Genomic DNA, 144,179 nt, shown 5'->3' with positions numbered 1-144,179 from the left:
ATACATTGTTAATTACAAGATCTACATGTTTCTAAATTCAACTTTTTTTCTTAAAAATATAAACCATTAACATTTATTAATTATTTACATTTGTATACTATCCACAGTCTACTATGATTCAACTAGGACATTCGCACCCTTGGGCGAAGATTGTATGGTGCCATGTCTGTATATTGTGATGGCGTGGCCACTCTTTTTCGGGCACTTCCTCCATCCTTCGGAAAAGCAGACACTACTGTTGAAGGAATTACATCTGGAGCGCCCTTAAAAGGTTTTAAACAACTTGCATGGACAATAGTAGTTCGGGTGGGCAGTTGCAGTTTAACGTTGACTGGTGACGTGATCTCAATAATTTGATAAGGACCTTTGTAGTTTGTTACTAATTTATTCGTTTTTCCTTTCGCAATGTGTCGCATTGACAGCATCACCCACTGACCGATTTTGTAATTTGGATATTTAGCTTGGGCATTACCTAATCTTTCCTGTCGTTCCAAAGCCTTTGTATTAGATTTTTGAACCTTTTTCCATACATCCTTCATCATTCGACAGAAATCTTTTACTATTTCTCCGACTTTTCCGTTTTTTTGCCTGATTATATCAAAAGGGGACGGCATTTTTCTCCCAGACCACTTCATAAGGTGACATGGCAGTTGCTTCATGCGTTTTGGCGTTGTATACCGACACGATTATTGGTAAATACGTATCCCAATTAGAATGTTGTTCGTTAATATAATAACTAAGCATCTTGCCAATTGTCGGATGAACTCTTTCTGTGCATCCGTTGCACTGAGGGTGTAACGGAGTTGTGCGTAATTTACGTATTTTTAGTAAGTGGCATAGCTGTTTCATTAATTCAGGCATACAATTAGATCCCTGATGTGTGATAATAGCTTCAGGTACGCCAAATTTAAGTATCCAGTTGTTAACTAAACGGTGGGGTCAGGGATTTCCTCTGCCTCGTGATGACTGGGTGTTGTGTGATGTCCCTAGGTTAGTTAGGTTTAAGTAGTTCTAAGTTCTAGGGGACTGATGACGATAGATGTTAAGTCCCATAGTGATCAGAGCCATTTGCACCATTTTTGTTAACTAAAGCTTGGGCAACTGTATTTGCTTGCTGATCTGGGAGACTCACCATAGCTAGATAGCGTGAACTATAATCGTAAGAACATACCGATTACCAGCAGGTGTTTTATGAAATGGTCCGTAGAGATCAATTCCCAGATTTGAAATTGACATGAAGCCTCGGGGAGCCTCTGTAAGGGTATTTTCAAACGAGAAAGTTCAGCTCGTTGTGCGCACGCAATGCAATTACGAACGTACTACGCAACATCCTGCTTTCTGGTTTGCCACCAAAATCGCTCTGCTACGCGTCTTTCGGTTGTCCGCTGTCCACCGTGTCCTGCAAGGATATGATCGTGGGCCTCTGCCATTATATCTTGTCTAAGGTGTTGGGGAACAACAATTCTCGGTCCAAGTTTTGTTTTACGGCATAATACACCATCTTCAAAGCAAAATTTTTTTTGAGTTGCGTATTTTTTGCATTCTGTATCCTCATCTGGTGCCTTCCTCCAGTCCTCAGTATCTCGGCCTGTTGCTTCCAAAAGTGCTATTTTCCGACTTAGGCAATCTGCATTCGTGTTTTTTGCCTGGTTTATGGATAACTTCGAAATTCAATTCGGAAAGACGTAGGGCCCAACGGGTGAGACGACTAGATGGATCCTTTAACCCAAGCAACCATTTTAAAGTTGCGTGGTCTGTAATAACCTTGAATTTCCTACCATACAAGTAGCATTTAAAGTATTTGATGCCACAAATAACACTTAACAATTCTTTCTCCGTTGTGGAATAATTTCTTTCTGCCGTTGTTAGTTGTCTCGAAGCGTAGGCTATGGGGTGTTCCGCGCCATTAATATTCTGACTCAAAACAACTCCTACTGAATGACCACTTGCGTCACAGGATAAAATAAATTCTTTATTATAATCTGGGTAGCCTAATACTGGACTGTGTGTTAACTTATCTTTAAGGGTTTGAAATGCTGATTCACAATCTTCAGACCAATGAAATTTTGCACCCTTTTTCAATAATTGTGTTAAGAGTCGGGCAATTTCAGCAAAATTTTGAACATATTTTCGCTAATACGATGCGAGACCAATGAAACTTTGTACTTCCTTAACACGTTGTAATGTTGGGAAGTCCTTAACTGCCGAAATTAATCGAGGATCTGTTTTAATTCCTTTTTCACTAATGACATGCCATAGGTATGTAACCTCTGTCAATGCAAAACTACATTTTTCCATATTTCATGTTAATTTAGCTTTTCTAAGTCTCTGAAAAACGTTACGCAGACGCACAGCATGTTCATTAATGTCTTTGGAGAATACAATAATATCGTCTAGATATACACAACATTGCTGAGTTTCGAGTCCTCGCAATACTCCATCGAGTAGTCTTTGAAAAGTTGCTGGTGCGTTTTTCATACCGAAAGGCATTCTTTTAAATTGCCAGTAGCCTCCAGGGGTAGAAAATGCTGTTTTATGCCTATCTTCAGGTGCAACTTCCAATTGATGATACTCGGTACGTAAATTGATTGTTGAAAAGTATTTACTGTTACCCAAACTGTCAATGATATCTGTAATGTTTGGAAGAGGATAAACATCTGAGATAGTTTGTTTGTTAAGGTGTCTGTAGTCACAACAAAATCTATACCGTTTCGTACCGTCGGGAGACTTCTTTGGAATAATTACAATATTTGAATTGTAAGGCGAATCAGAATATTCTATAATTCCATCTTTTAGATGCTGTTCTAAAAATTCATCCAGTACTGGCTGTAAGTGATGCGGAACTCTATAAGGCTTCCTATAACCTGGGGGGCTATTTCCTGTTGGGATCCTATGCTGTGTGATATCTGTTGCTGGTAGTGGACCTTCTGCATTAAATAAATCTTGGAACCCAAATAAAACTGCTTCTATCGTGTATCTATCATTTCCTTTCAAATGCTCAATCTTATGGCGTAATGCGGTTTTATAGGCGTCTGGTTTCTGACCATCAGTAATATCTGACCAAATGAAATCTTCTTCTTCAAAAGTACTGACTGCAGCTACTAATATTCCCTTGTGCAACTCTTTGTCCACCACTCCGAAATTGTCAATACGTACCGGTACTTTTCTTTCTCCCTCAACGTCTTGAACCCGTACAACACTTCTACATACAAAACAATGTGATCCATCTAATTCCTCATTTTCCTCTAATGGCTCTATTAGACACACTGTATCATTAGGTACTTAGGGGCCAACGGTCATCCAGAAAAGTTTTCCTGAGCCAAATGGTATCTTATCCCGCGAATCAACCTTCTAGGACGTTGCACGCAGTGTAGTTGATTTCGCCTTCCAGTTGGGGAAATCCTGCGGCAGCGGGCCCTTTGCAGCGGTGTCACATAGCTGAAACACTATTCCTCTAAGTTCTACAGTTTGCTGTCTGAGGTCGATTTTAGCGTGATGTTTATTCAGAAAATCCAGTCCTAGGATCGCGTCGTACCCATCAGTTACCTTTGTTACCACTTCTACACCTTCTTGACGTTGTACACCGTGAATATAGAAAATCAATGATGTACATCCTAATGACTTCACTGTACCGCCACCTACCCAACTCGATCTATACCTTGGAGGGTCATATTTCTTTTCTTCAATGCATTCATTACTCACTATTGATACGTTTGCGCCTGTATCCACCAGTATCCTTGCCTCTTTATCCTGTATGGTAGCAGGTAACCAGCATTCCGCCTTCACATTCGCCTTAATGGCATGAAATTTTATTGGGAACACCTGGCGGCGGTTCCGACATTCCCGTTTGAGTTTAACTGATTTCTGTTTCCAAAAACTTTCTTAGACCTGCATTCCTTGAATGTGTGACCTATTCTTTGACAGTTAGTGCATTGAGGTTGTCTGCAGTTTTTTGCTATATGTCCCTGTCGATCGCACCTAAAACATCGTACTCCTGCTGAAAATATATTTCGCTTCTCCTTGTATCTGGTGGCAATGTTTATTTCTTCGAAAGCCGTCGCCACAGATACAGCTTATGCTAAATTTTTAGGAAACTCTGCCCTGACACGACGGGACGTTTCAGGAGGTAACCCACGTAAAAATGTATCCAGAGCTCTATCTTCTGCCTCTTGTAAAATAACTTTATTTGCTTCATCACTAGTTGTCAACTGATAGGTGTTAATATTAACTTTTCTAATCCTATCTACAAAGCTTTCAAACGACTCGTTTTGCCTTTGAGTGATAGTGTTTAATTTTTCCCTATAAAATCTACAGCTGTTCTGTTTTTGAAAACGTTTAAGTAATCCTTTCTTCAATTCCTCAAATGTTGGAGCATTCCGCAATTCTTCATGGTATAATACGTGTGCTTTAGCCTCTCCTATCAATCTTAACTTTGTCATTTGTAAAAGCTGTTCATCTGACCACTATCCTAACTTAGCAGCTGCTACTAAATCATCAAAAAAAGCTGTTATGTCCTCTCCAGGTTTACCTGAAAAAGGAGTTACCAAGGCTGCTGCTGAGGAATCTAAGGTGGGAGGGATTGAACTGGTTTGCCTAACCTCACACAACTGTGTAAATAATGCATTACTATCATTTCTAAGCTGTGCTATTTGATTAACTAAGCTCTGAATAGATTCCTCAGTAGAAACCGCTTGTGGTGCTGACTCTGACTTCGTACGATTTCGTGTCATCATTTTACAAACTATTAGTTACACAATCTTACTGCACTGAATTAAAAAGATGTTTAAATATTTTCGACAAACTCTTAAAATTATGAGATAAAATACACTTATAAATAAAGAAAATATTACGACTGCTATGCAAACCTCTATCCTTTCATACATTAAACAATACTATCTGTGGACCTTTAGTGACTGTCATTCACACCTCATATTGAGCCAAGGGTGTTTTCTCTGACACCAAATGTAACTGGGTTTTCTCTTTTGATGCTAGTCAATTGTCAGGATGAGCATTACTGCAAAGAGCATTTGATTCTGAAGCACTGAGGAACAGGCCGGCCAAAGTACAGGTCCTCTGCAGCCAACCCAACAATTTGGGTAGATATGCTGTGGTACCTCGTGCACTAGGCAGCCATCATGTTGGTACCACAGGTTTCTCCTAGTCCACAGAGGAATGTCTTCTAGCACGCGTGGAAGATGGTCTGTTAGGATGCTGCGATACTTGGGCGTGTTCACTGTTCCGTCTATGAAAAGCGGACCTATGAGCTGATGGTTCACTATCCCACACCACACGCTTACACTCCATGGACGCTGACGTGCCACCTAACAAAGACAACGACCACTATTAACAGACTAAAAACGCATATTTCCGCGGTTTACCCGGCTATGATTGGTTCAAATGGTTCAGATGGCTCTGAGCACTATGGGACCTAACTTCTGAGGTCGTCAGTCCCTAGAACGTAGAACTACTTAAACCTAACTAAACTAAGGACATCACACACATCCATGCCCCAGGCAGGATTCGAACCTACGACCGTTGCGCTCGCGCGGTTCCAGACTGACGCGCCTAGAAACGCTCGGCCACACCGAGTGGCTATGATTGGTAAATGTGGCTTCATTACTGGAAAAGATACGTGATAATAACTGGAGTATTCTGTCTAAATGCCCGTGTATAGAAGACAACAGGATTCTCATTGTCGTTTCCTTGCAGCTCTTCACGAAGCGAGATGTGATAGGTATGGTACCTATGTCGATGGAGAATGCATAAGACACTTACCTGACCCATGATACTTCGTCGTCCAACTGCGCGGAAGCTAAAGTGCGGATCAACTGCAACAGCAGCAAGAACATTAATTTCCCCCTTTGTGTCGTCACTTGTTTCCTTCTGGTACGTTATCTAGGTGTTCCACTACCACGTTCACGTAACTGGTTGAAGAGATTTCCTTGATGGTTGACGTCATTGAAATATCTTGCCACATACACCGTACAAGAACGGCCTGCATGCTTCCTACACTCTGCATACACCGTGAGCATGTCGGCTTCTTCTGCATTGGTAAATCCCATCGTCCACTCACGACCTACTGATTGGACTGTCAGACACACTAATTGACCAGCAAGTCTGCATTTCACTCAAGGAACACCCAAGCACTTTGTAAGCAAACACAACAACATAGTACGTGGGAATCACGCAGGTTGAATGGAACAAACAAGTGTCAGTGTGGAAACTTTCAAAATACGATATTTCGTAAGCCACTCTCCCTACACTCTTGCGAAAAATACTACTGACATTCTAATTTACCCTACTTTTATTTTTTAATGTCAGTAGACATAGTTTCATTTAAGCATTGCATATTTGCACAAAAATACACTTTTTATATATTATTGCACTCTGTTTATTGGCTAACAAGACGAGCCCCTGACTACCAATCCTTTCTGTGAAAACCGCACGTCAATGGCGCTTTCCATTTCCTCAATATTTGTGGTGCAAGTTTCAGGTAATTGACCCTACGCAGGGCGTTTCCGTAAGAGCGTACAACAATTTAACAAGACGTAGAGGATCATCCACTGACCAATTTAATTAGGGAACCTAGGGTCGGAGAAGCCAGCTTAAGGAGATAATAGGAATAAAATCACATTCCTGTGCAATTTTTTTTACTTACATTAGTTACAGTTAACTGAAAATACCATCATTGCCACAATGAACGTATCATTTGTACTGTGACTTACAAAATGCGCTGAAACTGACGGCCATCAACCTCAATGCAAGAATGACATCGGCGGACAAGATTCTGGCGCATCCTGACAAGTATCCCTGGTGTAGTCCTCATGTTGACAGATCCCTCGTTTCTTGTTTCCAATGAGCCAGTCTCCCGCATTCGTCGATAGAGAGAAATAAAAACTCTCCTTCAGCTGGCATCTCCAGACCGAGGTTCTCTACCTCAAACTGTTCAGTGGAGCATTCTCTCTGTCCTCTGACACTTTCCACGCTCTTACGGAAACATCATTATATTGTGTGCCAGTTTGTGTGTATCTATAGACGTTGTTTTTTAAACGCCTGTAGAAAATATCATATGAAAGTATCTATATAACTAATGTAGAAACTAAAGCACTTGAGAAAGGACCAATAGTTTCCCACATATCGATGTCTTTCATTGAAAATAATACTACTTCTGACTGAGGTAGATATTTATATGTGCATTACTTTCTGTTCAACAATATGTTCACACTGTATAACACAGAGGAGGTAACACCGAAAATTCCCAATACAGCGACATCCGCACAATAACTAATGAAAGAATGGATACGGATTTTCAAAGCAGATTGAATGCTTCAAGCTTACAAGAAAATATACGGAAGACTAGAAAACTGGGACGATGTACTGCAAAATGCCCATTTCAAATGCGGACAAATAACGTTACTGGTTAGTGACAGGAGAAAGAATTAAGAAACACAAGGGAGTACCGTTTACAAGCTGCGAGGAGATGTTTTTTCTTATTTATTTGTCGTGTATCGGCATCACAGCCTACCCTACCGTTTTTACTTGCGTCTGGTTATCCACTCTCTTCACCAAGATGGAGAGCTGCTTTTTTCAGGCAGGAAACACGTGCAACAACCTACTTGCACGTCACACGTCTCTGTGCGGCGATAAAAAAAACATTCTCAATTTTTCTACTAGGTGTTTTGAACAGTTTTTTTCCAACAATTACGAATAATTGTTCTGCTAAACGTACTTGTGCTGTGTTGTTCTATAAACAACAATATAAAATATCGCTAACAACTCCCTGCTAGGTTTTGCAGTTATTTCTTAGCATAATAATGAAAAAGAGAAATTTGTTAGGATCGAGTATAAATCTGATTGTTAGAAAGTCTTTACTTAAAGCACCGGGTGGTTGTAATTAAAGTGTAGCTACTCACAGAGGCCCAGTATAGGCTGTAATAATCGTATGGCAGCGAAACTTGGTAGATATTGTAATGTGTTATGCGGAATCGCTGAAAGAAAATTTAGTTCCAGTTTTTGCCACTAGATGTAAATCATGCATTGTGAATCCAAGAAAGACGTATGGAAATGTTTCCATATGTAATGGATTAGGTTCAAAATGGTTCAAATGGCTCTTAGCACTATGGGACTCAACTTCTGAGGTCATCAGTCCCCTAGAACTTAGAACTACTTAAACCTAACTGACCTATGGACATCACACACATCCATGCCCGAGGCAGGATTCGAACCTGCGACCGTAGCGGTCTCGTGGTTCCAGACTGTAACGCCTAGAACCACACGGCCACTCCGGCCGGCAATGGATTAGGAGTGGCATGTCGGCAGAATAGGTCAAACAAATGACAAAGGCATAATGTTGATTTTATTATTAGCCGCAGCTTTCACAATTAGTTCAATATGAGCACCGGAGACGCCGACGAGGTGCCGCATCCTTAAAACGACGTGATCAACAGCTGGTCGCAGCAGTTCCGGTGGGATCTGAGCAACGTGTTCCTGTATACTGGACTTCTGATCAGGTAGAGACCGAACGTATCCATGATAAATGCGTTCTTTTAGATATCCACAGAGCCAAATATTACATGGATTCTCATAAGGTGAGCCTGCACGCCATACATATGGAAAAGTCTGGAGATAACACGTTTGCAAAAGGCTGCATTAAGCAGATATTCTACGGCGCAAGCGAAATGAGGTGTTGCTCAACTTGCGTGAAAGCAGTGGTTTCCACACAGTTACGCTCTTCCAAAGCAGGTTGGTTCAAATGGCTCTGAGCACTATGGGACTTAACATCTGAGGTCATCAGTCCCCTAGAACTTAGAACTACTTAAACCTGACTAACCTAAGGACATCACACACATCCATGCCCGAGGTAGGATTCGAACCAGCGACCATAGCAGTCGCGCGGTTCCGGCTGAAGCGCATAGAACCGCTCGGCCACCGCAGCCGGCTCCAAAGCTGGAATCACTTGCTGTACGAGGAGGTGGCGGTAATGTGCAGAGGTCACGGAGCACCTGACAGGCGTTCTGGGAGTGTCATCTTCAAAGACGAACGGGCCGAGAATAAAGATGCTTGTGAATTCACACCACACAGTTACATACGGCGAGTGCAATAGCTCTTCGTGCACAACGAGTGGTCTAACAGTATACCAAACTCGGCAGTTCTGCGTATTCATTGCTCCCTTAGCGTAAAAAGTGCGTCGTCATTCTATACAATATTGCCCGTGCCAGAAACCGAAGAGCAAATTCAGAACGTTGCTGCGCTCCATTATTTGGTTTCACTAGCTGCATCGGCACCGTCTACGTCTTGTGCCGAAGTTCATTTTTTAATTATCGGTCTTGTGACTGATCTGATAAGGTCCACCACGAATTCCTCTCTTGTGACAACCTTTTCAACGCAGAGTAGTTCATGCAACTTGAGTCCTAAATTATTTGCTGGATACATTGCAATCTCTGTCTTCCTCTTCAGTTTTTACCCTCCACAGCTCCCTCTAGTACCATGGAAGTTATTCCCTGGTGTCTTAACAGGTGTCCTAGCATCCTGTTCTTTCTTCTTGTCAGTATTGTCCATATATTCCTTGCCAGTTTTGCGGAGAACCTCCTCATTCCTTACCTTATCAGTCCACTTAATTTTCAGCATTGTTCGATATTACCACATCCCAGAGGATTCGACTCTCTTCTGTTCGATTTTTCTACAGTCCATTGTAACCTCCCAACAGTTTATTTCCGTAACCTCGGAATAATAATCTGACTAACCTCTTAATAAAATTGTGACTCATATGTAACCTTTCAATAATTAGGTGACTGTGAACCTAAACTGGTAAATCTGGACGTCACCAATGCTGCGTCATGGCCCTGAAAAGTCATTCTGAATAAACTGAAAATTCTTACCTCAATTAAGTCGCCGGATAACGCGTATATAAGAAATTTTTCTGGCACAGCCCAGTGCAATGCTCGCCGCTAGATTTGTCATGTATAAAAATAAACAACTGGTTTTTCTTTATGATAATTGGGATGACCATGGATAGGAAAAATTAGTAAAATCTTTAAATTCAGATGAATGATTGTCAAAAGTTATCTTTGTAAGAAAGATTATTATTATTAAAAGTTTATTAAAAATATTTACATGGGACTTGATATAACAATATATATATATATATATATATATATATATATATACATATATATACATAACATTATTGATAAATAATAAAAGTACAGGACATATGAGGAAATGAAATAGAGTGCTCATGCAAGTCTTTAGCATTTTTACAAGAACTGAACACATTGAGAAATGAAATGAAGTGCACACCCATTATATAAGTCTTTACCCTTTTTACGAGAACTGAACATATAACAAGTGAAATGAAGTGCACACGCACTGTATAAGTCTTTAGCAGTTTACATGAACTGATCACATTAAGAGATGAAACAAAGTGCATACACACTGTATAAGTCTTTAGCGTTTTACAATAACTGAACACATTGAGAAATGAAATAAAGTGCACACACACTGTATAAGTCTTTAGCATTTTACCAGAATTAAACACATTGAGAAATGAAATAAAGTGCACACACGCTGTATAAGTCTTTAGCATTTGTACAAGAACTGAACATATTAACAAATGAGATAAAGTGCACATGCACTGTATAAGTCTTTAGCATCTTTACATGAACTGATCACATTAAGAGATGAAATAAAGTGCATATGCACTGTGTAAGTCTTTAGCATTTTTATAATAACTGAACACATTAAGAAATGAAATAAAAGTCTTTAGCATTTTTATAAGAATTTAACGTATTAAGATGTGAAATAGAGTGCACACGCACTGCAGAAGTCTTTAGCATCTTTACGTCAACTGATCACATCAAGAGATGAAATAAAGTGCATACGCACTGTAAAAGTCTTTAGCACTTTTACAAGAACTGAACATATTAAGAATTGAAATAAAGTGCACACACACTATAAAAGTCTTTAGTATTTTTACAAGAACTAGGAAAGGAATGGGAGGGATAGCACCATGGTTGTAGCACAGTGGGTTGCACATAGCTGCACTAAAAGTCAATATCTTTCTACAGAAGCACAACACCAAGTGAGACAATCTGAAGTTCTCTTCCCTGAAGTGTTTACCAGTGTAGCCAAGACACTGAAATGTTGTAATAATATTGTATGTTATCATTTTAGTAGTACATTACGTACACCAAACAGTAGGTCGATAATGAGATCTCCGTCGTTCAAGGTGGTGCACAGCTTGATGTCAGCACCACATTTTTGTAGAATCCATACTCTTACATCAAAGTAGAATTAGTGCAAAACCATGATCATGAGTATGGACAGGACATAGAGATATTGCAGTAATTCGTGGTAATAAGGTCAGAAGCTGAAGGATACATTAAGTCTTATGCTAGTCATCATTCAGAACTACAATAGTGTATCATTCGATTTATTGGCAAATATTGGCACTCGTTGGCTAGTTACAAAGCATTTATGTAGTATTGTAGAATATTATTAAGATGTCATCTCATTCCAGTAAATATTGGCACTCATTGGCCAGTTACAAAGCATTTATGTAGTATGTATGGAGTATTACAAAACATTATTCATAAGTCATCTCATTTCAATAATTATTGGCACTCATTGTCCAGCTACAAAGCATTTATGCAGTATTACAGAGCATTATTCATAAGTCATCTCATTACAGTAATTATTGGCACTCATTAGCCAGTTACAAAACATTTATGTAGTAACACAAAACATTATTCAGTATTATTCAGAAGTCATCATTCTAAACCGGAGTTATTGCGTGAAGCAACAAGCTGCTAGTGACTATATTTGATATCATGCAAGTGACATAAGACATATTTAAAATGTAAGACATTGGAACTAGTACTCAAGGTGTTTAGTTCCATAATACATAGACATAATGGAATTAATATATCAGAAAAATTTGCAATATATTGAGGACTAGAAATATATCTTAAACTGGTAGCGTTATTTGGTTGTATACTGGTAATAGTTGGTACTGGTGATAATTTTGTTTTTTTTTTTTTTTTGCCCGCATCTCGTTCTCGCTTCCCACGCCCGGGTTCCCGGGTTCGATTCCCGGCGGGGTCAGGGATTTTCTCTGCCTCGTGATGGCTGGGTGTTGTGTGATGTCCTTAAGTTAGTTAGGTTTAAGTAGTTCTAAGTTCTAGGGGACTGATGACCATCGATGTTAAGTCCCATAGTGCTCAGAGCCATTTGAACCATTTTTGATAATTTTTTTGTGCTTGCAGTGCATTGCATTGCCATCGATAGTCAATTGCTGGGGCACGAAAATATTTGCTTTTGACTTATTGCTCGAAATAAGGATTATTAACATCATTTGTCATAAGTCATCTGTAGCAAGGTTATCAAACAAGTATAGTATATGTGACCACATTCATGAATGATAGAGACAACTGGGTAAAAGAATGCAAGTACTAGAATAGGTTTAATAACTAAGTGCCTGTAGCATATAACATAAGGACATATTTGAGAAATGATGTTAATATCATGAAAAGTTTCTCCTGGAAAAAATACAAAGTGGATTATTGATATGATAGAAGAAATGTATTCACATTGTGCTGAAAAGTAGTAAACTTCGAATTAACAGGTAATGAAACGTGTACTTAATATGTATGTACTCCGGCTGTCTTTCCCAAAACATTCAGTCATTATACTATGTGACATATGACATACTGTCAAAAAGAACTGCAACAAATACTTAAATAACTACATACTATCTCTTAACTAATAGAAAATATATAAACTTCATCATTATCATCATCTGCAAAGAAAAACTTCATTATTCATATTACCATATTCTTCATATAACTATTGATCATTGTTAATTATCATCTGCAAAAAATAGACACTTCATTTCTCATATTACCATTTTCTTCATACAACTAATCATTACCATTCATTATTTCATATTTTATAGAGTTTCTTACTTCTAGCATATTTCATCACTAAAATTAACATGCGTAGTTTTGTCTGACAGCCCGCCACAATCGCCACGTATTCTGAAAGAAAAATAATTAGTCAAGACTGCTATCATACGGTGTGTATAGTATATTCTTGTTAATTCCGATCCATTTACTTTTCATGACAAAGTATTACATCTTCTTTCTTTCATCCCGATGGTAAAATTTCCATTTCATAGTAAACCTCTGTGGTTATTTAATTTATTTCTTTTACACGGTATTTCTTTCTGTAAATGATGAATATGGATTAATATCTTGCACTTAAATCATATATCCATTAAATAAAAACTTGTTTCTAGTGATATGACTAAGCGTACAGCATAACATGACAGAAAACGTATTAGGTCAAAACCATAGACAATTTTCAAGTGCAAAAATGTACACACAATATCATAATGTAGTAGCAAAAAAATGTAGAATAGTCAAGGTATTGGGATATTATAAGGCAAAATGTCAAAGTCAATTGGTGTTTGTTATATCTTAAAGACTTGATAGTGCATGCAGAGAAAATTGTACTTTCGATAGGAAAACCATCATACATTCATAAAAAAAGGGAAAATGTGCACTGTCTGATATATAACAACAAGAAAAGCGACCTGCTAACTTTACCCTGCCGGGCAGTTGCCAAGAAAAAATATGATCATCATCAATAAGTGTTCATTTAAATAACTGCAAATGGCATTACAGTGTGACAAGTCATAATGTATGCTTATTCAATAAAGGGTGTAACATTAGAAATATGGTGATTGCCCTTGCTTTTTCTGGTTCTCAAAGTTCAACGTATACTACATTGGGGTGAGGAATACTGCGAATTCTATATGGACCAGCGTATAGAAGCTCAAATTTACCGCATCTACTCTCTCCTCTGTTGGATAAATAGTGTATGTGTAATAATATCTTCTGCCGTAGGTGGAAGTCACGGTGTGTACAAACCTGTTTTTACTGTCTTCTCCGGCGTTCTGCGGAACGTTTGATGTTGTTGAGCGCAATGTCAATTATTTCATGGTGGCGTAATCGACGAGATATAGGAAAAGATACCAATTCTTTAATTTTGTTGGGTGGTTCAACATTTTTCACTATAACAGTCGGAGATAGCATAGTAGATTCATTTGGTATGGAGTTAATTACATGCAGGAATGAGAGTATGTGTGTGTCGCAATCAATATGTCTTTTATGGCAGTAAATTCTACATATTTTACCAATTTCTTTCATCAGTCGTTCAGAAGGGTTCGTAGAAGCATGATACCTGGATATATAGATCAGAGAAATGTTTCTAACTCGTAACATGTGTGTCCATATCGCAGATCGAAATTGTGGTCCATTGTGCGAGATTACTTTCAATACATGCCATACATGAAATATAAAATATTTTACAAATGCAGTCGAAATAGATTTAGCAGTAGCTTTGCGTAATGGAGTGAAGGTAATAAATTTCGAAGTGAGTTCAACAGTGACGAAGATGTAACAAAAACCACCTCTATTAGATCTGGGAATCGGTCCAAAAATGTCTACAGAGGCCAAATGTCTCAATTTAATGGGTACAATGGGATGTAACGGAGGAATATGTGAAGTCGTGTCTGATTTAGCTTTCTGGCAGATTTTACATGATGCTAAAACTCGTCGAATACGTTTCTCCATGTTGACAAAATAACAGTTCTGTCTTAGTATAAGAAAACATGTTCTGCCTCCATAATGTGCATAACTTAAATGAGTATACCAAATTAATTTGTTAACAAGCTCGTCAGGAACACATAATACCAGTTGTTGCTGTCAGGGTGAGATGGCGAAACAGAATGTTGTTGCGTACAGTATAATTATTTCTAATGGTAACGTTATTCCTATTTTGCCAGAGGTGTTTGATTTCTTTCCATACGTTGGCTTTGTTTTGCTCTTGTGTTATGTCTCGTAGTAGCGACGAAATGAAATTTTCAAATGCAACTTGTTGAATATACATAAGGCTAAAATTTGCTTGGCAGAACTCGGTTGCGATGTCTTGCTGATTGTTGCTGAGAGAACGGGATAGTGCGTCTGCTACAATACTTTGTGTACCGGGAATGTGAACAATTGTAAAATTAAATTCCTGTAAATAAAGCTTCCATCTGCTTAACCTGTCATGTGTAAATATAGCGGAAAGTAAACACTGTATAGCTCTATGATCTGTATAAACGGTAGTATGTCTTCCATAAAGAAACTACCTAAATCTGGTAAATGACCATACAACACATAATGTTTCAAGTTCTGTAACAGAATAATTGCGTTCGGCAGGAGACAATGTGACTTGCAAAGGCGATGTTTTTAATTATTGTAGCACCGTCTTCGTCAATGTCCTGAAAAATGTGTACGCCTAAAGCGGTGTCAGAACTGTTGGTGGCAATAGAAAAATTGGTGGTAGGATCTGGGTGCGATAAAAGTGTTGCGTTCAACAAGGCATGTTTCAGATTAACAAAATCAGACTGTGTTTGGCTATCCCAGGACCAAATAGCGTTTTTACTCGTCAACTGGCATAATCTAGGGGTGTCTACAACAGAGTAATGAATAAATTTACGGAAAAAGTTAATTAATCCCAGAAAGCTGCGTAGTTGTTTCTTGGTCGTTGGAACAGTAAGGTCATGTAAAGCTTGAAGTTTTTCCGGGTCAGGCGCAATGCCTTCTGCTGATATTACATGTCCAAGAAATTTTATGGAAGTTTTGCCAAAGTGGACTTGCTAAGATTAACTGTGAGTTCTTCTGCACATAAGTTTGCAACAGTTGTTCAAGAATCAAATTTTGTTCAGACCAGTTAGCTTCTGCGATAAGGATGTCGTCTACATACGTTGTGATTCTGTCTTTAAGTTATGTCGGAAGTATAGTATTCAAACCGCGAATAAATGATGCTGAAGAAATTGTTAGACCGAACGGTAATTTGCAAAATTGATAAGTCACCAAAACAGAGAAATGCTGTGTACTTTCGGCAGTTCGGATGGAGCTGAATTTGCCAAAATACGGATTTTAAATCTAATGTGTAGTAAATAGAAGTACCACGAAATATCTGCAGAAGTTCTTCTAGTGTCTGTGGGCGATCTGTTTCATTAATAATAATGTCGTTGACATGACGGGAATCAAGTACGAGGTGAAGTGAGCCATCCTTTTTCTTAACAATATGGAACGGGTTTATGTACGGACTAACTGCCGGTTCAATAATAACTTGGTCAAGCATAGCTTGCAATTCTTACTTGACTTGTTCTCTGTGGATATATGGAATAGGATTATGTTTAGCTTTAAATCTGTCATGCTGTTTAACTTGAAATTCATACATAAAACCGGACATAGTGCCAGGAATGTTGTCAAAAACTGGAGCTTTCTGTAAAAGAATATTGCGTATTTGCGTACGTTCGTCATCTGTATTTGCACTGCTCTGTTTTACCTTCTCAGGAATCATTTGCACAACGTCACAGTCGGCTTCATCTGGTGTATTGTAGTTGTGTACATACGTATTTGTGAACAACGTGGAATAACAGTATGTTACGCGACGTAAAAATGACCTCTGTTCGATTAATTGCCTGTTCTTCTGCTGATAAAGCGAGCTGAAATTCTAATGCCAGTTGTACCTTTTCATCCTTTAACATCAAATAGAAACTTTGAAATTCAATAATTGCGTCATCTTGTACCAAAAAATTCGTACCTACAATAACGTCTGTTGTCAATAAGGGAACAATCGAAAAATTTGAGTGGAACGTATGACCTGCAATACAAAACGATAAGTGTGTCTGTAATTTTACATCTACTCCTTTAACAGATACGCTCCTTTTACTTTAGTTTTGCCTAATGGTAACGTAGGATAAGTATTCTCTTTGTTTCATTCGTTGAAAGTTTATTCATTTATAACTGACATAGGTGATCCAGAATCGATTACTGCTGAAAATGTGGATGATCCAATCTTTACCTCAATAACAGGTTGGGAAATGGTTTTTTGTATAACTGGTTTTTCATGTAAAAGTGTGTCTCGGATGTCGTCAAAAGTAATAACATTTTCGTGAACAAGATACTGTGTATCAAAAGTATTGCTTATTGCTGGAAGATGCAACCTGTACTGTATCTAGTCAAATTCTTTCCGACGTGCTGTTATTTGCAGGAGGATGCTGTGACATTTCGACTATTTGTACTGTTCTGTTGTTTCGTCCTCACCTATCGTGTTGGGGATGATATCGACTGTCTGGTTCATTCATGATAATCTGTTGTTGTGGATAATTCTGCTGCTGGTAAGGCCTTCTGTTATTAAACGTGCGCTGAAAACTGTGCTCATTACTTTTACGTCTGTCATGATAGTCATTACTATACGGCGAGTTGCGATAGCAGTTGAAATGATGTGTCTTCTGTATGTAGTGATTTTCTTGTTGCTGTGCGTTACTATTTGGCGGAGCCGTCGCTATATGTGGAGGCGGCGAAACATTAAAGCTTGGTTGACCTTGCACATTATACACGTATTGTTTGGTAGGTATGCTAACCGGCTGGTTTTGTTGCTGTTGTGGGGAAAAGCCTCTATTGTCGCCAAAACGTTTTTGCTGTTGCTGATACTTTTGACGATAGTGATAATTAAAATTTTGTCTGTTATTAAAGTTCTGGTGGTTGTCATTCCTGGAGCGTCTATCACCTTTGCTATTAAAATGGCGTGGCTGATAGTAATTACTGTATGCTCGTTGGCATTGGTTATGGTGTGAAAAATTTTTGTTTATGAAGGAATAATCTGATTGCTAAACTTCCAAAAGCTGTAGCAGATCTCTAAATGCCGAAATAGTTTCTTTCTGCTGTCCTGTTAAAATTGACACTCTTAACGATCGTGGTAATTTTGAAATCCATAATTGGATTAGTGCTGACTCACTGTATGGCTCACATAAGTATTGCTTTTACTGTACCATGTGTTCAAAAATTTGCGTGACAGTGGGAAAATTTGAGTTCTCATAATTCTGTCAGCTAATTAACTGATCCTTTATTCACCGCTGTGTCGTCTTCGACCAATACGCTGACAGAAAAGCATTCTGAAATTCTTCTACCGAATAACATTGTCTCGCGATCGGTCTCATACGAGTTGCCGGTTCGCCTTCCAAAAAACTGCAAATTGCGCCAAGTTGGTGGAAAAGCAAAGCTAAATTGTTGTATCCATTCCAAGGGATGAATCTGTGTTGTATCGTTTTTAAATACCTTAAATTTCCTAACGGAAACAAAGTGCTTGTAATCAAAATTATCGTCTCTGAATGTCTGAGCAGGTTCAAGATTGTATGATAATCTGTTAGTCTGTGTCTGTTCGGAATCTAAGTCACGTACTCTCTGTAAATTACCTAAGTTATACTGGCTGCGTGAGTGTGACAAATGTTCAGAACGTGGTGTATGCTGTGACGTGTTAGAGGCTGAAACATTTTTCATTTCTATCACTTCTTGCTGTAAAGATGATAGTTTTCTACGTAATGTATTATTGGATGTACCTATCTCCCTGATTGTCTGCTGTATGTTTTGGAGATCGGGTGTTTGATTGAATGAAACTGGTGACATATCGTCTGATTTGAGGTCATTGTTATTTTCGATAACGTCAATACGACTGGCCAATTCATCAATTTTTTCAGTCAGTGCTTTTACCTGAACCTCACTTTTAGTGTCACAAGCATTAATTTGTTTTCTCATTTTACGTGTGGTTTTGTTCAGTTTATTAACTTCTGCTTTAATGGCATTGGGATCCTGTATTAATTCCAGTTGTTCAAGTCTGCTGGTCACTGTCTGAAAGTCTACTGTGTAGTTATTTTCCAAAGTCTGAATATTAGTGTCTGTTTTTGTTTTTAGATCGGAAATTTCACCATGCAGTTCAGTGTTCAATTGTTTGACAGTATTGATTTCGTCTGATACTGTCGCAATGTTGGTGTCTACGTATGTTTTTGCTTTCGCAAGCAACTTACGCTTGTCTTCCTGTCTCTGTGTAGTAACTGTTTCCATGACTTGTTTCTTTACTTTGTTCTGTTCCTGTATGAATTTACGGTAACGCGTTTCACTGTCTTGTAGGTGGTGATTAAAACGCTCGTCAATTTGGCTGTTCTGTTCAAATTTCTTGTCGACTTTCGCATCCAGAGTGCGTGAAAGTTCTACTGACATTAATTTAAACTCGTCGCGTAACTGTGTTGCGTTTTCTGAACGTTGTTTAGCTACTGCACTGATTTCATCTCTAAGTAATTTGCTTGTGGCTGCATGTGTATTGCGTATCTCTTCACTATTATTCCTAGCACAGTCCTTAATTTCCTCACGTAATTGTCTTGTAGTTTCATTACATTGCTCGGCAACGGCTGTAATCTGTACAGTAAGCTGTTCAATAGAGGTGTCAAGTTTTTCATTAATTTGTTTAAAGTTCTCATTAGTTCTTTTGATCGACCTGTCCTGTTTTTCATTCAACTGTTTGAAGTTTTCATTAAGTTGTAGCAATAATGCCATAACTTTATACATGCCAAAATTAGCGACTCTATTCTCTGTGCTGTGTGATGGTGTATCGGCATTTGTCACGTTTTGGTAAACATTTGGTCATTGTCTGATTCGCAAAAAGGTTTGCTAATTGGATGTGCACTGTTTGTCACTACATCGGAATCAAATAAATCTGACGTATTTTGAGTACATTGTTCATCTTCGTTCGAAACATTTATCTGTTCACTGTGTAAATTTTGCAAATCAGGTGTGTCAAACTGGGCAGCGTTCATTGTAACGCAACGTGCCGCTTCATCAATTGTCGTTAAATTTAGTGTGTACATAATTGAATTTGTTTGCTCATCATTTAGATTAGAATCATTACTGGTGGTCGGCACACACTGATTATCTGTAATTGGAGGATTATCATGATGACACTGAATGTCGCTAGTATTATCAGTCAAATTATTAAAGTGGGCCTTTTCACTAATTACCCATCGCGATGTACTGTTGGCTGTTTTTCGCGACATTTTCACAAGTCAAAGATAAGCACAAAATCAAGCAAAGACAAAGAAAAAATGGAACAATTACAATAACAACAAAGAGCAATAAATTGCCGATGATCTGTGAAAGAAAGAGTGACAAATTAGTAAATGTGTTGCACCAGATGGAAACTACATTTAACGTTAGGTAAATAAGAGCAGATATATAACTGACTATTTCTCAGAAATTCACAAAAAATACGATCCTGGCCGGCTGTCGCCAAGTGTAACCTCCCAACAGTTTATTTCCGTAACCTCGGAATAATAATCTGTCTAACCTCTCAATAAAATTGTGACTCATATGTAACCTTTCAATAATTAAGTGACTGTGAACCTAAACTGGTAAATCTGGACGTCACCAATGCTGCGTCATGGCCCTGAAAAGTCATTCTGAATAAACTGAAAATTCTTACCTCAATTAAGTCGCTGGATAACGCGTATATATCTGCTCCTATAAGAAATTTTTCTGGCACAGCCCAGTGCAATACTCGCCGCTAGATTTGTCATGTATAAAAAGAAACAACTGATTTTTCTTTACGATAATCGGGATGACCATGGATAGGAGAAACAAGTAAAATCTTTAAATTCAGATGAATGATTGTCAAAAGTTATCTTTGTAAGAAAGATTATTATTAAAAAGTTTTTTTTAAAAACATTTACATGGGGCTTGATATAACAATAGTACAAAATCAGTTTACAAACCACGTATGCGCGCTGCTAGATATAGTAATATTTGCTTTTACCTTATACTACATCGTTCAGGCACCGCCATAGCTCTCCCCTACCGGCCCAAACACCCTGCTACTACTACTACTACTACTACTACTACTACTGCTGAGACTGCTCTCTGGTTTGCGATTCTATTGTAGAATACATATCGCAGGCAGCACGTGAGCAATCCATCGCAGTTAAATCTTCTCGAGTGCGCTAGCAACAAATTCCTTAGTCATGGACCTCTCACACCATGTTTCACTTCTATACAGTGCTGTGCTCCAAACATACATTCTCAGAAATTTGTTCTTCTATGGTTGATACTATTAGATTTCTCTTGGACAAGAATCCCTTTTTACTAGTGTTAGTCTGCTTTTGATGTCCTTCTTGCTCTGTCCGTCTTGGTTATCCTGTTCGCTAGATAGCAGAATTCAGTAACTTTCCCTACTTCGTGATCCCCAACTCAGATGTTAAAGTTTCTTGCTATTCACATTTCTGCTACTTCTCATTACTTTCGTGTTTCTTCTATTTACCTTCAATCCATGTTGTTTCCTCATTAGGTTGTTCATTTTATTCAGTACATCCTGTAGTTCTTCTTCACATTTACTGAGGATAGCAACGTTAGCAGCGAATCTCATCATTGATATCCTTTCATCCTGAATTTTAATCCCACTCTTCCAACTTTCTTTTATTTCCGACATTACCGCCTCAATGTGTAGATTGAATAGTAACAACGAAATACTACATAACTGTCTTACACCCTTTTTAATCCGAGCTCTTTGTTCTTCGTCCTCTAGTCTTACTGTTTCCTCTTCCTTCTTACACTTATAGTTTATTGCCCGTCTTTTCCTATAGCTTACTGCTGTTTTACTCTGAATTTAGAATATCTTGCACCATTTCCTACAGTCAGTCGTCTTTCTCAGGTCGGCAAAGCCTAGGAACACTCCTTGATTTTTCTTCACTCTTGCTTGATTATCAACGGCAATGTCAGAACTAAGGCCCTGGTGCCTTTACCTTTCCTAAAACCAAACTGGTCGTCGTCCAAGAGATCTTCAACTTCAAGGGGAAACTACAGCCGTAATTTTTCCTGAGGGCATGCAGCTTTACTGTATGATTAAATGATGATGGCGTCCTCTTGGGTAAAATATTCCAGAGATAAAATAGTCCCCCATTCGGATCTCCGGGCGGGGTCTACTCAGGAAGACGTCATTATCAGGAGAAAGAAAACTGGCGTTATACGGGTCGGAGCGTGGAATGTCAGATCCCTTAATCAGGCAGATAGGTTAGAAAATTGAAAAAGGGAAATGGACAGGTTAAAGTTAGATGTAGTGGGAATTAGTGAAGTTCGGTGGCAGGAGGAACAATACTTCCGGTCAGGTGAATACAGGGTTATAAATATAAAATCAAATTAGGGTAATGCAGGAGTAGGTTTAATAATGAATAAAAAAGTAGGAATGCGGTTTAGCTACTATAAACAGCACCGTGAACGCATTATTGTGGCCACGATAGATACGAAGCCCATGCCTACCACAGTAGTACAAGTTTATATGCCAACTAGCTCCGCAGATTACGATGAGATTGATGAAATGTATGATGAGAGAAAAGAAATTATTCAGATAGTGAAGGGAGACGAAAATTTAATAGTCATGGGAAAAGGAAAAGGAATAGAAGAAAACGTAGAAGGTGAATATGGAATGAGGTTAAGGAATGAAAGAGGAAGCCGCCTTGTAGAATTTTGCACAGAGCATAACTTAATCATAGCTAACACTTGGTTCATGAATCATAAAAGAAGGTTGTATACATGGATGAAGCCTGCATATAATCGAAGGTATTAGATAGATTTTATACTGGTAAGACAGAGATTTAGGAACTAGGTTTTAAATTGTAAGACATTTCCAGGGGCAGATGTGGACCGACCACAATTTATTAGTTATGAATGGTAGATTAAAACTGAAGAAACTGCCAAAAGGTGGGAATTTAAGGAGATGGGTCCTGGATAAACTGACTAAACCAAAGGTTGTACAGAGTTTCAGGGAGAGCATAAGGGAACAATTGGCAGGAATAGGGGAAAGAAGTACAGTAGAAGAAGAATGGATAGCTTTGAGGGATGAAGTAGTGAAGGCTGCAGAGGGTCAAATAAAAAGACGAGGGCTAGTAGAAATCCTTGGGTAACAGAAGAAATATTGAATTTAATTGATGAAAGGAGAAAATATAAAAATGCAGTAAATGAAGCAGGCAAAAAGGAGTACAAACGTCTCAAAAATGAGATCTACAGGAAGTGCAAAATGGCTAAGCAGGGATGGCTAGAGGACAAATGTAAGGATGTAGAGGCTTGTTTCACTAGGGGTAAGATAAATACTGCCTACAGGAAAATTAAAGAGACCTTTGGAGAAAAGAGAACCACTTGTATGGATATCAAGAGCTCAGATGGAAACCCAGTTCTAAGCAAAGAAGGGAAGGCAGAAAGGTGGAAGGAGTATATAGAGGTTCTATACAGAGGCGATGTTCTTGAGGACAACATTATGGAAATGGAAGAGGATGTAGATGAAATGGGAGATATGATACTGCGTGAAGGGTTTGACAGAGCACTGAAAGACCTAAGTCGATCTACCCGACAACCTTGGGAGAGCCAGTCCTGACAGAACTCTACCACCTAGTGAGCAAGATGTATGAGACAGGCGAAATACCATCGGACTTCAAGAAGAATATAATAATTTCAATCCCAAAGAAAGCAGGTGTTGTAAGATGGCAAGAAGTATGCCCCTTACATGAAGTCATTAAAGATCACCTAACTCACATTGAGCGAACAGTAGGGCTGAACAAAACTGACTGACAAGGCACAATGCATCTTGTAGAGGGTATAGTATAGACGTATTGGAATAATTAATGTCGGGTGATGGCTTTAAAGTAGTTCACACGACATGAAAACTTTGTGGAAACGCGTTTTTTTACTGGAGGCTAGTTTATCCCAGGGAAGTATTCAGAATTGACCGTGGCCGGCTGGGGAGTGGCGAAGGGAAGCGACAATAGGCAGCTTAGGTTGGCTCAAGCTCTGAGAAAGCGGTAACGGGGCGCAGCCTCCAGCTGCCTTAAGATGAGTGGCAGTGAGTGGGTGGTTGACCCCGTGCTGGTGTACCGGGAAGCAGACGGAGAACTTGTACGCCTGTTGATAAATGTCCGTCGTCCCGTTTTCAGTGAAACATGCGAGAAAGCCGCGCAAAGCTACGGTGGAGCGGTCAACAGAGGCCAAAATATGCGTGTTCGTGACTATAGCAACTTCACGCTGAGTTCACGGTCCACATTGTCTGAAGTAAATCAGGTGAAGAGTGACAGAATGAAATACGCCGGCCTCCGATGGAAACGTAGGACCAAGGAATTTGAAGTACTCTCCTGGAAGTCAGAATTCCGGAAAAATTGGTGTTTTGTGCAGACGCTAACCTTGATGGGTGGCCTGGGAGGAGCTAAATAGCAGAAGTTGAGAGGAAGGGAAATTTTATGGGAATTTGTTCACTTCCCAGAGCAGGCACTGGTCGGCGCTGGGAAGCGACGCATAATTAACGCGCCTTGCGCTGCAAGTGGCGTAAGTGACTTTGCTGGAGGGGAAACCGAGGCGAAGAGCAGACTGGGAGAAGTCTCCGTAGTGGTGTTCCGTTCCCAGCTTGCCTAGAGTGCGGACGTGGCGTTCTTTACTCAGCTTGCCTGAGAGAGAGTGAGCATCTCTGCAGTTTAGGACTTAGCAAACGGAACGATTGAGCTTGGAGATAGAAAGTTTTCGTTCAGCTATATACTGAGCAAGATAGCTAGGAGTGGAAAGACGAGCGCAGCCTTGCAGCACCACGAGGTCGGCCGACGTCCGCATAACGACGCCGCTCCGCCACACTGTATTCGGTGGTATTGCGCCCGCTCCGTCCACTGATTAATTTGTTGGATCACGTCGGCAAAGTTTCCACGAGGGTTTCATGGGCCGTGTATTGTAGAATTCTTCTCGCACTTCGCATTACGCCTGGGTCAGTCGATAGGAATTACTTTTGATTTATCGCGCTTTATTCCACGGAAACGCAATGTATTACCACTGCCTGTTAGGAGAGTCATGTAATGTTATGATTGAAGGTCGTGAGGTAAAATAAATCTGTGCTAATCGACTGCATCTGTTTTCAATCAAGTAGTTGAAATCCCAAGTCACTTTCTAAATTAATTTTATGTTCAACATTTGCATCTGGTGATCAATAGTTGAATATAACATCAATGTGCACCTCTTTTTAATTAAAAGGGATAAATTCTGAATCATTTAATGTCAGCTCTTCCACCGCAGTTCAATCAGGAGTCACAGGGCCTTATTACTTTCTTTGCGTTATCTGACATTGCGGCAGTTTTGCACTCTCTGTTGATCTGTTAGTCAATTACCTGGGGTGAACACACACCAAAACCAGATAAGTGACGGGTGGGGTGTTACAGTGCTTACAGATTTGAAAATTACCGAACTACAAGTTTAATAAGCCACAGCTGCAAAATATTAACGCGAATTGTTTACAGATGAATAGAAAAATTGATACAAGTCGACCTCGGGGAAGATCAGTTTGGATTCCATAGAAATGTTGGAACACATGAGGCAATACTGACCCTACGACGTATCTTACAAGAAAGATTAAAGAAAGACAAACCTACGTTTCTAGCATTTGTAGACTTAGAGAAAGCTTTTGACAATGTTGACTGGAATACTCTCTCTCAAATTCTGAAGGCGGCAGGGGTAAAATACAGGGAGGGAAAGGCTATTTGCAATTTGTAGAGAAACAAAATGGCAGTTATAAGAGTCGAGGGACATAAAAGGGAAGCAGTGGTTGGGAAGGGAGTGAGACAGGGTTGTAGCGTCTCCCCGATGTTATTCAATCTGTATATTGAGCAAGCAGTAAAGCAAACAAAATAAAAATTCGGAGTAGGTATTAAAATCCATGGAGAAGAAATAAAAACTTTGAGGTTCGCCGATGACATTGTAATTCGGTCAGAGACAGTCAAGGAGTTGGAAGAGCAGTTGAACGGAATGGACAGTGTCTTGAATGAAGGATATAAGATGAACATCAGATAGCAAAACGAGGATAATGGAATGTAGTCGATTTAAGTCGGGTGATGCTGAGGGAATTAGATTAGAAAATGATACACTTAAAGTAGTACATGTGTTTTGCTATTTGGGGAGCAAAATAACTGATGATGGTCGAAGTAGGGAGGATATAAAATGTAGACTGGCAATGGCAAGGAAAGCTTTTCTGAAATTTGTTAACATCGAGTATAGATTTAAGTGTCAGGAAGTCGTTTCTGAAAGTATTTGTATGGAGTGTAGCCATGTATGGAAGTGAAAATGGACGATAAGTAGTTTGGACAAGAAGAGAATAGAAGCTTTCGAAATGTGGTGCTACAGAAAAATGCTGGAGATTAGATAGGTAGTTCACATAACCAATGAGGAGGTATTGAATAGAAATGGGGAGGAGTTTGTGGCACAACTTAACTAGAAGAAGGGATCGTTTGGTAGGACATGTTCTGAGGCATCAAGGGATCACCAACTTAGTATTGGAGGGCAGCGTGGAGGGTAAAATTTGTAGAGTTAGACCAAGAGATGAATACACTAAGCAGATTCAGAAGGATGTAGGTTGCAGTAAGTACTGTGAGATGAAGAAGCTTGCACAGGATAGAGTAGCATGGAGAGCTGCATCAAACCAGTCTCAGGACTGAAGACCACAACAGCAACAACGCAGTCTTCATGCGCACATTTCGCCTTAGCTTCCCTTCGTTTCTTTTTATTTCATTCTTAAGTGACGTGTATTTCTGTATTCCTGAAGTGACTTGTATTTCTGAGTTTCCCTACACATTTTTGTACTTCCTGCTTTCTCGATCAGTTGAATATTTCTTCAGTTTCCCAGTTATTTCTCCGCATTTGTAACTTAAACATTAATTTCTGAATGTCTTTGTTCCTTGCGTCCTCCGCCTATTACATCCCTTCTTAGTATGGAGAGGCTGACGCTGTCGCCATTGATGACTCCTCCGAGATTTGAGAGGTCGTAGATGTACATGTCGAAGGGAAATGTAGTCACAACTGAACCCTGTGGTAAACCATTGTTAGTTTGGTGCTATCTTCTATGGTCACGTTGTGTATGAATTTGTCGAGCGAGGCGGTGCAGAGGTAGGATGATGGATTCACGATGTGGGAGTTGGCGGTTCAAATACCCGCTGGGTATTCCAGATTTAGTTTTTCCACGAATTCCTTAAATCGCCTATGGCAAAGGCCGGTACAGTTCCATTGAAAAGACACAGCCAGTTCCCTACCCCAGCCCGAGTTTGTGTTCCATCTCTATCCAAATGTTTTTTATTCCATTGTTTGGTCACAATAAAAATTCCTTTGGCGATGCCAGGTTTTAGTCAGTAATGACCATCTTCAGATCTCAGTACTGATTTTCTGCTTCTGTTTACAGAGCCTTTTGACTCGGTCATCAAAGGAATTTATATTGTGATCAAAGACTGGGATAAAAAAACATTTAACAGTACCTGGATCACTCTTTATATTCGCGACTATGTCGCAGCTGGTGAAACTAGTGCCATCTATAAATTTCCTTCCTTCTTTCTGTGCGAATAAAAAAAAAAAAAAAAGAAAATTGTTATTAAACATAATTTTTCTAAGTCTGAAGATTTTGGGCGTTGTATGGACTTTGAGGCTCGGGACGAAACTTGCTTTTGAAATGGTATCATAAGCAGGCATATCAATTCAATGTGGCTGTCCATGGGACTTGTAATCGAAGGCACCACGACATCTGTGAGCTAAGTAAACATTAATGTGTACCACCTGCAGCCTTCCAGCATGATGTCTTCCCTGATGGCGATGGTATCTTCCTTCAGAATAACTGTCTGTGTCAGGAGATCAGAACCGTGCTACTGTGGTTTGAGCAGCATGATGGTGAACTCACATTGATTCCTTGTCCAACAAATTCGTCTCATCTGAACCAGATCGAACACAAGTGCGACACTATAGGGCGCCTGCGCCGAGCCCACAAACCACTGGCTCGTAATTCGTGCGAATTGTGTGGCCCGTGCATAGACGTATGGTGTGACATACCTTCGGAAACCTACCAAGGACTTGCTGAATCCATGCCAGGCAAATACGTGCTGTAATGCGTTCCAAAGGTAGACCAAAGCGCTATGAATCAGGTGGTCATAATGGTTTTCCTCATCATTGTAAATGTAGATGTATGTTTCCCTGGTCTATGGAAGCCAGCAGATTGGAGAATCAAGCAACATAACTGGAGTTGATCTCTGCCAAGTAACAGTGGCAGGGGCGATGTGAAAATGTCGAAAAAAAAAGCAACAACCTCAAGGACTTTTTCTCGATGGCTTGAGGGTATAGTACGTAGATACTGAAGGGCTGGAGTGTTAATGACTCATTTTTCACAGTCATCGGCGCTCAAATGGCACTCAGGAGACCTGTCTTCGGGCCTTCTATTATGACAATGCAAGTAGTAACTGTGCCGACTTTAGAGATGAAAAGTGTTTGCAACAGTCATTCTAGGGTACAGCCATGCTCTACGGACGAGTATGTAGTCCTGCTGAACAACTTCAGAAATTTGAATGGGGTTGCATTGTGGACCTGCAGGAAGCTGTATGGCCCTATCGACGGGTTGCTGCACACGTTGGCCACTGCATATCGGTTGAATGCCTCTACTTTCAACAGGAGTCTGTGGAACGTTCCCACACACGTAGATCAGGTTCCGGGCGCCTGCGTAGTACAGACACACGTCAGGATCGATGCACTGAGCGAGCAGCTCTGTCAGACCAAACATCATCAGAGGAACAAATCTGGTAACATGTTGTACCTGCTGTGTTATCAGCGACCATTTGGCAACCGTCTACTTCTGCAACAGGACAAAGATCACCACTGACACCACTACGCCGCCAAGCGGAGCTAATCTGCTGTCGTGAAAGTGTCGACTGGTGAGGGGAATGGCGATCTATTGTCATCAGTGATGGAGAACGTTGTGTCTGTATGCGAGTAATGGAAGTACACGTGCACAGCCTAGACCTGGGCCGGCCAGTGTGGCTGAGCGGTTCTAAACGCTTAAGTCTGGAACCGCGCGATCGCTACGGCCGCAGGTACGAATTCTGCCTCGGGCATTGATGTGTGTGATGTCCTTAGGTTAGTTAGGTTTAAGTAGTTCTACGTTCTAGGGAACTGATGACCTCAGATGTTAAGTCTCATAGTGCTCAGAGCCATTTGAACCTAGACCTGGTGAGCTACCTCTTCCAGAGTGCATCCACCCATGACACACAAGTCCCACCAGAGGCTTCATGACGTGAGGGGGGTCAGCAGTTACTACTGGCGGTCACATTTTTCTCTTCTGCGGGAAAGTAATCAGTGGCCACTGCTTCATACATATTGTTATGGCCGCGCTGCTGCACAATTTTCGACGAGAAGTTGATGTGCATTTTCGTCAGGATAATGCCCTCCCTCATACGACTGTTCTAACACGTAGAGCCCTTGGTGTGCTGTACAACTACTCTTGCTAGCAACGTCACCAAATCTCTCGCCAACTAAAGACAAATGGAACATAGTGAGGTGGGGAAACTACTCGTTCTCCAGACCCTCCTAGGATCATTGCCACCTTGCTACAGAAGGTGGAAGATGCTTGGAACAGTCTATTGCTGGAAGCCATTCGGCACCTTTATCATCGTTAGCATGTGAGAATGCAGGTCTGCGTTGCCACCACAGGGAGGTACAGTGTGTACCGACGCGACTGATTAGTCACCCTTTATTGGGACACATGTTTTTCATTTGGTCTGGATTGCTTAGTTACATGTTCCATGAATCATTTTATCTAAATGACGTGGAACGGGTCAGTTTACATGACATGTACACAGGATTAGTGTTAAAACAAATGAAAGAAGTGTTAGTTTTGGTCTTACTCATGCAATTATACTTTTTTCTACTGCCAACCACTTTTTAAGTTGAAATTTATCAATGGAATAGACAGATTAGTCCAGGGGAAATTATTTTAAATTAGATTTAAAACTTGCTTTCTCTACCTGTCACACACCACACATTTTATGTCGTTGGGCAACTGATAAGAAATGTTTGTTGCTGCATGTTGTACTCTTTTTGAGCCACTGACGGCTTTAGCAATAATAATAAAGGTCATTCTTCCCTCCGATGTTGTAGGTAGGTACACCACCGTTCTTTTGAAATTGTGATGGTTTATTTATGACGAATTACAAACAATGGTTCAAATGGCTCTGAGCACTATGTGATTTAACTTCTGAGATCATCAGTCGCCTAGAACTTAGAACTAATTAAACCTAACTAACCTAAGGACATCACACACATCCATTCCCGAGGCAGGATTCGAACCTGCGACCGTAGCGGTCGCTCGGTTCCAGACTGCAGCTCCTAGAACCGCACGGCCACTCCGGCCGGCGACGAATTACATTACCGAATATATGTGTAATGACGGCGCATTTAAAATGCCTAACTCCTTGTGCAGGTACCTGCCTGGCGTCCGTCAGAGTACACCACGTATTATTCTTACTGCGCGCTTTCCTGTAATAAGTATTTTCTAAGCAACGAGTTACCCTAGGAAACTACTCCGTGTGATATTACTGAGTGGAAATATGGAAAATATGTCAGGAAATTGATACTTTTATTTCCAAGATTAGAAATTATACGAAGAGCAAAAGTAGACGAACTGAATCGTTTGAGAAGCTCAGTAATATGCTTTTTCCAGTTCAAGTTTTCGTCAAAACGTACACCCAAAAATTTGGAGCATTCTATCCTCGTTACTGACTCCTGCTCATGTGCTATATCATTGTACAGAGCTGAAGTTACGTTTTTATTTTTTTCAAAATTAAGGTAGAGTCCATTTCCTGAAAACCAATTAATAATTCTTTGTAAAACATAATTTACTAACTCTCCTGTTGCTTTCTCTCAAATGGGATTTATTATAACACTAGTATCGTTTGCACGAAGTACTACTTTTGCTTGTTGAAAGTTAAGTGGAAGATCATTTACATATATAAGGAATAGGAGTGGACCCAATATTGAACACTGTCGGACCTCCTTTTTCGTTGTTTTTTTTTCTTCTCCAGTCACAAAAATTCTCTATCTTTCCGACAGTGTCTGAATTATTCAGCACAACATTTTGCCTTTTGTCTGTTAAGTATGATTCGAACCAACTGTGCATAGATCCACAAGTTCCATAAAACTTGAGTTTTTCTAAGAGAGCATCGTGATCTGTATAATCAAAGGCCTTGAAGAAGATCACAAAAAATGCCAGCTGGCGGTATATTTTATTTAAGGCTTTTCTATATGATGAGAGATGCATAAACAGCATTCTGTATCGAGCAGCCTTTCTGGAATCCAAACTATGATGCTAAGTAAATTGTTTCCACTTAAGTATGCGACCACTCTTGAGTACATTATTTTTTCGAATGTTTTGGAAAAATATGTCAATAATTAATTAGACGACAATTGTTTCAATGTGTCTTGCCACCTTTCTTATGAAGTGGTTCAATAATTGCAAATTTTAACCCATCTGTAAAAATTCCCTGTGCCATTGACACATTGCATGAATCACTAAGGATTTACTTACTGAATTGGAAAAAAAAACTTTTCGGAATTCTGTTTGAATTCCCATCAACCCCACAAGAGGTTTTGTTTTTTAGAATTATTTATGACTGTATTAATTTCACTGGAGGATGCTGGAGCTACTGCTAGCTGTTTAAAGCTCTGTGGATAACATTTTTGGTATATTCTGTTGCTTCTTCAGGTGACCAGTTTAATCCTACGTTTGCTGCCCCGTTCAGAAAGTGACAGTTAAAAGTACTTGTAACTTGTCAGTTATCAGTCATAACATTGTCATTTAGTTTAATTGTTATGAAATATTGCACACTGACTGGTTGACCTGTCTCTCATTTGACAATGTCCTATATAGTGTTCATCTTATACTATATACCATACATAACTAAACAGACTGAGGTGACACACGTCATGTCGACTTTCTTTTGCCCGATGTAGTGGAGCAACGCGGTGTGGCATGAACTCAACAAATCGCTGGAAGTTTTGATTTATCGTGGCTTTTCCTGTATTGTTTGAGTCTATCGAAGGACAAGCAAATAATAATAATTAATGATAGTAGTATGTGATCAGTTTATACAAATTTTGCGCGCTTGACAATGGCTTTTTGCGTAAGGTCCATCCATTGTAAATTGGACAGTGAGTGATTTTTCTTTATCGGACTTCGTTGCTTGAATAATTCCAAAGCTTTGGTTCGTACTGGACCTTTGATATAATTTGCAACACGGAACCTTTAGCCTTGCCAAGATGCCGTTTAATTGGAACAATAACTTGCAACATAAGTGAAACACAAGATTAAATAATATCACTGTATTCGCAAAATATTTAATATATAAAATAAATAACATAAACCCTTACATTAATTCTGTTGCTGTGTGCAACTATGAGTTAGCCTAGTGAGATTGAGTCTCAATATATATAATAATGGCGGTGTGCCAAATAATTATCTGCAGTGATGGCAGATATGCGTCCGATCAGGACGGCTTCCAGAACAAAAAAGGTGCCGTATTCTCGGCAAGACAACAGAACTGCATCATTATTCTAATGTTTCAGTGGTTGCACGCCACAATCGATACAACGGCTTATACTACTTAATATCTTATGTAATTCTTTATTTATATTCTGTGCTCACATCTTCGTTTTTGCTATATATCCACGCCCATCCTGCAAATGTGCCTTTAAAAAGTACCATGCAGGAATACTGAGCCGTAGTTCCTCTGTAACAGCCCATAATTGCGAAATTGCTGCCGGTGCAGGATGTTATGCAGGAACTGACCTCTCTATTATGTTCCATATATCTTCGATAGGATTCACTTCAGGCGTTCTGGGTGGCCAAATCATGTCAAGAATGTTCTCCAAACCTGTCGTGAATAATTGTGGACCAGTGACATGGCGCATTGTCATCCATAAAAATCCCATAGTTGTTGGGAACGTGAAGCCCATGAATGGCTGCAAATGGTCTCCAAGTAATCGAACATAACCATTTCCAGTGAATGACCGTTTGAGTTGGACCAGAAGATCGAGTCCATTCCATGAAAACACAGTAAGTTCAAATGGCTCTAAGCAGTATGGGACTTAACATCTGAGGTCATCAGTCCCCTAGACTTAGAAATACTTAAACCTAACTAAACTAAGGACAACACATACATCTATGCCTGACGCAGGATTCGAACCTGCTACGGTAGCAGCAGTGCGGTTCCGGACTGAAGAGCCTAGAACCGCTCGGCCACAGCGACCGGCTGTAAACACAGTCCACACCATTATGCCACGAAGAGCTTGCACAGCGATAATAACAAATGCATTCGTGTCGGCCGTTTGCTTCCGTAGCCTGTTAACGCCAGATTTCACCGCACTGTCCTAACGCATACGTTCATCGTACGTCCCACATTGATATCTGCATTTATTTCACACAGTGTTGCTTGTCTGTCAGCACTGACAACTTGCCGCTGCTCTTGGTCGTTAAGTGAAGGCCGTTGGGCACTGCTTTGTCTGTGGTGAGAGGTAATGCATTTAATATGGTAATCGCGGCATACTCTTGACACTGTGGATCTCGGAATATTGAATTTCCAAACGATTTCCGAAATAGAATATCCGATACGTTTAGCTCCATTCCGTGTTCAGAGTCTGTCGTCCGGCCACAATAACGTCGGAAACATTTTCACATGGATCACCCGAGCACAAAAGACAGCTCCGCTGATGCGCTGCCCATTTCTACCTTGTGTGCGCGATACTCCCACCATCTGTGTGTGTACATATCGCTAGTCCATGACCTTCGTCACCTCAGGGTATTCCCACGATGATGAACTACCGGTCACACCACTTGTCAATATAATGGCTTTGGTCTTGAGGGTGATACATTTTTATCTTGCTGCAGATTGTTGGCTGCACTGCGCTCGAGTCTTTCCTCGCAGGCTGCGTGGTCGGCAGCTCACCCACAGAGAGGGCGGCGAGGGGAGGGCAGGGCACCATCCCGCTACCCTCCGGCAGTGAGCGCCGCTCCCCTGGGGCAGGGAGCCGCCGCCGCCGCCGCCGCCGCTGCCGCCTGTTGCAGTGGCCCGTGGACCGCGCGAGGGACGTCGCGACGCCCACGCCGATCAATACAGTGCGGGTGCAGTGGCTGGCGTCCCGCTCAGTCAGGAAGGCGCGCGCCCGCCCGCCGGAAAGGAGACGCCGCTCGCCGGTGACGCGTCCTGACAGGTGTCGCCAACTGCGACTCCTCTCGTCTCTGGACCGCTCCTCTACATCACCGACGCTACACGCGGCAGCGTTCGCTCTTGGAAACTCACAAAACACAGCATGTCCCAACCTTTAGGTTCATAACAGTGCATTCTCAAAAATTTTAGAAAAAGTAATGTACAGGCAGCTTCTCAACCGTCTGATCACAAATAACATATTATCAAGAACACAGTTTGGATTTCTGAAGGGTTCTGATATCGACAAGGCTATTTACACCTACAGTGAAAATGTACTTAATTCATTAAATAACAGGTTACAAGCAGCAGGTATTTTCTGTGATTTGTCAAAGGCATTCGATTGTGTGAACCACAACATCCTTTTAAATAAATTAGAATTCTATGGTGTCACGGGCAGTGCTGCAAAATGGTTCAAGTCATACCTCGCTAACAGGAAACAAAGGGTGTCAGTGCAAGGGACTAGTGAATTAAGTCATCAGTCATCATCAGAATGGGAAGAAATTGCATGTGGTGTCCCACAAGGATCCATCTTAGGGCCATTGCTTTTTCTTGTGTACATTAATGATCTCTCATCAGTTACACTGCCAAAAGCTGAGTTCGTTTTGTTTGCAGATAACACAAGTATTGCAATAAATAGTATGTCGAGTGTAGTTCTATAAATATCTGTTAATGATATTTTCATGGATATTAATAAATGGTTTAAAGCCAACTCACTGACATCAAACTTCGAAAAGACTCACTATATGCAATTCAGAACCTGTAAGAGGTTTCCACCCAGCATATGTATAAATTATGAAGAATAGCAGATAGAAGAGGTTGACAGTCTTAAATTCCTGGGATTAAAACTTGATAATAAATTCAGTTGGGAGGAGCACACCACAGAACTGCAGAAACGCCTTAACAAATCTGTATTTGCAATTCGAGTGTTAGCAGACATAGGCGACATAAAAATGAAAAAGTTTGCATACTTTGCCTACTTTCATTCCATAATGTCATATGGTATAATATTTTGGGGTAACTCTTCAAGTCAAACAAAAGTTTTCAGAGTCCAAAAGCGTGTAATATGTATTATTTGTGGATTAAATTCAGGGACGTCCTGTAGAAACTTCTTCAAACAACTGGGTATACTAACTACTGCCTCTCAGTATATTTACTCCTTAATGAAATTTGTCCTAACTATTATATCTCTTTTTCCAACAAACAGTTCAGTTCATACATACAATACCAGGAACAAAAATGATCTGCACAAGGACTTAAAAGCACATAATTTAGTTCAAAAAGGGGTCCACTACTCAGGAACTCTCATCTTCAATAATTTGCCATCAAACATAAAAAATTTAGTTACAAATAAAGATCAGTTTAAAAGGAGCCTTAAAGACTTACTAGTGGCCAACTCCTTCTACTCCATTGACGAACTTTTTAATAGAAACAAATGTTGTATTGTATATATTCATACTATTAGTATTGTTATTTCAGCTTTTTAAAAAAAATTAAAAAAATAAAAATAAAAAAGATTTGACATGTTCCACATCCACAAGGATCTCCTCAACACGGATCTATGAAACGAAAAACTAATCTAATCTAATCTAATCTATTGCTGAACGATCCCAAACTTAGTATTTTCAGCTACGGAACCAACTGTCGGAGGTGAATAGTTTACACGGTTAGAGATCTTGAACTAACAACCCTGGTCATGCTTCCATACAAACGACTGGTTACTTGTGGTAGATGATGTCTACTCAAATTTCGCACCAGCTGCATAAGAGAGGCGCTGGTAGCGCCACTATGAGGCCGGCCGCTGTGGCCGAGCTGTTCCAGGTTCTTAAGTCCGGAACAGCGCTGCTGCTTTGGTCGCAGCTTCGAATCCCGCCTCGGGCATGGATGTATGTGACGTCCTTAGGTTAGTTAGGTTTAAGTAGTTCTAAGTCTAGGGGACTGATGACCTCAGAAGTTGAGTCCCATAGTGCTAAGAGCCATTTGAACCATTTTTGAGCCAATTTGAGGATGTATATCAAACTTGCGTCCTCAGCATCCTTTTGTACGCATCGGAAACATGAATTACCTATGCCAAACAAGAACGTCACCTTAATGCTTTCCACATGCGGTGCCTGAGATCCATCCTCGGAATAACGTGGAAGGACTGAGTGACCATCAAAGCAGTGCTATCTAAAACTAACTGCAACAGTATTTCAGCTATCTTGAAGCAGAGACGGCTCCGCTGGCTGGGACACGTCCACCGTATGGACTCTGACATATTACCACGTGAGGTGATGCTTGGAGAGATCTCTATAGCCAAAAGACCTGTAGGATGTCCTGTATTGAGATTCGAGGACTCCTGTAAACGAGACATGGAGAGCTTTGGAATCGACACAAACAGATCGGAGGCACGGGCTAGCATGAGAGCAGAGTGGCGTGATGATATATCATCTGGAATGTCGAAACATGATGAAGGCTTGTTAGACAGATTAATGGCGAAAAAGCTTCGCAATTCTACCACTGATCCTGCCTCAGCAGCCAGATACACTTGTGTCAATTGCGGCAAGAGATGCCGTGCTGCCATTGCCTTGACAACTCATATGAAAAAATGCAACCCATAAACACACAGACACTGCAACGATCATCTACCAAGATGTCGTGGCCAATATACACACACACACGCACACACACACAAAAGTTAAGCTACAGTGTGACGAGAGGAAATTATGCCTCTAACAGTTATAAACATTATCTATCCGACATATGGAGAAACAGAAAAATAAAAAAACGATGATAAATATTAATTATTTATATAACATTTTATGATGTAATTGGACATATCGATGTGTATCAGACAAAGACAATGATAATTGTAAATTCCTTTTATGATGTGCGTTTGTCTTCCTTTGTTTTTACCTTTTTTTGGTTGGCTTTTGTAGGTTGCGGACGCAAGACGCATATCAAACTGAGGTCTGTTAAGAAATTGTAATTATTTGTTAATTATTACTTGAGAATAGAGTTCATTATTATTATAAATATGAGTGAATAATTATTTGTAACTTTAATTCCTCTCTCAATAAGCATTATCTGTGTTAATTATTTTTTTCCGCTGCAAGGAGCGCAGCCATTGATGATGGCGATTTGTATCGCATTTTTATCTGTGTTTCTTACGAAAGCATCAAAGGTTTGCTTGAAGAAAATTAGTCTAAGTAGTGCACAATATAAAAGCAAAGTTTAATAAGCATTAATTCAAATTCTTATCCTGTTAAAAGGAAATTTGCTCTAACAATAGAAAGTCTCTGTCAATTGTCCTCCGCCATCTTAACAATTATCTCAGCGGCAAATTCAAATTACGCAACTCTGCAAACATAAATACCGAATGTAATAAAAATGTGCAAAAGTAAATGTGAACCGGTGGTCCCGACCTCATTTTAATGAAAATAATTCGAATCAGATTGGTTCTTTAAAAACAGTGCTCATAGCACAATCCATATAACAAACTTTTCTTGCTGATGTATGGAGCAGAAATTAATTGCGCACGAGTTGCGAAGAATATTGTTTCAAATAACATACGTCAGTGTTGTGCGCTGCTGATATTTGGTGGTTTTAATGATCATTTTGCTGAAGATAACTGTTTTTTTTTTTTTCATAATCAATCGCGTAGAATCGGTTGTATGGACTATGATTTAGTGACACTTCACAACTTACAGACGACACTTTAACACAACGTTAACATGGATTTCCTTAGCAACTTGACCAAATCTTTAGCCGGGAGAAAAAATTATTTTGTAAATACTCAGTGTAATGAAATAACGTTATCATTTTCATTTACAAATTAGTTAAATATCAAACCACCGAATAACACAGCGAACGCCACACACTCTGTAACGATTGTGAGCGTTAGTTGCCTTTGGGACTGGACGTGGTGCGTTGGTGCCAGTCAAAAATGCCTCTCAGGCGAGAAAGGCGCCGTTATCAACACCCCAATTGAGTTTAAACAAGGTCGTGTAATAGGGCTACGAGAAGCTGGATGTTTCTTCTGCGACATTGCAGAAAGACTTGGCAGGAATGTAGCCTCTGTACATGACCGCTGGCAGCAGTGGTCACGAGAGTGTACGGCAGAAAGAAGACCGGGCTTCAAACGGCCACGTGGCACCACCGAGAGGGGAGACCATCGTGTTCGACGTGTGGCTCTGGCGTCTGCGGCAACGATCTGAGCAGCATTTGGCACCACCGGGACACAAAGAACTGTTACAAGGAAATCTCCGAGCCAGACGCCCTAAAGCGTGCGTTCTACAGACCACAAACCATCACTGTTTGCGACTTCTGTGGTGTCAAGCAAGTACTCTTCATAGGATGGATGTCTGTTGTTTTATCTGATAAAAGCTGCTTCCGCCTCGGTGCCACTGATGGGCGTGTGTTGGTTAGAAGAAGGCCAGTTAAGGGCCCGTTAGTTAGTTAGTTGCGTGTTCCATTAATCAATCGCACGGTACGGTAGCCATTATGATGCGGGGCCCGCATCTCGTGGTCGTGCGGTAGCGTTCTCGCTTCCCACGCCCGGGTTCCCGGGTTCGATTCCCGGCGGGGTCAGGGATTTTCTCTGCCTCGTGATGGCTGGGTGTTGTGTGATGTCCTTAGGTTAGTTAGGTTTAAGTAGTTCTAAGTTCTAGGGGACTGATGACCATAGCTGTTAAGTCCCATAGTGCTCAGAGCCATTATGATGCGGAACGTGTCAACTCCACAAGAAATGCTCATATGAAACACAGTGTTAAAGATTAATATTTCTATTATTTACCCCATTCCCTTAAATGGCACAACATGCATATACTATATTAATACATTTATTTATTGCTATTCAAGAATTCATCTATGGTGTAGAAGGAGTTCTCAAGGAGATATGATTTCATTTTATTTTTGAAGCTATTTCTGATGTCTGTCAGACATTTTAATTCATCTGGTAATTTGTCAAAAACTTTTATAGCAACATGTTTTACCCCTTTCTGTCCCAAAGATAGGTTGAGTAAAGGATAGTGCAGCTAACCTGTGTACGTGCTAGAGACACCGAAACTACACCTGGAGTTGTGGTCTGGTGTCGATTTCGAATGACGGCAGGAGCTCTCTCGTCGTTATGCCACGTATCCTGAATGGAAATTTGTAAGTCAGTCTGGTGATTCGACCTGCTGTGTTGCCATTCGTGAACGGGTGTTCCAAGTAGTGCCCACATACCGTTGTTGTAACCCAGTATGTTCTCCAGAGTGTCGACAATTTGCCTTGGCAAATCTGTGCCCACTCGAGCATATATGGGACATCATCGGACGCCAACTCCAGAACCAGCATTAATCGTCCCTGTATTGACCGACCAAATGCTACAGGCATCGAACCCCATCCCACAAACTGACATCCGGCAGCTGTACAACACAATTCATATTCGTTTACGTGGTTCCATTCAACATTCTGGCGGTTTATTGGTGATTAACGCAACAAAGTGCAAAGATTTAAGTGTCAGAAAGTCGTTTCTGAAAGTATTTCTATGGAGTGTAGCCATGTATGGAAGTGAAACATTGACGATAAATAGTTTGGACAAGAAGAGAATAGAAGCTTTCGAAATGTGGTGCTACAGAAGAATGGTGAAGATTAGATGGGTAGATCACATAAATAATGAGGAGGTATTGGATAGAATTGCAAAGAAGAGCAGTTTGTGGCTCAGACCAGAAGAAGAGATCGGTTGGTAGGACATGTTCTGAGGCATCAAGGGATCACCAATTTAGTACTGGAGGGCAGCGTGGAGGGTAAAAATCGAAGAGGGACACCAAGAGATGAATACACTAAGCAGATTCAGAAGGATGTAGGCTGCAGTAGGTACTGGGAGATGAAGAAGCTTGCACAGGATAGAGTAGCATGGAGAGCTGCATCAAACCAGTCTCAGGACTGAAGACCACAAACACAACAACATTGTACACAATCGTCGAATATATCAGACATATTTCAACATTTTAGCATGCACTTGAGAATGGCTACAAAGCCGAAATCATGATTGTGTAAAATAAGTGAACAATTAAGAGTCAAATGGCGAATATTTATTTTAAAAGAATTTGTATGGCTGTAGTCCCCCACATAGGAAAGATCGAGAGCTTTTTATTCAACCTTGAGTTACTTGCTCATGATCGTTGCTGACTTGGCGCCGCTCCAAGGGAGTTTCGGATTTTCCTAGCGATGATAGACATATTCCATAGTCCCACATTCTCAAGTCTTCAGAAAAATTCTGGTGATCAAAACAGACTCCTAAATAAATTGTCCGCAGCGGCCATGGAATCATGTGGTGGACGTTGCGAAAATTGTGTACAGCTACAGGGAGATTCCTTCTACATCTGCATCTATATAGATACTCCTCAAGCCAGCGTACGGTGCGTCGTGGAGGCTACCCTGTACCACTACTTGTCTTTTTTCTTTCCTGTTCCACTCGCAGATGGAGCGAGTGAAAAACGACTGTCTGTATGCCTCCGTATGAGCCCTAATTTCTCGCATCTTATCTTCGCGTCCCTACGCGTAATGTATGATTGCGGCAGTAGAATCGTTCAGCAGTCAGCTTCAAATGCCGGTTCTCTAAATTTGGTAGGCCATGTTCTGAGGCATCAGGGGATCACAAATTTAGCATTGAAGGGCAGCGTGGAGGGTTAAAGTCGTAGAGGGAGAGCAAGAGATGAATACACTAAGCAGATTCAGAAGGATGTAGGTTGCAGTAAGTACTGGGAGATGAAGAAGCTTGCACAGGATAGAGTAGCATGGAGAGCTGCATCAAACCAGTCTCAGGGCTGAAGTCCACAACAACAATAACAACATATCTCGCGCGTAAGGTAACCTGTAATCTTGCAACGTTAACTACTGGAATATGTTCCCTAGACGAATGAATTCTCGAAATTTTATTCCCCATTATTAATTACTATTTGGTGCTGCCATCTTTTTCCGTCAGTGTTTATTGTTAGGTACTGTCTGAACAAGCAAGAATTCAAGCATAAACACCGATTTATAAGGCCCTGTATCGATAGCATCGTATTTCATAGATCATTATGGATTTAAATGAACAAGTATAATTATTCTTTAGCATAAGTTGCCGTGGTAATCCAGAGCGTACAACGCTACACTACAGACGTGGAGGACACGGTTTAAGTCCCGGACGGGGGCGGGGATTATTCCTCGTTTTAGACTCTACAGAATAGACCAATGTTTACTCATCCTACCAGCAAATGAGTACCGGGTGCTTTTCTTCCCCTCCTCCCCCTCCCCCCCGGCCGTCCTCGTGGGTGACAGGACGCTGGGGCGATGGCCCTCTCGCCCTCTCCCTCCTAGTGCCGCGGCGAAGTAAGGCTGCTTTCTGCCCGTAGTCAGGCCATGCCAAGGGCATGTGTCACAGTCTTTATTATTTAGTATAAAACATTATACTTGCATTTGTTTTGTGCATAATGTTAACAACACATTTAGAAAAGTATTTCTGATCTTTAGGAATGCTCTAAACGATATCGGTTTTGCATACTGGTACGGAAAAAAAAATTGTTGATGATTAGAGGATTATAGTGTCTGCCCCCGGTAGCTGGGTGGTCAACGCGACAGAATGTCAATCCTAAGGGCCCAGGTTCGATTCCCGGCTGGGTCGGAGATTTCCTCCACTCGGGGACTGGGTGTTGTGTTGTCCTAATTATCATCATTTCATCCCCATCGACGCGCAAGTCGCCGAAGTCACGTCAAATCGAAAGACTTGCACCCGGCGAACGGTCTACCCGACGGGAGGCCCTAGTCACACGACATTTACATTTATTTTAGAGGATTGTAGTTGTAGCAGTTGTTTTTGAGAGCAGTGTCTGTCGAGCCTCGGATGACGAGATATAATTGTAGCTGACGATATGGGAAATCAGATTAATGGTGTTAATTCATCTCATCATCAGTATTCCGCCTAAAGGTCGTCCCTCCATTCTCTCCTGTCTTCTGCCATCTTACTCAGGTACAGGTAATTTTCACTTCCGTGATGTTGTCTATCATCTTGTATCTCGTTCCTCTCAATCTACTCCCACGAACTACATCTTCCAATTCGTTCGTCAGCGGGGCTCACCCGTCTCATTGGATGTCTCAGTCAGTTCTTCTTCCTTTCTCTTTTAACCTGCAGCAGTCTTCTCCTCTCACCAAGCCTTTCAGACACTCTTTCGTCACCTATTCCTTCCATTCAGCTTGTGCTCTCTGTTCTCCTCCACACCTATGTCTCAAATGCTTCTAGCCTTTTCTCATCCCCTCGTCTCAGTACTCGTGTTTCTGCCCCATTGAGTGCCACACTCAAGACAGACAAAACACATGACAAGTCTTTTCCTCAAACCATTATCTACTTAACCACATAATTATCTACTCTTCGTAGTGAATACCTCCTTCGCTATATCAGTGCGAGTTTTCACCTCCTGATGGCCTCTCAGATATTCAGCAATTGTGCTTCCAGGGTATTTAAATGCTCTTACTTGGCTACTAACGTCTTGTCCCATTTTTATATGTGCGAATCTCCTTCTTTTGCTGATCACAATACTTTTTGCTTTTGATGTATTGATTCTCATTCCATATTCCACACAAACATCATTCAGATCTTTTAGCATTTTATTTACAATTCGTTCACTTTCCGCCCCCATGCCATCAGTAAATCGTTTGACTAATGGATAATTAAAATTCCAACAGAAAGTGACGATGTGGGAGTTTTAGCAGGAATATGGAAAAAAAAGTGACTGATTGTGTGTGCAAGGGAGACTACAAGTTGTAAGTGTTGCCTATTGTACTGTTATGACATTCTGCCATCTTGAGAAACTGTCAAGACTGTGACGATTGTCAGTGTCGGACTGAATAACACCAACAAGCTTCAGACCGAATTCGAACAAGGGGCTGAGTTTCAACGTCTGTGAATCAGGATTATTCAACAACCTATTTTACTTTGCTCAAAGTCTGAGATGAGAATGGCTTTTTGTACCGAAGAACTCATTTCTCTTTGATAATAAATTGTTCATTGAGTGTATTTGAACTGTTATATCTATCACTTGACCTTGCCTTCTTTCACAAATGCACAAGTGACTTGTATGATGTCTCTTCTTTTTTATGTCACACTCCATTGACACTGCCAGCGATCTGCAACATTAAGTCAGCTAAAAGGGCGGCGAAAAGTTATTCTTCCTTTTCTGTTTAATGAGAACACATTTCGTCATTCCACGAATGATATTTGAGGAAATCGAGGAAAATGTTGTCGTACTAACGTCTAGTAAAGGAAGAAGTATAACTTGAGTGCAGTATAGTAAAAACAGCTTATAAGGACGATAACTGCATTGTTCTGAAAACATTTATAGTATTTGCATTTCTAGTATGGAATAATGTTTAAATGCCCACAATCGCCACACGTTATTGATGTATTTGTTGTTACAAGGACGCCTTGTTTATTATTTTATGTACTGTTTTATGCTTATATGTATACTTTATAGGCGAAAGGATTTAAAATTTGACATTTTGTAACATTATTAGACTTTTCGATAATTATCAGTATATATCACATGTAGGCGAACTGCATCTAGATCCATGTGTGAATGGTTCTTTTACTCCAGTAAATACTGGAAGGAATTGTTTTTGCCCCAGTTACCTTTTGTATTCAGCGTAATCCACTGGCAAGCTGTAATATCGCCACAAATGACGACCATAAAGTGACAGCAGTTATGGAACAATAGTTCTTAGCATTCGGAACCTGTAATCTCCGATCTTTTGAGAAATCTGAATAACTTAAAATTTTATATCATAAATTTATTGCAGCTTACCTCGCAGCACACTGTAAGAGATGGTTGCACAGTGGTTCAAATGTCCTTGAGCTAAGGAACCACTGACTACCAAACTCCTGCTGCGGTGGCCTTATGTAGCCTCAGGGAGGCTTCTGATTGGTCGACCTGTCCTCCTGAGAAGAAAAAGGAGATGCTAATCCCTGTTAAGGACAATGTCAGGCTCAGGATTCCTGGGATTTACAACATCCCTTGTAAGTGTGGAAGCAGCTACATCGGTCAGTCCACCCGCTCCGCTTCCGACCGCTGTGCAGAACATCAACGACATCGTAAAAATCAAGCACTGGAGAAATCTGCAGTTGCTGAGCACAGCCTCATAAACAAACATAAAACACTGTTTGACGAAACAAAAGTTTTGTCATAGGCTCCTACATACTGAAACTCTGTAGAAATGAGACTATGTGAGAAATTCTTTAACCGTGACAGCAGATTGAATCTTAGTGGTGCATCGAATGGAGCTCTCGATGCAGAGAAGAGCCAGATATATTCGTTGCAATGTTTACGCCACTTCAGAAGTGGTGGCGCCACCAGTGCAGACGTTGACCTCATCTGCGACAGCATATCATAATTATCGACCAATCACCGGCCGCCTTTGGGCTCTGTAAGTCCACCACACAGCAGTTTTGACGTCTCCTCCTTCCTCTGCACCCCCCCCCCCCCCACCCTCGACTCTTGCCGCGCCTCTATCGCTGTATCCCTCCCTCTCTCCACCTCCACACCCTCCATCAGGGCAGTTTCCAGCACCTCCCCCTCCCGGATGTTGAACTTCGACGTGACATCTACCCTCTCAACTGTAGGCTGGCCTTGCCCCCCCCCCCCCCATCCCCAGGGCCCCCCCTTTTCCTCTCCCCTCCTTCTCCCAGAGCGGATTTTCCTCCTTCCCCCCCCCCCCAATTCTCTGCACGCCTTCCTCGAATGTTTCCCTCCCACGTCCTTTCCTCCCTGGCCCCCTTCAGTGCACTCCCTGCCCGTCGCCCCCCTCTCCCTCCCTCTAGCACCGCCCCTCCCCCCTTTACTTACCTTTTCCCTCGTCTCCATCCCCGTGGTAGATCCTCTCAGTTCGTTCATCGTCGTTGGTGTGCTACGTCAGTGTTGTGTTTAGTGCTGTTCTCCTGTGACATCAAGAACTGTTATTTTAATTGTGTGCTGGACTTGTACATAGTGTTGCCGTCAGTGATTGTTATGTGCTATGCCGCCCATCGCTACTTTCATCCTCCAGCCGTACTTTGCCTTGTGTTTCTTTTAATCGTCACAGTGAGTGGTTTTTGTGTACAGTTTTTAGGTTTTATCACCGTTTTACGGCCAACCCCTTTGTTTACGCAATCTTCCATTATTTTACCACTCTCATATGTCTGTTTCGCCGCATTTCCTCCTTTAGTTTGTTTTAAATGTCTCCATGTTCTGTACCTACTGTCTGTCTCTCGGCTGAAGAGCAGCGCCTATGCTGCTGCTGCCAGCCCGCCCCATATGGGGCACTGAAATACAATAAAGAAAAAAAAAACAGCTTTGACAGTGAGTTGCTGCTGACGAAGACAGTGGAGGTAATCGTCGAAAGCTCGAGGTTTCACCCTGAATGGCCGCAGTAAGGGATCAGCGCCATCGCAAAAGACTTCGTTCTCATCCTAGAGCAAAATTTTAGTGTACAGCAAGAAATATCATTTTAAAGCATTTTTAAACTATAATCATCCATATCTGTAAAGACTGATCGTGGTCAAGCAAGGAGGATAATGGGGAAGGCAAATGATAAGAGGGCAGAAGACAGTGCAGAGGAAATGGTAGTGGGACAGAACAGACATAATGAGGTCCCATCAGGATTTAAGTACATGGAAGAATCAGTGAAGCAGGAATTACAAAATGAAAATACTGAGGAGAAAGGGAACCTACCTGATGAGGAATGTGCAGCAAATGCAAAGAAGTTTGAAGAATGAGGTAGTGATTGTATTTCTACAGTGATAATCAGTAGCATTCAACCATTTTCTGTTCTACTCGCAGTTCAACAACACATTTAGAGACTACCAAGTTGTCAGACTATCAAGTTGTCACACTCAGCTTAAAAAGGCTGAAACACTAAAAAGTCTACCAATATATTTTATAAATGTCGCAAATGTGTTAGTAGACTTTTCAGTGTTTTAATTTCAAGAGGTAAGTTTGAAAAAATGATGATGGGAGCATTGTCTCTCGAAATGCGTAGTGTGTGGGACAGAAAACAGTTGAATGTTATCAGTTTTTACTATTAAAGTTAAAAGAATTTTATGAGAAGAAATAATGAGGACTGAAACAGAAAGTTGCGAAAACGAGATCAAAATGCCAGAGTACAAGCAAGGAATTGTAGGGTCTTCTACAGTGGACACATATGACCGTCTGAAAATTTAATTAGAACAAGAGTTAAAAGCACAGGAGGTTAACACTAAGGAATTTAAAAGAGAGAGTTATCAGATTAAACAAAAATCGTTCCCCAGGAATTCAGTGAAGAGATTAAAAGTTTGAGCAAAGGAATAAAAGGTAAATTTAAGGATTTGAGAAAGGAATTCACATAATAATTAGATACAACAAGAGTGAATAGTTTGGATACTGAAATAAAAAATTTTGAGAAATAAATGAGGAGAAGAGATAGCGAATTTAGAAGTCAAGTCAATGAAGTGAGAGGAAACTTGTAAAAGCAAGGTGACGAGTGTATGGAAAATAAACATCAACTGCAGAGAAAACAGGGCAGGAAAAAGGTATATATGACACAAAAGAATTATGGGCTTCGAAAAAGATAAAGAGGATACAACTACTTACTCAGGTGGGTAATAAGGGGGAAAATGCTAAAAGAGGTTTGGAAGGTACATGTTTGGCAAGAATAAGACCGTTAGGAACAGGGAGTACAATGTGGCACTGCCCTATTAACCAGTAATTTAAGCCAGAAGGAAATTTACATTCTCTAAACCTCACTGGGACAGTTGAGACTAACCAAGTAAACTCCCTGAAAATCAGAAATTTGTTTTTTTTTTTTTTTTTTTTAGGAAATGTTAAAGGGTGATAGTATTTCATCTACTTGTGAAGCTGATGAGAATTGTCGCATGTTTGAAGACTTTCAAGATTTAATTTTAGCGAGATACTGTTCCAAAGGAAGACAAAGGAAAGGAAAAGAAGGAAACTCGGAGGGCACCTTCTTATAAGAGGGGCTCTAAATCAATCGAAGAGCATTTTTGAAGAGGTATTAAAGCAACTGGATCACCTAGATAATCCATTGTATGATGAGGAAACAACTGAAATTTTATATAGAAACTTACCCATGAGTATTACGGAATAAGGGCTGAACTGTTAATTGTTTTCTGAGGTGGATAGAAAGTCTTACGTCCAGCCTTTTCGTCAATATTGTAGTGTCTAGGAAGCCTACATACTCACCTCGCTATGCAAACAATCGAACAAGTCGAATTAATGAGTTTTATTACGACAATAAAAGATACAATACTTAACTTTGGCAATTACACATGTGTGTCGCAACCAAAAAAAGGTGGGAATTTAAGGAGATGGGACCTGGATAAACTGAAAGAACCAGAGGTTGTACAGAGTTTCAGGGACAGCATAGGGGAACAATTCACAGGAATGGGGACAGAAGTACAGTAGAAGAAGAATGGGTAGCCCTGAGGGATGAAGTATGGAAGGCAGCAGAGGATCAAGTAGATAAAAAGACGAGGGCTAGTAGAAATCCTTGGATAACAGAAGAAATATTGAATTTAATTGATGAAAGGAGAAAATATAAAAATGCAGTAAATAAAGCAGGCAAAAAGGAATACAAACGTCGCAACAAATGAGATCGACACGAAGTGCAAAATGGGTAAACAGGGATGGCTAGAGGAGAAATGTAAGGATGTAGAGGCTTATCTCACTAGGGGTAAGATAGATACTTCCTACAGGAAAATTAAAGCGACCTTTGGAGGGAAGAGAACCACTTGTATGAATATCAAGAGCTCAGATGGAAACCCAGTTCTAAGCAAAGAGGGGACAGCAGAAAGGTGGAAGGAGTATATAGAGGGTCTATACAAGGGCGAAGTACTTGAGGACAATATTATGAAAATAGAAGAGGATGTAGATGAAGATGAAATGGAAGATACGATACTGCGTGAAGAAGAGTTTGACAGAGAACTGACAGATCTGAGTCGAAACAAGGCCCCGGGAGTAGACAACATTCCCTTAGAACTACTGACGGCCTTGGGAGAGCCAGTCCTGACAAAACTCTACCAACTGGTGAGCAAGATGTATGAGATAGGCGAAATACCCTCAGACTTCAAGAAGAATATAATAATTCCAATCCCAAAGAAAGCAGGTGTTGACAGATGTCAAAATTACCGAACTATCAGTTTAATAAGTCACAGCTGCAAAATACTAACGCGAATTCTTTACAGACGAATGGAAAAACTAGTAGAAGCTGACCTCGGGAAAGATCAGTTTGGATTCCGTAGAAATGTTGGAACACGTAAGGCAATTCTGACCCTACGACTCATCTTAGAAGAAAGATTAAGGAAAGGCAAACCCACGTTTCTAGCATTTTTAGACTTAGGGAAAGCTTTTGACAATGTTGATTGGAATACTCTCTTTCAAATTCTAAAGGTGGCAGGGGTAAAACACAGGAAGCGAAAGGCTATTTACAATTTTTACAGAAAGCAGATGGCAGTTATAAGAGTCGAGGCGTATGAAAGGGAAGCAGTGGTTGGAAAGGGAGTGAGACAGGGTTGTAGCCTCTCCCCTATGTTATTCAGTATGTATATTGAGCAAGCAATAAAGGAAACGAAAGAAAAGTTCGGAGTAGGTATTAAAATCCATGGAGAAGAAATAAAAACTTTGAGGTTCGCCGATGACATTGTAATTCTGTCAGAAACAGCAAGGGACTTGGAAGAGCAGTTGTACGGAATGGACTGTGTCTTGAAAGGAGGGTATAAGATGAACATCAACAAAAGCAAAACCGTGATAATGGAATGTAGTCGAATTAAGTCGGGTGATGCTGAGGGAATTAGATTAGGAAATGAGACACTTAAAGTAGTAAAGGAGTTTTGTTATTTGGGGAGCAAAATAACTGATGATGGTCGAAGTAAAGAGGATATAAAATGTAGACTGGCAATGGCAAGGAAATCGTTTCTGAAGAAGAGAAATTTTTTTACATGGAGTATAGATTTAAGTGTCAGGAAGTCGTTTCTGAAAGTATTTGTATGGAGTGTAGTCATGTATGGAAGTGAAACATGGACAATAAATAGTTTGGACAAGAAGAGAAAGAAGCTTTCGAAATGTGGTGCTACAGAAGAATGTTGAAGATTAGATGGGTAGATCACGTAACTAATGAGGAGGTACTGAATAGGATTGGGGAGAAGAGGAGTTTGTGGCACAACTTAACTAGAAGAAGGAATCGGTAGGTAGGACATGTTCTGAGACATCGAGGGATCACCAATTTAGTATTGGAGGGCAGCGTGGAGGGTAAAAATCGTAGAGGGAGACAAAGAGATGAATACACTAAGCAGATTCAGAAGGATGTTGGTTGCAGTAGGTACTGGGAGATGAAGAAGCTTGCACAGGATAGAGTAGCATGGAGAGCTGCATCAAACCAGTCTCAGGACTGAAGACCACTTCAATAACGTCGCAAGCAAAGGGCGACATACAAAATAACCAATCTTTGCAGTGATTGCTGATCTCTGACAAAAGTCTGTCCTGAACTGCTATGGAAGTCGCCTAACGTTGACGCTGCTATCCAAGTCGATATTCTTGAAACTCCTACTGAACTGGGGCATCACCAGTCGGTCACGGCGCTTACGTCCTCTTCACATAGGGGCCGCTGCTGTCGGGTTGTCGTCCTGGAGGGAGATCCAGTCAGCGGGCGATTAGCTGACTTCTTCTCACAGCCCTCTCTCTCCTGTCGTTCCCGACTGACGTGCCGACGCTTGACTTTACGCCATAACGCTCCTCTGCCCCACCCCGCCACCCCCCCCCCCCAAAAAAGCAACGGACCGTCGCCGTATATGGGGCACGGCAACGGAAGGGGAGGCAGGAGCGTGGACGCCTTCATGGACCGGAAGCTGCGGCTGCAGGGCAAGACAGACTTCCGGTCGTATCCCGCCATCCAGGAAACGTCCCACGGAAAACTCCCAGAAGGGTACACATCCACCTCCTGGGGCCCATACCATAGCGTAGAAGGTGTCGATCGCTACGGCGTGGGCGGGTTGGACTATCGGTAGGACGAGAGTAGTTGGAGAAGACGAAGACTCCGTCTCCATGAGGTCGTCCCGCGGTGTCGTGATGATACCCTCTGGTCAGAGATGACACCCTGTGGTCGCGCTGTCCTCTGGATCCCTGAATCTGGGGTAAGATTGAAAAGTCCCCTTAGAAAAATTATTGAATTACTGTGCTGATAAACCTCTTACATTATTTGATTTTCAAATAGATGAGCAAAATTTAACGTAGTCAGACATTTCGCTCTTTACCTATTCTGATCAACACTAAACTGACACACAATATTTTTTAGCGCAACGCAATCTGACTTTCCATAATCCCTACAAAAGAATGGCCCTGACTAACATTAACCTATACCTTTCACAAATCACTTACCTCACAAAAATCTACGTTACTCAAACTACTGCAATACAGCGAGCGCCAATACTGCCAGCTAAATAAAAGATTGTAACTAGTGAAGGCACTAACTACTGATAGGCATAGTTAGCAAATGAAAGATTTTGACAGAGAACAAACAATCTATTTACCTTAATAGTGTTCAAAAATTATAATATATATAGCAGTTCATTACATCCATTCTTACAGATGTACTGTTTCTGATGGACACACGTCCAGATCATCCGCTCTCAAAAATCCGCCATCTCACTTCCCCACATCCACCACTGCTGGTGGCTAACCTCCAACTGCGCAACGCTACGCGCTGTTAACATCCAGCTGCCCAACACTACAATGGCAGACAACAATGCAAACTAGCCACAGACTGCACTCAGCACAGCCAGTGATTTTCATACAAAGAGCTACGTGGCGTTACCAATATAAAAACCTAAACAGCCTACTTACAAGATATACAATACTTAACTTTGGCAATTACACAGACGTGTCGCAGACTAAGGGTGACATACAAAATAATCAATCTTTGCAGTGACTGCTGGTCTCAAACTGACAAAAGTGTGTCCGGAACTGCTACCTAAGTCCCCTAATATTGGCGCTGCTATCCAAGTCACTAATCTTGAAGCTGCTACTGAACTGGGCCAGCACCAGTCGGTCGCAGTCCTTATCTCTTCTTCACACAGGGGCCGCTGCTGTCGCGTTGTCGTCCTGTAGGCGGATCTGGTCAGCGTGCGATTGGCTGACTTCTTTTCACAGCCTTCTTTTCCCTATCGTTCCCGACTGGCGTGCCGGCACATGACTTAACAGAAAGGATTCACAGTTACGATACTGAGAACAATATCAATGCTTGGAGACGAAGAGATTATACTGCAGAGGCTAACCAAGTTATCGTGATGAGGATGCCAACAGAATGATTTAATACGAGAGGCACAGGAGGATATGGAAGTTCGAATTATAGTAGGAAACAATTGAAAAAGATGAAAAATTAGGAGGAAGATGTTATGATACGGCATATAGAGGGCGAGGACTGGGGCGGATCATTGTTAAGAACAAAGAATAATGGGATAGCCTAGGAAAATAATGCGTGGTGTTTGACATACCAAAAGAAAACTTGAAGACGTAAAACAATGTGGTGTACTTAGTAAAAAAAATTGCAGGCATTATGAAGAGAATGATTGGTTTACAGTAATGGAGAAAGAAAATAAATATACAAGAGAATTGTAACTGTAGAAAAGGGAGTGATTATGAATGCTGTTCTTTGGGTAACAATAAAGTTGTAAAATGTGGATGGATTTGGATGTAAAAGAATTGAGTACAATAATGTGGAAACAGAATTATTAGAGAAGACTATTTACGCAAAATTTGCAGAATGAATAGAAGTACCTGTAAAGAAGAGGACACGGAAGGAGTTGGGCCTCAATTGAATCTGGATGAATTAAGTAAGTTTAATTAAATTGTGATTAGTGAGATGGTATTAAATGTAAGTTTCAAAAGTTATGTAGAAATAAAAAAGTTTTCACTTCATAGATTAGCGTCGAGAGCTACATGAAATTAGTCTTAGGACTGATGAACACAACGACAATGCCCAAGGATATCAAGTTGTTCATACTAGTGCATGTGTTCTGCATTGGACCTGACATTTCGAGCCAGAAGCGGGTCCAATTCTCGGCTCGATTGCTTAACGAGCAGATTCTGCATAGGGGAATCAGCCAAATGTTAGCTGACTACATTTAAGCGTAACAACTTAATCATTTGATGAAAAAGTAAGCGAGATTTACTGTAGACGAATGGCCTCAGACAGGTCAATATCTGCCCGTCTACTTGGAGACGTAAGGCACGCTTAGCCTTTTTGAGGGGTTGTGGAAGTTTTTAGAGGTCCAAATTGTTTTTATTTTCATACGACGCAGTTTCTGGAGGAAAGCAGTTTTATAAATTTAATCTCAGTCCTGGTAGAGGCACACCGATGGCAATGTTTGTATGTGTCTGTGTGTGTGTGTGTGTGTGTGTGTGTGTGAGAGAGAGAGAGAGAGAGAGAGAGATTGAGAGAGAGAGGGAGACAGGGCTTAGTGCAGACAGGAAACTCGTTTGCACGGCGGACGCTGCCTGCCACGGCTCTGTCGGCCTCCACAAGGGATTAATCAGCAGACTGAGTGGGGCTTCCCTTCCGCACCTCGCGCCGCGCCACCTGTTTACATTTATCACAGCGCCGTGCGCTGCTGCCGCTGCATTACTAAACTGCTGCCTCCAGTATGACTGTATACGGTATATGCCGACGGCTCCCGAAAGGAAAGCAGGTTAGGCAGAGTGTATTATCTCCCATCCGAAGGAGCATCTAAGACGAACGCACCACTGAGTGAAGCTGTCACTCCTCACAGCACGCCATTTGACAGCCAGGGAGACCGTATTTTATGGAGTCCACATGATGAAATGGACTCGATTTTCTGGATATGAAACATCGCTCATCAGAAGTGTTTCAGCCCGAGTAAACGCAAAACATTAACACAGCAGCAACATAAGCAACTCATATATAACCAGTATCATTTGTGAAGGATTTGAAGGTCTCCTTAAAAATACGAAGTGCGTTCAATTTCTCAGGTACCCGATTTTATTTTTCGCAAAAGAACCACACAAAAAATATCTCAAAGTACAGCTCGCGTGTGTGGTATCAGTAACAGATCGGATTGAAGGAAGAGGGTTGGGTTGGGTTGTTTTGGGGAAGGAGACCAGACAGCGAGGTCATCGGTCTCATCGAATTAGGGAAGGAGGGGGAAGGAAGTCGGCCCTGCCCTTTCTGAAGAACCATTCCAGCATTTGCCTGGAGCGATTTAGGGAAATCACGGAAAACCTGAATCAGCATGGCCGGACTCGGGATTGAACCGACGTCCTCCAGAATGCGAGTCCAGTGTCTAACCACTAGACCCTCGCTCGGTCTATTGAAGGAAGACACTGAAGCAGTTCAGAGGCGGGCTGCTAGATGTGTTACCGGTAGGTTCGAACAAAACGTAAGTGTTACGGTGATGCTTCGGTAAGTCAAATGGGAATCCCTGCCGGCCGGAGTGGCCGAGCGGTTCTAGGCGCTACAGTCTGGAACCGCGCGACCGCTACGGTCGCAGGTTCGAATCCTGCCTCGGGCATGGATGTGTGTGATGTCCTTAGGTTAGTTAGGTTTAAGTAGTTCTAAGTTCCAGGGAACTGATGACCAAAGCAGTTAAGTCCCATAGTGCTCAGAGCCATTTTTTTTGGGAATCCTTGCAGGGAAGGTGAGAAAAACAGCTGAGAAAATTTAGAGAACCGGCATTTGAAGTTGATTACCGAACGATTCTACTGCCGCCATCATACATTGCGCGTAAGGACCGCGAAGATAAGATACGAGAAATTAGGGCTCATACGGAGGCATACAGACAGTCGTTTTTTCCGTCGCTCCATTTGCGAATGGAACAGGAAAGAAAGAAGACAAGTAGTGGTACAGGGTAGCCTCCACCACGCACCGTACGCTGGCTTGAGGAGTATCTATATAGATGCAGATGTAGAAGGAATCTCCCTGCAGCTGTACACACTTTTCGCAGCGTCCACCACATGATTCCATGGCCATACAAAATTTTTAAACGAAGTATTGCCCATTTGATTCTTAATTGTTCACTTATTTTACACAATCATGATTTCGGCTGTTTAGCCTCTCTCAAGTGCATGCTAAAATATTAAAATGTGTCTGATATATTCGACGATTGTGTACAATAAATGAACAATTAGCATTCAAATAGCGAAAATTTTTTAAGATAAAATCTTTCGGCGAAGCACTTCTCAGCCATTTTCAAGGAGTAAGACTACTAGCGGGCTGCTGGTTTTCGCTGGCTCTTTACTATTTGCTTTGTTTTACTGTTACTCGCGTAACAACTAATATATGAGATAAAATATGTTGCTGCGAAAAGAGCCCCTAAATACCTTTTAGTGATGCTGTGCTGTGACTTTCTTTGGATCATTAATTTTCAACAAAACAAAATATATTATGTTCTTATTGTTCTGGATCTGGCTTTCTATTAAAGGAACATTTTTTCGTTACTGTAACTCGCCATAAAGTTCAACATATCTTCCTGACTTTACAGTTATTGAGAAGGTTACTGAAAATTATTTCGTTATCAATGCTGATGTTACAGAAGGCAATGTTTGTTCAACATCAAAATGTTGCTGTGGATTTTTCTTAACAATAAAACACCAATAAGTACCACGACTAACACGAGAACATGAGACTATTGTCACAGAAAAAGATGTTTTTACTATAAGTTTTGCCAGACCAGGACTACGCACAGCAAGATTTCTTTTATGTTATGAAGGTAAATTATCTTTTTGCACTGTTAATAATATATTATCAGCAGCCCACGTCGACTTGTAAAACATATCATAAAATCTGCTGCTCTGCTCTGCAGTTCCGGAAGCTGAAAGAAATAATTTTAGTTCACTATTACCTGCCCGCTTCTTTGCGGTATGATAGATTTCATTTAATGCAGTTTGAATGCGCCGCGGCAGCGGCTCGTTCGTTCGTAGCGCAGCTCTGCACCACGAATTGTATTTAAATAACTGAAAATGTCTTAAAGGGATGGGATAAAATGCCAGGCAAGCTTAGTGCAAATGATAATGCAAGTTTTCACTAAGTAACTCTATTCAAAACATTTAAACAAGTCAAGTTATTATACACCTTTCCAAATCTATGTGTAATGGCGTCCCTCTCACAATCCTGACAAAAGAATGCTACGCAAGCGTACAATATAACGTCACGGGCTCTTCCTACTCATGTAACTCCAAGAAGACGACAGAGAAATTAATGTTCGGTTTTTACTATTTATAGTAGTCACATATTCTCATCTTTGTTTGATATTTAATAAGTATCGTCTGTGGCGGTTTCAGTACTCGCCGACACAGATATTATTTTAAAAAATCAAAAAATGGTTCAAATGGCTCTGAGCACTATGCGACTTAACTTCTGAGGTCATCAGTCGCCTAGAACTTAGAACTAATTAAACCTAACTAACCAAAGGACATCACACACATCCATGCCCGAGGCAGGATCAGGATTCGAACCTGCGACCGTAGCGGTCACGCGGTTCCAGACTGAAGCGCCTTTAACCGCACGGCCACACCGGCCGGCGGAAAAAAAAAAAAAAATCAGTACATAATTCTATACAAGAACAAAACATGACACATAATGCTTTCTCTTTATTACACAAAGTTCACACAATCGTTGTCCACGCAATTACAATCATCCAGTTCAATTATTCTTTTCTCCTTTTTTTTTAACCACATGTAATATGTGTTTTGCTAAGAGACGTTACATGGTACGCCCTTATATATATTAGTTGCCGGCTGTGACGTAGCTGGTGACACGGGCAGTGAGGAACATGAGCACCCACTTCATGGTTCCATAAAAAGCTCTTGGTTTCCAGCTGCGACAAGTGATTAAAATTATACGAGCTTTGGGCCAAGCACTCCTTGGCCAGTGATAAGCGGTATGATTACTATTGGACTGCTGGTACGCCGTTATACAGGGTGAGTCACTAACTGTTCCCACCTAGAATAACTCCGAAAGTATGATAGGAGCTGACAGGTTTGTGGGACAAATGTTGCATGGAACAACGGGGGCCATAATATGACGTTGGTTTGCTGTTGCTAGGTGGAGTCGCTTCAGAGATATGAAGGCCAACTTTTTTTAAAAATGGGATGCTATACTTTTGTACTTATTTTCTGATAGCGGCTATTGAGACGAGTCCAATGATGTGTAATAGTAAGGTCTTTGAAGGTCAACAAAGGTCAAAAAGGTGGCATGAACGTCCATTTAGAGAAGGTGTTCGAAGTGATGTCAGTGCAGTGATGCAATCTTGCTATCATGGATTCAGTGGTATTCCTTATCTCTTCGGCACTTATCGAAAAAAATGCTCTGACAATTCTCTCTCGTATATCGTGCAAGTAGTAAATATTCGCCGAATACGGCGTATCCATCAAACGTGCCATTGACATGTAAACACCATTCGACGGATTCGCAATACAACACAACCTCGTCGAATCAAGCGAATGTGAATGATGTATTCCTTCGAAAACCAAGTCGATATGCTTCTCATTTACGGAGAATCCAACGAAATTCAGTGAGAGCTAGAGAGTAATACGCTGAAAGATATCCTCAACGTACTCACGCTAAACACCTTACATTTAAATATGTGTATGATAAATTGATAACAACTGGATCTTTAACGCATCGGAAACATATCCGACAAAGGAAAGTTACTAATGAGGAAACAGCAATTGCTACTCTTGTAACTGTGGTTAGAGATCGTTGTCTTAGTTCGCGTCAAATCGCAAGAGAATCTGGCATGAGCCAGAGTAGTGTTGTTCGTGTTCTGCATCGCCATAGATATCATCCTTGCCATATCAGTCTCGACCAAGAATTAACTGGTACGGATTGTATGCGTCGCACTGAATTCTGCCGATGGGCTCAACTTCAGATTCAGAGGAATGACTCATTTATTAATTTGATTTTATGTACTGACGAGGCTACGTTCACGAACCATGGAAATGTTAATTTGCATAACATGCATAATTGGGCAACTGAAAATCCGTGTTGGCTGCGGCAAGTTGCACACCAAAAACCGTGGTCGGTGAATGTATGGTGTGGGATTCCGGAGGACAGAATTATTGGACCCTGTTTCATCGAAGGAAATCTCAATGGTAGGAACTACACCACATTCCTGCAAGAAACATTAGGTCTGTTATTGAAAGAAATATCTTTAGGAACAAGGAACAAAATGTGATATCAACACGATGGATGTCCGGCACATTTTTCATTGATGGCTAGAAATGAGTTGCAGAGGCAATTCCCAAATCGTTGGATTGGACGCAGAGGAGATGTGTCGTGGCCGGCTAGTTCGTCAGACTTGACGGCTCTGAAGTTTTTCTTGTGGGGATTCGTAAAAGATATTGTTTATAAATATGTTTGAACTACACCTGAAGATATGCGAGAGAGAATTGTCAGAACATGTGCTTCGATAAGTGCCGATGTGTTAAGGAATACCACTCAATCAATGATAAGAAGATTGCAGCACTGCATTGATACCGATGGTCATCACTTCGAACACTTTCTGTAAACGGACGTTCATGCCACCTTTGTGACCGTCCTCGACCTTCAAAGACCTTACTGTTACACATCATTGGATTAGTCTCGATATCCGCTATCAGTAAATAAGTATTAAACTACAGCATCCCATTTAAAAAAAAACAAAGTTAATCTTCATATCTGTGAAGAAACCCCACCTAGCAACAAAAAACCAACGTCATATTATGGCCCCTGTTGTCCCATTAAACTTTTGTCCCACAAACTTTTCAGCTCCTACCATACTTTCGGAGTTATCCTTGGTGGCAATAGTTAGTGACTCGCCCTGTATACACTAGCTGTCAACTGTGACGTCATTGATGCTCGCGGCAAGGAAATTTTTCTCCGAATCAAGATAGACTGGAGGACTTGAGGAAGAAACGCAAGTCTTTTATGAAGTAATATGCCAAAAAAAAACTTAAAGAAGTATGTTTTCGAACTACGTGTGTTCTTCTCGTACTAACATACGGCTGTGTAACTTGGATTTTAAACTACGAGGGCTATTCCGAAAGTAAGGTCCGATCGGTCACGAAATGGAAACGACTATGAAAATCCGATAAAGCTTTGGACAGATGTGTTGGGTAGTGTCTCTAGTATAACCCCAGTTAGCATCACGTCGCTCTTCTCATTTCTGAGCTCGCAGTGAGTGCGTAAAGATGTCTTGAAAATAGTGTCTGCCGCCAAGTACGGGGGCCTGGTGAGAAATTTCCCCTGAAGCTATGCAGCTAACATTACATAACTGTCGTGCTGTTTCGTCTTCAAGACAATTCTCAGCCGCATTCTGCAGGGGCAATGAAGATGCTCCTGCATCGTTTTCAAATGGAAATGTGAGATTACCCACAATACAGCCCGTAATTGTCTCCCTCTGAGTTTCAGCTCAGGTCACATGAACCGCTGGTTATGAAGACAACATTTCGGCACAAGACAACGAGCCGTAGGCCAGCGTAGAGAATTGGCGGAGAGCACTGGCGGCTGCCTTCTATAGCGAGGGTATGGGAAAGTTGGTACAACGCTACGATACACGTCTAAGTCGGGTCGGCGACTATGGAGATAAGTAGCTGCAAGGTGTATCTAACTGTTGCAAATAAAACATTTTTGATTTTTACCGTGGTTTCCATTTCGCGACCTATCGGACCTTACTTTCGGAATAGCCCTCGTAGTTTTTCGAAAGGCAACTGCCAACAGCTGAGGAAGCTGTGGAAAGTTCGCTACTAGGTCTCGCTAAGAAAGGCTGGAAAAGAAGTGGAGACAAAAGAGCGCTAACAGGCTGGGTGTTGTGGGAAGCATGAAGGCGCTAAAATGGAAATGGGCAGAGCATACCACTCGAAGAAATGAAGGAGGATGGGCAGAGACAGTACTGGTGTGCAGACCTAGAGAAAGACAAATGTTACGAGTCAAACCACCCGTCCGTTGGGATAGAGAAATGGAGAAACTCGCAGGCTTCAACTGGCAGAGGACAGTAGGAGACAGAGACAATGGAAACTGCTAATGAAATTGTATTTGTTAGTTTGAAAGTAAAGCGGCTGCACCTCATCAAAGGCTGAATTAGCTGAACAATAAACAAAGAAAGTTGTGCGGTGACTACACTGAATCAGCAAAGCAATGGCTAACACAAGTGAAGTTGTGGAATGGTGTGAATACCAGTCTACAGTGGATGAACTTTAGTAACTGTTACTTACCGAGATAGTAAAGGAACGCAAGAGTGAAAGTTACGGCAATACACGACCGACGTGATTGTGTTTCGCTAACAGTATGACATCGCCTGCAGCGCCTCTCTTGGGTTCGCGACCATATTTGTTGGACCCTAGACGACTGAAAAACCGTGCCCTGTTCAGATAAATCCTGATTTCAGCTGGTAACAGCTGATGGTAAGGTTCGAGTGTGGCGCAGACCCCCGAAGCCATTGATGAAGATTGTCAGCAAGGCACTGTCCAAGTCGGTGGTGGCTCCATAACGGTGTGGGCTGTGTTTACATGCAGTGGACTACATCTTCTGGCCCAACTGAACTGATCGTGGATTGGAAATGGTTGTGGTCCGCTACTTGGAGACCATTTTGAGCCATTCGTGCATTTAATGTTGCCAGACAACGATGGAATTCTTATGGATGACAATGCGCAATGTCACCAGCCCACAACTGTTCACGATTGGTTTGAAGAACACCTTTACAGTTCGGTCGAATGATTTGTCGACCCAGGTCACCCGACATGAATCCCATCGAACACTTATGGGGCATAATCGAGAGATTAGTTCGCGCAAAAAATCCAGCACCGGCAACGCTTTCGCATTTATGTACGGCTATAGAGACAGCGCTGCTCAATATTTCTGCAGGAGGCTTCCAACGACTTTTTGAGTCCGTGGGCAATCGAGTTGCTTCACTACGCAGGAGGTCATACACAATATTACGAGGTATACCACGATTTTCGTCACGTCAGTGTAAAGCACGAGTAGGCAGTCATTGGTGGCGTCCATGGAACGGTGGAGCGAACATCCATGGTGTCATAAAGCACAACAGTGGAAATGAGCGTTTGGGGTCATTGGCCGGGAGGCCCCTTACGAGGCGACGGATGGGGATGAAATGTTGATGAGACAACACAACACCCAGTCCCTGAGTGGAAAAAATCCCCAACCCAGCCGGGAATCAAACCCGGGCCCCTGAGGACGGCAGTCCTTCACGCTGACCATTCAGCTATCGGGGCGGACACAAAGCACAACATTGACCAGGTATGGGCCCACATCATCATGCTACACGTCTAAGGCTTGTCAACCAGGGACTTTAATCGACCTGTGCACCAGAGTCAAAGTGATGTGGGAGCGAACGTGGAATCGCTTCCAGTTGACAGCTAGTGTTGACGATTTATGCCACATAGGCCTCCATATTCGAAAGGTGCACAGGATAGTTCATATCTACAAATTTTCAATCAAAGCAACTGAAATCGGCGTACGAAGAGGCTACAGAACGTCACATAACGCTCCAGATTGTTAACAGACGGTTGCAGAATGCCACTCTCCGTTCCCGAGTACCATGGAGAGCACCACGTTGTACACCACAACACCATGGACTCTGTTGAAGATGGGCATGAAATCATGGAGAATGGACGCCACAGGATAAGCATCGGGTGTTGTTTACGGACTAAACTCCAGTCTTTGTACCCTAATAATCTTAGACTGCGTGTCTGGAGGCAACCTGGTAACATCGAACGCCTCCAACACTTTGTCCCACATGTACGACAAGGAAACAATGGAGTAATGTCCTACGGTGGCATTACATAGAGAGACCGAATTCGTCTCGTGTTGCTTGCGGGCAGTCTCGCTGCTATACGGTACACAGACGAGATTCTGGAATCAGTAGTGGAAGGTTATAGCCAACATTTTGGTGAAAACTTCATAATGACGGATGGCAATGCGCCTTCTCATCCTGCTGGTCTCGCGAAAAAGTTCCTTTAGCACGCTTGTGTCACCAGGATGGCGTTGCCTGCCTGTTCTCCGGTCATAAATCCAATCGAAAATATGTCGGATCGATTAAAAGGAGCAATTTTTGCACGCAGACAACAATCTTCTGCTCTGCAACATAGAATCGCCATTGAGGAATGGGACAATTTGGACAAGCGCTGGCTTGATGATCTCATCGAGGGTATTCCACGCCGGATTAAAACCTACATCCGCGAAAGGGGACGTTCCACCACCTATTGACGTTCTACTCAGGATTGTCGTGAGAAAACGTTGTAAGACAGACGATTTTGTCGTTATATCAGTTTATTTATTTATTTTACTTGATTGACCCATTGCAGATGAATATGCAGGATGTTTCAGAAGTGGTGGTCGACAATTCACACATGGAAAGTACTGGCCAAAAGTAGCTAAAAAGCTCCAATAAACATGGGTCCGCAAATCAACCGTTGCCGAGGTATCGCATTAATTCGAGTTGGGAATCAACTGTAAACGCTCCTGGATACCGCGGTAGTTACGTTGATATCCCAAGGTTTGCAATCGACTGTCTGTTCAGTCATGCGCAACTACTTCCCTTTTCCCCTCCTTGCACTGTAATGTACCGACCTCACAGTCAGTTACGAACGGGAAGGCACCATGGACAGAGGTTACGCCAACGAAGAGTGCGCTGACATGCACGTCATGTATGGCAAGGCGTACGTTTGGCCGGTTACATCAGTGCCTTAGAGAAACTGGGAGTTTCGCACGCTATGTACGAGAAGGTCAACCCGGATCCATAGCACCCGATGTTGAGGAAAAGCTGTTACGCATTGTACAAGAACGTCCGAGAACTTCAACGAGAAGGATTGGTACCCAAGAGCGTGTCCTGAGTCATAGCAGTGTATGGATGGTTTTACATCAGCAATTACTCTATCCACTCCAGCGAGAGCAAGCCCTCAACAGTGTAGACTTCCCTCCTTGAGAGAATTTTAACCTGAATCCCCTGTTTGTAAGTTGTATTCTGTTCACGGATGAGGCTGGATTTACCCGTGACAGTATTTTTAAGTACCATAACTGTCACATTTGGGTCGATGTCAATCATACGTCAACACACGTATCGCGACATCAGCAGCGTTATTCGTTGAACGTCTGGGCAGGACTGCTCGAAGACTGCATAACTGGACCACACTTCCTACCACGGAGACTAAATGGACAGCAGTACATGCGGACTTTGACTCCAGATGTACATGATGATGTCCCACTGAACCAACGCCTGAACGCGTAACCGTGCTGCAGCACATATTCATTTACGACTGCGCCGGCTTCCAACTCGGACATATGGTCAACACTGGGGAGGTAGAGGAGGGCATGTGGCATGGCCTCCAAGGTCTCTGGATTTAAATCCCATGGATTTTTGTGTGTGGGGCCATGTCAAAAGTCTGACCTATGCTCTCTTCAGGAATTGTGCTTGCAGATTGAAACAGCCGTCCAGCATTTACAGAATTCCCGAGGACTGCCTCAGAGGATTCGAAACTCAGTTCAGAAATGAGTTCAATGTTGGATTCAGACACAGGGACAACATTTCAAACACCTTCTTTAACGTTTAGAGATGCCACGTTCTCCTAGACACTGAGAAACCGCAACAGAAAGTGTGTTTCATCTTGAAAACGGTTGATTTGTAGACCCTTGTTTATTGGAGATTTTTAGTTAGTTTTGGCCTGTACTTTCCACCTGTGAATTATTGACCATCACTTCTGAAATATCCTGTGTAAGCATACCTCAGAGTCAATTTTTGTTATCCGTACCACGAATTTCGAAGTAGAGGGGTGCTGTAAGACTTCTGTTGGTGTATCTATTTCAGCAAAACACGTGATTCAACCTCATGCATCCAGACACGTCGCGGCAGCCTGTATGGATCACGCATCACCCCCCCCCCCCCACCCAATTGGTATCGCGGGCTTTGAGGGTTGATTTGTATGCTCGGCAACCAGCCATATGTATCTCGCTGACACAAAGAGACCTCGTGGTCTGGTGAATTAGTTGTGTAGACTCGTGCCTACTCTGAGGGACTGTGAGACATGAATGCCCCGGTCACGGATAGTCGCGAGTGAACTGTGGGGCATGAAAGTCCTGGTCACGAATAGTTGCAGTTTGGCGTGGAGACTGTTTCTCACAGCCTGTCCGTACACGGTGCCCCTGAGACAAGTTACAACGTTAGCTGGTGAGGCGGTATTCTATCGAGAATATGTTAGCGGCTCATGTTTCCTATGTTATCTGCAGACAATACTGATGACAAAATGCAACCTCTTGTGCGCAGTTGTGTTGGTTAATCTGAATCTGATTTCCATCTGGTGTGTGATAAAGCGCAATTGCACAGAGATGGGCTCTTGGACGATTGAATATAAGAACATCAAGCGTCTGGGGTGCACAGCTTTCTCCCCAAATACGCTGAGACGTGTAAGGGACGTTACACGCAAAATGATCTTTTCTTGAGATCTGGATTACGAAACGGCTTCTCAGTATGAATTTTATAATGAACCGTTTACTGGTCTAGCCAATACTATTTATTTGTTCTACAGTGTCACATTTACACCTGAGTTACCTCTCTTCATTTACGCATTTACGCGAGAAATCCCAGCGAGTGTCTGCCAGCGATTACGTGGGAACGTCACTGATTAGGATAACACTGTCATTATTACTTGCACAGCTAGTGTTTCTAAACTAACTAAATAACGGAAGAGAAAACCGCTTCTCAACAGGGACACATAAAAAAAATGAAACTAAAACATGTCATAGGCTCGATGTACTAAAAGATCTGAAGATTTTCAAACACATGTCTGAGAAATATGGCCTCATACTCAAAGAACAATTAAAGTTACGTAACAAAAATTTTCTTCAGAGGTTTTAATACACTACTCGCGGAATTGTGATACTTTTTTTTTTTACTATGTCTTCCTGCCTCTAATTCTGAAAAGTTTTTCTTCCAATCTCGTATACTACTAAATTTACTTTCATGCAGATATTTTTTCGATTGGGCAGCTGTTTGTCCAAATATTTTTTAATATTCTGTGATTTATGTAATGGTAATTTCTGTACAGCCTAACTGATGGCTGTGTTACACTTCATTTGCTAGAATTTTTTGTATTTTCAAAAGTATATTAAGCTCTCTTCCTTTGCATTTCGTTTTTATAATTAACTGTTGTTTAATTCAATATATCTTTTACAATGTCTCAGATGGGCCCGAAAAGCGGCACATCTTGTACTGTTTTCGTGGCAACAATGTAAGCCACTGGGCTGATTAATTTGATGTTGTTCCTAGCAAGGCGTACATATCAAAAGTTTGAACATGTTTAATTTTAATTTTTGACTTGAGCATATCTGCTCGAAACTTTGACCATTGCTTTCTCGCAATGTACTTTCACGTAAGTAACCTTTGCATGCCATGGCAATTGTCACCTTGGTTAATAATTTTGTCAAACTTACTTATCTACGTATGATTTCGTAGGATATCTCAAAATTTCATTTTGATGAAGAGATCCTTAGAGGTGTCGAAACCAAGGTCAATGTACCAAGTAGTTATCTGCAACCGGCTGGCTGTGTGATTCCTATGCTAAAACACGTCCCTTTTTTGCTGCGCTGTTATGCTTTATACACATTATTTAGGAATGTAATCCAGGAATTTGGTGCAAAGACTGGTGATCAGGAACTTTACGCCAACAGCCTTCCTTTCCTTGCCGGCGAAATAAATGGTAGTGGCAAAATTTCACCAAACCAGGTTCCGAACCGGCATACCTCCGAGTCGAGCGCTACCGCTCAGGCGTGCGTTAGCAATGTCGGCTTCGGAGACGGGTAACTCAGCACGTACAATCACTAAAATATTTGAATGTTATTGAAAGTAAAAATGTTGCTATTCTTGAGTTCAACATAAAAAGTCGCAGCTGCAGCAACTTCATATACATAACAGGGACGAACAGGCGCAAGTTATGCCAGGAACGATGCATCATGTCAAAGAAGAGGGAATTAGTGATCAACGACTCGTCGATAACAAGGTTATTCTCTATGTTTACATATACATTGAACAGACAATATACTGCATCTCAGAGGTTTCATCGTACCAATGTTAGCGATTACGTGTCGATTACGTATTAAGCGAGCGATAAATGACTGTCTGTATCTCTCTCTATAAGTGCACAAATCCCTTTTGACTATTCACATCATCCGTACGCGAGATATACTATGGTGGCAACATAACTGTCGCACATTCTTCTCCCAAATGAAGGATTTGAATTTTACAAAACAGGGCCTCACGAGAACTCTAGCTGAGTAGTCATGTTGTTTTGTTACTGTCGGTATTGCACTTCGTGTTTCATTTGAGACAACAACAAATATGACAAAAGCAATTTCTTACACAGTATTTGTTCGACGTGCTTGGGAATACAGGTCTAGTGTATGACCGGGCGTCATGTAGAAATAATAGGCAACATCAATAAGTGCAAAGGGGGAGAGAGTGAATGGTCAGACACGTGTTGATACCAAAATACAATAATGGAGAGCTGGTGAAAAACCTGTATAAACGAAGCTAGATGAGAAACACCGTATCACGAAGGTTAGGTTACAACGTTCAAATAATGGTTACTTCGTCGTCGCCTACAAATACCTAATAAAGAGATGGCAGGAGGTCTTTAATAGAAATTAATTGGGGAATAACTTCCTGCTCTAGTGAACAACGTACGGGAAAATAATGTTGAAAGCGACGGTTCATTAAAACAGCGGTATTTGTACCATTCGTAGCGGATTTTTGGTCCTCAGACTTTGAAAGGGAGCTTTCATTCTCTTTACCTTTTCATTCAGTCGGCCACCGGGTTTACATTCTACGCGGGTCTACTCTTGTTGCACAATGTCGAAAGGCAAAGGAAAAAGCAAAAAGCAGCTCAGAGTACTGTTTGAATGGAAGCGTGCCTTTCATAGTATGAAACGAAATGTCTTTTCTTTTTTCGTGTCTACCGAGAAAAAAAGTTGCATAGGTAACGCGAGAAACTTTTTACGGAGTCGAACTATAAAAAATGTGCAGGATTAAATGCCTTTTGTTCTTCTTTACCATCCCCAGATATCATCCACGTTGCGTGGCTTCTAAAAGCTTAAGCACTAACGGATTTTTTGACTAGTATGTACACTAAAGGCTGTACACAAAGAAGTAAACCCTAAGCAAAGTAATAGCATATAACTTTCCTCAGAGGTTTGTAGCACCTAATGACAAACTGGAATGATCTCAATTGAATGAATTAATGATGAGTTTAATGTCTAAGGCGATCATATACGTATACGAAGAAAAATTGGATGAAACTTTGCGTTAGAAACTTGCCTTCTCAATCGCCACGCGCTAGAAACTGAAACACTGAAAAAGAATAAAGGACTTTGAGTTCTCAATCGCCAAGCCAAGAGGTACCCATTCCAAACAACAGACTCCTCCGTCTTTTGTTTATTTGGTAACACATAGAGCACAAATCGAGAATTTCACGTAGAATTTTCACACTGAAATTCGGGCTTGTGTCATTATAAAAAATGGTTCAAATGGCTCTAAGCCCTATGGGACTTAACATCTGAGGCCATCAGTCCCCTAGACTTAGAACTACGTAAAGCTAACTAACCTAAGGACATCACACAGATCCTCCCCCGAGGCAGGATTCGAACCTGCGACCGTAGCAGTCGCGTGGTTCCGGACTGAAGATCCTAGAACCGCTCGGCTACCGCGGCCGGCTCTGTCATTACATCGTAACACAACTTGCCCTGTCAGCTGCCAGGTACACATCAATCGTGAGATACTTTTCATTATGAATATCTGAGTTAATCTCCTCTACACTCATTTAAGCTATCGGATACGGACACCAGATAGAAAAGTTTAATATATGTAGAAACTACTTCATTATTTTGCGTTAAGGGTTAAATAGATGGTGTTTCATTAATTAGGAGCAGGAAATATCTTGTGAATTTGGTAGGATAAGTGACAGTGGGTTCGAAGAGTGTGGTCACCTAAAATATTCGATGTATTAAATTAAAGGCACGGAAATGGAATGACTCGCTGGATGAGGATGAAATAAATATTCTGTGACAGCTTCGGTTTGGCAAATGTTTTCGAATCTTACGACATATTCAGTAGGCTGCTCAAGCTTATTAAGCTCCGCTGGATTGGGAGGTAATTTTGTGTTAATTTATAACTGACGCAGTGTCAGGACGCCGCAACTAAAGAAAGTACGAATGAATGTTGAGGAATAACTCCTGTTCAATCATGAGGCATTAGAGACTTAGCCGAAGCCCTGACTGCAGGAGAAACTGGTCGTTTCCTTACAATGAAAGCATCCTGTTACTCGCCTTTAACGATTTAGGGAACTCACGGAGTTGTGTGGCCGGACTGGCATTAGGACCGCCATTCTCCCAAATGCGAGTTTAGTGTCTTACCATTACACCACCTCACAGTAACGTGGTAGGTCTCGGGTATATTTGGACAGAATAACGCGTGTGATTTTTTTAAAAATTTTTATCTCTCATTGATTCCTACAATATGTTTTACAATACGATTTTTTTTACACTTTCAGCCATTACAATTAGGAATTTACCGAGCGAGGTGGCGCAGTGGTTAGACACTGGACTCGCATTCGGGAGGACGACGGTTCAATCCCGCGTCCGGCCATCCTGATTTAGGTTTTCCGTGATTTCCCTAAATCGCTCCAGGCAAATGCCGGGGTGGTTCCTTTCAAAGGGCACGGCCGACTTCCTTCCCCATCCTTCCCTAATCCGATGAGACCGAAGACCTCGCTGTCTGGTCTCCTTCCCCAAACCAACCAACCAACCAATTAGGAATTACCGTCTAAGGAACTTAAAACAGGTGACTCTGTACTTAAGACACTGGCATACAAAACATCATTTTCTGTTGTTTCTTTTTCCAAAAGTGTGGTGGCATTACTAAAGCACTGTCTCCGTTAAGATGGCACCCCCTCATTCGTTCGGCGTGCTAATTAGGTGGCGACTTTGTTTGATTACAAAATCCAGCGCAGTTCTTAGCCGTGCGAAGTGTCGTCGCCCTCGCGACGTGGCGGGACCAGACTGAAATGGCCATTTTCATATTTCATGCATGAATATCTCTGACCTATTCTCACCTACCTGTAATCAGTTAAGACTGTATCACCTACGCTTGGACTTAATTACTAAAATTTGCATACCGTGCTACTCTATGTTACATTTTTTTTAAAGTCGAAAACTAGGTCCCACCCATTTGCGCAAGTTACAGAACAGCTGGGCTTTTGTAATTTGTTTTCTGTGCTTGAATGTGTTATACACTGACGGAAAAGAACCGCAGCACCAAGAAAGAGTTGTGCGATATAAGCGAAGGTTGGTAGGCGAGTTTCTACGAGGGTCACTCCAAAAGAAATTCACACTATTTTTGTAAAAATACAGTTTTCATTCTGCATGTTTGAAAGTCTTACGGTGTGTAGATACATCCTTCCCACTTGTTTACAAACTTAGTTCAACCTGTTCCCGTGAGTGGCGCCGTCACAGAATATCTTCAAGATGGCTGCTACACTTGACGTTCGTCAGAAGCAACGTGCTGTTACCGAGCGAGGTGGCGCAGTGGTTAGACACTGGAGTCGCATTCGGGAGGACGACGGTTCAATCCCGCGTCCGGCCATTCTGATTTAGGTTTTCCGTGATTTCCCTAAATCACTCCAGGCAAATGCCAGGATGGTTCCTTTCAAAGGGCACGGCCGACTTCCTTCCCTAATCCGCTGAGACCGATGACCTCGCTGTCTGGTCTCCTTCCCCAAACAACCCAACCCAGCCCAACGTGCTGTCATAGAATTCCTGTGCTGTGAAAACGAGACAGTGGAAAACATCCACAAGAGGTTGAAAAAGTTGTATGGAGATGCTGCTGTCGATAGTAGTACAGTTAGCCGGTGGGCAAGCAGGTTACGTGATGAAAGCGGGCACGGCAATATTGAGGACTGTCCTCGCAGCGGCAGGACTCGTACTGCACACACTCCAGACAATGTGCAGAGAGTTAACGAATTGTTGACTGCTGACAGACGTATCACAGTGGTTCAAATGGTTCAAATGGCTCTGAGCACTATGGGACTCAACATCTTAGGTCATAAGTCCCCTAGAACTTAGAACTACTTAAACCTAACTAACCTAAGGACATCACACACACCCATGCCCGAGGCAGGATTCGAATCTGCGACCGTAGCAGTCCCGCGGTTCCGGACTGCAACGTATCACAGTGAACGAATTGTCACTCTACGTTGGGATAGGGGAAGGAAGTGTTTGCACAATACTGAAAGTGTCGGCAAAAGCAGGCACGGCCACATGTCAGTCAAAAAAAACCATGGAAGCCATCACAAAACTCGGATGGACAACACTGAAACACCTGAATGAGATTTTCACTCTGCAGCGGAGTGTGCGCTGATATGAAACTTCCTGGCAGATTAAAACTGTGTGCCCGACCGAGACTCGAACTCTGGACCTTTGCCTTTCGCGGGCAAGTGCTCTACCATCTGAGCTACCGAAGCACGACTCACGCCCGGTCCTCACAGCTTTACTTCTGCCAGTATCTCGTCTCCTACCTTCCAAAGGCAGAAGTAAAGCTGTGAGGACCGGGCGTGAGTCGTGCTTCGGTAGCTCAGATGGTAGAGCACTTGCCCACGAAAGGCAAAGGTCCAGAGTTCGAGTCTCGGTCGGGCACACAGTTTTAATCTGCCAGGAAGTTTCACTGAAACACCTGCTTTACAGTCCTGACCTGGCTCCATGTGACTATCATCTCTTTGGGAAGCTGAAAGACTCTCTTCGTGGAACAAGGTTTGAAGACGATGACTCCCTTGTGCACGCTGCCAAACAGTGGCTCCGACAGGTTGGTCCTGAATTTTACCGTGCGGGTATACAGGCGCTGGTTCCAAGATGGCGTAAGGCAGTTGAGAGGGATGGAAATTATGTGGAAAAAAGAAAATATTGTTCCTAAAGGGTGTATCTACACACTGTAAAACTTTCAAACATGTAGAATAAAAGATGGATTTTTTAAAAAAATTGTGTGCATTCCTTTTGGAGTGACTCTAGTATATCTTAAACATTATGTCCATTCGAATTTCGCGCCGATTATCCCATGCACCCAGAGTGCAAATTTGTACTTCGTTGTGATAGTTCGACCTGTTGTGCTGCCATTCAAGAACAGCATTCCAGAGGGTGCTTTCAGGAAGGGTAACGCTCTCCCAAACACCGCTGTTGTTACCCAATATGCTCTACAGCGTCGACATGTTGCCTTGGCCCTCTCAATCACCAGATCTGTCTCGAGCACATATGGGACATCATCGAACGACAACCTGTATTGACCGATCAAGTGCAACAAACATGGAACTCTATCCCACAAAGTGACATTGTAAGTAGCCGGTTTACATGTTTGTATCCTGGCAGCGTGATAGACTGCATTATTAACTCTGACAGTGCTGTGCGCCCTCGGCAAGAATTTGCTAAATACATTGTTTGCTCTGCAACAAAGTCTTTCCTTTCCGAAACTGTATTTAGCTGACTGTATTGGTGCTTGCTGTATCGCTGTAGTTCGTGTAATGAAGACTTTTTGCGAGGTAAGTGTGTTATGAAATGTATAGGTTATTGTTAGGATTTCTTCTAATTCAGGGCCATTCTTTTGTGTTAATTATTTGAGCAGTCAGATTACGTTTGTGCAGTATTTGCCAGGAATAATTCTGTAGGTCAGATATGAAATAATAAAGACAAGCAAAGAGACAGTACGCTCAGTTCCACTCAGCAGTATAAGCAGGTTCACTTGCATTCAGTTTCACTCAGCAGTTTCAGAATTAAATTTAGAATTTTCACCTTCCCAGTTATTTCAGCTTAAGTAAAAATTTAATATAGAAGTTTCAACATGTGGCAACTGTACAAATGGTTCAAATGGCTCAGAGCACTATGGGTCTTAACTACTGAGGTCATCAGTCCCCTAGAACTTAGAACTACTTAAACCTAACTAACCTAAGGACATCACACACATCCATGCCCGAGGCAGGATTCGAACCTGCGACCGTAGCGGTCGCGCGGTTCCAAACTGTAGCGCCTAGAACCGCTGTGCCACTCCGGCCGGCGGCAACTGTACAACACAATGCATGCATATTTGCGTGCTTCCATTCAACATTCTAGCAGTTTCACTGGTAAATGATGTATCAGCATTTCACATTTGCAATGGCGTATCTCGCGCATAGTTTAGCCTGAAATCTTATAATGTTAATCATTTAAATACATTATCTAGACAAATGTATTCCTAAATTTCATTATTGTACATTAATTATTTTTTGGTCTTGCGACATTTTTCCCGTCAGTGTAGTTCTGTAAGACGAATTTGCTGTCTATTTCGAACACGGTACTAGTATTTGATCACGTCATTGAGGTTTGTGTCCTATAACGTACTCGAGTCTTCCCTTTTGTGTCATTTCTTTATTGTTTTCGTTGTTGAATAAACGCTCTTCTTTCGATAGAGCACGTAGGCACCAGTTCTATTGCATTCAGCAGCTGCTTCCTCAATAAACGTGGTGGCAGTGGAGCTACAATCAGTATTCTTATGGCACAAAACCACCTCGAGAAAGGAAATAGAAACCACACGGTCACGTGTGAGCCGAATGCGTGTACCAGAAGTATGAGTGCAAAGTTATCTTTAGCTGAGTTAGTTAACTCGTAACTCAATGGAATCAGTCACCAAATACAAAGCAATGTCGTATCCGCGCGATGGACCTTTAGAGAGACGTTTGTTCATATGGAGAGACGAACGAACTGCCATCTGCCTGCCATGGTGCCAGTTACTTCTAGCCACCGAGACTAGCAGAGATTCCCTCGATCGAAGGGAGACTGTGTAGCGAAAGTACAGCAAGCTTTTCGGTGACTGCCATTTTGGAACTATTGCTCTTCTGATCAGACACTGAGAAGCCAAAACATTATGGCTGTCGGCTTAAGAGCTTGCTGGTCCACCTTTCGAACACAAATACTTCAGCGCTACACTGTGGTATGGGTGAAAATCTTTTGGCGCGCACGCACGCGCGCGCGCGCTTGTGTGTGTGTGTGTGTGTGTGTGTGTGGCCCCCACATTATGTGCGTATGTATACACCAAAAAAGTGCATTATGTCGCCTTCACTATGTAAGGTGTCAGGCAAATCCAACACCTTCCATGAAAACCCTGCATGATAGAAAATCCGGCAGTATGTCACATAGTTCCGAATAAATCCTGACATTAAATTAACCAAAGTAATACGATCAACGAGTGAGCAAATGGAATACCACAGACTAACACAAGAATGCCTAAATGCATGTCATACCTTCCCACCGTGAGACAGACGCAGTTCCGAGGGGAGAAACGGGAACAGAAGCCGAGAGCAGAACCGTGTTAACCAAGAAGGCCCTACGATAAGGGACGGACATCCACGTCTCCAGCTAACCCCTAAGACCACCCCCAGCCCATGTTAAAAGCTAGAGCCCTCCAGAAGAACAGTATAGATCTTACGATAACACTAAGAGGGCCACACCAGCTGCAAGTTCTAGCGTGAGTCTATACGAGTCTATACATAGCAAACATTAAAAACATTGCCCCACCACGAAAAGTATAACGTTTCTCATTGGATAGACAGAATTTTTGTAGGCGGAGCTGAAGGTTAACATTGAGACCCTGACTGGTCAGTTGAAAACACAGCCAAATACCTTTTTCTTAAACCAACTTCGGTAAATTGTAGTAAAGAGAAGTTCGAGAGAGTTGCTACCGAGATGCGACGTGTGTGGAGCTGCGTCGCCCGCCGCCCCTGACGCTGCCTGACCACCGACAAGGTAATGAACGCACGCGACACCGCATAAGAGCGCATAAGGCTTCACTCAGAACTGCAGAAGTCTCATCTGTTATATCCCCTTTTTGCGTAATACTAGTGTCAATCGTCAATTAAAGCTCATGGTATTCACATTTGCTACTTGAAGTTAAAATCTGAAATGCGATGATTTTTCTGTTATATAATTATTGAGAAGCCACATCAGCCATTGTAATTTACGACAAATTAAGTAAGTAATTAAAGATAATTGAGGGTCACTGTAGACCAGTTTGATAGTTTTCTCTTTTATGAAACTTAATTTAAACCTAGAATATAGATGTGATATGGCATAGGTCATCCTTCGATCCACTGTAGAGGAGGAGGAGGAGATTAGTGTTTAACGTCCCGTCGACAACGAGGTCATTAGAGACGGAGCGCAAGCTCGGGTGAGGGAAGGATGGGGAAGGAAATCGGCCGTGCCCTTTCTAAGGAACCATCCCGGCATTTGCCTGAAGCTATTTAGGGAAATCACGGAAAACCTAAATCAGAATGGCCGGAGACGGGATTGAACCGTCGTCCTCCCGAATGCGAGTCCAGTGTGCTAACCACTGCGCCACCTCGCTTGGTGATCCACTGTAGAACTTGGAAACCCATTCAGGGAATATTCGTTCACATTTTTGTTGAATGTAGTTGGTTTTTATCATCCTATATTAAAATATTTCCTTTCATCAATAGCGCAATTTATAAACAATGTTTTGTGAGTAGAATAAAAATTCCAATGGTAAACTTAACTGCTTTTTCGTCGTTATTTTACCAGCTAACTAAAAATAGGAAAGCCTTGAACCCCTTCCACTTAATTTAGTTAGTATTAAGATTCTTTTAGAGGGAGTGCAGTGGAGCGGCCGCTGAAATCATTAAGTATTGCCGCTACGTTCTTCGTTACCTTTCCGCTTGTTACCTGTCGCTGGAACTTCGAATTTTCCCTTGGCTGCACGACTCTTATAGGGCTTCATTCGAAGGACGTGAACCGTATCTCAGATCTTTCGTCGTCTTGTGGCGGGGTCGAAATCTTCAACTTCATAAGTAACATCAGACAACTGTCTTACAACCTTATAAGGCCCAAAGTAGCACCTGAAGAGATTGTCAGAGAGCAACCTTCCGAACAGGAGTGAAGATACAGACGAGATCACCAGGCTGGTAGGCAACAGGGCGGTGGGTCGCGTCATACCTTCGGCGATCGTTTTCTTGAGCCTGCAACGTGCGGGGTCGAGCTAACTGTCGAGCTTCCTCAGTTCTGGTTAACACCTGGCCGATGTAGTCGTCGTCCACGTCATCAGTATGTAACGGAAACACAGTGTCCATCGTCGTCGTCACCTCACGCCCATGCAACAGGAAAAATGGCGTAAATCCTGTGGTGTCTTGTTTGGCGGTGTTGTAGGCAAACGTCACGAGAGATAGCATATCATTCCAATCGCTCTGCTCAACATTGACGAACATTGATAGCATGTCGGCTAAGGTCTTATCAAGGCGTTCAGTAATCCCATTAGTCCGCGGATGGTAGGCAGTCGTCATGTGATGAGCAATGTTTGCACCGAAGTTTTATCTCGGTCACAAGATTCGATTGAAAAACTTTCCCTCGGTCCGTAATTAACGACCTTGGGGCACCGTGATTTAATACAATGTCTTCTACGCTGAATTTGGCTATCTCGAATGCTTCGGCTGTTTTCACAGCTTTTGTAATGGCATACCGCGTCAGATAATCAGTGCAAACAATAATCCATCTATTGCCACTAGCAAACGTTGGAAATCGTCCGAAGAGGTCAATCCCAACACGCTGGAAAGGCGTTTCGACTGGTGGAATTGGTATGAGTCGGCCAGGTGGTTTCTGAGGAACTGCCTTTCTCCTCTGGCACTCTCGACAGTGCGACACATAATGATGGACACTCTTAAATAAACCTGGCTAAAAAAATCTCTTGCGGATCCTATCGTATGTCTAAATAATTGCTAAATGTCCGGCCTCAGGTGTGTCATGGAATTTCTGTAGAACATCTTAGGGCATGTACTTAGGAATCACTGGTAGCCACCTCTTTCCAAACGGATCAAAGTTTTTCTTGCAAACTAATCCATTAACCACCTTAAATTGTCCTTTGACATCCTCTGACCGATTTAAGGCAAGCATAATTTGAGATATCTTGGCGTCCTTCTTCTGCTCAGCAGAGAGATCCTGGAGTTTAGAGAGACAGTCACTATCTTCATCAAAGTCTTGATGGTCTTGCACAGGGTTTCTTGAGAGACAGTCCATCTTGGTGTTTTCTTCCACTTTTGTACACTATAGTAATGTCATACTCTTGAAGACGTAGTGCCCACCTGGCGAGTCGTCCTGTTGGATTCTTAAGACCAGTCAAACAAGTGATGATGGTCTGTAACAACTGTGAATGGCCTTCCAGAGAGATACTGTCGAAATTTGGACATCGCCCAGATCACAGCAAGACATTGTCTTTCTGTAGTTGAGTAGTTTCTCTCGGCTTTTGTAAGTGACCTAGAAGCATAGGCTATAACCTTCTCTTTTCCATTCGAAATCTGCACCAGAACAGCACCGATCCCATACCCACTGGCATCTGTGTGTAGTTCTGTAGATGCTCTCTCATCATACAGACCAAAGTACAAGGTCAGCCGTCAGAGCTTTTCGCAGCACATCGAAAGAATATTGTTGAGCATCACCCCAGATAAACTTAGCATCGGCTTTTAACAACTCTTGGAGTGGCCTGGCTTTGATACAAGTCTTTGATAAAACGACGGTAATAAGAACACAACCTGGGGAAGCTTCTCACGTCTCTAATATTTTTAGGAATAGGAAATTCCGTTATAGATCTCACCTTTTCAGGGTCTGGCCGCACACCTTCATTTGACACAAGGTGTCCAAGTATTGTAACTTCTTTTGCTCTAAAGAGACACTTTCTTGGATTAAGTTTCAGTCTGCCTTGTTGGAGACACTTAAGAACGGCCCTCAGCCTTTTTATATGTTCATCAAACACTATAATGTAATCTAAATAACAAAGACACATCGTCCACTTCCGGTGCCGTAGAAGATTATCCATCATCCGTTCAAAAGTTGCTGGTGCATTACACAAACCAAACAGCATTACCTTAAACTCATACAAGCCCTCAGGGGTGATGAATGCAGTTTTCTCACGATCAGCCTCATCTACTTCGATTTGCCAATATCCCGAGTACATGTCCATGGTTGAGAAAAACTTAGCCCCATTCAGACAATCTAGTGTATCGTCAACTCGTGGAAGAGGGTAAACGCCCTTTTTAGTTATCTTATTAAGCTTCCTGTAATCAACACAAAAGCGCCAACTGCCATCCTTCTTCTTGACGAGACCCACTGGTGACGACCATAGGCTCTGCGAATGCTGAATGATGTCATTCTTCATCATTTTCTCTGCCTCGTCGAGAATTAATCGACGTTCCATTGTTGACACACGGTATGCTCTCTGGCTTATTGGTTGATGGTCTCCAGTGCTAATCCAGTGCTTCACCGTCGATTTGTCTAATTTGCTCTTCACCTGTGGATTGAAGCATTCAGAGAACTCTTGAAGAGTGGAAAGTAGTTTCTTCTGTTGTTACTTAGTGAGATATGGTGATAGTCGAGCAAGAAGATCGTGTCTCGTAGTGGTAGCGCTAATTTCGCCCCTAGATTCGGCATGGGAGGTTTCTATGACACCCAGCTGTTCTGCAATTAACGGCTCAGCGTTTGCTATGCACATGCGTTTTGGAAGGATCTGCGGTTCTCAGCGACAGTTAACTATCCACAATTCACCGAATCAATTCTTAAACGAGACGACAAAGGCTGGGATGACCAAGTTATTCTTCAGTGGAATGCTTCTCTTAAATTCCACTACAAGATCCATGGTTTAATGCATGGCATGACACATGACAGCTACCATTCTAGCTCTGACTGCAGGAATGATCACTTCATCCAGCACACATAGTCTCCACGCACTCGGACGCGCATCTTCCTGTCCACAGTATCTCATCTCGTCTAGCATAATCTTCGAGCGACCACAATCTATAATTGCTTGAGAAGCTTTCAAAAAGTCCCATCCGAGAATAACATCATGACTACACTCTTGTAAGACGATGAATTCTAAGGGCTGAGTATGGCCACTTATACCCACACGAATGACACATCTTCCTGTATGTTTTACGTATTTCCCATTAGCCACCTTCAGCAGAGATGTTTTGCTGTCGACGAATACGGTTTTCTGCTACTGGCGGCGGTACTTCTCCGAAATGACTGAATATTTGCTCCAGAGTCCACAAGAGCTTGGGCTGGTCGGCCATCCATGAGGATGATCGACGGCGGAGAATTTTTCTCTTCGGCGGCCTCACCTTCAAGGAAGGTCGCACCCTTTAGTTTTCCAGGTTGCAGCGGCTAAGGTGATCGGCTGGAGCTTCTAAACGGCAATGGAACCTTGATCGACGTTTTAGGAAGTGTCCTCTCCGGCGGCTAGCTTGCGGCCTACGTCGTCCTGCACCCACATCTTCTTGTTCACCTTCGTCGTCCTGGAGTTGGCGTCGGCTAGGATCGGTCTGCTGTCTTCTGGCACGGATGTCATCAAATATCCGCCGCCTTTCTCGACAATAGCGCACCACATGTCCCGGTCGTCCACAGTGGAAACATACTGATTGGTTATCCTGGATCCTCCAGACATCAGTCTTCCTTGGTGCCCAAACACGTTCCTCATGCGGCATTGTAGGAACATAAATCCGCCTGGGTCTCGACCTTTTTACTGTTTTAAAGGGAAATGAAGGGCAAGAGATTTCCTCTATTTGACGAAGACCACTTGTGAAATCAGTTTTTTCTTCCATCACAGACATCCATACAACGTTTGGAAGCCGTTCACACTTCTTGCGTGTAGTTCAGTTTTGATGCATTTTCTCTATATACTGGCACCATTTTATGAAGTCGTCTGCTGTCGAAACCTCCTTCAGGAGTAGGGCTTGATAGATGTCCTCAGCAACACCTTTCATGAGATGTGCAACCTTATCTTCATCCTTCATTCGAGGATCCACTATTTTACACAGCTCCAAAACGTCTTGAATGTAGGATGCTGTCGTTTCTCCTGGACGCTGTGCCCTGCACTTTAATTTATCTTCAGCCTTGCGCTTCTGTCGCTGTGTATCGCCGAAATACTTAAGCAGTTCTACCTGGAGTACTGCTCAAGTTGTGAACTTCTCCTCGTTGTTCCCATACCATTGCTTGGCAGTGCCCTCCAAGTAGAAAAATACGTTAGCCAAACACACGGTGTCATCCCATTTGTTAAATTTGGCTATACGCTTATATACCTTCAGCCACTTGTTTGGATCTTGGCCATCGTCACCAGAGAACCCGGGAGGATGTCTCATGTGGTGGCACACAGTTGCTGTCATCGTGACGTCCTCTTCTTCTTCTGTCTTCGATAGATTGCGATCTGTTGAATATGGCTTGAATTCGGGTCTCTCCCACGTAAACGGCTGCTCTTTCCTAGCCTGATGGGAGCCACTGTGTCGTCGATAATGTGCGGTATCACAAGTTCAAATACCCTGCGCCTCCACCAGAATAATGGCCCGGAGAGGAAGATGTAAGTAGATGAATGACAAACACAAACACAAACTTCACGTAACGAAGGTTTATTCAGCACTTGCACGTACAAGAGCGCGGAGCGAACTCCCTCCGGCCAGAACACATACCGTATATATACAGCTACAGAACATTCCAGTACAATGATTCTTGCCATTTGTGGATGCTTCTAGAATGTACTCGAACCGAATATAGAAATTAAAATTTTTCAGTTCACATGCATTTCTAACTCACGATCTTCCAAGCAACAATCCAGTATCGTAACCACTACTCAACGGCGACTGCACTACTCGGCTTCTTCTGCGACAATATGTTTTTGCCGCTCACTAAAAGAACCTGGCAGCTCCCTGGTGTCAGTGGAGTTACAGGCTTACCTCCACTAAACACGTACACCAGCTGCACTGCCTGTACGCCTCAGCTTCTAACACGAGAGTGCTTAGAGTGTTATGGGATTCCCACCGTTTGCACAAATGCTCAGATTGCAGCAATTTCTCTTAAATGGCTTCCTTCACCTACTTTCCGGCAACCTACGCGACGGACTGCCGCCTGGTCCAGGTAAAATTTTTTGCAAAGCAGCGCCCTCTTCCTCCGACCCTAAGTGGAAAGAGGGGAGTGCCACGGTCTGAAGTACCTCTGCAGGTGCATTCCACAGAGAGCTACTTACCAGAATCACTCGCACAGCCAGGTCACTGGATTCAGCATTTGTGGCTTGCAAACCCTCTCTTTCCCTGTTCTCCGTCACCTCCACTATGGCCCCCTGGTTACAAGTACTCTACTTGCTACAAATGCAGTTACATGAACGTTCTGCCCAAAATTTCCTGATATAAAAAAGTGATAAACTAAAATGTAGTACTGGGGAAAACAAAAATCGTGACCTACAATATGAATATTAATCTGACTGACAGTGTTGTTAAAGAAAGAGAGTGGCGTGCCACCTGTCAACATTGCAAAATTCTTTCTGTAAACACTATGTAAAAAAAGTAGTTTGGAACCCCACTCATGATGGAAATATATTAAATCTAATACTAATAACACTAAATCTGAGATCAGTAACCATGAGGCAGTTGTAGTAATAAGTATTAACAAAGTACCAATGCATATGTTCGGTAAACTGGATAAAGTCAATTAGAACATTGAATCTTTCAACTCAGGACTGGAGCATGTAGAGGAACTATGAATCAAGTTCAAAAGAATAGTTGACCATGAACTGAATTAATAAGTATGTATTATAACAGTTCATGATGGGAGCGATCATCCATGATATACAGTTACTGTAAAAAAAATTCTAAAGCAACTGTGTCTACTGCATAATAGGTGTGTAACAAAGTATAGCGCCATAGATAGAGAGATGCTGAGTGAAACACGTTTGTCTATGAAGACGGCAATGCGTGAAGCGTAATGATTAACATAGCAGAATATCATCGGAAGATCTTTCACAAGACACGAAGAAATTCTGGTCGCATGTACAGGCTGATGTAGGCACCAAAGTTAGTGTCCAGGCACGGATGAACGAGACATGAACCGAAATTGATGGTGGCCCAGCAAAAGCAGAACTCTGTTTTCAAATGTTCCTTTACAAAGGAAAACCCAGAAGCATTACCCAGTTTAATTCTCTTACTACAGAAAAGATGACTGAAATAAATATTACTGTCAGCAGTGTTGAGTACCAGACGATATCGTTAAAACTGAACAGTGCTCCAAGATAATTTTTATAAAAGAAAACAGATAATTCTTCTTCTGGACCTATCGTAGCACTCGTGTTACTCGTCTTTTGTTGTGCACTGCAGATGCGATTGTTTCCTACCCACCTTGCACAGCACTGGCAGTACCAGATTTCGTCTCCTGTAAGGATAATTTGCAGGAATTATCAAAATCGGTCATACTTGTCAGTGAAATATTCAGTAGATTCAATCCACATTGCTCGTCAGTCAATCTGTATACACAAATCAATAACAGATCATCTGCCCAAATCAATATAAACTATGGTGTTTCGACAATGCCTGTCAGTCCACAATTCCTCCAAAAACTTTATCAGAGGCAGTTCTCAATTTTGTGCCCTCATCAGTCTTTTTTGTACAACAATTTTTATCTTCGATATTTTGATGGTTCACCGGAATTGTTTCCTTCTTGTTCCGGAAGGACCTTAACCAGATGTAATCAAGGTCTCAGCACACAAATTGTGTTCTGTACAGTTGCATCAACAGTTCATGTTTCTCGCAATTTGTAGCAAATCTTAAAGCGTTACTTAACTATGCTGTGACGCTTTACACTCAGTATGCGGAAGAAAGAATATGGGGAGAAGTAGGATACTGAAGTACTTAGGAATGAAATGTGTTTTACGTTCTGTGGAGTTGTAGATACTACGATAATGAATACCACGATAGTCAGTTCAGTTGAACAGAAGTGGACGTCTCTAAATCACCTTGAAGCTCTGCTGTCACATTTAACATAAAAAACAAATAAATATTGATTGCTGATGACTTTAACGTAGATTGTCTTAAGAGTTCTTCCAGCAAGGATTTTTTACAATCAGTAACAGTATCATTAGAGTAAATTCATACCTTAACCTTCCCAACTAGGTTAGCCACTTGCTTACATATAGCCGCTGATAATATCTTTATAGAGAGGTCTAATGAAAAAAAATTATGTTGTAAAACCAAGAGGCACTGGCTTTCCACACTATGGCATGCCTTTTCTTTTGTTAAACTTTAATACTGGACAGGATACAAAATCTGCCGAATCGAATTCAAGAGGCTGCTCAATAAGCAAAAACTTGATTATTTCAGGAAACTCCTAAAAGACATGAACTGGAGTGATGTATGCAGCACTAATTGCGTGAATGAAAATACAACACTTTTATTAATAAAGAACTTATTTTATTTGAACACTGATGCCCCGAAAAACTAACTTAGGTTAGGCCAAAGTCTATAAAGAATAAAGAACAAAGAAATTGTGTAAAACGAAAAGGAAACTGTATCTGTCAGCCAGAAAAAGCTCTGATGTTGACGCAGTGGCACATTAAAAGTCATACTACAAAATTTTAACGATAGTAATACAGATGCAAAGCAAATGCATTACAAGAAAAAGAGTATCACATCAGATAACAAAATAAAGACAACATGGTATATAGTGAAGGAGAAGACTGGTAGAACAAGGCATGAAGAGGGGCAAATACCATTGAGAGAAAATAATTTTTTAGTAACAGATGGGTCCAGTATTGCAAAACTTTTTAATGAACATGTCATAGCTGTTCCTGGAAAGATGGTGTTATTGGCTTCAGTAGATGCTGCCATGGAATACCTCAGACCAGACAGTACAGAGAATTCCACTAACATGAATATGACCCTCACCACTGAAGCAGAAGTAATGTCCATTATAAAATCTTTAAGCTTAAAAATTCTAGAGTATATGATAAAATATCAACAATGTTAATTTGAGTTTAGTAACGTATTACGCTATGTTTGAAACCAGTCGTTTATCAGTGGAACATTATCTGATTGATTGAAATGTGCTCGAGTTAAGCCTTTGTTTAAGAAAGGAGATAAAGAAATACCTACAGATTTCTGTCATTGTGGAATTGCCAGCATTCACAAAAATTGTAGAAAAGATAATATACAGTCAGTTCCTTTTAACCACCTGACAACAAATAATATATTGCCAAAGTCTCAGTTGCGACATCTAAAGGGTTGTGAATTGAGATGGCTATCTACACATTCAGTCAAAATGTATCACATTAGACACAAAACTGCAGACAACTGGTATATTTTGTAATCTGCCAAAGGCATTTAATAGGGTAAATTAAAATGTTATTTTAAGGCAATTTGAATAATATGGAGTAACAAGAAATGCTGCAAAATTGTTCAATCCCTACATCTCTGACAACTGGAAACAAACATTGTCATTAGGAAAGAGACATGAATTATGCTATCAGGCGTCATCCATCTGGGAGCTAATTACATGTTGCGTCCCACAAGGTTCCATCTTAAGGCCCTTTATTTTTCTTGTGTCAATCAGTATATCGATGTCCTTTCACACTAACGTTACGAGATGCCAAAGTTGTTTTGTTTGCAGATACAAAAATTGCAATAAATAGCAAATCGAGTGTAGTCTTAGAAAGATCGGTTACTTATATTTTCATGGGCATTAAGAAATGCTTCCTAGACAGTTCTTTGTCACTAACTTTGAAAAAAAAAAAAAAAAAAGGGGACATGCAATTCAGAACGTATAAGAGGTTTCCTACCAGTATATCCCCAAAATATGATGACAAAGAGATAGAGGAAGTGGACTGTGTTACATTCGTAGGATTATAACTTGATAATAAGTTCAACTGGGAGGATCAAACCACAGAACTGCTGAAGCGCCGAAACAAATCTATGTTTGCAGTACGAATGCGTACATAGGTGATATAAAAATGAAAAAAACAGAAATACTATGCTTGCTTTCACTCCATAATGTGATATGGGATTATTTTTTGGGGTAATTCATCAAGCCAAGTTAACGATTTATGGGTACTAAAAAGTGTAATAAGAATTATTTGTGGTGTGAACTCAAAAACATCCTGTTATGGACTGTTTAGCGAACTAGGGATATTAACTACTGCTTCTCAATATATTTATTCCTTAATGCAATTATCATTAAAGATACATCTCTTTTCAAACCAACTGCTCAGTTCATGGAATCAATGCTAGAAATAAGAATAATCCGCACAAAGGTTTAATGTCACCTGCTTTGGTATAAAAAGGTGTCCATTATTCAGAAACACATATTTTCAATAACTTTCTAGCAACCATAAAAAGTTTAACTAGCAATAAAGTTAAGCTTAAGAGGAGCCTAAAGGGTTTATTAATGACCAACTCCTCCTACTTTTCTTACTAGAAATAATTGATGTGCGTATGTGTGTAGTGTGTCTGTGTGTGTGTGTGTGTGTGTGTGTGTGTGTGTGTGTGTGTGTGTTTTACTTATAATATAAAATAATGCGAATGTTAGTACAATCTGAAAGTGTAAGTAAGTATTGTACGTATAATGATTCTTCCAGTCATACATGGAAATTCGTTAAAAATTTCTTTGACTCATTCCATATCCAAAACGATCATTCCACTTGGGATCTATGGAAGGTACATTTGCTTTCTCGTACTTGTTTTTCATTGTAAATAGTTGATGTGTATACTTGTTCCTCTGTCGTGGTCTACATCCTGGACGATCTCCTCATTACAGACCAGTTGGAACGTAAAGTACATCTAATCCACTCTAAAAAGTGTAGCTGTGCTGAGATCAGACCCTAATGGCAGTGGCTGCTTAGGGGGAAAAGGACCTATGTTCCAAATATTTATTTTTAGAAAACTGTAAAATTTTCATTTATTGTTTTGAAATACAATAACTAATGCAGAATAGCAAGAAATCTTACTATTATTGCAAATCTACGAGAATTTTTTTTTAAAAGACAAGAACTTTTTTGAATTCAACAAATGATATATTTATAATGTGCATTTTACCAGAAATTTTTTTTAAAAAAAGGAACTGTGCTGAAAAAAAGTGATATGGAGTAAAACAATGTCCCTACACCCACATCCAACACACCACGCTGGACACACCTGTTATGCTCGAAAGACGCTCCTATGGTTTCGCTCAAGGGCATAAACTCTTAACATTTACTTGTTACATGTGTCTATCACTCCGTGTCCTTCCGGAAGAACTTGTACCCTGCACCGTACAATCACTTCTGAACATGAGTAACTCATACTCTGTCAAGTCACATAAACGTGTCTGCCTGTCAAAATCTTGAATAACTATCTTTTTTAGCGCGGTCCGCTACGACGGACAGCTGCGTTGTTTCTCGGTTGAGGATCCGTTGACGCTAATAGCACTATGTAGGTGGTCCCACATTACGTCGACTGGGTTTTAATTCGGGGTGTTTCGTGGCCATGAGAGTATGGTAAACTCATTCTAGTGCAATCGAACCACGCTCGCACACTGCAAACTGTGTGGCGCGTTGCATTGTCCTGCTGGTAGATGCCACTGTGCAGAGCAAAAGTAAACTGCATGTAGGAGTGGTCATAGTCCCCACGGACAGATGCATTATTTTGTTGGTCCACTGTGCCTTCCGGAATAACGAGACCACTCAGGGCGTGGCACGAAAACATTCCCCATACCGCAATGCTCCATCTTCGTTTGCTTTCAGACGTTTCACATCGTGCATGTCAACGACCATTTGTCCTATGTAGTATAAGACGTGAGTCATCTGAAAAGACCACCTGCCGCCGCTCATTGGACGTCCAGATGCGGTACTGACTTGCGAATTCCAGCCTTCGTGGCCGATGAACAGTAGTCAGCATGGGTGTATGAACCAAGCACTTTCTGTGGAGACCCATAAGCAGCAACGTTCGCTGAACGGTCGTTGGCGAGACACTGTTGGTTCATCTGGGCAGTTAGTTGCTCAGCAGCTGTACGTCTCTTCACCCATACAAATCTTCACAGCCGTCGTTCACCGCTCTCATCTAAGGCCTGTGGTGCACCACAAACGATTTCTCTACCAAGGACACTTCTCAGGGACGTGTAGTTGCATCGTAAAGCAATAAAACTGACTGTGAACCACATCCCAGACTATTAACAATGCATGCAGTGCAGTAAATAACCGCATGGTATGTGCAACAGTGCCTCAAATAAAAAAAATGGCTGTGAGCACTATGGGACTTAACTTCTGAGGTCATCAGCCCCCCTAAAACTCAGAACTACTTAAACCTAACTAACCTAAGGACATCACACACATCCATGTCCGAGGCAGGATTCGAACCTGCGATCGTAGCGGTCGCGCGGTTCCAGACTGTAGCGCCTAGAACCTCTCGGAGTGCCTCAAATAAAACGACACCACAGGAAAATACTTCGAAGAAGCATACCGGAATAGAAACCTGTCACCACAAACAATAAAATAAAGGTGAACCATGCTTCCTTGTAAGAATCTCTCTACTAATGAAACATCGTTCTCAGCCGACACATCAACCTGTCGTATGTGTATTTTGATACTAAACTGTTCTTTTTCATGTACCCATGAATAATGAGATACCTGACCTCCGGAGGAAAACTCCCTGGTCGTTCTTCATGCTGTCAGCCTACTTCGACAACCTGGCCAACCTCTCCATGTTACTGTCCGCTTTCGAGGGTCCTCGCATCGATGGACAGCCTGCCCAGCGAGCTGTTGCGCTTCGCTTTCACCTCAACAACACAGCAGAAATTCAGCAAATTACAATTCTCCATTCAACGTTACAATAGTACACTGACGCGTCAAAGAGAATCGTATAGGCATACATATTCAAATACGGAGATATGTAAACAGGCAGAATACGGCGCTGCGGTCGGCAACGCCTATATAAGACAGCAAGTGTCAGTCAAAGTTGTTAAATCGGTTACTGCCGCCACAATGGCAGGTTATCAAGATTTAAGTGAGTTTGAACGAGGTGTTACAGCCGGCGCACGAGCGATGGGACACAGCATCTCCGACGTAACGATGAAGTAAGGATTTTCCGGTAAGACCATTTCACGAGTGTACCGTGAATATCAGGAATCCGGTAAAACATCAAATCTCCGTCATCGCTGCAAGAACGGGACCAACGCCGACTGAAGAGAATCGTTCAACGTGACAGAAGTGCAACCCTTCCGCAAATTGCTGCAGATTTCAGTGATGGGCCATCAAAAAGTATCAGCGTGCGAACCATTCAACGAAAAATCATCGATATAAGCTTTCGAGCCGGAGGACAACTCGTGTACCCTTCACGACTGCACGACACAAAACCTTACGCGTGACCTGGGCCCATCAACACGGGCTTTGTACTGTTGATGACTGGAAACATGCTGACTGGTCGGACGATTTTCGTTTCAAATTGTATCGAGTGGATGGACGTGTACGGGTAAGGGGACAACCTCATTAATCGATGGACCCTGCATTCCCGCAGGAGACTGTTCAAGCAGGTGGAGGCTCCGTAATGGTGTGGGACGTGTGCAATGGGAGTGATATGCGACTCCTGATATGTCTGGATGCGACTCACAGGTGACACGTACGTAAGCATCCTGTCTGATCACCTGCATCCATTCGTGTCCATTGTACATTCCGACGGACTTGGACAATTCCAAGAGGACAATGTGACACCCCGTACGTCCAGAATTGCTTCGGGGTGGCTCCAGAAACACCATTCGGAGTTTAAACACTTCCGCTGGCCACCAAACTCACCAGACGTGAACATTAATGAGCATATCTGGGATGCCTTGCGATATGCTGTTCAGAAGAGATCTCCACCACCTCGTCCTCTTATTGATTTATGGACAGCTCTGTAGGATTCATGGCGTCAGTTTCCTCCAGCACTACTTAAGACATTAGTGGAGTCCATGCCACGTCGTGTTGCGGCATTTCTGCGTGCTCACGGGGGTCCTACAAGATATTAGTCAGCTGTGCCAGTTCCTTTGGCTTTCCAGTGTTTTTAAACAAGAGTATTGGAAAACTCTAAAAAATGTAATAATTACTGAATGATTTTTCCTTTGTGAAGAACACTGAATGTAATAACTATTTAGAAAAAAAACGAACAAACGTCAATATCACATGACAATTGAACGATTCCAAAACTTTATTCTCCATAAAAGTCTAAAGAAAAAATCTCCGAAGAACTGACCATGTGGCATTGCAACTAAGATGTGTGAAATACGTCGAAAGAAGCCTCCACAAAATCCTACTGAAACGTGTTAAGGTTTTGCGTAATATTTTATGTCGTTATGCAGACATCAAATATAATTATAAAAAGCAAAATAAAACTGAGGCCTGTAAGCCCATATCTGGTTTTGACCACTTTGTCTGAGTAGGTGGACGAATAAAAATACGGGTTCATCTCTTAAAACACAGACCTCTGTCAAGCGACAACAGTCAATAGAGAGCAAATGTCATATGAATAAAGACCAATTAAATGAGCTAAAAAAATGTTCACACGAGCAGGCCATGAAGGTCCAGCAGTTCCGACCGGCCGCCGTGTCATCCTCAGCCCTCAGGCGTCACTGGATGCGGATGTGGAGGGGCATGCGGTCAGTGCACCTCTCTCCCAGCCTTACGTTAGTTTACGAGACCGGAGCCGCTACCTCTCGATTATGTAACTCCTCAGTTTGCGTTACAAGGGCTGAGTGCACCCCGCTTGCCAACAGCGCTCGGCAGACCGGATGGTCACCCATTCAAGTGCTAGCCCAGCCCGACAGCGTTTAATTTCGGTGATCTGACGGGAACCGGTGTTACCACTGCGGAAAGGTCGTTGGCTTTAATTACATCAGTTACAATCACTTAATTTGTATCAGATTTATAATCCATTGAAAGGAGAAAATATAAAAATGCAATAAATGAAGCAGGTGAAAGGAAATACAAACGTCTAAAAACGAGAAGCATATATCACTAAGGGTAAGACAGATGATGCTTACAGGAAAATTAAAGAGACCTTTGGGGATAAGAGAACCACCTGTATGAGTACCAAGAGCTCAGATGGAAAACCACTCCTAAGCAAAGAAGGGAAAGTAGAAAGGTGGAAGGAGTATATGAGCGGCTATAAAAGGGAGATGTACTTGGGGGCAATGTTATGGAAATGGAAGAGGACGTAGAGGAAGATGGGAAGTGAGATATAACACCGCGTGAAGAATTTGACAAATCACTGAAAGACTTAAGTCAAAACAAGGTCCCAGGAGTAGACAACTTTCCATTAGAGCTACTGATAGCCTTGGGAGAGTCAGCCATGACAAAATCTCTTCCGCCTGGTGAGCAAGATGAATGAAACAGGCGAAATACTCAGACTTCAAGAAGCATATAATAATTCCAATTCCAAAGAAAGCAGGTGCAGGTGTTGACGGTTGTCAAATTACCGGACTATCAGTTTAATAAGTCACGGCTGCAAAATTCTAACACAGATTCTTTACAGAATAATGGAAAAACTGGTAGAATCTGACCTCGGGGAAGATCAGTTAAGATACAGGAGAAATGTAGGAACACGCGAGGCAATCCTAACCCTACGACTTCTCATATAAGATAGATTAAGCAAAGGCAAGCCTACGTTTATAGCATTTTTAGACTTAGAAAAAGCTTTTGACAGTGTTGACTGGGATACTCTCTTTCAAATTCTAATCCTGGCAGGGGTAAAACACAGGGAGCGAATGGCTATTTGCAATTTATACAGAAACCAGGTGGCAGTTATAAGAGTCACGGGGCACGAAAGGGAAGCAGCAGTTGAGAAGGGAGTGAGACAGGGCTGTAGCCTATCCCCGATGTTATTCAATCTGTATCTTGAGCAAACAGTAAAGAAAACGGAAGAAAAATTTGGAGAAGAAATAAAAACTTTGAGGTTCTCCGACGATATTGTAATTCTGCGAAAGACAGCAAAGGACTTGGAAGAGCAATTGAACGGAACGGGCAGTGTCTTGAAAGGAGGATATAAGATGAACATCAGCAAAAGCAAAACGCTGGTAATGGAATTTAGTCGAATTAAATCAGGTGATGCTTAAGGACGTAGATTAGGAAATGAGACACTTAAATAGTAGATGAGTTTTTCTATTTGGGAAGCAAAGTAACTTATGATGGTCGAAGTAGCGAGGATATAAAATGCAGACTGGCAATGGCAACAAAAGCGTTTCCGAAGAAGAGAAATTATCAATATCGAGTACAGGTTGAAGTGTCAGGAGGTCCTTTCTGAAAGTTTTTGTATGGAGTGTAGCCACGTATGGAAGTGAAACATGTACGATAAACAGTTTAGACAAGAAGAGAATAGAAGCATTTGAAATGTGGTGCTACAGAAGAGTGCAGAGAATTAGATGGGTATATCACATAACTAAATGAGGAGGCACTGAATAGAATTGGGGAGAAGCAAAATTTGTGGCAGCATTGGGGAGAAGAAAAATTTGTGGCGCAACCTCACTAGAAGAAGGGATCTGTTGCTAGGACACATTCTGAGGCATCAATGGATCACAAATTCAGTACTGGGGGCAAGCGCGGGGCGTAAAATCGTAGACGGAGACCAAGAGATGAACACACTAAGCAGGTTCACTAGGATGTACATCGTGGTAGTTACTTGGAGATGAAGAGACTTGCACAGGATAGAGTAGCATGGAGAGCTGCATCCAAACAAACTTTGTACTGAAGACCAGAACAACAACAGTCCAATCAAAGGCTCTGTATGTAATATTTTTGTCGAAACAGTACGAATGCAACCAAAAGCAAAAAGACAGTCCTCAACAATTAACTGTATCTGTACGAAGTGAAGAGAGTTTTGTCATTGAAAGTCAATCTCACATGCAAATGTGCATGTAAGGCTCAACATTCAGCGGCATTTGTGGCGCCACAGCTAGACTGGACGAATTTTCCTGTGTTCCGAGAGAAATAGTTATTAAGTGACAGCATCAAGTACGCTCAAGTGAACGTAAAATATTTAAGTTTATCAGTACCAACACCTAATAAATTCAGAGAGGCATGAACCTTTTAACTAGTACTGAGATAAAAATGAGACTGTTAAGATGCTATAAGAGTACATACACGAGTAAAAAGCTCTCTTGTTCTCTTGCTACTAGGTCTCGGATGGAATTAGTTCTTTGTCGCTGATAAAAGTGAGTCGGATTTATGTGCGCAGACTGAATGTTCATTAAAGCATAAAAATAAATAGCGCATTACGACTACGTTATTTGAAGATCCTCCTTCACTTTAGATAAAAAGACGAAATGGATTTCATTCATTAAAAGTGAGGAAATGAAATACGGAAGCTTTTCATTTGGTTCGTGATTATTTCAAAAGCCATTTTGGGTGTAATTACTATTTGCATATTACATTCACCAGAACAGGCAGTCATTTATTTTTGTTGAAGTCCAAAAACTTTCTGAGTGCAATTATTACGAAATTAAACTTCATTTCTTTTCATGGTCAGTAAAATACCAAACGAATTGTTTCCAAGCTATGGGCAGTAGCTACTTTGCTGTTCAAAAGTAAATGAAAGTTAACAGTAATTATTATCATTCTTTACTATTACGAAAGTAACTCAGATTAAACAAAAGAGCATAAGGTCCCAGTTTTCTTATAACGTTACCGCAAAAGATTAAGTTTCCGTAGCAGTTTTACCTAACATTACATGCTGTTGCGTATCATATACGTAATATAAAGCAAATTTCATGTAATTAAGGCATCAAAATTGAAGGCTTCCACTGCCTTCAGTAAACTCCCTGCACTATTCAAACACGCTCGTTGTGTTCATAAACACCGTTTTGATTCGCTAAAAAATTTCGGTAGATGTTGTTCCTTCTGCGTGTAGGTAGCAGGTTACATCACGTGCCTCACACATTTTGCCAGAACTTCTTACCATCTTTCACGCAACTTGACACTATGACGTGAGTGTGCGTTTTAGAGTTTTCCTACCACGCTCACTCTGATCAGAGGATCCCCATCTACCACCCATTGTTGCCAATAGTCAAAAAGCCACAGACCATTATGATCACAGTACACTTACTTTCTGATAACGCCTCGTAATGCGAATAAGTAACGAGTACGTTTTATTAGTTACTTTATTAACGAACTGCATAGACGAGAACATTCCGTAAAAATTGCTGCGCGTGAGAAATTTTGCACTGAATATTTAACTCCAACGAGTCACCGAAAGAATAAGGCAACACACACATCCATCTTGACTGCCCACGTTATAAGCCTCTCAGTACCAGCAGGGGTACTAAACCTGCGCCGCGCAAACATTGACCTCACGGCATCACACTACCCATTCTTGGTGGTCAGATGCTGTTTCATTATTGCACCGGTCTGTCAGCCTTAAAGAGAATTAACAAATAATAGGATTCACAGAAAAATCCATGTGAGAGTACTAAATCCTTACACCTGTGTTATCCGAGTATGGTTAATATTGGCTGGAGCGCTGCGTAATTCATACATACTCCTTTGCGTTGCGTTGTCCAGCTATGATTCTTACTAGAAGACGTAAATAACATGAAAGACGACGAAACACTAATAGGTAGGTTTCTCTGCTCTAGAACGCCTGCTGGCGGCAAAAGGTTTGTTTACTTAGTGGCAATAACAGTAAAACTAATCCGACCGTTACACGCAGCAAACTACGCCGCATTCTCGTTAATTACTGTTTACCAAGGCGGTGGTCCGTTTATATTTGCTGTAGCGCTCCTCCCTCAATATTTTCACTGTAGCGAAATAGCATTCGAAGGAAGGAAGGAAGGAAGGACGGGAGATTACAGTGTAACGTCCCGCCGACGACATGGTCATTAGACACGCAGAAGAAGCTTGGATTTGGAAACAACTGGAAGGCAGTCCGCTGTATACGCTCAGAGCACAGTCGCACCATTCTCCTTAGGCAGTTTAGAGGGACAACATAAAACACAAACCTGATTGTCCGGACGGGGATGTGAACAGCCACCCTCCCAACACGAGTACAGTGGCTGTCTGACAGCTGCCCGGTTTCGCTCTGTAATTGTCTTCGTTCTATCCGTACAAATATCTATCCTATAACACACTGAAGGGTCAAACAAACTTGTACGCCTGCCTAATATTGTGTAGGGCCCCCGTGAGCACTCAGAAGTGCCGCATTACGACGTAGTATGGACTCGACTAATGTATGAAGTAGTGCTGGAGAGAACTGACACCATGAATCTTGCAGAGCTGTCCATAAATCCGTAAGAGTACAATAGGGTGGAGATCACTTCTGAACAGCACGTTGCAAAGCGTTCCAGATATGCTCAATAATGTTCATGTCTGGGGAGGTTGGTGGCCAGCGGAAGTGTTTAAACTCAGAAGAGTGTTCCTGGAGCCACTCTGTAGCAATTCTGAACGTGTGGCGTGTCGCGTTGTCCTGCTGGAATTGACCAAGTCCGTCGGAATACACAATGGATATGAATGGCTGCAGGTGATCAGACAGGATGCTTACGTACGTGTCACCTGCCGGAATCGTTCTGCCTGAAGTTCCATGGATTCATGAGGTTGTTCCCATACCCGTACACGTCCATCCTCTCGATACAATTTGAAACGACACTCGTCCGACCAGTCAACATGTTTCCAGTCATCAACAGTCCAGTGTCGGTGTTGATGGGCCCAGGCGTGGATTAAAACTTTGTGTTGTGCAGTCATGAAGGGTACACGAGTGGGCCTCACGTTCCGAAAGCCCATATCGATGATGTTTCGTTGAATGGTTCGCACGGTGACACTTGTTGATGGTCCGGCACTGAAACCTGCAGCAGTTTCCCGAAGGGTTGCACTTCTGTCACGCTGAAAGATTCTATTCAGTCATCGTTGGTCCCGTTCTTGCGGAATCTTTTTCCGGCCGCAGCGATGTCGGAGATTTGATTTTTTACCGCATTCTGATATTCACGGTACACTCGTGAAATGGTCGTACGGGAGAATCCCCACTTCCTAGCTACCTCGGAGATGCTGGGTTCCATCACTCGTGCATCGAGTGTAACATCAAACTCACTTAAATCTTGATAACCTGCCATTGTAGCAGCAGTAATCGATCTATCAAATGTGTCAGACACTTGTCTTACATAGGCGTTGCCGACCGCAGCACCGTATTCTACCTTTTTATGTATCTCTGTATTTGAATACGAATACCTATACTAGTTTCTTTGCCGCTTCAGTGTATTATAACTCTGTAGCTGAAACATTGAAAGAACCGTCCAAAAATTAAGGTATGTTGTGAAAACAAAGTAAAATGCCTTGCGTAACTGTTCTGTCATCACACAAAGAATTTTGGTGAATGCGGCAGTTTTTAAATGAAAACATACGTTTTGTCAGCAACCTTCTTGCTGATATGATGCAGCCCGCTACGAATTCCTCGCTGGAGCCAGCCTCTCCGTCTTAGAGTTGCACTTCTACAGCCTCAATTATTTGCTCGATGTATTCCAATGTCTGTCTTCACCTTCAGTCATCACCCTCTACAGCTCCATCTAGTGCCATATATGTTGTTCCGTAAAGTCTTAACAAATGTAGTATCTCTTTCTCCGTTCTTCTTGTCAGTGTTTTCCATATTTTCCTTTCTTCGCCGATTCTGTGGATAACCTCCTCATCCCCTTACCTCATTATTCTACCTAATTTTAAACATCCTTCTATAGCACCAAAGCTTAAACTTTTTTATAATCTCTACATTTTCGGTTTTCCCACAGTCTGTCACTCGTTACCATACAGTGCTACGCTCCAGATGTACATTCTTAGAAATTTCTTCCGCAGATTAACGCCATTTTTTCATAGTACCAGACTTCTCTTGGCCAAGAACGCCCTCTTTGTTTATATTAATCTGCTTTGTATGTCCTCCTTGCTTCATGTATCATGTGGAATTTTGCTATCAAGATAGCAGAATTCCTTCATTTCATCTGCCTTGTGGTTCGCAATTTTGATAATCTCACTTTTGCTCCTCCTCATTACTTACGTATTTCTTCGGTTAAATTGTCCTGTAATCCTTTCTTTCACTGAGGATAACATTGTCATCAACGAATCGTACCATTGATATCCTTTCACCCATTGACTCATATACATATTGTGTATTTCCCGACTTTTCCTACAGCTTATTCCTATTTTTCTCAGAATTTAGAACATATTACATCACTTTACATTGACGAACGCTTTTACCAGACCTTCAAGTCCTTTGAATGTTCCTTGATTTTTCTTTAGTCTTGCTTTCATTACCAGTCTTAGCGTCAGAACAGCCTCTCTGGTGGCCTTACCTTTCGTACAGCCAAACTGATCCTTGCGTAGCAGCTCCTCTTATTTCTTATCCATTATTCTCTTTGTTTTTCTTTTCGGCAAATTGCATGCATGACACGTTCAACTGATTGTGCAGTTGTTCTCGCACTTCAGCTGCCCTTGGTATCTTCGATATTGTGTGGATGACATTTTCTCCGAAAGTCTGATGGTATGTTTCCAGACTCATAGATTCTAGAGACAGATGTTGTGTGTAATGTTAACTCGTCGTATCCTGTATCTTATCAAATTGTTTTGTATGTATTTATGTGTAGGTCAATGCAAATACAAAGAAATGAAATATAAATGTATGTATCCCCATGGTTTATATGAGTTCTGTATTATGCATATGTAACAGATAGTGATTTGATCCAACAGTAAAAGTTTAATTTGTGCAAATTGTTCTTAAGACAGAAGCGCCAAATGAAAGTGGAGAAGTGATTGCAGCGACATGGACTTGTGAAGATATATAGCAGTGACGTGTCGTTTAATAGAGGAAAGGAGTGATATTTTTGCGTCAAGGAGGCAGTTTTCTTTATAGCAGTAGTTGACAACTATGTCGTATAAAAAAAGTGACAGAAGTGAGGCTGTGGAAAACTGTTTCATTAGAACGCAGAAAATGACAAAACGAAGAAGTAGCCAGCCAGTTACCATAGCAGCATTTTTGCAGTTAAATACCAAAATTTTAAGTAGAGGCACCGGTTTTGAAATTATCATAAAAGAAGAGGAGATGTAAGATTTCGAGAACCTAAAATTCAGCAGAAGATCTACGCAGAAGAACAGATGACTATCAATATAATGGGATGACTACAATGAAAATTTGTGAGAGACCGGGAACCTAACCCAGAAAACCTGCGGACACTCCTGACACAATTATCCTCGCGTACGATATTAAACATCAACGGACGTGACTGTTCAGTTATAGATCGAAACTAGTTGCGATATGTCAACATATAAATTAAGAGCGAAAATTTTGTCTGGCTCAGGTGTTCGCAAACAATTATACTGTATATGACTTAAGTCAAAACCAAGGTGTTCAACAATGCTGTTCTCAGTTAAATGAGTTTTCAGTACAGTTGTAAATTTTAATTTATTTTTCGTTTTTTGTTCTTGTTGTTGTTGTTGTGTATGTAATCTGGTTGCCCATTCTTAACTTTCGTATGTAGTAACCTGAACCTGAATAATGCGTGTGAATACCATTTGATAAAAAGAGTCGCCAAATCTATCTGAAATTGGGTAACTGTAATCTACTTAACGCTTACCAAAACTAAATAGAAAACGTAAAACTATATATTAAGTAAGCTGTCCTGTGAGATTGTGTATTGTGCAGTGCTACAATGCGTGACGTCACAGTGCTTGTCTTACGGTTCCAGCGCACAAAGCTAACAGAATAAAAATTCCGCATAAAATTACAAATCGGATTTTGAAAGAATAACTATCCAAAACACTTCTCTAATGCTCTTTACATTTATGTACGCAGGCTGATTAAATAAAATTCAGAACACTAAACTATATACACGTGAACAGACTGCATTCGAGGAGTAAGAATGTCTGCATAGGAAATAAGATCTGAATTGAACTTTACTTAAGTAAATCTGATAATAATTTGAAATGCAAATCTTGACCATGAACGATTTTACTGTGTACTAGTTGATGTTAAGCTGGTTCTAACAAATTTTCACGACCTACCTTGTGGCAACGGAAGCTCGGCAACGCTCGAAAGTGATGAACAATAAAGTATAACGCAATAGCGAACCAGCTAAAGATGAACGTTGCCAGATGCAATGCAAGGAAAAAACAGCTGTGCTAAGCACATCGTGCTTCAAGTTTGAGCGATGCGGCAACACACGATTAGAAAATAAAACTTTCGTTAGGAGACTTTGGCAGAAACTAAATTTACTGACTGATGTAGAAGAGACTAGCATTTAGAAACTGTATTGTGAAACTTTGGTTCCTGAACAACTGCAACAATTTTTGCAAAATTAATTTCTTATAAAAATTATTATTGTGCCATATAATATGTTACTGAAATGCTAAAGGAGTGGTGAATTTGCAACTCTGAGACCAAGCTACGTAAGCGGATAATTTTCTTTAATCATGTGTCGACAATCAAACTAACTGCCCCGATCCAATAAAGAAAAATAATGCTGAAAAATTTGCCCTTCTCGAACTTATCATGAATACCGCGAGCTAACAATACCGTGAGAACGATACCTGAACGTCTTCACACTTTTCAAATCAGATCTAACAAGATCATACACCGTGTCCATAAATTACGTTTACAACTTAAGACTTTAATACCTCTAAAAATATACTACATACTAACCAATGGTTTTCAACAAGTGATGAGATAACTCATAAAGTTTTGCTTCCATAGTCATAAACGTCAATGTGTGCACCCTTAGTGGCACGGATAATGTCTAGTCGTAATTCCGTTTCCTCCGCGTACAATTCAAGATCTTCAGGGTGTTCAAATGCATTGCGAATGGGTGCCTTGGAGTCCTGTAGGTCTCTAACTTTTGTTCGGCACATCAGATATTTACAAAACCCCACAGGAAGAAGTCTACTGGAGTAATGCCAGGTGATCGTAGGGGCCAACCAATTGGACCGTCTCGTCCAATCCACCTATCTGGAAACTTTTCATCTAGAAATCGACGGACATTTAGGGACCAGTGGGGTGGTATCCCATCCTGTTGGAATATCAGGATGGACGTGTTACAATTGTGATGCAGCAAACTCTTGGAACATGCCCAGATAAACGCCACCGTTCGCGACAGACTCGATGAAAAGAATGGACCAGTGATGTAATTGTACATCAGTCCACACCAGACATCGACCTTGGGACTGACTCTTTCCATTTCACGGGCAACATGAGGATGCTGTGAACCACATATACGAACGTTATGACGGTTCAGTTTGTCGGATACATGAAACGTTGCCTCATCGGAGAAACAAATATTTTCCAAAAAGTCTTTGTTTGCGTTTCCCCCTCCCCCTCTCTTGCCTAGCAAGTCCACCGCGAAACTGTTCGCGCTGATATTTGTTGGTAGGTTTTAATGTCTGAAGCACCTGCACCTTGTAGGGCTACAGCCGTAACCTCTTATCCAAGACATTGTGCACCGCTGATCATCTTATTTTCAACTCTCTGGCCTCCGCAGGCGCCGATTTTGTTGGACTCCTATCAAACGCCTATCATATCTTGTACAGCTGGCGTCTGAAACAAAGGGGCAAACGCCCCCTTTTTATTGAAAACACTACGTGACCCATAAATGGCATTTTCCCCCTACAGAGTAGTTAGCCGGGATGGTGATTGCCTTCCATACCGTGATCGGAAGTATTTTTGCACTTGGGTATCGAAGTTTGTCTGTAAGAGCCAGGCCACACAATGAATTTTCTATCAGGTTTTATAAAGTCAATTCGGCATAAAAATGTTCAAATGTGTGTTAATACCTAAGGGACCAAACAGCTGAGGTCATCGGTCCCTAGACTTACACACTACTCAAACTAACTTATACTAAGAACAACACACACACCCACGCCCTAGGGAGGACTCGAACCTCCGGCGGGAGGGGCGGCGCTATCCGTGAAAAGGCGCCTCAAACCGCGCGGCCACTCCGCGCGGCAATTTGGAATAAAAATTGCGTCACCTGGAAGGTAAAAAAACGCTTTATAGGTTATTTTATAACATGCTGAAAACCATTTGTAAGTATCTGGTATAGTTTTAAAATTTATTTAACTCTTAATTTGAAAATATAATTTACGCACAACCTCTTTCCGAAAAGCAATATGCTCTGCTTTTGAATATCTGTGTTCTCTTAGGTATTTCAGGCCTCTAAGCAGCTTGACCAATATCCTCCTCTCTGACGTAATTCTCACTGAATCCTACACTGGCAACGACATGCTACTGACAACCGAAGATCACATTGGTATTACTGAGAACCTCTGTGGCGTATCGTATCGACTATATGAAGGCATCAATTTGAAAAATATCCAGAGTACAAACGTGAAGTGTGACACATCGAACAAAAAGAGAGGTCAATTCACGTTCATTGAACATGAAAATCCAGCCGGTGTGGCCTAGCGGTTCTAGGCGCTTCAGTCTGGAACCGTGCGACCGCTACGGTCGAAGGTTCGAATCCTGCCTCGGACATGGATGTGTGTGATGTCCTTAGGTTAGTTAGTTTTAAGTAGTTCTAAGTTCAAGAGGACTGATGACCTCAGATGTTAAGTGCTCAGAGCCATATGAACCATTTTTTTGAACACCAAAAATAAACTAGAAAGTTTATTTCAATAGATGGCAACTTGCACACGTAAACTGATATTTCCAACATATACAGACGAAATTAAGACATTAGCTGTCACTGGGCATCGAAATACATCATTGGGGGGTTGGGTTGTTTGGGGGAAGAGACCAAACTACGAGGTCATCCGTCTCATCGGATTAGGGAAGGACGGGGAAGGAAGCCGGCCGTACCCTTTCACAGGAACCATCCCGGAATTTGCCTGGAGCGATTTAGGGAAATCACGGAAAACCTAAATCAGGATGGCCGGACGCGGGATTGAACCGTCGTCCTCCCAAATGCGAGTCCAGTGTGCTAACCACTGCGCCATCTCGCTCGGTACATCATTGGGGAAAGCTGAAAAATTGTACGCGACTGGGACTGGAACCCGGATTTTTCCGTTTTCGTGACCGGTCCCTCTGACCGCCTCGGCCACCCGGACACCGTCCCCGACTGACTCAAACTTCCTATTTATCCGCACACAATCGACGTAGTGCCCCTGCCCATTACCCTAATTACTCGCAGCATATCGTTGACAGCCGTAAGAGGTAGATCGTGTTGTGCATCCGCACTGAAGGGATCACTGGGCCACCAACTCCTCGTTACACACACTGAGGTGACACAAGTCGTGGGATAGCGATGTGCACATATACAGGTGGCTGCAGTACCAGGTACACGAGGTATAATAGGGCAGTGCATTGCCGGAGCCGTCATTTGTACTCAGGTGATTCGTGTAAAAAGATTTCTGATGTGATTATGGCCACACAACGGGAGTTAACAGACTTTCAACGCGGATTGGTAGGTGGAGCAAGGCTAAGAGATGTCCCATTTGGTTCAAATGGCTCTGAGCACTATGCGGCTTAACTTCTGAGGTCATCAGTCGCCTAGAACTTAGAACTACTTAAACCTAACTAACCTAAGGACATCACACACATCCATGCCCGAGGCAGGATTCGAACCTGCGACCGTAGCGGTCGCTCGGTTGCAGACTGTAGCGCCCAGGACCGCACGGCCACTCCGGCCGGCTAGATGTTCCATTTCGCAAATCGTCAGGAAATTCAATATCTGGAGCTGCACAGTGTCAAGAGTGCGCCGAATTACCAGATTTCAGGCATTACCTCTCACCACCGACAACGCAGTGGGCGAAGGCGTTCACTTAACGGGCAAGAGCAGCGGCGTTTGCGTAGAGTTGTCAGCGCTAACAGACGAGCAACAATGCATCAAACCGCCGCAGTGAGGGACGTATGACGAACAAATCTGTTAGGACGATGCGGCTTCGTTTGGACGTTTGGAGTTAATGGGTTACGGCGGGAGAGGACCGACGCGAGCGCCTTTGCTAACAGCACGTCACCTGCAGCGCCTCTCCTGGGCTCGTGACCATATTGGTTGCACCCTAGAGGACTGGAAAACGGTGGCCTGATCAGATGAGTCTCGATTTCAGTTTGTAAGAGATGGTGGTAGGGTCTGATTGCGGCGCAGACCCCACAAAGCCATGGACCCAAGTTGTGAACCAGACACTGTGCAAGCTGGTGGTGGCACCAATGTGGTGTGGACTGTGTTTACGTGGCATGGACTGGGTTCTCTGGCCCAACTGAACCTATCATTGACTGGTATTAGTTATATACTGCTACTTGGAGCCATTTGCAGCCATTCATGGACTTCAGGTTCCCCAACAACGATGTGCCATGTCACTGGGCCACAGTAATCTGCGATTGGTTTCAAGATCATTCTGGACAATGTCTGGAATGTCAGTTCGTGCACAAATTCATGCGCTGGCTCAGTATTTCTTGAGTCCATGCCACGTCCAGTTGCTGCACATGCTGGGAAAACGGAGGTCCGACACGGTGTTAGGAGGTATCCAATGACTTATCACCTCAGTGTATACAGGGTGGTCCATTGATCGTGACCGGGCCAATTATCTCACTAAATAAGGGTCAAACGAAGAAACTGCAAAGAACGAAACTTGTCTAGCTTGAAGGGGGACACCAGATGGCGCTATGGTTGGCCCGCTAGATAGCGCTGCCATAGGTCAAACGGATTCAACTGCGTTTTTTAAATAGGAACCCCCATTTTTTATTACATATTCGTCTAGTACGTAAAGAAATATGAATGTTTTCGTTCGACCACTTTTTTCGCTTTGTGACAGATGGCGTTGTAATAGTCACAAACATATGGCTCACAATTTTAGACGAACACTTGGTAACAGGTAGGTTTTTTAAATTAAAATACAGAACGTAGGTACGTTTGAACATTTTATTTTGTTTGTTCCAATGTGATATATGTACCTTTCCTTAATCTTTCTTCTAAGATAAGGTGTAAGGTCAGTATTGCCTCACGTGTTCCAGTATTTCTACGGAATCCAAACTGATCTTCCCCGAGATCAGCTTCTACTAGTTTTTCCATTCGTCTGTAAAGAATTCGTGTTAGTATTTTGCAGCTGTGGCTTATTAAACTGATTGTTCAGTAATTTCCACATCTGTCAACACCGGTTTTCTTTGGGATTGGAATTATTATATTGTTCTTGAAGTCTGAGGGTATTTCGCCTGTTTCATACATCTTGCTCACCAAATGGTAGAGTATTGAAAGGACTGGCTCTCCCAAGGCCGTCAGTAGTTCCAATGGAATGTTGTCTACTCCTGGGGCCTTGTTTCGACTCAGGTCTTTCAGTGCTCTGTCAAACTCTTCACGCAGTATCGTATCTCCCATTTCATCTTCATCTACATCCTCTTCCATTTCCATAATATTGTCCTCAAGTACATCGCCCTTGTATAGACCCTCTATATAATCCTTCCACCTTTCTGCTTTCCCTTCTTTGCTTAGAACTGGGTTTCCATCTGAGCTCTTGATGTTCGTACAAGTGCTTCTCTTTTCTCCAAACGTCTCTTTAATTTTCCTGTAGGCAGTATCTATCTTACGCCTAGTGAGATAAGCCTCTACATCCTTACATTTGTCCTGTAGCCATCCCTGCTTAGCCATTTTGCACTTCCTGTCGATCTCATTTTTGAGACGTTTGTATTCCTTTTTGCCTGCTTCATTTACTGCATTTTTATATTTTCTCCTTTCATCAATTAAATTCAATATTTCTTCTGTTACCCAAGGATTTCTATTAGCCCTCGTCTTTTTACCTACTTGATCCTCTGCTGCCTTCACTACTTCATCCCTCAAAGCTACCCATTCTTCTTCTACTGTATTTCTTTCCCCCATTCCTGTCAATTGTTCCCTTATGCTCTCCCTGAATCTCTGTACAACCTCTGGTTCTTTCAGTTTATCCAGTTCCCATCTCCGTAAGTTCCCACCTTTTTGCAGTTTCTTCAATTTTAATCTACAGGTCATAACCAATAGATTGTGGTCAGAGGCCACAACATCGAGTATAGATTTAATTGTCAGGAAGTCATTTCTGAAAGTATTTGTATGGAGTGTAGCCATGTATGGAAGTGAAACATGGACGATAAATAGTTTGGACAAGAAGAGAATAGAAGCTTTCGAAATGTGGTGCTACAGAAGAATGCTGAAGATTAGATGGGTAGATCAAATAACTAATGAGGAAGTATTGAATAGGATTGGGGAGAAGAGATGTTTGTGGCACAACTTGACCAGAAGAAGGGATCGGTTGGTAGGACATGTTCTGAGGCATCAAGGGATCACCAATTTAGTAGTGGAGGGCACCGTGGAGGGTAAAAATCGTAGAGGGAGACCAAGAGATGAATACACTAAGCAGATTCAGAAGGATGTAGGCTGCAGTACGTACTGGGAGATGAAGAAGCTTGCACAGGATAGAGTAGCATGGAGAGCTGCATCAAACCAGTCTCAGGACTGAAGACCACAACAACAACAACATGTGTACCTTTGTGAACCTGTCATTTCCGAGAACGCATGCTATTACAGCGTAATTACATGAATAAGATATCGACCTTTTCCGCAATTGGTAAACGGTCAATTTTAACACGGGTAATGTATCACGAAGTAAATACTGACCGCACTGGCGGAATGTTACGTGATACCACGTACTTATACGTTTGTGACTATTACAGCGCCATCTATCACAAAGCGAAAAAAGTGGTCCAACTAAAACATTCATATTTCTTTACGTACTACACAAATATGTAATAAAAAATGGGGGTTCCTATTTAAAAAACGCAGCTGATATCCGCTTGACCTATGGCAGCGCCATCTAGCGGGCCAACCATAGCACCATCTGGTTTCCCTCTTCAAGCTAGACGAGTTTCGTTCTCTGTAGTTATTTCGTTTGATTTTTATTTCGTGAGATATTTGGACCTGTCACTATCAATGGACCAACCTGTATGATCCATCGGACACGTCTAAAAGAACAGACTCTACAGACACCGGATATTTCCAACAGCGCACACGTAATTCGCGCCGACGGTAGAAGCTACGGTGTCGGTTTTGCGGCGCGCCGGACATCATCCGCATTTCAGATAGCGCCTCTCAGTCCACGAACACGTACCGACGGGCCGGCGGCTGCCAAGGCGCTGCCTGGCAGGGTATTAGGAGCCGAGACACGGCCGGCCTGGCCGACGTCTCGCGACGTCTCCCAGAGGACCGCAATCACACCGGGAGCGACGGCGCTGTCATCTCTCTGTAAGGTAGTGGTCTGCCAGTTCAGTTTTGTGTCTCCTCCCGCTGCCCCCCCCCCCCCCCCCACCATCCTCCCTGTCGGGACGTCTCTCCGTGACGCACTGCCGTCCCACCGCAAGTATCACGGCTGGTCGTTAAACGCGGGACATTATGAAGGAAATCACACTGCTGGCCATTAAATTTACAGCACCACGGAGGAGGCGTGCAAACCAACGTGAACCTGGCATGCTTGGATATGCAGATGATTAGCATTTCACCGCATTTGCACAAAGTGGGGATGGGAAAAACCAACCGGTTACAACGGACACCGGTTTTTTAGTTCTGTACAACCGGTATTTTTCTGTACTTACTTGGTCCCCGATAGAACAGATATTTTTTATTCATTACTGGTAATCATGTATAAAGCGGATGTATCAATTTGCCACAGCATCGGTGCTAAAATTATTTGTATTTTTAAATAAGACCTTTTTCTTGAAGGTGACTTTGGTAGAACTTTTTGTGGCTTCTGAAAGATTGATGTCGTCTTTCAGTGATATTGTCCCTGATGAAACACATTATAGAACGAGTATTTGTGAACAGACTGGCTAGTTAATATCGACCAATGGATTTTAATTCATTATTTAAATTTCAACTACTGTCATGTAATTGTCCCTGGTAAATGTTATTTTATCTACAATCTAAATTGTTTACCTAAATGTTTTTAAAAACAGTTTTAGGTTTTGTCAGGAAAAATCAGTAACGTATTTTAATTCCCATAAAAAGTAAATAAATATTATATGTTCGGCTAAAAGCGAGTTTTTCATTCGAAACAATTAAAGAAAAAACGCCACAGATTTTACACATAAACTTATTATTTGCCGGTTTTCTGTGTGAAGTAACAAAACAGAATGGGAGTTATAGCAACAGCAATAAATTAAAAACTTAATGATTAATTCATAGTTTATGATAAAGACAGAAAGTAGATGATCTGCTGTCTGTGTCTACATGACATGCCTTAACGTGCGCCGGCTGGTGTGGCCGAGCGGTTCTAGGCGCTTCAGTCTGGAACTGCGCGACCGCTACGGTCGCAGGTTCGAATCCTGCCTCGGGCATGGATGTATGTGATTTCCTTAGGTTAGTTACGTTTAAGTAATTCTAAGTTCTAGGGGACTGATGACCTCAGATGTTAAGTCCCATAGTGCTCAGAGCCATTTGAACCTTAACGTGCTTGTAGTCATTGGAAAGGAAAACGTAAGACGAAAAATAGCGTTCTTCAAGCACAGTTTTCACTCTACATTTATTAAATATTCGTAATGGCCATTAGCGGTATGACTCACGTTTACAACATGATTTTTGAACAAATAATTAAAAAATTAGAATGAGCTGGAGGATAATGCTAAATATTTTGTAGGATTCAAGTCCTCATTACTTCTTGAGAAAAGCGGCGAGTGGTGAACGCACTAAGCTTTCTTTTATTTACCTATTTTATTTGGTACTTTTGTTCTATGTATCTTGAAACATATATTACAAACGTCTGAGGAAGCCATATAACTTTTCAATCTTGGTACGATGTCTACATTTGTTGTTGGAAATAGTAGCCGTTAAAAAAATCGAAAATCGGTTGTTTCAGAAACAGGTCATTTTAGCGGTTTTAACAGCTAGGTTAAACTGTAAATGAAAAGAACCGATACATCCGAAAACCGGTTGTTTCGGTGACAACCGCCATTCCTAGCACAAAGCGACCCAACTACACTCTGAATACAAGGAAAGATTATGCGGAAGCTTCCTCAGTCAGAAGCAGTGTTTAAATGTTGTTTGTTCGTCAGAAGATCCTGCCAGGAATTGTGCAAGGAGAAAAAACGTCCACCATCGCGTGTCGAATTTCGAGATCTGCATTATCATAGCCTCCTGTCGCAGCTGAAAAAATAAACATACAATCATTCGTTTTGAATTATAACTTGTCGCTTCCACGTTTTTGGCGGCAGCAAATGTTAACATACGGAAGTAGTACCGACTGCTCCACATCGATTCATTATGTTCGACAATTTTCGAATGAAACTTGTCCCTTTATTTTTGACTCGTGTGCTGCGTGATATAATCTCTTTGCACGTGTAGCTAAGCAGCTGACTACTTCCCGTCCCTCTACACCAGTGGCCGTCAAACTGCAGCCCGCGGGATGCGCCCCGAATGAAGTACGAGGCCTGTTCAAAAAATTCCGGAACTTCGTCCACAAAATTTTTCTACGCTTGCCTTTTACTTATTGTGCATGGTCTCATTCGAAATACTCTCCTCCAGAATTGATACACCGTTCCCATCTCCGTATCCACTTCCGGAAGCAGTCTTGGTACACACCTTGCAGAATCGCGTGAAGAACCGTCTGCGAATTTTCGTTTATCCCGTCTATTGCTGAAAATCTTGGGCCTTTAAATTGGGTTTTCCACTTTGGAAATAAAAAAAGTCCGCAGGGGCCATGTGTGGAGAGTAAGGGGGATGAGATAGCACAGTGATTTCGTTTTTCGCGCGGCAGTCACGCACCAACGGGGATGAATATGCGGGTGCGTTATCGTGATCCAAGAGCCATGAACAGTCTCGCCACATTTCAGGCCACATTTTCTCGCAGGCATCGCAACACGTCGCGATTGTACCTTCGATTAAAATTTGCTCTCTGTGGCACGAATTCGTGATGAACTAATCTTTAAAAATCAAAGGAAACTATCAGCATGCCATTGATATTTGACCTGACCTGACGAGCTTTTATTGGTCTTAGAGAACCTATACAGAAGCATTGTGAAGATTGAACCTTGGTCTCATCATCATGACCGTAGACTCGCATCTCATCATGAGTTATGATTCTCTGAAGGAACAACTCATTCTCATTTCCACGATCGAAAAACTCTTCACGTATTCTTGAATAACGATTTCAGTAGCTGTTGATGCCTCACGAACCTTCCACTGACTGACTGAAACCAATGAGCTGCTGCGCTTGCCTCGTATATCAACGTCATGATCGTGTGATCGGATGGAGTATTGCCATCGGTTCCCGCCAATTTTTCGCTCATGGCCTCACAATTCAAGGCACCCTCTGGTGGCAGATTTGACAGCTAGGTCAGTACCTCTGCGGCTGTGGAAGAGGACAGACTGCAGCAGACTGTTTGTCTGCAGGAACAACCATTATTAGTTCAACATACCACTACTGTAGGTGTGCTGCCCACCACAAAAAATGTAGCACATAAGAACGATACCTTCTGGACTAGAAGCAACTGATTCTTGCACAGTGGAAGAAGCAGGTTCACTAGCCATTTCAAAGAATGAGATCGGCAGTTCGAGTACCAGCAATCATCTGTAAGAATAGCAAAATACGTTTTCACCCCATCCCTCTGCATTGCCATTATTTGGGGAGAAGTATTGTTTTTACGCCCCTCCGTGGTCAACTGTATGTTTACATGTATTATGGTTATTAAACTCCTATCTGCTGAATGCCCACATCTCATCAGTTGTACTCATTACACACACACACACACACACACACACACACACACACACACACACACACACACACACACACACACACACTTTACCTTCCTCACCAAGAGCTCAGTTCACCTTTCGCAGCAATTCATATGTGGAGGATGGGGCCCAGTGTACAACAGTCCACACATAAATAAAGACAGGACCTTACGACCTCCCTCTCCAGCAGCTCAGCACAAACTGTGTCTTTCTCCCACCAATTCACAAGTGAGGTAGGAGACAGGAAATGGGGGAGGTGAGGAGAAATTGGTGAGGGGCAGGAGTGCGGGTGGTGATGTCAACATTTCGACATTGCTACACCTAACCCCCTCCTCAGAGAGTAGGTGTAGGGAGCACTCATGGAGACCCACAATTTTGAATCAATTTGGCAACAATGCATACTGTTGCAGAACGAGCTTTGTTCCACTACTACAGAAATTTAGAAAGCCTTCTCGAGCAATGTCCTGATGCCATGTGTGTATATACAGTTGGGTCTAAATACAAGGATCTGTCCACTGTGTCTATGTTATTACATAAAAATAACAAGAGTGAATTACTTTGTCTACAGAAAGAGTTATCAGTTGTTCCACTACTACAGAAATTTAGAAAGCCTTCTTGAGCAATGGCCAGATGCCATGTGTGTGTATACAGAAGGGGCTAAATACAACGATTTTCCACTGCGTCCATGTAATTACATAAAAATAACAAGACTGAATTACTTCGTCTACAGAAAGAGGCATCAGTTTACGCAGCTGAATTCCTAGGCACTAACAAAGCACTAAGTTGCGGCATGACCATTAGTGGCTGATCATTTCGTCATACCCACGGACTCTCTCTCCACAGTGAAAACACTTACTTTAATTGGTAAGGACATACCGAATAGCTGTCCTATGTCAGAGCTGTACCGAACCAGTAAGGGAGTCTTATTTGTGTGAATCGAGTGCCACGCTGGGATTGTGGGCAACGGAAAGCCGACCAATTGGCTAGGGACACGACGATGACTGGTATGCGAGAACAAGGCATTCCTGAGGAAGATCTCATTGCCGTTTTTAGAGCTTGAGCGAAAGTGACTGAGACGAGGTACAGAAGACTGAATCTGCACAAGAGCACTTGGGAACAGGCGTATCCATTAGCAGTTACCGAAGGTCCAATGGTATACAGCAAAGAGGGCTCTGTACTGCAAGTTACTTGGCATGCGGACCATAAGACAATTTGTAAGGACCACTGCAAGGTTGAAATACAACCACGGCCGCAACCTACATCACCGTTATAGATTACGCCTCGTACCATCGCCACATTGCGACCTTGAGGAGCTCCCGGACATCGATCACATCTTAGTTGACTGCCCTCCATACACAAGTGACCCTGACTGGCTGAATGCGTAGCGCATCCGCATGCATCAACCTCTTCCTTCTCGTGTGTTAACCCTCTTGTACCCGAAGAACTACGATATTAATAAATTATTAGTAGTATTTGTTTTAAAAGTTGTAATTAAATTGTAACTGTTAAGTTCGGGTTTGTGTCGCGTGTGTGTGTGTGCGCGCGTGTGTGTGTGTGTGTGTGTGTGTGTGTGTGTGTGTGTGTGTGAGAGAGAGAGAGAGAGAGAGAGAGAGAGAGGGAGAGAGAGTGTGTGTGTGTGTGTGTGTGTGTGTGTTGCAAAGATGTTCTTTCGCACTGTTTGATATCTGATTGTTAACTTAATTCTATGACTCTATGTTCTTTGGTGTGACGTCACGTGTGCTGGACTGCTGTTGAAACTGCTCGTCAAAATTTTATAAAGTATTAGTCTTCAATTACTTATTTTAATATTTACTTGTGTTAATATTTCCTGTAAAAGCAAATTATTAGTGTATTTTCAATAATCTCAGTCTTTCTTCCTGTGCTGTTGACTGGAGTGGTCTGTTATTCGTGAGTGTGCTTACGTCGTTCTTACTAGCCTCACGCCTCAGTAGTGTGTTTACACTTTGCGGCGTGCAATTGCAGCTGTAGCGGTTATAAAGCTAACTACTGACAAAGTTGTTTGTGCACTGTTACGCAGTTATTAAATTTAATAGTTTTCAACGGTGTTTAGTGCTGTTTGTGGCGAAATACCGGTTTAATAAACTTTTGGTTACAACGCCTGCTGTGTGTTTTAGAGCTTTCTATGCGTTGAAATCGTGTAGTAAATTTCGTGCCTTAGTTTTCGACTGACGTTTCTTATTGTTTCTAGTGAAGTACTTCAGTAAAATTTTCATTCACTGTTTTAACTTTGTTGGGTGTTCCAGTGGCCGCTTGAATTTTTGGTATTGGTATTAGTTGTGGTTTAGTAGTATTAATAAAAGTTGTTGCTTTCTTAGTAGAGAGACAATTTCGAGACCGCTATTGCTAGTTCGATATATAGTTCCACAGGTGTAACCGAACTTAAGTAACGTGGACCGCCGGCCGCGGTGGTCTCGGGGTTCTAGGCGCGCAGTCCGGAACCGTGCGACTGCTACGGTCGCAGGTTCGAATCCTGCCTCGGGCATGGGTGTGTGTGATGTCCTTAGGTTAGTTAGGTTTAAGTAGTTCTGAGTTCTAGGGGACTGATGACCACAGCAGTTGAGTCCCATAGTGCTCAGAGCCATTTGTAACGTGGACTTTCAGTTTTTTCAGTAACTATAAAATTTTACAACGAGTGAGAAGTATGGGCTGTGTCGTAGGTTTGTGAGTAGTGGGTTACGGTGTGGGATTTGTTCAAAGTATTTTTATTGGGGGGAATGCAGTGGGGAAGCCAGTGGGCACTTTAGCGACATCCTCTCCTGGGAATGCATAATCTGTAGTAGAAATAAGTTGATAGAGGAGAAGGAGCGTAAGATCTGTGCCCTTCATGTGCAGTTACAATACGTAAAGGAGGAACTAGATATGTTGAGAAGGGTGAGGGTGCTGGGGAATGGGAACTGGCAGTTGGCAAGAAGGCAGCTAGGAGGGGGGGGGGAGGAGGAGGTATTCAGACAGTTGTACTTTGCGTATATGCAATAGATTTGGCAAACTGTCAGAGTTGAGAGGAGAGGAGCCTCTTGTAGCTGTAGATGTAGGGAACATGCAGCAGTGCTCAGCAGTTAGGATACCTAGGTTAGTTGCAAAGGTTCTGCTGCTTGGTAGTTCGCATGGCAGAGGTGTGGGCCAGGAGCTGCAGGAACTGTTGGGGAGTGAGTACCAGGTCACCAACATTGTTAAGCCTGGTGCAGGATTGGCTGACAGTCACATAGGAACTTTACGGAGGAGGATCAGGTAGTGATAGTGGGTGGAGCAGGGAAGAGTCTTGATAGGTATGGGGAATATGATGTAGGTGGTGACCTGGTAAAGATAGCTACTCGAACAGGTGGCAATAATGAGCATTTCATGCAACTTTTTCAGGTCACAAACGTACTCATCTTAATGCGGCTGTTAGGCACGTTAATATGGGGCTGGGGAGGGCACTCATGGCAGAGGGCATGGGTCACATTGCAGTGGTACAGTTGAGTCTGTCAGTAGATCGGGTTTCACTGCACCTCGGCAGGTACGAGAAGGGGTGCCTGGCAAAGCCTATAGGAGGCAGTGTAGTGGGTGTTGGTAGGATCACTCATGGAATAATTCCTGCGGTATAAGTTGCACCTTTTTAGATCGAAGTCAGCTGATAGGTATATCTGCTTAAAGGAAGTCCCTCTAAATAAGGAATCACCTTCAGAGGATGTCATGTTTCCATGTAGAGAAGGAATGAGCCTATTTCATCAAAATATAAGAGGTATTAGAGATCAAGTTAGTGAACTGGTTATAGATGTTGACTCTGAAATTATTGGTATATCTGAGCACCACTTAAACAATTTGTAATTCACAGCCTTCCTTAACCAGATTAGCTGGCTGTTTTTCAAGGAGTTCCTTGCAGGTTGGGGGTGGGGGGGGTGGGGGGTGGGGGGGTTGGCCATGTACGTAAAAAACAGGCTTCCATTTGAGTCCGTAGGCGTATCACGGCACTGCACTGAACGGATATTGAATGTTGTGCAGGGGCAGTTAAATTTACTGAAACTAAACTTCTAATTTTTGTTGTTTATAGGTCCCTTAACTCTGACTTCAGAGAATTTCTATTCAAGCTAGAGAGGGTTCTTGATTCACTTTATAAGAAGTACCAAAAATTAGTTATATGTAGTGACTTCAATATTAATCTTGAATATGTTTGTGCAAGAAAAAGGATGTTGGTAGATCACCTAAATTCATATGATCTGATGCAGACTATGTTTTTTTTTTCAGCTAGGGTGCAGGGGAACAGCACCACAGCCATAGACAATATTTTTATTCTTTCTTTATTACTAGATGAACAATCTGTTCGTACAAGGGTGAATGGCCATTAAGACCATGATGCACAAATTTTAACACTAAAAGGCTTTTGTACTCAAACAAATATCACATATAATTACAAACTACGTAGGAAAGTTAATCCAATGGCAACAGAGTTCTCCAAACCACGCCAAGGAACAAGAGTGACACAATGTTTATAGTGCCAATAACATAGATCACAAATATAATGCTTTCATTAATATATTTCTCATGCTCTTTGAGAGTTGCTTTCCATTAGAACGTTCTAAACGGGTTACTAGCAGCATAAGGCAGCCTATGTGGCTGACTAGTGGGATTAAGACATCATGTAGAACAAAGTGGGATTTATATTAAAATGTTAGAAGTAATCGCAATTAAGCTACAGTAGCCCATTACAAGCAGCACTGTAAGGTGCTTAAAATTGTTATTCGGAAGGTAAAGAGTATGTGGTACGCAAACAGAATAGCTAATTCACAGGATAAAATTAAAGCCATATGGTCAGTTGTGAAGAAAGTGTCTGGTCAACAGCACAATGTCGACGATATAAAGTCAATTCGTAGTAAAATATTTCTGTTTCTTATAAATCAGGTATATGTACAGTATTTAACAATCATTTGCTGAGCATTGCTGGTGAATAAATAAAAATTTAGTTTCTACAGGGAATCATATAACTGTCTTGGCAAATGCCTTTCCGAGATTGATGTCTCAAATACTCTCCTCTGATACAGACAAGGGTGAGATTTAGTCAATAATTAAATCACTGGATACTAAGGACTCTCATGGATATGATGGAGTGCCTAACAGAATATTAAAGTAATGTGCTCCATATGTTAGCCCTTTACTTAGCCATATTTGTAATTCTTCCTTTAGGAATGGTCAGTTTCCTGAACGATTAAAGTACTCATTAGTAAAGCCGCTTTATAAAATGGAGAAATGGATAATGTGGACAATTTTAGACCTATTTCTATGCCATCATTGTTTGCTAAAGTTATTGAGAAGGCTGTTTATGTTAGGATAACTGATCATTTTACATCATACGATTGCTATCATAAGTACGGTTCGGCTTTAAAAGTCGTTTAACAGCTGAAAATGCTATATTCTATTTTGTCTGTGAATTAATGGATGGCTTAAACAAAAGGTTTCGACCGCCAGGCATATTTTTTAGTTTAACTGTGGGGTTTGACTGTGTCGATCACAAAATATTGCTCCAGAAGTTGGACCATTAAGGAATACGGGGAGTAGCTCACTTCTGGATCACCTCTTACTTTAACAACAGACAGCAAAAGGTCATTATTCACGGTGTTGAGAATGGCTGTGATGTGGTGTCTGAGTGGGGTACTGTCAAATGGGGAGTGCCCCAGGGATCAGTGTTGGCGCCTCTACTGTTCCTTATCTATATAAATGATATTTCCTCTAGTAATTCTAAAATATTTCTGTTTGCTGATGATGAGAGCTTGGTAGTAAATGATGTTGTGTGCAACATTGGCTCGGTTTCAAATAGTGCAGTTCATAACATAAGTTCATGGGTTGTAGAAAATAAACTAACGTTAAATCACAGTAAGACTCAGTTTTTACAGTTTCTAACACACAATTCAACAAATCCGACGTTTTAGTTTCACAAAATGGGCATATGATTAGTGACATTGAACAGTTCAAGTTTCTATGTGTTCAGGTAGATAGCAAACTGTCGTGGAAAGCCCATGTTCAGGATCTTGTTCCAAGAGTTAATGCCGCCATTTTTACTATTCGAACGGTATCTGAAGTAAGTGATTGTTCGATACGAAAATTAGTCTGCTTTGATTATTTTCATTCGCTTATGACGTGCGGTATTATATTTTAGGGTAACTCCTCCAATTCTAAACGGATATTTATGGCTCAGAAACGGGTGGTTTGAGCAATAAGTGACCCCTGTTGGCTAGTCTGGGTATTTTGACATCGGCCTCTCTTATATATGTATTCTTTACTATCGTTTTTTTGTTAATTATTCCCAAGAATATGCAACTTTCACTCAGTTAATACTCGGCAGAAATCCAACATACATCTAGATCTGACTTCCTTAACTCTTGTGCAGAAAGGTGTGCAGTATACTTCTGCATCTATTTTCCATAAGCTACCACAAGAATTCAAAAATCTTAGCAGTAATCCACACGATTCCAAATCGAAACTGAAGAGTTTCCTCATGGTTCACTCCTTCCATTCTGTTGAAGAGTTCCTTGAAAAATTAAGCTGATTATAATGTTATATTGTTGCTTGAGTTTACTTAACCTTACGGCTTGACTTTTTTGGGATCATAAACATTTAGTTTCTTTCTGTTATTACTTTTATGCTGTAATTTCATGTATTGACATTTTCCATGATCCTGGAGGTTTGCTCCTCAATTTGGTGCTACGGAACTTGACGTGCAAATAAATAAATGACTACTAATTTCTTTTTCGGAGTGATGACATTAATGCATGGTTATTTTAATTAATGTCACGGTGAGAAGTAACAATATCAAGAAAGTATTTCGCGCCGTTTCGTTATTCAACACAGTGATGGTGTGCGACATACAGTGTTATTCCTAAGCTCCTCTGTGGTTGCAGAAGACGACTGCGAAAAAGCTACCGGACGTTCAGAAATGAGACACGCCTCAGTAGACAGACTATCTTTCCAAGTTTTTACCTCGCATTACAGGTGCTCATTATGGTCACTGTATATGACGGGGTAATCGTCCATACGCGACTGCAGCTCATTGTCGTGAATTGTCCGGGAAAGCACGACAGCAGCTCCCTTTACTAAACTTTCCGTGTGTTGTTTGTCTGCAGGCGCGCCATAATTCTATGCACAAAAACGGAGCAGATGTGATGTTTGGTTTGTGGGGCGCTCAACTGCGCGGTGATCAGAGCCCGTACAAAGTCCCAATTTAGACACAGTCCAGTTAGCCACTGCCACAAATGATGATGATGATGGTGATGAAATGATAGCCGAGTGGTTCCCCCTGTCGGAGGTTCGTGTCCTCCCTCTGGAATGGGTGTGTGTGTTGTCCATAGTAAAAGTTAGTTTAAGTTCGATTAAGTAGTGCGCAAGCTGAGGGACGGATGACCTCAGCAGTTTGGTCCCATAAGACCTTACGACAAATTTTCAAATTTTACGAAATGATAAAACCAACACCCAGTCCCCGGGCAGAGAAAGTCCCCAACCTGGCACGGAGCAGATGTTGTAGACAGCTTAACTTAAAGCTGCAATCTGTAAGTACAAGAATTTTGTAAACCATTAGCAGGCTTACCTTTATCCGTTGGACATCGCTACAGAGCAGTAACAGGCAACAAATTCCCACAGGTTCTCTGATAACCAATCGTGGGACACGAACACTCCGATGGTACTGAAAGTGTTAAGGGACCATTGTATTTATTTCAGCATTATTCTAAGACGTATATTTTGTTTTTCTATTATTCACCGTGTAATTCAAGTTTTTTTTCAACTATCTAAGGCGTTGTTTGTTTGAACTAATTCTATGCAAGTATCCGATGGCCAATGAATAAAAAGATAGTTCAAATGGCTCTGAGCACTATGGGACTTAACATCTTAGGTCATCAGTCCCCTAGAACTTAGAACTACTTAAACCTAACTAACCTAAGGACATCACACACATCCATACCCGAGGCAGGATTCGAACCTGCGACCGTAGCAGTCCCACGGTTCCGGACTGCAGTGCCTAGAACCGCATGGCCACCGCGGCCGGCGCCATTGAATATATATATATATAAAGCGCAGCTGTACTCAAATGAAAGACGTAACGCAGATCACAGATATTTATTCCCTATAAGATAATTTTCTGTAATGCGAAGTGCAAAAGCACTCATCGATGACCTAATTACACAGAACCGACGTAATTCGGTTATTATAATTCTCAGTAAGTTTCTTCGAACTGTGAAGTCGACACCGAGGAACTTCGCACCTGAAGACTAGGCTGAAATTTAATTACTGAGTTGTAAACGAACCTCTTAATTAGAGGCGGGAGCTGCTGCGAGATGCCTTACAGTACCCCCGTCGCATCCTCCTAAAGCCGGCGCATAGCACTGGCGAATACAGCACCGCCTGGCTTACACGCGGTGGAGTTGCGAATTTTCCGCGGAACTGTCGACAGTCGCCTCTGGGTTTCTACCAGACGCTGCACCGACCCAATGCTCCACGCCTGGTCTTTTGCGCTGCTCTAAGTCCATAGTTATAATTGCCAGCGTTCTCTCACTTTCCTACCTAGTCTTCCGTCCTTAGCCATCACAGTGCTGTCTTCTTTGTCTTTCTCTCTAACTGAAGCAACTAGAACTTCTTTTTCTTCTTTTGCTACTGCCTTGATCCCGCATTGTTCGTAGTGTCGGCAGGGTTAAGTACGGACTTGGCATGGTTAATTTGAAGGGGTGGCCGGATGCCCTTCCTGTCGCCACCCCATACCCCCCGGGACGGAAGTAGTGTACCCCAGCTGTCTGCGTCCAGTGTAAATCGTGAAAGAGTGTGAATGTGTTGCAAATGTCTGCGAGTCGTGAAACTGAGGCGGGACGTGGGGACCATCCCGGTATTCACCTAGTAGGATGTGGAAAGCCGCCCAAAATACCACATCGGCCGTCGTCGTTAATCCACCGGGCGGATTTGATCCGGAGCCGGCACTCCTACCCGACTCCAGGAAGCGGCGCGTTAGCGCTCTCGGCTATCATGGCGGGTCAACTAAAGCAACTGGAATTAAAATATTAAAATTACATTAAAACTTCCATCAGTTCATGTCCGAAGTCGACAAAAAAATATACACCGAACAATTTCAATATCATATACACTCCTGGAAATTGAAATAAGAACACCGTGAATTCATTGTCCCAGGAAGGGGAAACTTTATTGACACATTCCTGGGGTCAGATACATCACATGATCACACTGACAGAACCACAGGCACATAGACACAGGCAACAGAGCATGCACAATGTCGGCACTAGTACAGTGTATATCCACCTTTCGCAGCAATGCAGGCTGCTATTCTCCCATGGAGACGATCGTAGAGATGCTGGATGTAGTCCTGTGGAACGGCTTGCCATGCCATTTCCACCTGACGCCTCAGTTGGACCAGCGTTCGTGCTGGACGTGCAGACCGCGTGGGACGACGCTTCATCCAGTCCCAAACATGCTCAATGGGGGACAGATCCGGAGATCTTGCTGGCCAGGGTAGTTGACTTACACCTTCTAGAGCACGTTGGGTGGCACGGGATACATGCGGACGTGCATTGTCCTGTTGGAACAGCATGTTCCCTTGCCGGTCTAGGAATGGTAGAACGATGGGTTCGATGACGGTTTGGATGTACCGTGCACTATTCAGTGTCCCCTCGACGATCACCAGTGGTGTACGGCCAGTGTAGGAGATCGCTCCCCACACCATGATGCCGGGTGTTGGCCCTGTGTGCCTCGGTCGTATGCAGTCCTGATTGTGGCGCTCACCTGCACGGCGCCAAACACGCATACGACCATCATTGGCACCAAGGCAGAAGCGACTCTCATCGCTGAAGACGACACGTCACCATTCGTCCCTCCATTCACGCCTGTCGCGACACCACTGGAGGCGGGCTGCACGATGTTGGGGCGTGAGCGGAAGACGGCCTAACGGTGTGCGGGACCGTAGCCCAGCTTCATGGAGACGGTTGCGAATGGTCCTCGCCGATACCCCAGGAGCAACAGTGTCCCTAATTTGCTGGGAAGTGGCGGTGCGGTCCCCTACGGCACTGCGTAGGATCCTACGGTCCTGGCGTGCATCCGTGCGTCGCTGCGGTCCGGTCCCAGGTCGGCGGGCACGTGCACCTTCCGCCGACCACTGGCGACAACATTGATGTACTGTGGAGACCTCACGCCCCACGTGTTGAGCAATTCGGCGGTACGTCCACCCGGCCTCCCGCATGCCCACTATACGCCCTCGCTCAAAGTCCGTCAACTGCACATACGGTTCACGTCCACGCTGTCGCGGCATGCTACCGGTGTTAAAGACTGCGATGGAGCTCCGTATGCCACGGCAAACTGGCTGACACTGACGGCGGCGGTGCACAAATGCTGCGCAGCTAGCGCCATTCGACGGCCAACACCGCGGTTCCTGGTGTGTCCGCTGTGCCGTGCGTGTGATCATTGCTTGTACAGCCCTCTCGCAGTGTCCGGAGCAAGTATGGTGGGTCTGACACACCGGTGTCAATGTGTTCTTTTTTCCATTTCCAGGAGTGTATGACTTAATACTCCAGCGTCTTCGTAAGAGTATTCCGCTTTATAGGACACAGTTAGACTTTTCATAAGCTGCTTACTACGGCGAAACGTCTTAAGCGCTGTAAACGTCTTAAGCGGTGTCATACGTCAACTAACATCCATCCAATAACTAGAACTATACTGTTTGGGCTTTGCTTTGTCATCAAATATTATTGTACTTTTTGAAACAACAACCAGGATACACAGGTTTAAATATGTACAATTAAAGCAACAAGTAGCTATTTGCCCGTCCTGTGTCCAATTCACGATATAATCATACCGACTGTTAACCAGATACCGGTATGATCGTGTTCTGCACGGAAGAAGGCATTCCGGTCCACGGACAACCATGACGTCAGGGCACTCCTGGAACGATGAAGTGTTTGCCGGAAAAACCCACATCCACAATCGCTGTCTAGAAAGTCACAGACGGTGCAGTATGCCGCAGAGAAGATGCTTACTAGACTCTCTGCAATGGAGGGCCAGAGGAAGAAAGGACGCAGGACGGTCGCAAACTGATATGGCCCGAAGGCTTAATGTGAATCGTTGTGTTGTTTCTCGGATGTGGCGACAGTTTATAGAGACCGAAACTGTATCCCGCAGATCAGGGCAGGGACGACCAAGTGTGAATTCAAAAGAGAAGGGTACGGCAGCACCGCCTTAGCACTGCACGGCAACTGGCATCTGACCTCACAGCATAAACTGAACGTATTGCATAGAGACAAATGGTGTGCAGAAGGCATCGGCAGAGTGGCTTTTATTGTTGGAGACCTGCTGTCTGTCTACCTCTGATGGGTCTTCACGAAAGGGAACGTTTAGAGTGGAGTTATCAACATGTCACCTGGGCGGTGGAACAGTGGGTCAATATTGTTTTCAAAGATGAGTCCCGATTTAGTCTGGAGAGTGATTCTCGATGGATTCGTATCATGAAGGAACGCGGAACACGACCTTCGGACACAGAAATTGTGGAAAGAGACCGATATCGAGGAGGAACCCTAATGGCGTGGGCAGCGATTATGTTTACCATTCGAACCCCTCTTCATGAAATTGTACGGGTGAAGTGGCTAGGTTTAATTGGTGACAGGGACGGTGACGCGAGATTTTGGGACGTTATTTGAGATTATTGATAAATACTGTGTGTAACCTTCCCCTCACTTATCGACCTTAATGACAGTGAAAAATTAAACAGCTTGTACCTAATGGAAATTTGGGAAAAGCAATCGTCACCGAAGTTAATCTGACGGTAAAGAGGGAGGAAAGGGTTACATCTAAATGAGAGGAAAAATGCAAATGAAACTGGTGGAAATTAATTTTGAAAAGGGTAAAGTTAATAAAGAAAGTAAATGTGCGGCCGTTACGTCAACAATTAACTAGCGGTAATTAGATATTTGAGATTTGGGGAAAATTACAGTCGCCAGTCCTAAGGACAATTACTATAGTAACTGAAAAAGAAAGGTTATTACACATATGATTAGCACTAGAAGCGTGGCAACTGAAGGTTGACACGTGTAGCGTGAAAACTGAAAGTTTGTCAGAAGTAATAAATTTCGCTACACTCTGACTTAATTTAGCAAAAGAATTAATAAAACCGGAAAACTGAAAGTTAATTTAGTGACTGAGGTTAATAGTGAACTTTGTTTCTGAAGCATATCGAAATTCAGTAAAATACAGTTAGTCTTGGGCTACCTCAACAATCATTTCAAAAGCTACTTGAATCTACGCAATTTAGAAGTAAGAGATTTAACTTCGAACTTGAATTAAATGATTCTGAACAATTAACAATAGTAAAATTTAGTACGTACCAAGCTGAGCTGCAGTCACAGGTAAGCTAAAATATGCTAACAAAACTCGCACTCTTAATTTGTGCTCGTGTAATCTAAATATTGTAGCCAGCTATGAATACTTTAACTGAACTTTGAAATTAAAGCAGTGAAATCGAATTATATTATTTTAATGCTGGCGTTTGAATTTCAACGACACTCGGGTTCATTTCGGAAAAGGAAGGGACCCTGCTTGGCAATGCAATTGGGACAATGAGCAACAAAGGTTCATGCTAAGTTGCTGTAATTTTGTGATGCAACAATTTTAAAAGCTGAGGTCTGCCATACAGTTCTGAAACTTTACGTGCTTCCAGTCTTCCTTGTTGGTTGATTGAAGGTTTGAAGCCGTCGATCGAGGAGGTGGCGACAGCCACTCATTGTCGGCCGTCGCTGTTGCAGAAGCTGGATGTTGGCGCGCCTTCTTCTCGACACGGTCTCCAGCCGAAACGGGCTCTTGATGTGTGCCAGCTAACGCTTCCCGTCCGCGACACCATGTCCGAAACTATCATAGCAAGTCGAGCGCAATTACACGCTGCCAAACCCCGAAAGCGCAGCAACTCGCGGGAGCGTCACACAACGCACCTGCTCCACTGCACTACCCCAGCCAGACTCCTTTCTGCACAGCCCGCGCTCCACGCGGCAGAGTTAACACTACCAAAGATCCTAAACACTTTCGTTCTCCACACGACCTATCGATGTATTCGTTCGATAGTATAGTTTTCCCTAGGCCAGACCCAGCGTATAAATACAAATAATATTCACAAAACAAACCAATTATACATCGACATAAATGCATATATATACAAATAGTAAAACAATTACAATATACAAAGACACAGAAATGTTATATCTTCAGGTAACAACATAAGGAAAAAAATTTGCAGTGCAATAGATGGAAATAGGAGGATATGCATTTCCGGCGTTACATGTGGGCCCAGACTTCGGACTGATGGACGATAATGCTCGACCTCATAGAGCAGGCGTGGTTGATTTTTTCTTAGGAACAGAAGATATTGCAGGTATGGATGTCCGCTCGCTCTCTCCATTTGAATCCCATAGAGCATGTCTGGGATGCACGAGGGAGATGGCTTGCATCACGTCATCATCAGCCAACTACTCTCCAAGACTGCGAGCGGCTCTGCAGGAAGACTGGGCGTTACTGCCTCAGCATAAGACTCATATCATTCACATCATGCCCCGTTGTTAGGCCTGTATTGTCGCCAGAAGTGGCCACACACCGTACTGAGCACATTAACCAGTTGTCGGAATGTGTTTGCACATCCGGTGAGCTGGAAAAAACGAAGAAAATCTTTGTCCACCGTTACTCGTCTTGCGGTTGTTTACGTTCTGTATTCTCTGCATGGTTTCCACTTTACCATCAACTATTTATGCTGTTTTTCGGCAAAATAAAAGCAACCTTGCAAAATTTCCGTTTGTTGCTTTAATTTTGGGCACCAGTGTGTTTACAGGCTAAGGTGTAGGTCCCCTTGCGATGACTAACTGCTTTTTGACCTGCTTTCAGTCTCGTATTTCTACCTACGTTTCTCATCGGGCTGATATTTGTGGGCATGCATTTTTGACTGTCTGCACAAACATTATAGAGAACTCTTCAGGAACTATGAGTGTATAGCATGTAGGGGCCAATGTGCTGGCACTTATAAAAGAGGAAACACTGCTGCCACTCCTAATAACTGTGATTTCGAGATGAGAACGTCATTTGTTACTACGTGAGAGCGTCTAGTACAGTTTCACTTTTCGCTAATCTTTACGGGTTTTGTAACACGGACGTTGCTGTCACTGGAAGAACAAGCGAGAGAAAAGTAATGAGACTGACAGCACTGCGAGCGATCTGGTAACGCTGTGTTTTTCTACTTTTGCAGACTAGTGTTCACATCCCTTCCACATGCTCAGTTCGAGTTTCAGCTCTGTACGCCATCGATGAGTTGTGTTTTTGTTGTGTGTTACGAAAACTGAACAGCGGAATTTACGGCAACGTTATTCCATCAAGTTTTGTGTTAAACCTGAGGAATCCGCGAGTGTGACCTGTGAAAAGTTGTAGCAGGCCTATGGCGAACATTCCTTATCAAGAGCGTAAGTTTCTCACTGCCACGAATTATTTTTGGAATTCCGAGAACACGCTGAAGATGAACCTGTCTGAGAGAGACATTCAACTTCAAAAACCGACGAAAACGTCTAACGTGTGCATGCTCTCGTGGAATCGGACCGACGTTTAAAACAATAAGGGTGATGGGAGACCTTCTAAACTTTCACTGTACGTCACTGTACGTCAAATTTTCACCGAGTTCTGCACCTGCAGAAGGTCTGTGTCAAAACAGTGCTGAAAAACCTGACAAGTGAACCGAAGGATAACAGAAGAAACGTGTGCGTTGATGTTTTTGGGAGCATTGCCAATGACCACGAATAGTTCAGTCGTTTGGTCACAGCTGATGATGCCTGGACTTTTTAATACGATCCCGAGACAAAGCGGCAAAGTGAGGAGTCGTACACTGAGACATCTCCTCGACAGAAAAAAACTCAAACGAACAAACAAAAGATAAAAGGAATGTCGATTTGCTTTTTTTTTAGTCATCAGTCTTCTGATGACTACTTTAATGCCCCCACCCCCCACACGAATTTCTCTCCTGTGCCAACCTGTTTAACTCAGAGCAACACTTATAAAATACGTCCTCAATTATTAGTTTGATGTATTCCAGTCTCTGTCTTCCTGTACACTTTTTGCCCTCTGCAGCTCCCTCTAATAGCATGAAAGTCATTCTCTGGTGTCTTAACTGATGTCCTATCATCCTGCCCCTTCATTTTGTCAGTGTTTTGATTCTGCATAGAACCTCTTCATTCCTTACCTTTTCAGTCCACCAAATTTTCAACATTCGATTGTAGCACCACATCTCAAATGCTTCGATTCTCTTCTGTACCGGTTTTTCCAACGTCCTTGTTTTGCAACCATACAGTGCTGTGCTCCAAACGTCGTGGCATCGTGCATAAAGGTTTTGTTCCTCCAAGACAAACTGTCAACCAAGTGTTTTACAAAGAGATCCTTGAAAGGCTCAGGAAACGGGTGAAGACCGGACACTGCATCATGAGAATGGCCCCTGTCACACGACCGCTTCCATCTCATCACGGCCACCTCCATGACGGACCTTAAAAGGTTGTTCCACAGTGCCCTATTCACCTCATCTGAGTCCTAGGGACTGTTTTCTTTTCCTGAAATACAAACATGTCTTAAAAGGACGTAATTTTAAGACTCTGGAGAACAATCAAAATAATGTGACCAAAATGTTAAAGGCCCTACCAGTTAAAGCCTTTCAACCCAGCTTCCAAAACTAGAAACAACGAATAGCTGCTAAGGGGGACTACTCCGAAGGGGGCAATACTGTTGTTCGATAAAAATAAAAAGAAATGGTAGACAAAATATCAGTCTCATTACTTTTCTCAACCACCTCGTAAATGGTTGTTTCACTGATTACGCATTTCATTTCGTACTTCCTCAATGTTGTTACGATTCCTCGAGCACTTTTCAATCCATTTCACTTTTAATAACAGACTCAAAGGCCCACTGATTGACAACTACCTGCGCTGGCTACTGCTCAATATTGTGAACACCTGCATGTATATTTTCAGTGAGAACATTTTTGTACTACGAGAAATGAAAGCAACGAGGTAAAACTCTGAGACAAAAGTAGTCACAAGTCAAAATTTTGAAACTTCAAAAGGTACCGGTATGAGAGAAACGGGAACACGGTCAGTCTAAGTTTAAATTAAAACAGAAAAAAATGCGTGCATTAATCTACAGTACTTATTTACCAAATCTTCTCTAGATAAATAAGTGTATTTTCTAGCATATCGCACTTTGGCCATCTCAGAATGCTACAAACCAATTCCATACATACGTTTTCTTTTTAGACATACTTCCTTCCATGTTTGTTTTGATAATATAATTTTCTACAGCCAGTGGCATACAACTGAAATTTTAAATAACGACTGCAGACGTCAAAGTAACTATTTACACGGCTTGAATTTGTTGTGGCTGAAATAACGAGGCGTTATTGTTCGGATGTTTATGAATGAGTCCTAGGTATTAGTCCTCGCTTGTCGACCGTTATGGACTGTAATGACAAATGCGTGCAGTTATAAGCGTTTTCCAGGTAAAGTTGTGTTAAAATGTGGAGTCAGAATATAACACATTATTCAATATTAGATGCTGTAGTTTCTACTTTTTAAATATTGCAAGTAACTGATTATCTACCAATTATATGCGTATCTCCTGGATTAAGTCATTCAGCTGTGGGTAACGTCATATTTGTAGTAACTTAACCAAACAGTTCAGCAGCCACTGAAAATGGTCACATGATATTACATTTAATTGATCTCATCCCTGCAACTACGTTATTAGTAATAGAGGCCGTAGGAAAAGTTAATTTGATGACATAAACCCGATTTCGGAAACATACGCGTACATAAAAATTTACATTACTCTTCGTCTGAACAAATTTCCGCAAAATCTGTTACAGATAAGAAGTAAAAACAACTACCAATATCGTGAAGTGGAAAAAAAAATATTTTCTAGAAATCTAAAATCCGAACTCAGGCATAAATACGCACTGAGATCTTAAATTCCGTCCGAATCGTGTACCATGAACCACCGATAAAATTCGGAGCAACTTGTACCTTGTACGCACAGTATACGATGTTTGTTGCAGTCGTAAATCATAGCTGAGACGACTTGGTGGTCTGGATCGTTCGAATATGTAAGTAAACAGTTTTCATGTTGCTGAGCAACAGTCATACAAATTTTTTTTTAAAGGAATACACCGCCATTTGACTGTTTTATTGTTTATTTAAGTACAATACAGGTTTCAGCCTTTTATACCATTTTCAAGTATTATAAAGAAAAGCAAAAATTGCATACAACAAGACCACGTAAAATTTCAAAAGATGCAAAAGTCTTAAATATTGAATGTAATCTGGTGTATAATTACGAAATATGTACTCACATTTTATGTCTTTAACTTATATTTCAGGGCACTTAACATGTTGTCAAGCTCAAAGTTGAACATAAATTAAGAAAAATATTGACTCCCCATGAAATGTCAATCACCGTCTTTTAACGGATTAGTAAATAATCGTGGGAGCACGTCATGTTTATGAAAATAAAATAAAACTACGTTGGCAAATAAAAGATGAGCACATGTCCTTAAAACGTAATGATGTTGAAATCAAAGAGTATGAGTAATAGAACAACTGAATATAAAAATGACAAGATATATGACCATTAAGGTTAAATATCTTCAGATTATATGTAATTATCTTTTGGATGGTACTATGCAAAATGATCTTCGCAATAAACATGTAGATATCAGATCGTCAACCACTGTAAGTGAACCTACATTAAGTTGGAGGAGGAACTAAAGTCTAAAAGGAACAAATCGAAATAAATTTCAAAGACGCTGAATCTCATACAGGAATATAGTAAGCGCCATTGATAATACAAAATACGAAAGATTAAGAAAATTAAGAAGGTTAACAGTGTGCAGTGTGACTGAGAGAGAGAGAGAGAGAGAGAGAGAGAGAGAGAGAGAGAGAGAGATGGGTTTGGAATGAAATGTAGGGGATGGGGGGGGGGGGAATGTCAAAGTACAAAAAAAGCGAGATGGAGAAGTAGGTAAAGCAGTGTGTATTAGAGGTATGTATATGTGGTAGATGGGGAGGGGACTGAATAAAATGACAGTAATGATAAGAGTGTATATCTGATTAAATGATGTTGTTGGCAAAATCAAAATGAGAGTGAAAAGGTGAAAGAAAGTTTGGGTGGTGGACTGGTGGAGGGGGGGGGGGGACAAGAAACTTCAATGGACATGCCCATAGACTCAAAGTTCCAGTGGGGGGCTGCCAAGAGACTGTGATATACAACGACAAACAAAGTATTGAGGAACAGCAAGGCGAGGGGTGGCTGGGTGTGGAAGGATAGTGATCCATTGGATTGGGTTGGCACAGTAATGCTGGCATTGCAGAGAGCAGGGGATGATTGAATGGGAGAGAGACCAGAGGACACAGGGGAGGGGGGATTACGGAGGGGGTAGGGGTGTAGGGTAGGTGTGAGATCAAAGATGGATAGAAAATATGAGACTGCAGTCGCAGCGCAATGTTTATGAAATATCGTAAAAATAGGAAAATATATAGTAATCATAGTATGTTAATGGAAATGTAAAAAAAGAATTACATTTGTGTGAAATATAGTAGTTGCCCCTTAGTAGGAAAAAGCATCTAATGAAAGCCACTTTGGTGTTACACAACATAAATAGACTGTATGTGTGTGTGTGTGTGTGTGTGTGTGTGTGTACAACCTGTCTTAACCACAGTATAACTTCGTCTTTTTCCGTGTGGATCTACGTTGGATGAATGAAGTCGTGTGCCACCTGTTCCTTCCCCCCTCTTTCTCCTTAAATTCGCCTAGTTAAATTGTGTAACGTAAGTTAATTTCATGAAAGCACATTAATTTATTTCATGTTCAGGCGCCACACAATGTTGATGGGATGTCCATCCACGATTCTTTGTGGCTTTCTCTGAATAGACATGTTTAGTAAAATCTCATATCGTGCGTCCTGTTACCTTCTCTATAGCTCTCCAAATAATTACTTAATTTGCAAGTTAATGCTTTTTGTGTCTAGGCTCTTTAAAATATTATCTTGGTTTTGCATGCTGCACAAAGACAAGTAGTTGGTTTATTTTTGAGTTTATTTAACCGTATTACGTACTCTGATGTTTTATCTAGTAGACAACAGTTGAAATTTTTTACCTTCTCTTTTGAACAAGTAATCTAATAATTTCCTGTTCACTCGTTTCTCGTATATTAGGGAGGGGTTGGGTTGGTAACGACACTGTGATTTAATTGAGCATTTATCCCTTACAAGTGGATAACCACTGTTTGCGCACAATTGTTAAGTGTGCATGCGAACTGGTACTTAAAGTACATCGATTTAGTCAAGTACCAGCAGAAAGCTATAACATATAGTTTATAGCCCTTGCTACGTTTCAGAATGCGTAGATCAGTTTCGATATTTGTGGAATGGTGGTTTTCATTTAAGTGGTCTACGAAAGTAGGATGCGCACTTTCACTGTTTAGAGCTCCCACGTGTTTCGCTTTCATTGTGTGGAAATTCTTTTATGTTTGTCCTATTTATTGGGACTGACTGGAGTTGCATGTAAGTCAGTGCATTCCTGTATTGCAGGAATTGCCTGGTGTTCTATTGTCTGCTCTTATACGTTACCGCGTTATTTGTTCTGATTGCTACTGGACTTCCTTGCTTGTTCATTATATTTCCAGTTCTGCGTACAATTTCATCTTTATATGTCACCGTGTAGAATTTTTTCTTGTTTCAGATGTGGCCACTTCAACCTGAAAAAAGAAACAAATCGGCTTATGTAAAAAGACCAGAAATCGACAGAATTCCTGCTACAGCTTTGAAAATATTTCGCGATATCCAATACGTTTCAGGTGTCAACCTCAAGATGGAGCAATAATTAAATTATTGCCATAGTGAAAGTTATGCTTTTTCTGTGATTGTCGAAGCTATTATAGCCAACCAGTTAACACGAGTACTGCGCAGTATGCGTTACAGCCTAGTGGCTCCCAAAATTGTCTCACAATACAGCCACAAATCAAGTATTTAAGAACACGGGCGTTTTCAAGTTCACATTTTCGTACTTGTTAACGACAGCCGCAAATACCAGATGAAACGCTGTGTGCCCAAAAACCACAAAAAACATAGAAATATGTAATTACATTAAAATAAATAGGTACTGTTAGGTTGTTCACACATATATCTGGAACCAAACGTTACAGCATACAATAAAGTTTTTCATAATTTAATACAACGATGTAAATTTTCAGATATTAGAATAAAGAAAACCACTGAAGATGACAGTATAGCGCCGAAATTAGTTTGGGGAATTCAATAAGCAAAAAGTGTTTGCATCAAGGCTGATCGACAGTCCCATAAGGATTTACACACACACGGGCTGCAGAAGAAGAGCTGAAGTTACAGCGATTCTACCGGAAGTACTGTTGATGCCGTGGAAACCAAAGAAACGTTAGCTAACTACTTGCGACGAATAGTCTCCTGGATGCTTTACGACAGAGATGCACAAACCGACAGAGATACCGCAGCGGTTAGCACACTGGATTCGCATTCGGGGGGGCGGACGGTTCAAACCCGAGTCCGGCCATCCTGACTCAGGTTTTCCGTGATTTCCCTAGTCGTCTAAGGCACATGCTGGGATGGTTCCTTCGAAAGGGGGGGCGGCCGACGTTCTTCTCCATCCTTTCCAAATCCGAGCTTCTGCTCCATCTCTAATGACCTCGTTATCGATGGGACGTTAAAAACTAATCACCTCCTTCCTCCTCCAGGGGTGCACAGACCACAGTCTGCCTTTGACCTGCTGTCGGCTCTCCTCTCACTGTTCGTTTTGGTAATTTTTTAGTTTTTTAACTCGTCTTTTATTACCTCTGGAAATGCAGAGGGCGGGCCCGTATCGAATTCCTTTGAACCCAGTCTAGCTGGCACTAGGGCAGGGGAATCCCATTTTGGAATAATAACATGTCTCACGGCACGATATACACTGAAGAGCGAAAGAAACTGGTACACCCGCCTAATATCGTGTAAGGCCCTCGCGACCTCGCAGAAGTGCCGCAGCACGACATGGCATGGACTCGAATAATGTCTGCAGTAGTGCTGGAGGGAATTGACACCATCAATCCTGCAGGTATGTCCATAAATCCTTAAGAGTACGAGGGGGTGGAGACCGCTTCTGAACAGAACGTTGCAAGGCATCTCAGATATGCTGAATAATGTTCATTTCTGGGGAGTTTCGTGGCTAGCGGAAGCGTTTCAACTCAGAGGAGTGTTCCTGGAGCTACTCTGTAGCAATGCTGTACGAGTGTGGTGTCGCACTGTACTGGTGGAATTGACCAAGTCCGTCGGAACGCACAATGGACATAAATGGATGCAGGTGTTCAGACAGCTTACGTACGTGTCACCTGTCAGATTCGTATCTAGACGTATCAACGGTCCCATATCACTCCAACTCCACACGCCCCACACCATTACAGACCCTCCACCACCTTCAACAGTCCCCTGCAGACATCAGGGTCCATGGGTTCGTGAGATTTTCTCCTTACTCGTATACGTCCGTCCGCTCGACACAATTTGAAACGAGATTCGTCCGACCAGGCAACATGCTTCCAGTCATCAAAAGCCCAATGTCGATGTTGACGGGCTCAGGGGAGGCGTAAAGCTTCGTGTCGTGCAGTCATCATGGATACACGAGTGGCCCTGAGGCTCCGAAAGCCCATATCGATGATGTCTCGTTGAATGGTTTGCACGCTGACACTTGCTGATGGCCCAGCACTAAAATCTGCAGCAATCTGCGGAAGGGTTGCACTTCTGTCATGTTGAAAGACTGTCTTCAGTCGTCGTCGGTCCCGTTCTTGCAGGACCTTTCTCAGGCCGCAGCGATGTCAGAGGTGTGACGTTTTACCGGATTCCTGATAATCACGCTACACTCATGAAATGGCCGTACGGGAAAAATCCCCACTTCATCGCTACCTCGGAGGTGCTGTGTCTGATCGCTCGTGCGCCGACGTTCAAACTCACTTAAATCTTGATAACCTGCCATTGTGGCAGCAGTAACCGATCTAAGAACAGCGCCAGACAGTTGTCTTATATAGGCTTGGCCGACCACAGTGCCATATTCTGCCTGTTTACATATTTCTGTATTTGAATACTCATGCCTACACTAGTTTCTTTGGCACTTCAGTGTATTTGAACTTGCGACCCTTATAAAGTGAAACCAAGCGATTTGCGGTCCGCGATAGTAGGACTTCTGTATGTGCCTGCTTTAAGAGATCATCAAATGCGCCAGGTAAACTAAGCAGTGGTGCTGCGATTCCAGTGACTCCAGTTCATAAGCAGATAAGATTTGCTTCAAGTGAACTGTCATCGCTCCTTATCTTGCTTTCCCTACCCGATGCTGAAGACAAGACTTGTGCTAGTTGCTACAGCCAAGACTGATAGCCACGATACTATTTATATGTCGTTCGATTACGTCATCAAGCGAAATGGCCGCATATGGCAAGACATTGGTTCAAATCACTGCCAGTCTTTGTTGATTTAGGTTCTCTGGGAATAAATGCCGATATGGCTCTTAGGAAAAGGAGCTTATCTACATGTGCAAGCTTCCTTATGGCATGTGGCCGAAGGTACTTCTGATGCCAACAACTTTCACTCCCTTCCCTATTCATTTCTCAAATGATGCTTGGGAATAATGGCTTTGGAGCAAATCTCTCTATGAGCTCTAATTTCTCTTATTGTTTCGCGATGGTCATTTCGCGAGATTTATGTGGGAGGAAGTAATATGTTTCCCGACTCTCGCTGGAACTTAAGCTCCGGTAATTTCAGGACCCTACCTCTCTCCTGCAGCATCTGCCACCATAAATTGTTGCGCATCTCTGTAACGCTCTTACGCCGACTAAGAAGACCCAATGATACAAGGAGCCGCCCTCCGTTGAATCTACTCTATCTCTTCTACTAACCCGACTTGGTAAGGAATCCAGGCTGATGAGTAATACCAAAGAATCAGCCTCACAAGTGCCATTTGTTTCGTGGATGAGTTACATTTATGGTCCGCCTGTAACAACGTCTGCGAAGAGACTTCACTCCTTCTTGCCCCTGACATCATCAAAGCATGGAAATTTGTGGGTGTTCTTAATGGCAGTGCCCACATGAAAGAACCTGTTACGTTTAAAAAACAAATTCTGAGATACTCATGACTGTAATGAAGACTGTGAAATACGGCGCGGCCTTTAAATCTATAAGGTAAGTTAAATTCTGACGTTCGACTCGAAGACGTCGTCTCGTATCAAGTGTGAAAGACGATGCTTTCTATTGAGTATCAAATACTTCGTTTTGACACAAGTTTTATCTGCGACAGTTACAACAGCAGCGTTTCTAACAATATCAATGTCGCGGACGCAAACCCCTCTATTATGTGTTCCTACAACCGGCAGCTGTCCGCACACCCCACTACCCACCCATTGCAACGTGCGAGATCACAAATACGCGTATGTGCGTCTGTGGTGTACTGCCTGCTACGAGATCATGACAGGTTTTGCACAGGATCTGTTCAAACTTTTTTTTTTGTCTCCTGTCACGTCTAGTGCGGGACGCCATATTTCTTCCTTTACGGAGCACTCGTCCCTAAGGATGGTAGTCATGAGCATGTCTGTCATTTCGTCCGTTCTCACACAAAATTTGCTCGCGTGTCCTCAGTTTTTACCGTATTAGTGCCAAGATAAAATACGTAGGCAACCAGCAGTATGCCCTGTACTTGAAAAGGGCAAGGACTGTTACTTTTCTCGTCTTTCCCTAGTGCATGCAAGTGCTGCATCTCTATTCTAATAATCGTCAGCTGGACATTAAAGGAAAAACTTTCTTCTTTCCTTTCGAGTTTATATAATGTGTATGACATTACATGTAAAATAGGTACATCATGCGAGGTACACAGTGCCTGAGTTATCGGGTATTTTACATTGCGTATTTCTGCCCTATAGCGCTATGTGCAGTAAACAGTGTTTAAATTAAATTTATTTATTCTGTATCGCTGAAACAATTTTAAATGCAGTCATTTCAATATTGTTTCCTAATAAATCTGAAAATTGTCTATTAGCCCCCAAGGGTTAAAATTTATGTCGATAATAAAGACAGCAATATGTCATGTATAAAGTTAATAATATACACGAGGTTTATTCACGTTAAAATTATTTGTAATAGTGTATTGAGTCCGTAATTAATCAGAATATTCTGCAGTCCACAATGGAAATAGCTTATTAAAGAGCTGAATAGCAACCGCTCTGCTGCCACTGAAGCGGTAGGGAGCTGGTTAGGGAGTGGATAGTAAGAGATGGTTGTAACATGAGAAATAGCGCTGTTAGAACAGCATTTCTTAAATTCACGAGGCACGAAAGCTGGAGCATTGACGCTCACCCGAACTTTCGGGGTCCCAGAGACAGAAAAAAACATGACGAAGATGTTTAACTGTTACACTCGAAGCACCTCTCGGCAGCAACCAAACATAATGGAAGAAGGCGCCTACCATAACCAACAAATAACGATCACCTTGGTTCTAGGCGTTACAGTCTGGAGCCGCGCGACCGCTACGGTCGCAGGTTTGAATCCTGCCTCGGGCATGGATGTGTGTGATGTCCTTAAGTTAGTTAATTTTAAGTATTTCTAAGTTCTAGGGGACTGATGACCTCAGAAGTTAAGTCCCATAGGCTCAGAGCCATTTGAGCCGATAACCTTGTTTAGTGTAGGACAGGAGCTCTGGGTAATCGATGAACACCTTGTCCATCAGATGCTCCGCCCTATCCAAACTAAGTTCCCCAGCCAGGTGTTCAGTTCAGGTTTTGCTCTCAAGCACTCCTCGCACTGATTTACCGACATCGTCCTAATAGCTTTGGTAGTTAAGGTCGTACCTGCGCCACCTATGCAGTGGGTGTGTTGCATATGTACCAGGCGTTACCCCATAATGACCACTTTCTTTATGCATGCAATCAGTACCTTAATAGATTCTCCTAAAAACCGGAAGTGGTAAACTATCCAGAAACTGAGTGGTAATATATAAAAGGCCGAATGAGCTACGGAACTTTTTTTTCTACATACTTATCCTCCTGTCTGTGACTTAAGACTAAACAGTATTTATAGCAAAACTAAAATTGCCAACGTTTTATTCGAAAACTGCTTATTTGCAAAGTGACACAGAGGGAAGTTGTAGTAAACATATAGCGCATGAAAACACAGTTGTCTTCATGAAAAGATAAAATAATAAAACGCAAAACAAAAGTATATTAGACATCGCTTCAATACTTCGTTGGACTTAGATAAAACATGTTTCTGTTACCCATAAACAACTTACACATTTGACAAAAAAAATGTTCAAATGTGTGTGAAATCTTATTGGACTTAATTGCTAAGGTCATCAGTCCCTAAACTTACACACTACTTAACCTAAATTATTCTAAGGACAAACACACCCATCCATGCCCGGGGGAGGACTCGAACCTCCGCCGGGACCAGCCGCACAGTCCAAGACTGCAGCGCCTTAGACCGCTCGGCTAATCCAGCGCGGCCCACATTTATCAATAATAACAGAAAACTCTGGCTCTGATGATGAAGAAGAACGTTTTACTGAGTACAAAATAACATTAAGTACATATTTTTATGTTTGTACACGTCAGCTGTAGTTATATCAAAAGTAATTGGTTTGATTACATAAAAGCGCAGAAGTTAGTCTACCAGTTTTCATTACATATAAAATGCAGTTTATATTCTGTAAAGATATAAAATACACAATGAACTAACACTGAATGATGTGCAGCTCTAATTACGTTCAAAACAAACAACTAGGCAAACAAAGAAACTAAGATAAGTCGTCGGCTCCCGTTTTCTTTCTTACTCTTTCATTTGTGTTTCCCTCTTTACCAATTCTACCAATATTACCAATAATCCTGCCGTTTACTACGTCATTTATGCAGTGAACCAAAACTACTGATCCGTATTTTCGGTACAGCCCAGTTCTAGAAGTATCTAAATACGGAATGATCAGCTCCTGGGGTAGACTGATTTCATCCAGATAATCCCTCATTACTGGAATACTTTGGCACCTCTTGCCTTCCCCTTTGATTTCAAACCAGCTTCCTGTCTTTCAGACAGCCTTCTGAACAGACCTGGAATGTCCCCACGAACTTTCCCACGGAAGCCACTTCTTCCTCGCCTTACAGGAGATCTACAGCGCCAGATTCATGTTGGATCATTTGGCTATGGGCATGAGCCACATGATTGTTTGTACCGCTTACAAGATGACCATTAAAATGGATGGAATACATCCACAAAGCCCACCTGGCTATCCTCCCGGTCTTGCATAACCCAGCTAGCACCCAACTCAGGGTCTGGTTGTCCGCTTATAAGTGGAGTGGCTTGTGTTCGAGGTAAAGCCGAACAATATGGCTAGTGCTTCAAGTTTTTGTAGTGCAAGGGCGGCCAAGATTTCGACTTGAGGGCCATGCCCAGGTATGAATGTCAAAGCACTTAACCTCGCTTCACACTTCACCCACCGCCACTCCGCGATGTCTTAACGACAGGAGGAGGAAGAGTGAAAAACTACGAATGTGTCGCATGTAAATGGCAGTGCAGTCGCATTACATACTACTTCATTTCATATTTCACATCCGTCAACAACATAAAGCACTCCGTCTCCATGCCACAAGTGGCCCACCGGGACCATCCGACCGCCGTGTCATCCTCAACTGAGGATGCGGATAGGAGGGGCGTGTGGTCAGCACACCGCTCTCCCGGTCGTTATGATGGTTGTCTTTGACCGGAGCCGCTACTATTCGGTCGAGTAGCTCCTCAATTGGCATCACGAGGCTGAGTGCACCCCGAAAAATGGCCGTTGCCCGTCAACAACATAGGTCACAAGCAAAACAAATTTTCAGTATTATTTAATTATTTCGCCGCGCTGAAGACATAATCTGATTTTTAATAGCACAAACTGTCGGCATACGGACAGATGCAGACAGTTTCACATGTTTTGTACTTAAGCGCGACTTATATAGTATCATAATCGAAAAACGTTCTTTCACACAAATATGTCTATCGAAATTTTGTAGCACTTCTGGGACGTCATTTTAGAGACTTGGAAACTCTGCCTGAGGAAAGCAATGCAGGCGTCCTGGACAGTTTTAACATAAACAGATTTGTTTTCATAACTGGAATGAACTTGCATGTCAATCAGTTGCATCTGAATACGCACATGGGCGCTTTCAGCTGAAATGGCAAAAGGTCTCGAAAATAGCTCGGAAACAGATGTAACAGTGACAGTGTCCTCAAAATCTTTATAAAACTATCTTTGCAATTCTTTCAAGACCACAATGAATTCTTCAAACCTCGCGTTTTTTGTAACAGTAGTGAACTTAGAAAATTGGACTGCGTTTGTCATAATGTGTTCCTTCTACAACGTGATTTTCTTTTTAAATGCGTCCACATCAAATCAAAAAGACGTTACCTTGCAGTGTCTTGCTCTAGGCAGTATGCAGTCAAGTACACTTAAAATTCGAAGGATGCACTCCATTCCGGATGTTCTAATTTTCGTTGATGCACTCCTTCTTCCTTCATAGATTCAACAATAGCGAGTTTTAAATAAAAAAATCGTTGCCCCTTGACTTAAATAACGAAACTTGCAATGATACATAAAGCCATCATAGTCTTCGTTCAATTCCACAGTGGTTTATGCGAACTGAGAATTGTCATCCCTCTCTTTTGACATTCAGATTAGTTTTAAAAGATTGTGACGACAGATCGCTAGACTACCTCCTTTTCTGCAAACAGCCACTGGAACTACGAACACCCTTCATGTTGTTGGTGTGGTCTTAAGTCCAGAGACTGGTTTGATGCAGCTCTCCATGTTACTCTATCCTGTGCAAGCTTCATCTCCGAGTAGCTACTTCAGCATTCATCCTTCTGAATTTGCTTGGTGTATTCATCTCTTGGTCTCCCTCTACGATATTCACCCTCCACGCTTCCCTCCAATGTTGAACTGGTGATCCCTTGATGCCTCCGAACGTGTCCTACGAAACGATCCCATCTTCTAGTCAAGTTGTGCCACAAATTCCTCTTCTCCCCAATCATATTCAGCACCTCCTCATCTAACCCATCTAACATTCAGCATTCTTCTGTAGCACCACATTTCGAAAGCTTCTATTCACTTCTTGTCTAAACTATTTTAGAACATGTTTCGCTTCCTTGGATGGCCACACTCCATACAAATACTTTCAGAAATGACTTACTGACACTTAAATATATATTTGATGTTAAAAAATTTTTCTTCTTCAGAAACTCCTTCCTCGCCAGTGCCAGCCTATATTTTATATCCTCTTTACTGCGACCATCATAAGATATTTTGCTCCCCAGATAGCGAAACGCATCTACTACCTTAAGTGTCTCATTTCCTAATCTAATTCCCGCAGCATTACCTGGTTTAATTCGACTACATTCCATTACCTTCGTTTTGCATTTGTTGATGTTCATCTTATATAGAACAGAATGGACAGTGTCTTGAAAGTCCTTTGCTGTCTCTGGCAGAATTACAATGTCATAGGCAAACGTCAAAGTTCTTATTTCTTCTCCATGGATTTTAATTCCTACTCCAAATTTTTCTTTTGTTTCCTTTACTGCTTGCACAATATACAGATTGGAAGGCGTTGGGGATAGGCTGCAACATTGTCACACTCCTTTTTCAATCACTGCTTCCCTTTCGTTCCCCTCGACTCTTATAACTGCCGTCTGGTTTCTGTACAAATTGTAAATAGCCTTTTGTCCCTGTATTTTACCCCTGACACCTTCAGAATTGCCCCCTGCGGGTCTGGGGGTTAGAATAGGACCGAGGTATTCCCGCCTGTCGTAAGAGGCGACTAAAAGGAGTCTCACACATTTCGGCCTTTATGTGATGGTCCCCTGTAGGGTCTGACCTCCATTTTCCAAAAAAGCGAACCAATTGGGGAAGGGCGCCTTACATGGTGCATCGTGTCCATCGTGCATTGAGATCTTTAGCCCACTTTCTCGTCGTGGCATTGCAGTCCCGCTCATCCTCCATTTCTTGAGCGAGGACACTTCCCTGGGTGTATTTTCCTCCACCCACTATGCTGTGTCGTTTTCTGCGCTGACGAGGACCATGGAATTCTTTGCACCTCATATCCAGCACAGTAGCCAGGCCATTGTGGTGGGGCCGCCATGTACCCTGTTGTTTGTAGACCCCTGCTAACACAGGGATCGCTCCGCTGACGCCTGCGCCGTTGTCTCCCCACATATGCCATGGAGTGGATGCCCATCTCCCTGGGGCATCAGGACTCCTGGCAATGGCTATCTTGCCAGGTGGCCCTTGCTGAGGCTGGGTGACGCCCATGGGGAGGGTTCCTGGTCAGAGTGGGTGGTATCATGGCGGATGACACGCCATGAATGGTAGTATGTCATCTCTTGCTGGTGGTCCGCCACCAGCAGTCTCTAAGTGGGCAAAGTCTAACTTCAATGCTAAGAAATATGATCCTAAGTCGTTCTCCTCCCTGGCCACACCATGGGAGGAACGCCAGTCCAAGAATGGCAGTGACGCCTATTCGTCCCAGTACCTCATATGTACGAGAGTTGATGGGGAATCTTTCATGTCCATGAAGCCTCAGTTTTTTGTGGAGCATTTGGAGGACAAGTTTGGGGAGGTAGAGGGCTTTTGCAAAATGCGCTCTGGGCCAGTCTTGACAAAAACAGCATCCTCTTCCCAGTCATTTGCATTACTCGATTGTGACAATTCGCGGGATGTTTCTGTGAACATCATGTCCCATAAGAACTTAAATATGGTCCAGGCTATTATATTCCACAGGGGCCTTATTTTGCAGTCTGACGACGAGCTGCGCGCCAATTTAGAGCAGCAACGTGTTCATTTCGTCTGGCGCGTCTATCAGGGTCAGAGGGATAATCAGGTTGCTACCGGTGCCTTCATCTTGGCCTTCGAAGGTGACACATTGCTTGAAAAGGTCAAGGTGATGGTCTACCATTGTGACATCAAGCCATATATCCCTCCCCAACGCAGTGCTTTAAGTGTTGGAAGTTCTGCCATATGTCTTCCCACTGTACTTCCAGCATCACATGTCGAGATTGTGGACGTCCATCACATCCCAATACTTCATGTGCCCTGCCGCCCATCTATGTCAACTGCAGAGAGCATCATTCACCTTGTTCGCCAGACTGCAGGATTTTACAGAAAGAGAGGAAAATCATGGAATATAAGACGCTTGACTGACTGACCTGCACTGAGACTAAGAGGAAATTTGAGCACCTACATCCTGTGGCTATGACCTCTTATGCAGCCACTACGAGAACAGTAGTTGCCCCATCAGTTCCTTGCATTCCTGCGCCTCTCAGAACCAGAAGCCTACACCTGCCCCCTTGATGGTGGAGGGCACTCCCATCCCTGTTGCTCCTGCACCACCTACTTCAGGGGCAACACCCCCCTCCTCCCCAACCATCGGGGATATCAGTCCCGACTTCTGAGCCGGAGAAGCTAGGAAGGGTCTCTTGGGTCACTCCCTTCCCAGGTTTCCACTTGTGGGGAAGATGACACCTGCCAGTGGCTGAAGAGCCCAAAAGCAGCTGGTCATAGGGTTTCACACTCATCCTCAGTCCCAGAGACTGAATCAGTGTAGTCCTCCCATCCAGGGAAACCCAAGGAACAGCGAGGAGAAATCCAAAAGGAAGGTCCCCAAGAGCAAGGGAATTGCGATGGCGCCCACACCACCGCTACCTACAAGCTCTGCTTCTGCAGATCAGGTGCAGATTCTGGCGTCTGCTGAGGACCTAGATATCGCTGGACCCTCAGACACCACGGATATAGAGTGCTCAGGCTAAAAGTCGGTGGCAGCAGGTGACCTTCAGGCGTAAACTGCCTCACTGTGTGTTCCATGCCTACCCAGTCTCATGATGACGTCATCCTCCAGTGGAATTGCGGCGGTTTTTTCCGCCGTCTGGCTGAGCTACGGCAACTGTTAAGCTTTACACTTGCTTTCTGCATTGTCCTCCAGAAAACCTGGTTCCCGGCAGTGCGGACCCCTGTCCTTTGCACCTATAAGGAATACTACAGGAACCATAGCGACTATAATCGAGTGTCAGGTGGAGCTTACGTTTATGTCCTAACCTCTGTAGTGAAACTGTGCCCCTTCAAACCCCTCTTGAAGCTGTGGCTATCAGAATAAGGACGACACAGGAAATAACTGTCTGCAATGTATATCTTCCTCCAGATGGTGCAGTATTCCTGACTCTATTAACTGCACTGATTGATAACTCCCTAAACCTTTCCTACTTTTGGGAGATTTTAACGCCAATAACCCCTTGCGGGGTGGCACCCTGCTTACTGACTGAGGCAGAAATGTCGAAACTTTACTGTCTCAGTTCGACCTCTGCCTCTTAAATACTGGGGCCGCCACTCATTTCAGTGTGGCTCATGGTACCTACTTGGCCATTGATTTATCAATTTGCAGCCCAGGATTTCTCCCATCTATCCACTGGATAGCACATGACGACCTGTGTGGTAGTGTCCACTTCCCCATCTTCCCGTCACAGCCCCGGCTACAGGCCCACGGACGCCTGCCCAAATGGGCTTTAAACAAGACGGACTGGGTAACTTTCACCTCTGCTGTCACCGCTGAATCTCCGCCACACGGTAACATCGATGTGATGGTTGAGCAGGTGACTTCAAAAATCGCTTCTGTGGCAGACAACATGATCCCTCGCTCTTTAGGGTGCCCCCGGCGAAAGACAGCCCCTTGGTGGTGGCCAGAAGTCACTGAAGCAATTAAGGATCGTCGGCGAGCTCTACAGCGGCATAAGCGGCACCCTTCCCTGGAGCACCTCGTAGCCTTTAAAAGGCTCCATGCCCGCGTTCGCCAACTTATCAAACGACGGAGTGTTGGGAGAGACATGTCTCGAACATTGGGTGTCATGCGTCACCTTCCCAAGTCTGGACAAAGATCGAACATGTTTTCGGGTACCAGACCCCAACAGGTGTTCCCAGTGTTAACATAAATGGCGTGTTATCTACCGACGCAAACTCCTCTGCTGAGCACTATGCTCGAGCCTCTGCGTTGGAGTATTACCCCCCAGCCTTTCGCACTCTCAAACGGCGGCTGGAAGGAAAAGACCTCTCGCTTACTACACGCCACGGTGAATCCTATAGCGCCCCATTTACAGAGTGGGCGCTCCTCAGTGCTCTTACACATTGCCCTGACACGGCAATGGCCTCCTGGACCAGATCGGATCCACAGTCAGATGATTAAACACGTCTCATCTGACTACAAGCGACGTCTCCTCGTCGTCTTCAACCGGATCTGGTCTGATGGCGGCTTTCCATTGCAATGGTGGGAGAGCACCATCATTGCGGTGCTCAAACCCAGTAAAAACCCGCTTGATGTGGATAGCTATCGGCCCATCAGCCTCACCAACATTCTTTGTAAGCTGCTGGAACGGATGTCGGCAGTTGGGTTGGGTCCTGGAGTCTTGTGGCCTACTGGCTCTATGTCAGGGCGGCTTCCGCCAGGGTCACTGATAATCTTATGTCCCTCGAGTCTGCCATCCTTACAGTCTTTTGCAGACGCCAACACCTGGTAGCGCGTTCTTTTATTTACGACCTGGCGACATCATGTCCTTGCCACATTAAACGAATGGGGTCTCAGAGGCCCGCTCCCGATTGTTATCCAAAATTTCCTGTCGCTTCGTACTTTCCAAGTCGGTGCCTCCCATAGTTCCCCCTATATCCTAGAGAATGGGGTCCTGCAGGGCTCTGTATTGAGTGCCTCTCAATTTTTAGTGGCCATTAATGGTCTAGCAGCAGCTGTAGGGCCGTCGGTCTCACCCTCTCTGTATGCAGACGACTTCTGCATTTCGTACTGCTCCACCAATACTGGTGTTGCTCAACAGCGCCTACAAGGAGTCATCCACAAGATGCAGTCATGGGCTCTAGTCCATGGTTTCCAGTTTTCGGCTGCAAAGTCGTGTGCTATGCACTTCTATTGGCGTCGTACCTTTCATCCAGAACCAGAACTTTACCTTAATGACGATCCACTCACTGTAGTGGAGATATATCGATTCTTAGTACTGGTTTTCGACGCCCGATTGACTTGGCTTCCTCACCTTCGTTCTGTCAGACCTCAATGACCTCCTCTGCCTGAGCAACACCAACTGGGGTTCAGATCGCTCTACGCTGCTGCAGCTCTACAGAGCCCTTGTTCAATCCCGCCATGACTATGGGAGTGTGGTTTATGGTTCGGCGGTGCCCTCAGCGTTGCGTTTACTCGACCCAGTGCACCACTGTGGCGTTCGCCTAGAGACAGGAGCTTTAAGGACGAGTCCAGTGACCAGCGTCCTTATGGAAGCCAGAGTCCCTCCATTGCAAGTTAGGCATGCACAACTACGGCCAGTTACGTTGCGCACTTTCGTAATTCTCCTGAGCATCCGTATCACCATCTCCTTTTCCTACTCATGGCGGTTCATCTCCCGCATCGGCAGCCCAGGTCAGGGCTTCCAATTGCAGTTCGTGTCCGATCCCTTCTTTCCGAACTGGAGTTGCCCCCTATACTAGAGGTCCATTCACATACACCTCCATGGTGTACACCTAGCCCGCGGCTTCACCTGGACCTTTCACAGGGCCCTATTTATTTATTTTATTTATTCGTGTCAGAAGCATTTACGATGTATAAAATAATGTACAATATTTACTTGTCATGTGTATATATATGTACATGACAATTATTTACACTTTTGCCGCCCAGAAGTTGGCGACCTCTATTGCATTTGGCGTTGCATGTAGCAGGTCTTCTGTTGTGCATATTGCTTTACATTGGGTACACTGGGGCAGATGGAAGGTGATCTGCGTTGCTCCACACTCACAGAGTGGCGGCTCCTCTAGGAAACCCCATTTAGTCAAATTGCTCTTACATTTCGTGACACCCGAGCGTAGTCTGTTGAGGGATCTCCATGTATTCCAATTCTTTGTGTAGCTGGCTGGTAGTCTTTCGCTTGGTGTAATCCATCCCACAGTACTGGTAAGCCTTGCACGCCATAGTTCGATTCGGCATTGCTGTGGTGCCCCAACTAGAGCCTCGGTAGATCTGAGGAAGCTCCTTCTGGATTTTAGTCGTGGGTTTGCTGGTTGATAGCCATATAGGGGGTGAGCTTCAAAAGTTTCTGATTTTTTCTTCTCACTTTTTGCTGTTACCTCTCGGAGGATGTCGGGGGGTGCAATTCCCGCGATCCTGTACAGTTTATCCAGAGGAGTAGGCCTCCGGCACCCGGTGATGACAAGTATCATTAAGAGCGACATCTACTGTTTTGGCATGGCAAGAACTGAACCACACTGGGCTTGCGTATTCTCCGGCAGAGTAACACAATGCAACCGAAGAGGTTCTCACAGTGTTGGCGTGTGCTCCCCACGTTGTGCCTGTTAGCTTTCTGATAATATTGTTCCTGGCTGCCACTTTTTGCTTGGTATTTAGGCAGTGCCTCTTATATGTTAATGCACGGTCAAGGTTGACTCCTAGGTATTTGGAATACGTAGGGGAAGGCGGGGCAAGATGGGGAAGCTAACTTTAAACCCTTACAAAAGGGACAAAAATAAACAAGTAGGGTTGATTATCATTTGTTTACTTAACCATTGAATTACAATAGCATGCAAAGAAACCTGCAAACTTGTTTCATTTAGTTAGAAATATCTCGATTTGAAACATAAACTACCAATTCCCCGTCTTGCCCCATATGCGGGGTAAGATGGGGAACTAGCATTAATTCATCTCTAAAGCTTAAATAGGGACTGCAATAACGAAATCATGTGACGATAAGGTTTCGAAACATGGTTATGCGGATTGTAGAATCAGGTATTACGTTTATTTAGGCCTCTTACTTTCACATAGTACACAAGTGTGGACAGCCTCGTCATCATCACTTTCTATCCCTGCACAAGTGTCGTGGGCCCAGCGTCCGCAGCTAATACACCGTATCCAGCCTCCTTCAGAGAAGTCACAGCAGTATATACATTCTTCTCTCTCTTCCTCGTTGTCATTCGACCTCAGTGTATTATCCCTTGAGCATGAAGGGGTGGTTAAGACGTCAGTAACGTTCGTCACTTTTTCGTTGGCATTATGTCCTTTTGGTGGTATCCCAGGTTTACTAAACGTCTTTGAGAAGAGTTTTCGTTTACATGCAGCACGTTTGGGGACTCCTTTTCGTTTAATTTCTTCAGATAGTTCACTCTTATAAGGAGATTCGGTTAAAACATCGGGTTTTTTCACGCCTGTTACATGGTTTCCTTTTGGTTTTTTTATCCACCTTTGGAATAGCTAACACCATTTCAGAGCTGGTAACCTGAAAGTTAGACGAAACAGAGGCTTGATCATCAGTTGTTAATTGTTCAGCTGTTTTACGTCTTGACAACATCTTCCGTTTCTATAATTTCAGATGTGTGAGCTTGATGAATGTCTGTAGTTGAACAGGGAAGGTAATCACCTTCTTGAAACACATTTCTGTTTACAGGCCAAATGCCTGTTTTCCGAAAACAGTTCACTGCTGTGGACATTGTAGCTGAATGAATGAAGGCTTTGCCGAATAAACTTGCGATCTGATGCAGCCTAACAACTTTTCCAGGATGGGTGCGAAGCCACGATCTTACTTCATCTTCGTAAAATTTACTGAGAGGTTTCATAAATGCCACGTTATCTGGTTGAAGAGGGTGTGAGCAGTGTGGTGGCAAACACAGCAAGACAACCCCATTTTCGCGGGCCACATCTTTCAGTTCTAAATTCTTGGTGTGCGTTTTGTGGCGGTCCAATATGAGAAGTATTGGTCTTTCCTTTGACGCTCCAGTAAATGCAATAAACTTCTTAAACCAAGTCAAAAATAGTTCTTTCGTCTTCCAACCAGTTTCTTGGACATCTGCCCAGGCACCAGGGGCAGGCCAGTCTCAAACGCTTGTTTTCGAGGATAAATTAACGTAGGTGATACGTAGCACCCCGACGCTGAAACACAGATTTCTGCAGTCACAGTCTGGCCTCTTTCTGCTGAAGTAACTGCTCCCACCTGTCTACACCCTCTCAAAGCAACCACCTTTGTGTGACCTTTTGGAATGACTGTTAAACCAGTCTCATTGCAATTGAAAATTCTGTCACCCGTAAACTTGAATGTGTCTAATTGACTTTCTGACAGATCGAAAAACCGATCTACAGCAACTCGATTAAACCCTATTGCTCGTGCCATTGATGTGGCCTCTGCTTTTCGTATTGTTAAGGTAGGGTTTCGTACAAGAAACCCATTTAACCAATTTCTTCCAGCAGATTTGGCTGCAGTATTAAATGGATGTTTGATGTTGTTTCGTTGAGCTAGCTGAAAAGCAAGTTCACAAAGTTCTTTAAGTATTAGGCCAAAATACTGTCCTTCCATCTGTGTTAAGTAGTCTTTAAGTTCTGCCTCTTGTTCTGGGGTAAACACACTAGTGATTGGTCCTAACCTTTTCACAACTGTACAGCCAGGATTAGCACGTTTCTTTGCCACATGTCGTTCAATCGTTGTCTGTGGCACGTTGAACTGTCGAGCAGCCCTGAAAGAACCCATATGACCTTCTATAACAGCATTTACAGCGCCTTCCATTGACTCCAATGACCAATCTTGCCTAGACGTTTGTCGCCGATACTTGCGAACCATCTGAAATAAAACACGTGGAACGTAGTATTGAGTCAGATCATTCCTGGTAATCTATATTATATAGTAAATACCATATTTCCAATATTCAGTCGTTAAAGTATAGCAAGAATACTGACTTTGCACGTTTTGTGTATTTGTATTCACCATATCGCCTAAGGCATACTTTGTAATTAATCAGGAAACGTTGGAATAACGAATACCATTCCATTTACAATTGTATTCAACGTATAATGTACTTGTTCAAAACCCGCAGCGAGGTAAACACATGAGACGATAAGAACGCAATGGTTGGACAAATAGAAGGGGCAAGATGGGGAAGCTCACCATCTTGCCCAACCCCGTCTTGCCCTCTACTATGCTGTCAGGTTATGTTACGCCTACATGAACACTATTTAGTGAACATTGACTACTGACACAGCAGATTACCGTTAATAAGACATACTATTCAGTGCTATATATACAGTCTGGACAAATGTTCACGAAACACATGTTTTAGGACCTTGAAAGGTGTAAAACATTGCAAATCAGTATAACAATTGTACGTGCCTTGCAAAGCTCACAGAAACCGCCTCGAAACTAAGGTTCAGCAATGTCAACACACTGGGACCTGTGTATTGACGATGTTGACGTAGCTATCCACAGATGGCAGCACTCTAACTGTAGCTTATAGCCCTTCCCCGTCTTACCCCACCTCCCCGTCTTGCCCCGCCTTCCCCTACATTGTTCTAGTGATTTTCCTTCCCAGGTGTTTTTTAGGGCTCTAGCTGCCTGCCGGTTTTTAAGATGGGAAGCGCAGGTCTGTGTTTTTCCAGGATTTGGTCTCAGCTGGTTTCTCTCAATGCCTTGGACAGATTCTCTTCAACAGTTTCAAAGCAGCGGGCTTGGGCGCTGACAGCACAATCATCTGCGCAGATGAAGCTCTGTGTTCCTTCAGGTAGTGGTTGA

The 144,179-nt window shown here is 42.5% G+C and overlaps 1 pseudogene; it reads right to left on the bottom strand.

Moving 5' to 3' along the window:
• Positions 1-87,565: 87,565 nt before the first annotated feature.
• Positions 87,566-87,683, bottom strand: LOC126253728 (5S ribosomal RNA; annotated as a pseudogene).
• Between the last annotated feature and the right edge of the window lie 56,496 nt (positions 87,684-144,179).

The sequence above is a fragment of the Schistocerca nitens genome, chromosome 4, assembly GCF_023898315.1.
Source record: "Schistocerca nitens isolate TAMUIC-IGC-003100 chromosome 4, iqSchNite1.1, whole genome shotgun sequence".
NCBI lineage: Eukaryota > Metazoa > Arthropoda > Insecta > Orthoptera > Acrididae > Schistocerca > Schistocerca nitens.
This window is presented reverse-complemented; position numbering and strand designations above follow the sequence as displayed.